Source organism: Daktulosphaira vitifoliae, unplaced genomic scaffold (assembly GCF_025091365.1).
Source record: "Daktulosphaira vitifoliae isolate Bord-2020 unplaced genomic scaffold, ASM2509136v1 Scaffold_4, whole genome shotgun sequence".
In the NCBI taxonomy this organism is placed as follows: domain Eukaryota; kingdom Metazoa; phylum Arthropoda; class Insecta; order Hemiptera; family Phylloxeridae; genus Daktulosphaira; species Daktulosphaira vitifoliae.
The window spans coordinates 7,905,259-8,049,437 of record NW_026099575.1 but is presented as its reverse complement, the minus strand read 5'-3'; the positions used below and the strand labels follow the sequence as shown (position 1 = coordinate 8,049,437).

The window sequence follows — 144,179 nt, the reverse complement described above, 5'->3', positions numbered from 1 at the left end:
TAATGTTAGGACAATGTACATTATGTTAAGAAAATACTTTTTGGTATTTTTTAGATTTTCATATATTCCTCGATTTATCAATTATTAAACATTTTTTCAGTTCATCCCTCATACGTTATTAATTGACTTTTTTTAGTAATACTTTCGAGATAATCGACTTTTTTTTTTAATGCAATCATAAATATTTAACTTACTTACAAAATAAAAAACCTTTAATTAATAAAATAACTGATCGATAACAACTTTTGAACTAGTGTTTTAAGATGTATTAACGTTTTTAAGTATAGAGTGGAGGAAGTGCGCAATAGAGTAATATTTAATGATGAAAATAACATAATTCACACTTCAGTACCAATCAATATTTTGAAATAGTTATAACTTCCCAATAATGGATGAAAAATTGTTATCAGCCAGTCATTTTCTTATTTAGACGATTTCATAAGCTAATTAAATATATTCGTTAATAAGAGTACGACTTGGAAATGATTAGTGATAAAAATAACAGCACCCACTCCACACCACCCGTCATTACTTTAAATGATTAATAACTTCTGGAATACTGGTCCAAAAGTTGTTATCAATCAGTAATTTTTCTAATTAAATTATTTCCTATTTTATAATCTAGTTAAATATGTATGATGCCATTTAAAAAAATAAAATCTATGTCCTTATAACGTATAAGGGATGAATTAAAAAATATTTAATTTAAATTTAAAATTAAGAAATATGTAAAATTTCATTATACCAAAAAGAGTTTTCTTAAAATAATAACTATTTTAATAGAAATCAAATTGTAATGTTAAAAGTATAACCTTAGATACTATAAGTTATATTTAAAAATAATATATTAGAGCAGACAATTTTTGGATTTTTTTACAAATTGGACGACACATTTGAATCGTTACAATAGTTAATTGTATTAACTATTGTATTAACATTTAAAAACTTTTAAATTGCTCTAAAAAAAATAACATTATTTTGAAATCTAATTTATTTTTTAATAAAAATGTCAATGATACTGATAAAAAATAATTAAACACTTATTTTAGCTTAACGTTAGATGTTAGAATTCATAATATTTTACTTTTTTTTTTTCAATTGAGTTAATTATTATTGTCTAAATAGGTTTCGAGCACATTTCATAGTTTTACCAAAAAATGAGTCTGAAGCATTTTTTTTTTCATGATCCTTATTGTAATTTTTAAAATTAACCTTTATTTTACCCCACCCATATTTGGTCCACATTTCCTTTAGCATTTTCTCGGTTTTTTGATTATGTGACCATATTATAAGATATCTTGGTACATCTAAAATATCAGTAGAGACTGAGCACATTTCTTTACAATCAAAATCATCTGGTGCATTATACGCCAAAACAGCTAACAAATATTCGCCCAAAGTACTCCTTTCCCAACACTTCACCGATATAGAAGAATTTAGGGCTTTCTGAACACTCGATGAAACTTTAACTGTAGGCTCGAACTTATTTAAATGAATAATAATTTCGTACATAGCACACCCTTGGAAAACAAATTTTTTCTTTTCATCGATATCAGTAGAAACATTACTACAATCGCCAATTTGAAACAAAGTACATTTGAGAGATTCATATTTCCAGGGAAAGGGCTCTGAAAATTCTTGTAACAAAATGTACGTCATAAAAATTGTTGTTTGAGAGTTTGTTACGAATCTTAAATTTGTTCGAGGTGAAATTAATCTATTGTATATTAAGCAGTACAGTAGTTTTTTATATGGTAATTTATTATTTGTTTGGTGTTTCAATTGATTCATGATGATTGGTATTGGCGGAAGTTTATCCAAATCATCAGATAGTTCTTTTGACTTGCATGTTCCATCACTTTTTTTATAGCTAACTGGAAAGAGCATTGGATATTTTTCATACATCAAACTACTATGTTCGTACATTATCATCGACTTCAATATTATAACATCTATCTCAATGTCTTTGGCACATGTTATTTTAATTAATTTTGGACATTTAGAATTATTTAAAGTAGTCATTTTAAAAAATAATTACTAATAAATAAAACAATAGTAATAAAATTATTTTCTTTTTTTTAATTGCTAATAGTTGTGTTGCCATTTAAAAGGTAAATAAATATTTATATTACTATTGTGTATTACTACTAAATTAAATTAAGCCAATTATTTTTTTAAATATTTATAAAATTTTAATGAAAAAAAAAACCTTAATGTATGACTTCCGTTCCTAAATGTTTAGAACATATTAAATACTTATGTAAGTTGTAATTTTTTGATGTTAAAATTATAAAAAAAAATTTTAAGTGAAAAATAATTGAATGCTTTATTTATTTTGGTAGTACAGAGAATCATATTAATCGATTAGAGATTAATAAATGATCGCATATTAATTAATATTAAAATTAAAAAACGTCTTAAAAATGATTACAATTTTTATCTCTAAAATATTTGTTTGATGAGCAGATAAAAAAATAATTGTCATACATAACTGGAATAGAAACATATTATTTAGAAGTTATTTAAGGTGTATAGAAATAGAAATGCGTAATGGTAATTTTTCAGTTGTGAGCGTAATTATTACTACTTTTTTACCAGTATTTTTCATCACATTTCACGATGAAAAGAACTCTACTCTTTACTACTCATAAAATAAATACACAATAAAATGTCGCCTCGTCACCACACAAATCTATGGGTATAACTACCGCAATATTGTTTGCCAGTAGCTATACATAGTTTGTTGTTTGCGTCTTCCTCCTTTCCTCTTTCCCATAGTCGGTCGCCCCCGCACAATGACTATAGACAATTCGGTTCCGTCGCCACCACAGCCGGTGTATATATCGATATTATATCATTGGTATTCCCAAACAATGGAACCTCCGTTTGACACTGCCCTTGTTAGCAAATATAGCGGAATAATCCCCAGACGTAAGTGTGTGTATGTATATATATTCCTTTTGTTGTTCAGTAGGTCCCGCAGGGAAAAAGGGTTTTATTTTTGAAATGTCACCAAAGATGCTGCCAAAGCTAATAATCGTATAGGAGAATTTTTTTTCAACAATTCCTTTATTTTGTTTGTCAGTCTACCGCATTGCTTTTGTGTACGCGTACATAGATCTATTCCTACCGGCGTTTTCGTTCAAGAGGTTTTAATAGCGGTAATTTGTTTGTATTAAAAAACCGTATTTTTTGGGGTCGTTTAATAACGATATTTATTTATTAGTCTTTCAATCTAAACAATGAGGTTTTTTTTATAAATTAAGAAGAATACAAAGAAATTTCGCAGTTAATTAAGAAAAACTAAATTAATTTTTCAGTACAAAGTCTGATTTTATTTAATCTTAAATATTTAACTTGTACATAGACTAAGGAGATGATATTCCATTAAACGTTCATGAAAACAAACCATTACTTTGATTTATGGCTTTCAATTAATCTTATATTTAGTACAAATTGTAATTAAGAAACCACCGCGCACATGTTCACGTTGTTTTCTAAGTATTCCACAGAGTTCTGAATGAGTTGAAGAATTCACTATACGAACCAATGTAGTGGATACTTCATACATTTATACAGTTGTTAATATATTTATTTAACTTATTAATATTTATTTTTTTGCGAAATAACAAGATTTTCCTCAAACATATATTTTACTTGGATGAATTATTGTTTTAGTTTTCCACGGAACTTGATTATTTTGTGTACAACCTAAATTCGTTATTTTTCTAATATCAAACATTTAACTTTTGGTTCCGGTTTGATTTAGTTATTACTTTTAATGATGTGTGAAATAAACGTTAACGCGTGTTGTTTGATTTAATTGCCGTTAACTATCTGTGGTCTGTTTTACAATTATCATTGGAGTGAGTGGATGAAATAAAAAAAAATTTACTAATTAAAAGTAAATTATCCGTAATTTCATACAAGAATGTACGGGCTCTGCGAAACCGTTGCGGTGAGCATTGACTGACAACACTTTACGGTGCCGTCACACTTTTGTATAAAAACAATACTTAAACGGATTGATATAAATGCTTCGATTATGCTTTGACGACGGCCAGCGATAAACCCTTTTATAGGCACACACCAAGCTATTTGGGCATTGTTTGCACACTGGCACGCACACGCATGACTTTATCGGAAACCGACCCTCTCTCATTACGTACCACCGCCGTTTCATATACTATATGCTCGGGCTTAAAGAGAAATTAATTTTCCTTTCGATACCATTGTTCCCCGCAGCAGCATCGGTCCCCTAAACCCTTCCGTGACGAGCTTTATTGGTATAATAAAAACACGTACACACAAACATTGGGCCGCCGAACCCGTGACTTTGGCCGGTCGGTAGGGAAAAACCGAAACGAGTAAAAAAGAGCCGACGAAGGGGCGACAGAGTAAATTAAAGGCATCGTCCCTGTTTCGATCAATATAAGGGGACAGTAGTATTCAAATGAGATAATACGGCAATGGATTTAGAGACAGCAGAGTAAAAGAGACTCTGTAGCGACAAAGGAACGACGGGGCTTTGCGTTGCAATATTATAAGGATTATGGGTAGTATAGTCACTGTTAGAGGTGAGGAGTGTGTGCAAAATAACAAACGATAGATGAATCCGAGGGAAAAACAACACAATTTGAACGAGGTGACATTTATGTCAATCTATGCAATTGGTGCGCTTCCGCTTTGTTTAAACCGATTAAAGTTCTCTCGGTATTCGTTCGTGCGCTACATTTTTTTGCGAAAAAAAAAAACTTTCATATTTATTTTAATACATCTAATAATTTTATTTGTTCATACGTTATTACACATTTGGAGTAGTTAATGACATTAATTTATATTACAGATCTATTTTCACTCCAGCTTTCATTATTTTTTATCATCATTAAACTTTCGGTTGAATGAAAAGTAAATTTTTTTTGTGAATTAATATGAATCATCTGCATACAATGAATAGTAAATTGATGAAAATAATTTAAATAATTAATACTCTGCGAAAACAGCGAAGCTTTAAGTGTTCATTTGATAAATATTTAGTAGCGTCATTCTTTCTGCTATCAAATATAAAAAATAACCGTTAATTTTAGATTCCGTTTGTGTATGATTCATTTATCTTAGAAAAACTTATAGATCGTACTTATCCCTATCCATTAAACTGGAATAGATTGTCATCAAACGTTTTGAACAATTGGTTTTAGAACAGTGACGTTAAGAAGACAGGTGTCACGTCGAATGGGTATGGTACCGAGTCTAACCCTACACTATTGTAAATAAAAGCCAATAACTATTATTATAACGATCTAACCGTAGGCGTCGATTAATCGCCAGGTTGTATGAATCGCGTGAAAGGATCGATGGTCTCTAACAAGGGCCGACAACGAGGGGTTGGGTTGCATCCATTGTGCGAAAGAGAGAAAATGGCAAATTAATGGTAATTGCTTTAGGTGATTGACCACCGCTACCACGGCCTAGCATAGAGTAATTTATTCATTTTTATATCGAGTGCGGGACACCTCTTTGTGTTGACTAGTAGATAGCTTCGGGCTAAACACACCCCTGGATGAAATAAAATAAATTCTACCTCACCCCACGTCATGTCGCCACCCGTTGTCACCAGAGTATAAGAGACACCCTCGCTAATTGTGTAATTTTTGTCAATTTTGAGTATCGCCCTAGGCTTGTAGACTTACCCTACTTTGGTTCATTGCACAATTAGACATATTTTAACAGATTTTCATGTAAATAACAAAATATAGACAAACCAAAATTTATACGAGTATCTGGTAAAGATTTTCTGAAATATAAAACATTTAAATAATCTTTAACAATTCGAAATTCGATAATAAAAATTGAACCATAATGAAAATTACTTCTAACCAAAAATATCCTTGGTAACTATTTATCTTGGTCTCATGACATATTAAATTAGAATAAGTAAAAAATAACTATTGATAAAGTTAAGATAATTTACATTAACATCAATTTAGCACATAAATTGTGCTATTTATTCAATTCAAAAATTAGTTCGTTTAAATTATATGTATTGTTTAAAACTAAACGTACTTTAACTATAATATAATTCAAACGTGTTATAAACTTTATAGACATCTAAGTTAGTAGGAATCAGTATAGATGCAGAAAAGTTGGAATTAATTTCATCTCTGTCTTAATTGATTTATTTATTAATAATAATTGAATTTTTAAATCGATTAAAACTGGGTAAATTTATATATTCTTAAAAAAACACACGCCTACCTGCAATTTTTTTATGGAAAGATTATTTTTATTTTTCTCTTTTATGTAAAAAATAAAAATTTAATAAAATGAATAGCTAAAAATTAGTTAAAATTAATTATATATTTATGTGTGATGGCTAAAATTTAATTTTAGTTTCTAAGTTGAACTAATTTTTAGAATATGCGTGTAATAATTTTCTAAGAAACAAATATTTAGCATTTGTGTAATATTAAAAAATTACTGGTTTCAATTAATTAAGGTTTACTAAAGTTTTACCAATCTATATTGTCCCACTATTAATTATTGAATAATATGTCTACAAGTTAATTTCTTATTAGTCTTAATATTATTTAAAAGTTTTTTTTTTAAGCACAATAAATCTCAATTTAAGTATATTTTTATGTTTACATGTTAACCACTCTCGTTTAAAAATTTAAAAAAATATTTAATAATAATAAACAAATAAAAGTGCTGTATTATGCACATAACAATGAAAACTGGTTTTATTTGTATGACACTTATTTTGTGTCCTCACCTACAACACCAAAGTGTGGCTACACTAACTCTTTACTAATATTGTGTTTTTGATTGTATATTAAACAAGTAATCGATTACATCAATTAAAATAAGTTGGCCTTAACCACTGGTGAGCGTTTTGATTTAGTCAACAACTGCTGCGGTAGGAGTATGGAGCCCCCAAAGAGGAATTTCACGCATCCGTGCTTCCTGCCGTTGTTGCCGTCACCGCGATGTGCGTATATGAGTGATCATCATTGATCATTATCGATCGCCCCCCTCGATGAGGTCAACGGTTCCCCTGACCTGACGTGGTTGCTCATTAATCACTCTACACTAACTAAATGACAAGTCTGGTTAAAACCGTCAGAAAGTTCTTTGGATGGTATAATAATAATAATGATAATAATAACGGTGGAACTCTGTGCACACCCGGAGACTACTACACGCGTCCGAATTAAACGGTCCACGGACCATTGTGCTTTATTATAGTGTAACGTATACTTCTGGTACATGTGTGGGGGAGAGTTTTCGTTGTACCAAAAGGGTGTAAGGGTGGGCATGAAAAGAGTTATTTAGCGCCGTCGTTTAGCCACGCATCATTGATCTTGTTTAGCGGGTCATGGTGGTTAGTGGACGAGGGCTTGAACTTAACGCCACATCGTCACATCACCTGTGAACAAGGCTAAAAATTGTTCTTGCATTTCAATTGACACTAGAACAAAAGTAACAATATACTTCGATTGTCACAGATAATTCAATATTTTCTTAAACAAATGTTTGCATAATAAATTAAATAAAAAAATTAATATTTTATTTTTTAATTAAAAATTTTTTTTTTTTTAAGACATTGCTTATAATTGTTATTATTTAGCACATTAACAATATAATTAGTTATTTTTCTTAAATATTGCTGTGTACACATGAAAAATATTATTAGAATTGAAAATTCTATTAATAAAATTTATTCTGATTTTATTTACAAATAGAGTATTAATTTTTAAATTTACCTTTAAAATAATCGCCTGATATATAAAGGTTCACTTCTAGGTGTGGTATGGCCTAATGAATCTTTTAGTCACCCTCTTAAGGCTGATATTTAGCTATGCTGCTTGCTGTTGGTTCTCGGATGGGTGACCATACGGGAACTTTAACAGTGACTCACACCTTGCTCTTTTACGGGCAATAATGAGGTTGTGTTAGATTAACAGTCAGTGTAGAATTCCTGTCAAATTGCAAGGTAGAGCCAATCTTAAATAGTTGAGATAGAGTCATACTAATTGATAGCTAATGATGATGAATCAGTTCAATATTAATAAACAGCCAAAAAAGTAGAATTTATTCTGAGATTTTCATGATTATTTTTTATATAAAAATACACTATTTTTGAGATTTGTTTAACTTTTTAATTCGTTGGTGCTATAATTATTATGACTTGTTGTTTATGAGAAAAAATTTATGTGTTATTCTAGTTTAATAATCGATTCAGTTTAAAAAAATGTTTTCATCACTTTTAGGATCAATGAAAAGTGAAGTAGGTATTTTTTTAGCGTTTTTAGATTTGCAACGATAGCGATTTTTTAGAATAGCTTTAAACTCAGATGTACGGTATGCGTAACTGAGTAACGTAATATACACAAACCACTATTATATATACGTATTATTATATACATAAAGTCTGGGGTAAAAGATGCGGTGATGTCATCAGCGGGTATATGCATTCAAAGGTCTAGTGTGTGTGAGTGAGGGAAGATGCTCATGCATATTCAGCAGGCCAAGTCTGCCTACAGTCGTCGTGCTTTAGAAGGAGAGGGGTTGCTTTTTTTGTCATTCTCTTCTCCTTCCGCCCCTAAGGGTCACATTTCGACGACAACAGTGTATAGTAAAGTGAAGGCGGCTTTCTTTGTGTAGGGTGTTATGGTATAACGAAGTTCGGGTAGCGTATTTTCAATTCACTTTCGGTTCGAAATCATCACTTCAGGCTTCAGAACATCTATATACACACAAATTGTATTTATATACGCATATAATAATTTAAACTCTCAAAGATCACTCGGGAGATTTCTTTAGCAAAATATTTTATTCGATCTCAACGATATTAATAATAGTTTCTTATTTAAACTTCATTGTTTTTAATTCAAACGAAGTTTTGATTTACATTCAATCAAACTTTAATTCGCGTCAAAACTGTTAATTAAAGCACAAAAGTCGCAATATAAGTTTTTTAATTAACGTCCAATTAACATATCTTACTTTCAGTCGAACTGACAAAAATAATTTTTCTTAATTTACATTAGGTGACAAATTAATTTATAAATCGAAAAAGTGTTCTGTGTTATTGACAAATGGCGTTAACGTATGAATTTCTGTAATTTTTCTGGGCACAGAATGGCTTTAAGCTAAGTAATAACGACAACTTGCAAACTTATTGGTTCAATTTTAATTGATTCTTCTCTATCATTAGCCGTGTTACACAAACAAAGGTACAAATACAACTGCTATGTGAGAGTGCGATTCACGTTTACAGTAGGTCAGGATATCGACGTGGTTTTCGTTTAGCAATTCAGACGGCGACTTAGGTCCTCTAAATGGCAATCGCGTTTTGGATATTAATGAAACTCTTATCGAGGTCGGACAATAGACGTACATCAGGAGCACATTATCGGTCGTGTGACATCTCTTCGTGGCCATTATCGATTCGTCGCGTACAATCCTTCGGCTGCTTACTTATCAATCACACGCATGACACGACATAAAGAAAGTTCCACCAACGTATATAATGGCGCCGACAGCGGTGGTGGCAGGTGCACGACGCGTAAAACCATCATTCTTCTGACGACCAAACGGTAGAAAAATAATATCACTAATGTATTTTTTGGCGTATACGAGGGATAAATAAATAGAAAAAAATACATTTACAAGTATACACGTGTGCGTTTTCAACCCTACTTCGTGATTTTTCTTATCAAATAACGGTATTTTTTTTTTACCTAACTTCGACATCGTCGTGATGATGACGACAATAATTTCTTCGGCGGGGAAAGAGATCCGGCGGAGGAGACCCGAAGGCGGGTTTATTGTTCGTAAAGGGGGGTGAGAGGGGAATTTGATATTATTATCATGGAAGTGCCGCCCCGGGGACGCCGCCGCCATCGCCGGCCAGTGACGTAATCAATATACACGCAAACCGCTCGACGGCGGCGCATTGCGTACCCGCCGGCAGATGGAAGCACACACTCATCCCGATACATAATATAATACTCTTGTGTACTCGCCGTCATTTGGGTTTGGTTTTTGTATGGTCCAAACCCGAAAAGACACGTAACGTTGTACAGGAGATATGACGAAAACGTGCGTAAAAAATTGTACGCCCCCGCTGTTCGGCCAAGATTTACTGCGAGCTGGTCTTTTGTAACCACCTAATGTTGCTGTGCCATCGCCGTTTAAAATCACAATAACAAAATTCAACGTTTTCCTTTTAATATTACTTTATTTTTTCATCATTGTGGTCCACCGTTGGGTCTTTGGCCTCGCCCGTGACCGATCAACAACCATAACAATGGAATTAAACAACCTGCGTAGTGGGCGAAAAGCTTCCAAAGAATTTTTACCTTATACAATCGCATTTCCGCCCGAACTGTAACATGTATTGTTATCCACCGAGAAAAAAGTACTATAATCTAACGGATGATATTTAATCGATATATAAACAATTTAAAAACACACAAATGTTACAGCAACGATTTAGTTTTTAGCTTTCATCTGATTCGTTTTCATTTTATAATGTAAAACATCTATTACTATTTCCTACCACTCATATTTATAAACGTTTTGCTTTCGCTTACTCAATCCGTTAAATATATCAATTAACACAGATGCTGACGTGCACAATTCTACTCGTCTATAGCCCGAAGCTTCTGACGTCGAACTAATAACAGCCATATGTGTTTCAGCGGCCATTATAAATGTATTTTTATCACTTTCATTACATTCATTTAATTACTCAGTCAATAACTCAACTTAATCTAAACACCTACTTGACTATCGTGAATTACCTACAAAATTATTGCGCTAGGATTTAGGTGAGACTTGTCGTACATTGCGCATAACTTATAAAGAATCAAAATACAACTTTACTTTTTTGTTGAATCAAATGGTTTAACCTTATTCTATAGGTATTCAGTAGATAAGGAAACGGGTTTCTATTGTTCTCGCTGTTTGTAACGACTGACCTGTTTCCTTAATTACTGAACACCCTGTATAATCGATCACTAGTAACTAAGGTACGCGATTACCTATTTCTCTTTCAGGTAATTAAAACTCATTCAAGGGTACAGGGACAATACTTGGGCAGACGTCAGGTAGCTTCCGATTGTTGGGTTTCACCAAAACCCCTAAATATAAACCGCACCTTAACAATAATACCAGGAAAATGTTTGTTTGTTGATCGACCGGCTTAATTTTCTGATTATTGTACAAACTTGAACTTGATCGAAGGCGATCTTGATATTCTAATTTCTGGTTAATGAATTCATATTTTTATTTGTATTACGACATGTGTACCACTCGGAAAACATGTGTTTGCACACAAAATTTTATTAAGCAATCACGGCTATTGTTGATAAACCACAACCAGGACGAGTCCGAAGTACGGGTTAATGTTCCCGCCAAAACACTATAATATTATGCATGTGCGTAAATTTGTGTCGGCGCTAACCTGGCCACGGTCAGGGATGCACTTCACAACAGTGTGCACGTTTGCCCGCGACGGGTGGTGCATGCAAACCTTATGAAAAATTCATGAATTATGCAAAACAACTACTTCCGAGTGAGAGGGCCGCCGCCAAACGACTAAACAGCCGCAAGTGTCAGTGTGTATATGTATACGTTTTTTTTTTCCTCTCGCATCACGTGCCCGTAAAGATGATATACAAAATAGTGTGATATTATACTGATACGTTGCATAGATCATCGCGCGCCAATAAACACCACAGTGGAATTCCCTCGGCCGCGTCCGCAGTCTTTTCGCTGCAGGTATTCCCTTTTACTTTATGAAACAAGTGTACGCCGTTGGTACAGTGGTTGTTATAACACAGAAAAACGCAAAGTGCGTCACAGTTCGAGCAGGTACAACAACCTACAGTTAAACCTTAAGGAACCATAATAAAATATTTGCAGCGTTCACGTGCCAGATAACCAGTTATTATCGCATTATGATTATTGTTAATATAAAAAATAACCATAAGCGATAACCTCGTGGTTGGGCGTATAGAGGTGGTGTCACACTAGAAATCGATTAGAAACGCACGCACCACGCGGACCACCTCTACTTCTCTAAACACACCAGTGTTACAGACATACTTGCCCGTTGTACTTTGACATTTGCATCTTTCAATCTGATTGCCGTCGACGTTTAAAGCTTCTCATCTGTACTATTGCAACGATACTGACAGATACCGTGTCGTTGCACACGATTCTTTATCATTGTCAATTTATTAAATGCTTCAAAGGTGTTTGACACTTGATCGGGCGATAAGAGACAAGTTGAGTTCGAGACGGCTTGAGACAAATTGTCTAATGGATGTATACTACCAACAACTAGGTTTTTAAACGTTGCAAACTATTTTTTACATTACCCAGTTAGTGTCAATTGACAAAAGTTGACGTAGGTACAAAAGTTGAAATAAATTTAATGGACTTTTATCCTGCTCGCCAAACTCTATAATTATATGTGGTTTAAAGAAATGTTGATAATTTCCTAATTTACACATTTTTGTTATTTTTTATAAGTTATCTATTTGTCCAAACCTCTCTACTTCAATTAAGAATTCTTACTAAAATTAAGTGACGTCAGAGTCAAGATAGGAGTGGACCACCACCAGCTACTGGTATTATGTTTATCCATTAATTTATATTTGTCCGCCTTCACTCTGAACAATCTCTTCACTTGTATTTTTACGGCCGTTCGCGTCAATCATGGCAGAGTTGATGTACAGAAGCGCATAACAAACATGACTGCAAGACTTAATAATTTTTTATTTTCAGTTTTATTGATGTTTTTCTCTCTCAACCCGATGGTCGTTTGTAATGTCGGGATCCACCTATTATATTCCTTCAAACTGTATTGTGTGTAATGACAGCAATTATAAGAAGTTAATAATAAGCTCGTGGCAATTATTTTTCAAGAACGAGATCCTTGTAAAACAACAAATTAAAGAAGCGTTTCCGGTATCCATGTTTGTTGATCATCACTCAAATTGTGGAATATCCTAAGCTTATATAATTAAAGTTAATTAATTGATTCACTGTTTATTTTATAGTTTGTTAAACATAACAATTATGTTTAAATATAAATAGAGTTTTTAGTATATTATGTTATACAATTATGAAAGTACAAATATATTATGTCTTTTTTAAAAACAATAATTTATAACTTATAAACATTTATACTTACAAAAATAAAATTTCAATTAATTGATTTCAATTTTGTGAAAAAAAAAAATGCATATTATCCTATGATATTGAAATTAATTGTTTTATCAATTATTTTGTGTTCCATTAATAGAAATATTTTTGTCAACACTACCTAAAATAATGTTAATTCGTATGGTTCTCATCTCATCGAGTAACGCACATATTGCCTAAGCCCATCGCTAATAATTCAAAATGTTTAAAGTTAGATAAATAATACGGTGTTTATTAGATTAAAACAGTATAGATTGCGTTTATGTCACAATATATAAATGCCAGTCGACGATAATAACGAAGAAAACTTCGCTGTCGTCTCTTTCGCATTTAACGACATGGTAAATAAAAAAAAGTTTCATTTTTATTTTTCAATTCTTACAAATGAAAAATGTTGAAAAACAATATTCGTTGTGCTGTGGTCCGGTGAAACTTTGTTGCTTCCAGGATTATACATGTATATAAATACTAAGATTTTTTTTTTTTTTTTGAGAAAAAGTTTAGCGTAAACGACCATGACGAAGCGAATAGATGAAAATGAATAGTAATAATAATGATACAAAATAAGAACTGTTTGGCAAAAAAATAAAATTGTACCGGAAACTTTTTTATTCTTGAGCATAATTGAGAGAGCTTTGTGACGGTGGTGTTCCTTTTTATACAAGAAAAAATAATACTCTCAGCCATTGTTGGTGAATATTGATCGAGTTCATAAAGAAAAGAAGAACAAAAAAACACCTCTTTCTCCGTCATTTTACACCGTGTATTTTATCATCGACGACGTTTTATCTAATTTTTTTTTTTTTTGTAGCTTTAAGCTATATCCAATATGTCTGCTCGACTAAGCAGTTTGCATTGACTTAACCGCAACTTTACATTGGCCAGGGGATAAATATAAGTTGTATTTTTTATAATGAGAATATATATTTTGCATGCAAAAATATCTGCCAGAATTCACTTTATACCACTTAACACAGTACCGTGTCATATTGTATGTCAAATTAACAACAAACGTTTACCATACATAATTTTTCTTAATTTAGCTATATTTTCAATTAATTAATAAAATATTTTACTTCATTTAAGCTACACATTTTCTTTATATATCGTTAAATTGACATGATCAATTGTGCAAAATAATTTTTTCTTTACTTCAAAATTTCCTTCAATGTGTACGGATAATTTCAACATAAAGCTAAAATAATTTATTTAAAAATACTTTTAATGACAATAATTATATTTTGTGTATGTATTTAACGAAATTAATATACTTAAAAAATGACTAAGTTCTCAGTTTTAAAACAAATTATTAAAAAATAAAAACCAATCACAGTGATGACATGGTATAGTTGGGACAGATATAGATGATTTTTGACAGTAATTAATATCACTGTTACAAAATAGCTTTAATTGCCAGTCTGTTAAATTTCAAAATAATTTGTACATTTATAACATCATTATTTTAACGTTTTAAAATTTCACTAATATTAAATATCTGTAAAATTACTTGCATAATTGAAAATAAAGTAATTTTTTGAGGAAATTGTGAATTTTTTACTTTTGCTACCGATTTTACACAATAGAAAAACCGAGTGTTTTTATTTAATATTGTAGGATATTTAATATAGGTTAGAAATTGTTAGACCTTCTAAAACGTTTTCAAAAATCAAGTTAAAAAAAAATTTAATTTCCTAGGTAGTCAATTTCAAACCCTCTCAGTACTCGCTTTATTCATTGGATTCCCATATAAAGTATAACCAGAGAATGATAATTGTTTTTAGTTTAATTTGTTAAAATTTAATAGTTTTAAATTGTAGAACAAAAATTAAAAAATGCAACTGTATAGGGAAACGTAATTTTCAGATATTTGTCTAAATTTATAAAATCGAGGGAATTTCTCTAATTTTGACGATGAACAGTTCAAATATATTAAAATCGAGTTATTTTTACGTATATATTTTTAAATCGGTCCACGAGAGCTGAAAATTTTTAATGACAGACATAAATAAAACGCAAACCGTTACAAAACCAATACCTTCTTGGCTTCGCATCGAAGTTAAAATCCTTAGATACTGATTATTATTTTTTCTAAAATAAATATGACATGATAAAACTTAATATTTTAAAAATGTTTTGGCTAATATTTAAGATTTTTACCGGGTTAAAATGACTTTTTCATCTATGTACTTGCCGTGTACGGTAATTTATTTTATGCGGAACGTATTGATCATTTATATAAATTATAGAATAATAAAATCATTTTATTTATCTTGAAGTTGGGAGTTGATAAAAACAGACATTGGTTTGTATTTGTGAAAATGAACTACGTAAACAGTATTCGTGTATTTCCTGAATATTATGTACATGTTCTACAGACGCCGACGTCCGTAGTTGTTGTGGGTGGAGGAGAGCACAAGGGGTAATTAATTTAAGCAAATTATCGCACGCTCAACCACTACCGCCCTTGTACCGTCGTCGGTGTAAACAAGGAAGCTAACGTGCCCCTTACCACTACACTCTCTCTCGCATCCCTTTGTGTTTATCCCTTTCGTTTCACTTCTCCTCTTCACTTTCGTCCTTTGCTCGTCTTCACCATCGGTATCCCTTCTCTTGGGCCGCAGACCAATGGGTAATCGGGTAGTGCCGACAACCGGGATTTTGATCATCGGCCGAAATGTATGCATATTCATGAGGCCACTCCTCCCGGCGTCAATCGGTCGACCGGCGGTGAAAGTAAAGGCAGCAGGAAGCTCTGGGATGCGCATAAAGAGCAGTGGTTCGCAAAAGAAAATGTACTCTCGTGTTTCCAATGAAAAAAAAATGTATCGTCAGCAAACATCACTAAAGATCAAGCATAACTTTTTATGGACACAATACGTTGATTATTTCATCCGATATTTACAATTGTAATGAATTAATTATTTTTCTTCAAAATGATTTATGAAATTATTTTTGTACCGTAAATATTTTACAATAATAATTCATTTATACGTTATAAGTGCCATTGAAAATGAACACATTTTTATAATTTATATATTTTAATATTTGATCAAGTACCGGCTCTAAAATACAATTCATCTCGATATGTTGATTTACAATGACCTTCAAATATCACGTAAAATAAGCTGATCCTAATCCATGCGGCCGATATAAAAATTTTCATGTTTTTTTCGGTAAGGACAACTTTTAAAGCTTCAACAACAGAAATACAACTCGATACCTCCGACGCGTTTCAAATTGAGCTGCATAGAGCGCCTAAAATTTGAAGATTTTCCCCTTTAACTGTTAAACCAAGATTAGTGGCAGTGTTAAAATGATTTTGCATTCGTCATAAGCTTGGACCTATTTTTGGTACCAATGCATAAATGTATGTAGGACGGCATTTCGTTGGGTTTTCCAGTACGGTTAGACCGCAACACCAACCCTCGTTACTTCACACAACCCTAAGGTACTATCGTCGTCAGCGATGGCAAAAATCAGTCGGAAAGCTGCCTGAAAAGACTTCTGTGGGTAGCACAAAAAAAAAAAAACCCGGAAAATGTATACATACCCTCCCACGTTATGGCTGCTGTTGAATCCCAACGCGCGACGCGTTTTCCTTACGTTCCCACCGGATATTCGTATGTTCCATACACATAATATACGATCGGATATGCAAAACATAACCCCATACGCTTATTACATCCGCCGCTCGTTCCACGCCAGTGTTGTCCATCCCATTTAATCACAAACAGGTGCCGTTGGGGAATAATCTCGATTTAGTGATTTTCCACCAAAACAGTTTTCTACAATAAATCACCTCTTGGGTTGTACGGCATAGCTTTCAATCGGTAACTCGCCTGCACAGCGTTAAGATGAATCATTAATCTTGGAATATTCGTTTTGATGACTTTTCTTCGATTAAATTCAAAATACCCAAGTCAAACACGCCAATAATAAAATGTACAATGTGGTTGTAGTGGAGAAAACATACCTATGTGTGTTTACCGTAAGCGCAAACAATAAGCGTAATGCCGACCGTGTTTTTGTTTAGCATATTTTTGCATAATAAAGCACTTCTAGCGTAATTAACAGCACTTTTATGCATCTGCTATTCTCCCGATGTTCGTGATGTTGATGTATGTATTATTTGTTTATTAATTCGAAAAATTACAATCTCTTTTTTTTTTACATGCTCAAAATACACACACACACACACACTTTTGGCGTTGAGTTTTGTTAGAGCGCTAAAAAATGTTGATAAAAATCAACCAACAATTTTGAAACGGACACATTTCAAAATGATTACACGGGTGCGATTTTTTTTTTGTCTTTATGGGGTAAACACTGTCGAAGTTCAATGCATCGAATGACTCGATTGTGATTTGCCAAATATTCTTCGGTACACGTTTTTGCTACTGTTTTCCCAGAATCATTTGTACACCACTCAAAGCGTACGTTCAGTGGAGAGTATCTAAACAGTCTGACTCGTTGGCTGCATTTACTTAAGATATTTTTAAAATATGTCAATGTTCGTCCGATTTCCTTAAGTAATGCGATAGTAATTTAGCTGATAACAGACTGTTACATTAAAAAACATCAGCCGTTTGCAGCGCGTTTTAATTGAAAATTCTGGATTTTCATTCCGCTGTTAAGATGTACGGTTGTAAAGTGCACTTAAGCTTATTAACAATACTATAGACATTCCTGAAAGTGAAATGCAGTTGCATTTTTCAGTTACTGCGTTTTAGTATTAATGGTATTGCAAATATTTTCATTGAACAAGCTGAACGGAATAATAAAAAATAATAACGTGTACCATCACTGTTTCTCGGACGACCATTTTCTTTCAATTTCATGGCCATAAATTTGTTGCTTTTTTCTCGGACTTGGGGTATGCCTCTATCGGGTGTCTATACGTCGCAGTCGTATGATCGCCACGGTTATTGTAGTCCGGATGGCTGTGCGTACAATAACAATAATAGCTGGTGTATGTGCGTACACACGAGGGAGTTATGTGCATGTGTGTGTACGAGCTGCCCGACGGTAGCGGTAAACGCACAGAGAATACTAATGAGCCGTCGCCAGTGTACATTCAGCTTTGCCTTTGCTTGTACACAACACACAGACGTTGTCGTCGCTGTTACTTTTTTGCCATCGCTTCTGTCGAGCACCTGCAAACCAGATGAACCAAACTCGACCGCTATCGGTCATCGTTGTAGTTTTTTACGAAAATAACATGGAATTGTATGTTTTTAAAAACGAAAACAGTTTTTTTGTTGAAAAAATACTATATTCAAAAACTATAGTTGTATTGCCGCGTAACTAACAATTGGCGATATTTTTTACAGGCTAATAATGTGGCACGCCCTCGCAACGATATGAGCTCGTGGTACAGGAGGCGCCATCTAATGATCACTCGGCTGCAACGGATGCCGTTCGTTTTTATAAAAAACTTCAATCCTACTCCAATCTTGCGGTGTTTTACATAACTCGCAATTTCGATGTGCTTTGAACGAGTTGAAATTAATTATTGTGTACAGTTACGACAATTTAAACTTATCAGTTATTTTTCTTGGGTATCCCCAAATTAAATACTCAACATTTTATTCTTTTTGTCATTATATCTTTATTAAAATCAAACAAGTATTTTTCATTAAATGATAAATATTATTACATAATTGGTCATATTAGTTTTTAGTTTTAATGAAAAATAACTGAAAATTTTCATTTGTTTACATAGTTGGCAAAACAAAGGGTGTTTTTGAAAAAACCCAAGACATCAGGGCTTTTAGAAAACCTCAACCTATTTTTTTATATCCCAAGTAGTTTTATCCATCAAGTTTTTTCTAAAAAAATACCCAGCTTATTGGTAATTATTCTCTAAGACATAATAAACAAACAATTTTTTATATTGACAGACAAAACCATAAAAATGTTATGGTTAAACTAAAAGCATCAAAGCTAAAATATTGTGTTTTTAATTTTTATTTCACCAATAGATATTGAACATCATTTTTTATTTTAAATAAAAACGGTTTTTCAAAACGCCTAGAGTTTTAGGAAATTATTTTCTGAGAAAATCACGACGGGTTTTATTGAACATGTGCATTTTTATTAATTTTTTTAGTTTTTTCAATTATTAAAGTATAATTAATATAATTTTTTTCTCGATGAAAGAAAAATTCTGTGTTATTGTTTAAACTCTTATGTCAGGTGGAAAATACATAGCAGATGTTTACATTCTTATAACAATTAACTTATTAATTACGTCCTATCCAAGAACTTCACTGACTGGAGAACGCTGACGTTTCACCTGTTAACCGAAGCCAGGAGACATTTCATCAATATTTCTTGCTCCTATTAAAATAATTAATAGATTAAAAAAGTGCAAAAGAATTTTTAAGACTTACTACACAAATGTAATTAAAATAAATTCCCATCTTGTATAAAATACAAGTTAAACTATTATAATTAAAGTGCGTGTAAATATAAAACATGAGAAAATACATTGTCTCATCTTCTAGATTCTTGTTTTTGTGTTTTTGTTACCCGGATAAGATCGGTTCCGTGGAAAATTCATTTACTTCTTATTTAGTTATTAATTAATGTTTAACGTCTGCATTAAAAGCGATTGATTAAGACATAGAGGACGGGAAAACATAAATACAACAGTTAAAAAATCGAACCTGGTAGCTACCCACGGAAACATGGCATGTTACCGACCGAGTTAGTAAAAAATTATATTCTTACTTCATAATATGCAGCTCACCAGCAGAGATTCGAACTTTTTTAAAAAGAATTATTTATATTAAAGAACTGTAACCTAATCAAAAACCGGTTCTAATAAAGTTTCTTAAAATTTGCAATAAGCTATGTAACCATGTAAATATATTATAAATAACTAAAATTTTGCGATTTATAAACTACTGTAAGTAAATCTATTTTTTACTGTTTTTATTGCTTAAAATAAATATATTATAGATATATAACAATAAAATGTGAAAGTTTATTAATTTTTAAGCTACCTTTTTGACTAGAGGGTAATTTCTCAGACCTTAAATTGATACTTACCTTACAAAAATAAAAATTTTATATAAGAATATACATTTTTTTTATCTAAAACAGGTTTCTAAAAATCTAAAATTTTCAATAACTTCTCATTTATCATAATAGTAATAGGCTGTTTGGAAAGTCAATCACTTTTTAAATTCCTAGGAGCATATTATTATTATCATCGGTATAAAAAAATGTATATGTTTAGTATGAACAATTGTATTATTGTTTCATAATTATCAATTTGATAGTATTAATTTCAATAATTTATGCTATTTGGCTCTCTGCACTGTTATTTTATTTAATAATTGGAGTATACCTATTTTTAATTTTCCTATGAAAAAATACTTTATTATCTATCATAAATTTAGTCAAGATCAGATTATTGATTTTTGTTACAGAGTCATTCTTAAGCTGTAATTGTATGGAATAATATACGTATCTTGTGTCATACGATTTTGAAAGATTAGATTTTTAACATTCTCATCATAGTCGTAAGTAGAATAAAAATTTTAAAGGTTTTAAATTAATTTTTTGTAAAAAAATAAATATAATTTTCAAAATTGTTGGGGAGGTTAAGTCTTTTTAGCTCTCCTATTTGCATCTATAATTATCATGCACTTTTTAAAATTATAAATCCTTTAATTATCATAGCATTTTATAGAATTTTTATGTTATTGTTCTATGCATTTATCTTATCACATTACTTAGCACCGGTTTTATTTATAGTTTTTCTTAAATATCATAACTATGCCTTGATATCTGAATTTGTGAGACACTGAAATTTACAAAAAATTATCTTACATCGAACATGGAAGTACAGAGTAAAATATAATAACCAGTTACATCCACTTTTTAATATTCCATATATCTATACACATTTTGATGTTTTCTAACAAAATTAAATATGTACATTAGTATATATTATTTACTACAGAAATTATTTGGATTTTAGCGAACCTTTTAGCTCAAATTTAATTTAGATCAATTTTTCTAGACAAGCTAATCAAATAGTATGACATTTACTATATTGTGATAAATATAATTAAGTCACATAGGTATGATTAATGCACCGTCCATTTTGTACCGTGCGCTGCTGTAGGTAGTGGCTCCAATAATGTGCACCGCCCACACACCACCGCCACTACTACTTTTATAAAAAACATGATTATTTACCTCCACTTTTCTGTCCTTTGTGTAATTATTTTAACTTGTTATGTTTATTGTCAACAAGTTATTCAGTGATTACTATCAGAAATCAAGTAAACGCCAATTCTTAAATTGTGAAACAAAATATATCTAAGTAAATTCAAATTCAAAAAAAAAAAATAATAAGATTTTTTTTGAATTTACTAAAATACTATTTTCTACATTTCTTTGTATTCTAAAAAAAATTGAATATCAGAGTAGAGATTCGATATTTCTAAGAATATATTTTTGCGAAATTAATACATTTTGTGTCCTCTTATTCTAAAAAATAAATATCTAATCTGATTTGCAAATTCTTAGAATAATATATGTCGTGTACTTTTAACACACAATTAATTAGTAAAAGTTAAACATTTCACTGTGAAGCTTTATTAAAGTATTCAATTGTACAAAACTACTCGAGATTGGTCTTTTACAGAGGGTAGTTTTAGCACAAACCAATGGTTCTAATTGTACTATTAATATTTTGGTGTTGATAGATACACGAACAAGAACAGATCTCTGGTGCAAGTCTCGACTAGCCGGTTTAAGACTTACCACAAGAATTTATTTAATCACACATACAATTATCTAACAATAAATAAAAAGAAACGCAACACAGAGTGGAAATACCTCCAATGTGACTCAACCACCCGACAACAAGCCTTTTTCGTTTTTATATACTTATGACCCAATTAATAAATTAAACTCAGTTAATATTACAATTTAGTAGCAAAAGTACATTTTAGTTTTATCAGCAATTCGTATTAGTATTTTGTTTATAATTTGAATCTATACGTCATCTATTATTTTTTACGGTATAACTTAGAACATACGTAACTAAAGCATTTTGCAAATATTTCTAAAAATTTTACAAAACTATCAATATGATGCTGTAAATAGTACTCTTGACATACACACCCATCACAATACAGAAATTCAAATGTTTACTTTTATGTGTGTTATTCAATGTACGAAATCTTTTATTAACTGTTGTTTCAATATTCTGAATAATAATAATAATACTAATAAAGATTTTATGCTTAATACTACTTGAAAATAATGTTACCATGAAATTAGGCGGTCTTAAAACCATGGAACATTAACTTTTTTGAAATAATTGAAATTAGAAATAATTGTAGTAATTATCACCATGTTTTTATTTTACTATGTAATTATAATAAACTAGCTTATTAAGATTAATATTTAGGCGTTTTTTCATACTAAAAGACGTTAAATAAATGAATTAATTTGCATAAAATCCATGATTGTTACAACAACAATACTGTTATAAACTAAAAATTCTAGGAAAATCATCGTTTAAATATAAAACATCAATTTTCGAAATTGAGCTTGGGTGTTTATTTTATGTTGTAACTCTATTTAATTTATAAAAGTAAAAAAATTTACATAACAAGTCACCTGTTGCACTTTGGTGGAGTTGATGAAATATAAGTTTTAGAGCATGAGGTTATGGTTTAGCTACCAATTAATCACGAGTTTTCTATCGCTAATGGTGTCAGGTCTAATTGTTTGAATTTATTCATTTATATTAGCGTAGTTGGATGAAACCTAAATAAATCGATTTTTTTATTAGATTTTAGGATAAGAAAATGGTTTCAAAAAAACATTTCTGTACTACGTCTATTGCAGCTATCGACTTTTTCCAATCTAAAAAAAAGCTATTTTTTATATTTTCTGTAACTTTAATATATTCTGTGCGTGATTACCGACGGTAAAAAAAAACGACAGTTGTTGTTTTTGAGCACGGAAAATACAGGAAGTCTCCGAGTTATGTGTGGTTTTTTTTTCAGACACGTAACACTATGTGTGTGTACGTGTGTGTGTGTGTGTGTATTATGAGACTTGGACATCGTTGCCCAAAATTGCCCCCGGAGTCGCTAAGCCGGACACCGGCGGAAGTTGTAAAGGAAACAAAATTTCCATATTATCGGGGCCCACTATCGGACGGACAGCAACGCAACTGCATCGAGGGACACGTCCAAAATGCCGGTCATGATCATAACGTTTATTTTGATGTACACGTATAGGTACATGACGTCTATAATCGCCTTAAAACCGACCCGTCTTGTCTCGCATCAGCAAATTGCTGGACAACATATACATCCCAGTGGATAATTTCGAATTCAAGACATTTCACTGCAGCCGTTTCAGAAAATGATGGACTACACAGAAGTCAAACGTACGGGGTCACGTCCTCTGGTGGTTTATACTTCAGTGTGACTTCACTGTGCGTTGGTTTGTCAACTCGCGGTTTTTAGCTCACACGAATTTTGGTTTTGAATTATTTAAACATTTCGCTTAATCAAATCAATTCACTAAAATATGCGACAGTTATGTACATATAAAATAATCGAGTGTCGACTCGGTTTTCTTTAATTCGTAAAACATTAAATCAACAGCAGTTTTAAGTATTTAAATTATAATTGTACCTGCACTTGTAAATTTTTTATGTTTCATAAAACAGCTTAAAGTTAGATTACATGACTTCTGATGTAGTCGCATGTAATCGTGTCGAATCATATATCGAGTAAACATTTAACCTTGTGTAAAAACATTATGCTAACAATTGAGCAGATGTAAAACATCTATGATAATGTTTCGTACAGCGCCCGTAAGGAAATTATGAAACTACCCGACTTATTGTTATACGATCAAATGTATTATTACAAAAGTACTGATTTTCAACTCTGCCAATTGCAACGGAAGCCGAATATTTAAATATGCTTTTTAAATTTCTATGACTTTTTTGAATAATCCGGTTTCTCCGTGTAAATTATTGTTTCAAAAAACGACAACGGGCTCTTCCTGTTGCCGACATAGTTAATATGTCAAGTATGAAAGTTTAGAGTATTTCGTCTTACAGCGGCTGTATAAAAAGTCATATGCATAACACATTATTATTTGTCGGAAAATAGTATTTTCAAGTTATCGGTTTGGATTTTGTCGATTTCGAATTTTCCCTAGTGTACACCGGATTTCCGGCCCCTACAACAGTTCCGCATCAAAACCCGCTACAATCAAGTAAAAACAAAAATATATCATAGAAACAAAATAGCCATGTCGAGAAAACCACAACACTCGGAGCGGCAACGGTGCGACCACCAATGACAACAATCCACGCAAAAAAGTATGTAGGAGACCAGTGGCTAACTACTGCTGCTGCAATTAGCCGTTAATATATTTGTACTTATATGTGGTATATTAATGGTGTTTTTGGTTGAAAAAACGATTATGCTCTGGAGTTTGCCGCGCGCATCCTAGAAATCCAATTATGACTGAACCGTGTAGTTTTTTTTTCCTCTCTCGAATATCTTATACACAAATGAATAAATACGAAACATAATAGTAATAACGGAAAAATGACAGGCAAAAACAATTACATTATGCTTACACAACAAAATGTGTCTGTAGACGTCTCCGTCCGTTCTGGTTTCTATGGAGTCGTCGTGCAATATTTAAATTGGCTACCTACTGGTATTTTGTACACCGTTGTGTATAATTCCACTAAATTTAAGAACAACGCCTCATATTACACAGAAAGTGAACGCGAAGAATGAGGAAAAAAATAATGCGGGCGATGTGATGAAAAGAAAGAAAACACAAAGATCTCTTTTTTTCGTTGCGAAAAATAAAAATCTATTTCACTTCTTTTATTCTCCCACCGTGCAGCACTTTCGTAAGAAGCAAGAGGTTTCGCCCTCTGCAACACTCGCCGTACGTCTCTGCACCAGGCCTGAATGTTTCCATTTAGGTTTTAGATCTCTTCTTTCCATACACCCTAATGTTATTTTGTTTTGTACGGTTGTTATCAATTTGCATAATCTACCCTTAGCATACACACACACACACACACAGTTGCACAGCAGCCAACCTGCACTACACTTTCAACATAACTACTTCACTGGCCCAGTGTCTACTTAGACTTTATACGTATAATAACGGAATGGGATATGCACAACTGTAAGTTTTTCTTAAATTCAAAAAAATCTAGAAGTTTACAACACCCTCCCGAAAAGTATCGGAATTCAGCAGTGAAATTTCTTCCGCGCAATTTAAAATAACACTAAGTGCCTTTTTGTTTTCTAATTTAAAAAGAAAGCTAACGTTTGCAATGTGTATAACGAATTTATCATGAGTTCTCCGCATATTTATGCAAATTGGCCTGCTCCTTTTTTTTGTCTGTTAATATTTTTACTGTTAAACATGATTGCCGCTTAAAATATACCACACAAGATGTATTGTTATTACGTCGATTTTCTTCGCCAAAATTAAATTTCAAAGGCCATAATCAAAAATAACCATCGTATAAGCCACTCAATACTCAAACAATATTGAAAAATTGGTGCTGGAAATATTAATTTAAGTAGCAGAAGTAATTAAAGTCATTATCTACTTTTTAATTTATGTCTTATAACTTATAAAATTCACAAATTTTAAGTAACTTGTTTATACATGTTTTCTTGTGGTATAAATACAAAATTTCTCTTTAGTACAATAGTATATTATATAGTGTATACAAAATCAAATGCACGATAGTAAATAATATATTTTATCAATAACAGAAAATAATAAATACATTTTATGCATTTGTAAGTTATTATACACTATGCCAGTTAATTAACATTTATATATCGGTCAGGAGGGGAAGTGCTGCCAAGAAATGTCTAATGGTAGAAATAGTTATATCAGCGCATCTTCCCTAGTATGTACTTTAAAATCGTCATAACATCTGAAATACTGGTCCAAAAATTAGAATGAAAGTAATTGAGTGGTGTATAATAAACAGATCACTCTGTATAAAGAAAAAATATACTAATAAATTTAAAAAATATTCATTAATAATGAAAACAAATTGTTTTACCTTTATGGATTTTTAGAATATTGATATTTATTTATTGATAATCAACGGACAAAGCTCAATACAAAAATTAATAGCAATAATGAGTACAAAATTAATATAAACATTTAAATGCAAATATCAAGATTATATGATACATTTAAATGCAAAAATGTCTTAGTACAATTAATAACAATTAGTAAGATCCAGACTGTTTCTGTAAAATTTAAAACTTAAAATTGAAGAATACACAAACAAGTCTGAATTTAAAGTATTTGCTAATCTCATTAATCTCTTAATATATGATTAATTTAAATGATAATATAGTCATATTTTCCATATAATATTAAACATTCAATCTTACTTTTTATACTATTTTTACCAGTGAAGGCATTATTAGTAATTTTAAACATATAGAGATATGTGTATAATGTATATGTTTAGGAGAAATCTAAATAATATTAGGTCAATTACTTTTAAATTTTATGGTTGTTGCGTAACTATTATTACAGTACCTCAATAATTATATCATAGTATCATTATTACAGAGCTAATATTTAAATTTTTCGCCATTTAAATATCCTTATGATATGTTTGTTTTGATTAACATTTAATTATAGATATTTGTTCTTATTAGTGAAATGTTTAGTAATGTAAACCAAACAAATTTTGACAAATTATTGACTTGTGTATTAATTGTACATACACCTATTAATTATATTTTTTCTGATGTAGTATTATACATATATTTATATTGATTGAACAATTCTAGTTAAATATGACTTCAGTTTTTTTAGTATATAAATATCTTATGAGAATATTATAGTGCCATAATCAGTTGAAAAAAAAAATGTTTTGATACCTAGTTAAACGTCTGAAAATGAAATTCTATAAAATTTAAATAAAAAATTATTTTGATTACTGTATTGCTTTTGTGTACAAAATATAATGTTAATTTTATTTTCACAAAAGAAAACTTATGATTATTGAAAAAATAATTCACAATGTGTATGGCTTCTTTACGGGTCATAAAATGTTACCCAAATATTTTATTTAAGGTCATTTTGCTTGCCGTAGCAATAGATATGATAAACATTCATCAGTGACCATTTTTAATTTAAACGTGACATTTTTTTTATTAACTTACAATTATGAAATTACCCCGTGATAAATATTTGCTTCGGTGCACATTGTCAGAGTATTGTTCAGTATTCTAAAAATTCATTAAAATATTAACTTAAATAATTCAAGTATTACGTAGGTAGAAATAAAATAGCGTTAAAAGTGAGCTTAAAAATCATCATTCAAACAGGATTAAAATAATTATAATTTATTATTTTCCCAAAAAATAGAAAATAAAAAAGTTACTGGACGTCCATTTTGTGTATTATATTTTTTTCTGACCACAAAAATGGTCACGGATCAGACGTCTTGTCACGGCAAAGTGAATCGAGTATTATTATCATTGTTATTTTCTTCTTCCATGGACACAAATTCATCGTTCCGTGACGAGATTCCTTAATTACCCTTGGCCATAAGATAATTAGACGGACCGGACGCCATTAACACAATATACAAGCAAGTGGATTCAATAGGGAAGTAAAAAAACTAAAATAAAAGAATAAACTCAAACACACAGAATATAGGATAAAATCAAAGTTTAATATAAGTCTATAAAAAATCGTCTTGTTTTTGGACATAATTGAATTTTTGTAGCGATAGAAAAATATCAACATAATTGTAAAAGATAGACCATTTTAAAAATTATACTTGGTAAAGTATCGAAAAGTATATAATATAATTTGTATGTAATTATTACAAAAACGAAATATTAAGAAAATGGACTCATAAATATATCACACTTATGATAGTTATTTATTATAAATATACGAAATCCTATGATATTTTTTAATGAAATTTAACAGTATGGTAAGATAAGTTATCACGCGTACCATTTTATATGAATTTGTACACAATGTAACTATATATATAGTATATCTATATTTTTATTAAGCAATTTATACGTTATATATTTAGGTCCATTTTTTGAAAAATTTGAAATAGCATTTTTGTATTTGATTATATTTACTTGCTTCACTGAAGATATTCATGCGTTATAATATTATCGTTGTAAGAACCATCATCAGTGACGTAGAAAATATATTATAATTTATTACTCTTTTTCAACAACTCACAACTGAGTAGATATAAACTGTTAGTATTTAAAAACACTATTTATATTTAGATTTTGAATTGACGTTAGGAAAACATTATTGCTTTATTATATTTATTGACATAATATTTCACATCGTTTAGCATCACTCAAAAGTTAGTTTTAATTTCCTAAAAGTTTTTCCTCAAAAATGTTGACACTATGGCAATAGTAATGAATTAAAATTAGCAATTTTAAAATAAATATTCTATGAAATTATAGCAATCAAAGGTGAAATATTAATCAAACGTTTAATTTAAAAATGCGCCTACAATCTAACAAGGGCGTATTTTAAAGTTCATCCAGAGGGGACCTTTTTAATCGAGTGTCTATGACCTTATTTATCATTTGTTTATTTTACCTCGGAACATAAAGCATAAAAAATGATATATTATAGGATTAAAGTATTTTTAATATATGAAATACAATTCCGAATGACTTCTTATAAATATTTTTTTATTGAATACATATACATGGAAGGGGTATAACTAACTCGGGAATTAAATCTCCTAGGATATAATTTTAGTTATTGTAGTAGGAATTCGTGTTACTGTAACTAGGACATTATTTTGTAAGCTCACTGTAAACGACGGCCTTTTGGATTACTTGTGTACATCACGAGTATATTATTATGGTGAATGTCGTCGGCACTTACGGTTATTGAAAAACAAAATGTATTTTACAGTCTATAATATTTTATGCACTCGGTTAGCGACACGTATTCTGGATATTCATGTCACTAAATCTGTCGATTATCATTCAAAGCACATCTCTGCATACATTAAGATATTTAACTAATGTGTCGACAACGGGTTATATACGCCTAAAGTGTGAATATGAGAGTAGAAGAAGAATAAATGCACGCTTGAGTGTGTAATTAAAACCATAATTATTACTAAACTATCGTTTTATTGTAGGGGCCGTTTGCCTGAATATAACTATAATTGTATTATTGCAAATCAATATTTCTGCTATTGAAAAAAAAAAATGCTAGACGATTCATGACAAATGAGTACTTTTTCATTAAATATTGAATTTGTCCAGTAGTAAAACAAACTAAACTAGTAGATTTCATTCATTTTTTATAATTCTGCGTGTTTGATCTAACACATATGTATCATAGAATACATATTAATGAATCGAAGCAACAAATTTCTTTCGATTAAACTAGATTTTATGATTTGTATAGTTTTAATGAATCCCGTGGAAATATTTTTGAAAATAAGAATTTTGTTGGTCTAATAAACGATTTCTATTTAGTAATTAAATTAGTAAATAATTTTTTTTAACTGCAAGTAGTGCACATAACCTTTTATTGTGTATTTTCACCTTAATTGAATCCTTCGTTTGCTTTCAGTATTGCTGTGATACAATAAAAATATATATTTAGGTATCTAACAAGTGGTCTTTGACTATAGCTTGCAATACTTTTATTTCTCGAAATATAATTACTTGTTTAATTATTAGGGTTTTGTCAAAAATGAATAGGACGTGTTTGTTAAATTGAAATTACTATTGAACATATAAACTGTGGTTCCGATCGTATTTAAAATTGATATTTTACAGTTTGATTTTTTTTTTTTTTTTGTCTAATAGGAATCATATAAAATAACATTGCGCTTTTAGGGTAACAGCTTGGTACACTGTTATTTTTGTTTGTGATAACATACCTACGTCTACAGCTTGTGCTAAATATATATATATGTGTGTGTGCTGTGTATAATATTGTCACGGGCTTGTGGAATTGAATTAAAACCGTCGAAAAGCAGTCGAACCGTTTATAATTTATTCCGTAACACACAGCGCCGGATACATTCTGCCGTTTTCTTCATACATATTCATGCGGGCTTGGAGGAAACAGGTGAAGGTCCCACAACGCCGCCATATAATGTGGCCACATGGCGCACAGCATACGACACCCGGCTACAGTCGTCGAGGACTGTGCTGTACAGAAAAGATGAAAAAGTTCTGAGCAAGGGTCGTGTGAAAATTAAAAAGCGACGCTGATATGTGATTGGAAAGGATACGCCATCCCAAGCATTATGCCCAACTTTAGAAAGGTCGAGTTTACGTGTGTTTGGAGTTGTATAGGTCAAATAATTTTAGCGCATTTATCCGCTGTAATTATTTATGTCAAATTTGTTTGCTGAACAGGTCAAAATAATGATTAAATACATTTTGAAGATATTCTATGCTTTCACTTGTTTGCTCATTATTTAGTTTTAAAATTATATTTTATGGGCTTATAATGTACCTTATTCATTTTTTGTAACTACTTTAGCAGTTTTATATTATCTTTTCATAGATTATTGTTGAAATAATAGCGATCACGGTAAAAATATTGTAATATCATTAAACAAAATAATTATATTTTTAATTTTATATCTTAAAAATGGTAAAAAGATCTGTTTGGGTGTATCATTGTAGCATAGTATCATGTTCTACCTATGGATTGTTTCCGAATGAAAATCACATAACGTTAAATTGTAATAATTCAATAACGTTTAAGAACAAACCCTTCTGTGCCTTTACAAGAATTTCTTATTTTGCAATAATTACCAACTGGTATAAAAATGATTTATGACATTAAGATAAGATCTAAAGATAGCTATCTCATTTTTTTTCTTCGGTAACGTGGAAACTTTTCTTCGTTGGTGTCGAAATTTAATAGGAAAAAAAAATTAAAAAAAAAAAAAAACCGCAGTACAATAGGTGTACAAGGTCAATTAAATCACACTTTGAACATTTCAAAAATAATAACGTTTATTATGTTATATTGTACGTTAATAATACAACTTAGTTCCCACAGTAATGACGGATTATGGTTGTCAAAATGCGTGTGTTGATTACTATTATAAAAACACACAACATGCACAGCAATGCAGCCGATGTAATTAAAGGTAAACTCGCACAACTGTAGTGTAATTTTTTACCCTTATTCTTTATTATAGTATTTTCAGCCTGAAGGTACTGATGATTTTTAAAAAAAGACTAGTTCAGTAAATAATTAAATTTTTTACAATAATCAGTTAGTATTTTTTTTCAATGTGAATCTATAAACTGAACATTGAATTTGAATAAGTATCTAAGTTCCTTAGAAATAATACAGAATTAACGTCCATGAACTATACCCCTAAATGTAATCTAGCGTTTGGTTACTTAAAGCGATCAACCATAATTAAACTTAACATTTTAATAAAAATTTTAAATGGAGGGTTTGACGGTTTTATTAAATTTATGCTAATAAATTCACTGATTATTAATTATTATTATTTTTGTTTCATAGAGGTCAAAGTTTATTGACGGAAATGGAGACCTGTCTCATGTATAGATAGTCACTCAACGAGAACCTTTTAAGTGTTAGTTTAAATAATAAAAAAAAATGTTATTAATATGTAATAATTCGTATTATGTTATAACTATTATTTATTTATTTTATGGGAAAAAATTAGCGCATGTTAACTTTAATATGTTAATACGTTACCTTTATATGATGTCTGATAGAAGCCCAATACATACATGGGAAATTGTTTAAAATCTATGTCTATTAAAATGTTGCATTAGTCACTTAACTTTCTAATTGTGATATATACTTTTCTAAGTTTGCTTATGAGCACATATTTATAAAAATGAATTGTCAGTGTATAGAAAATGTGTGTATTAGTATCAAAAACGAATAAAAATAATTGAATCATACCATTTATCATTAAATGATGTTTGGTCTTAAATATTAAATATTGTAGATATATTTTTCTTGGACTTGAAAGAATTATTATATAAAATACTATCATTATTAAGTACTTATTAAGTTTTAGGCGTAGACTATCACGACATCTATGAACGTGTTATTTTATTTTTATTATTACCTATTATTAAAATTAACTGTAATTTTATTAGTTATGAACGAAATAAATAGATATATATATTTGATAATATAAAGTGTATTGATATAAAAAAAAAATGATTTTTCTATGGTACCGAAATATGACATATTTGCATGTAGATAGTGTTTTCAAAACATTAAAAAAAATATTACAACATTCTTTATTTTACATAAAGCTAAATATGTAGAGAGAAAAATAAAACTTGGTGTTGTCTCCTGTACACATCCATCTTAGGTAATATTTTATTATGATATAAGTTATATAAATCACACAAAGTGCATTAAAAACAAGTGTATCTAAAATGTATGAGTGAGTTAAAAAGTTTTAAATCTGGTAAAGTCTGTGTCGTTATACGAAGTATGTTCTTATTTGTGTATATGCAAATTCAGGCTCGTTTATATGAATAATATATAGAGAAAACGGTGTTAATTTTCCCACGTATCGCTTTCATCCGATTATTAAATAAACATATACGATGCACACGGGTAGATTTAAAGTAGTATTTTACACTCATCCAATAGGGGAGCACGTTACTAATGTTATTTTATATTGGTAATAAGCACATCAATAAGTATATTGTAATTATATCTATTTTTAAATGATTGAAAATGAGCTCTAGTAAGTTACAATGCTGATTGTACACATTTGTTATTTTATAAGAGTAGTGAACTTAAGTGGATCCATACATTTTTAATGAAGAGTTATTAAAAATAAAATTTATAATTTCATTTCAGGTAATTTTTTGTCTGAAATATTGGTTTAATGCAGTCAATGGGGAAATTAGCCAACCAACAACAACCCAACCAAGCCTCACTTACTGAGTGAGGTCAACTTTGTTGGAAGAATTCATAAAGGATGTATTAGTAAAATATAACAAGAATACAATGTGAATAATTTATTTTCTGATTCATACATTAAGTAACTTTGGTTGCTATGAGAAAACTAGAACAGTTTTGGTTTATAATTTAAGTCAAAAATGTATAATGATAACGAGATAATGAGTTCAAATTAAAAGGGACCCTTTAGTGTTCATTTTAATTGAACTCATTATCATAAACTTAAGTAACATTCATTTTTTGTTCATCTCGTATTTACATTCCACTATGTAAACAATATACAATAGAAGTCGTATTTAAAATAAAGATAATAGATTTGGGTCTTTTGGAGTTAAATATTTTTAATGTTTTTTTAGTTTTAAAATAATGTTTTAAATATATATTTTAATGACATTAACCACCAGTGATCAATTGTTTTTATTGAGACATTATGGAAGAATTAAATAAAATAAGAGGAAAATCCACAGGTTCAACCTTTATATATATATATATATATTATTTTTAATTTATTTTTATTATAATTGAAGAATTAAATTAAAAAATAAAATAGTTAAAAGGTTTATAGTGGTTGCACACCACTATCAAAACTATTCTTTTCAGAACTCCGCCTTTATTTTTACTTCCATAAGATGACAAACCGTGTAGGATATTTGGAACAATTCGGTTGGGTTTGTCATATAGACAGTTTATCATGTGGAAGAAAACTCGAAGTAGAAGCTTTCAAAGCGATATGTGTAGGTTTTTTTTTTGAAATATGGTCTGGGAAGCTCATTGAGCAAAGTCATCAGTATCCATAAGTTAGCAGTTCCCTTCCACACATACACCGGGCGCCTTTACTTTTTCGTCGAAACTAATGTTTTATGGATGGACTTTTGACTGCGGAAAAGAGAAAAAATAACCGTAAACACACACAGACCCGCAATATATATAGGTACACTTGGTCAGAAGGTTTTCTCTGTTCATTAAACGACATTTCATACCGTGTTCACTCTATAGAGTCTCTGTATATATTTATTTGTTATGGAAATAATAGAGAGAGATGGAGAGTTATTATACACGACTTGTAAAAGAAAGAAAAAGTCGTGTGTCTTATCGTGTACAGTTTTCTATGTGTCTTATCTGAGCTCCATTTCTAAAAGACGAGTGGGCGATAATAAAAATGATTGAAGACTCAATTTTCCAATTTTATACAAGCTATTATTTTTACCAGATACATTATTTCCTTAGGGGATGTTACTGTGAATATAGCAATATGAGTAGAAACTTTTTAGTTATGACGGTTTGAGTTTATGTGTTATTACGAATTTGACTCGTGACATATTGAAAATAAGACATTATTTTTACTAAATAAAATAAACTGAAATGATTGTAATCACAATATTGTCATCACTTTAGAACATATTTTTTTTTTAGTTTTTTTAGAATAACAGAAGTCTTTGTCTATCCATTTTGTGACATAAACTAGTTTTGTGTTATCCAACATATGAAAATTTTATTTTTAATTCATGTCTATTAATTGTTTCATACTCTTATATTCAACGCAAGTAACTATCGTACATTGTTAATCACCGGTATGGAAAATTTTTATTGATAACAGTAAAAAGAATTACCTATGACCTATTAAAACAGATTATTGATGCCTCTAGTATTAAAATAACTAAATTAACAATTCAGTTATACTTTATATCCAAATGGTTTAACTATTTTAAAACGCATATGGTTGCCAAATTAAAAAAGTCTAAAAACAAAATTGTTTGTTATTTTTTCATCTACTATATTATAAAGTCTAAAATAAGTGTTCTTCATAAAAAAATTAAAGTTACGGGTTTGATCCCTAAAAAGATTATTATTTTACTACATAATATTGTTGAAATGTTTGAAACAAATAATTTTTCTATTTACACAAATTTTTAATATGTTCTGAAAAAATAGGTTTCTAATCCAAAATTAATTATCTTTTATACCTAATTAGTTTTAAAAAATAAATACCATTTGTATTTTATTTCAGAAACCATTAATACATTAAAAAATTATTGTTGAAATGTTTTCATCAAGATTTTTAAAAAATCTGATTTTTTATTACTTAAAAACATTATATAATTATAATTATAATAAAACTAATCAAATTCATTATAAACAAATATGAATACAACTGTTTTTCATAAAATAATCTAACTAATGTACTTAAGACAACATTGGCAAATGATGATTACCTTTGGGGCCCTGTATAGTTATTGTTGCTAGTTCTCAAGAAATACATTAAATAGTTAAAAATATGAGTTATGAGCAAGAAAAAATACTAATTTATTGACTTTTAAATAAATAATATTAGTTCTTAATTTTTATTTTTTAAAAATTTTTAAATTCTATATTGATTACATAGTAAAAATTAAGTTGTTGCATAAATTTCAGATGTATTCACGCCTCTTTAGTATCCCATAAAATTGTCCTTGATGGTTGTATAGGGGGCAGATGTGGATTGACCCCCTGAGATACCGGCAAAAGGTTTTGGTAAACTAATTGTAGTTATATCATTCTAGGCTTAAGTATTTGGATAAAAAAAATGTTAATAGTAAACTACATTAAATAGAAATAATAATATAGTCAGGGGCGTATTCACATATTTTCCGCCTATGGGCATTTAAAAATTTGCCGCCCTTCATTATGTTATGTCGGAGGGGACTCATTTTTATATATTTTTGTCATAACACTACTAATGCTTCTTAAAAAAAAATATATTTTTCAAACAAGTCTATGTTTATTAATAAATCACAAAATATATTACTTAGCTATTATTATACATATCATAAATACACAATAAATGAAAACGATTATAATTATTAGGAAGTCAATAATGTCTTAACAACAATAAAAAAATAACTCGCTTTTTATAAATTTGTTTGCCTTCAATATTTGCCGCACCTTAAAATATGCCGCTGTAGGCAGTTGCCTATATTGCCTGTATATAATACACCGCTGAATATAGTGCATTAGAAATAGTGATTTTTGGGACGAATTTTTTAGACAATTACTGTTGTGTCTCTATCATATCCACAGACTTAGCTTTTATTACATATATTCTAAATAAGTATTGGCCAACATTAAAATAACGTGTTTTAAACACTAGTGGCAGTTAAAAAGATATCTTTTATTTAAAATTATTTTTTTAACTCTATCAATCCAATTTTTTAATCTTACCACCTAATTTCGATCAAGAAATCTTGCGGTTTCAACCGAAAGTATTTGAAATATTTATGTTAGAATACTTTAGGCGAAATACATTACCAGGGCTCAATGAGCTATATACTGAAAAGGTGATTATAGGTGGTATTTAGTGGCTTCTATATCAGCCGATTGTAGTGGCGTCCAAATACAGCTGTTGTGCGCATAATATTGCGTCGTACCAGGGTCACATAATATTTTTTCTACGGTGCCATACCAACATTTTCCTAAGATATAAGAAACCAGTGCATGCTGTTGAAAAAACAAGCGATCAGTGAGGATAAGAATTACTATTCTCACAATCTGAAAAATTGTTTGATTCAATAAACATTACAATATTAGGCAGTTAGATTTTTTTATCCCTTCTCGAATAAAAACACTAAACTTTAATTTTTTTTTTTTGAACATCCCTATTTATATTATTATAGAAACTTTTATGCATTTTTTTCATTGATCAACCGTCATCTGTAACAATTTGTTATATTTTTTATAGTGATTTTAAACTAATTTAATATTGTTATTCCACTGTTTATGAATCTTACAAAAATCTTGAATAGTTTATATTTATAGAGAGACATATACTCTTCTTTTAAATGCTAGTTTATAATCGTACATCCGTCGATCGACCAATGCATAGCAACGTAGAAAAATTTTTAAATAACTACCAAAATAAATAATTTATAGGCTATCAAAACGAATTATTGTCGCCTGCGGTCTAATGAACACCAAATTAATAATGAATATTTACTTAAAATATAAATCTTCAAACTATCTTAAAACACTAACGGTTAGTTGAAATATTATTTTAACAAAATTGTTAATTTTAATTTCTTTCTATATTATTAAATTAAAAATAGGGATTTCCATTTAAAAAAATTGAAGTTTAGGATTTTTATTCTTATATTGACGAAAACAGAAATTTAACTACATAAAATTATCCTATTATTAATATCTTATTATTAGTTATTATTAATGACACTCTCTATATCAGATATAAATTGGGGGACGGTTTTTAATAACCTTTTTTGATTCTGCACTGTTGCCATACTAAGCATTAATACTTACTATGACTACGTATAATTATGCAATTGTTCGTAGATACAACATTGCTACAACTCGGAAAAATTTATAAAAGTGGTTTTTATAGTTCATTTTATTTTTTACGTTAAAGAATAATCTAACATTCACACGATCACGGTATTTATATTCTCCTTGGACACGTATGGCTGCTAAACGCCTATATCGACGTTGCGGGTATCAATTATGTTATATTGATAACCTGAACAATGCTTCTTCGTTAATGAAAGATCTTAATTATTGTTTAAATATTAAGTTCATATCTATTAATTCATATGATTTCAGTAAAATTTAATGTGTTTTTTCATTATTTTTAATAGCATCATCTGATAACATAATATAGTTTTAACTTAGGTGAATATTCATTATTTTGCGTGTGATAGTGGAATGGTTGGTAAGTTATTATAGAATATGATTTATAATTTTTATAAATCTATGATTCATTAAAAATATTTAGAATTTTAAATAATATTTAAATTTATCTATAAATAAAGTTAAATTATATGGCTTGACAATATTTAATCGTACAAGTTTTTATTCTACCTTTTAAAGAAGATATGTATTCAAAAGAAAATAATATTTTATTTAATTATAATAATTAATAAGTAATTTATTTTAATAAATAATATGTTCAAGTAATAACCGGCGTTAGTCAGTAAATTCTAATATGCTACTAATAATATGCTCATATATATGAGCACTCATTTTAAGATTGTTATCTAATATTGTACTATTTTGTATTAATGATATTAGTAATTGATATTCACGTGGGGTTGTGTGTAATATGATCTACCTTTTTTAAATGTATAACTTGAGATAATATCTTATAAAGATGTATCTATCTTTTAAAAATTTAATATACTTAAATGTAATATTGATAAATTTTTGTTTTTGCATTGATACATTTTATGTCTGCTATTATAATGAAACATGTGCTTATTATTAGGTCTTTTAACTTTTTTATAAAATAATTTAAAGTGCTGTATTACAGTTATTCACTTTCTTGTGACATTGTTCATTTTTGCTTCAGTACCTTATACAGAAATTTATATACAGTGTAATTTATTAAAAACACTACCTCTCCATTTATTGTTAAATTATGATTTTTAACGAAAGTGTACAGATTTAAATTTGTTTTATTTTTATGAACCATAATAAATATTAAATTTTTGGAATGAAAAAATTATTGTGTAAAATATTATCTAGGTGTAGATTCTAAAGATAATTTTTAAAAGTTAAGTGGAATCTATAATTATTTTTTTACTATTAAATTAGGAATGGATTAAATAAAATTCTGATTAGTTTTATAATATTACTATTTAATATATTAGTAATAAAAAAATTAGAAAATTTGAAAAGCTAGGTAGTGTTTAGCGACCCTCTATAACAAGTAGATAAGAATTCTTCTATGTTGCACACCTCTCCTGCCTAGTATTAAAAATTATATTAACTCAAATATTAGCAACACAAAACTGGTTATTGACTGCTCAAAATTTAATTTTATACCATTCCCAAATTAATAATAAAAAAAATAATTCTAGGTTCCTATTTAACATTCAAAAGTTATCGCTAAAATCTATCCTTAGAAGTAACTTTCTAACCATAAACTTGATATTTACTATGCATATAGTTTCAGCAAATTATTTAAGGGAGACAAAGTTAAATTTTTTAATCCCACTTATTAAATATAAAACTGCATTTAATCAGTTGATAGTTTTTGTGTGATTAGGTAATATGGCGTTTTAAACCAATGCACAGTACTGTACAATTGTACTAGTGTATGCAAATACCAAATGATTCATGAAGAAGTGTTTTAAAATAAGCTATATTGCCCAAGTCTATAGTGTAATATAATGTTTTATTTATTATTTACAAAAGAATTAAATAATTGTATATCTTAAAAATTTTGCTTGTAAAATTTAAAGTTTATATATATATGTAAATATTCACAATGTATATTATTTTTAACTATAATGGAACAAAAAAAAAAAGTAGAGATTATTAATAGTTTTAAATTAGCTTAGTTAGTTATCTTAACATTAATATAATAATAATAATAAGAGTTATTTTATGAATAAATAAATTATTTTGTAAAATAACTATAAAAATGTGTTACATTAAAAAGTGAATAGTGATAAAAGAATATTTAACTTGAATTCAGTGACTATAATACATGTTTTGATATATTACATAAAAAATTTATAAAGGAGTCCTTTTAAAAATAGAAATATTAAAAAATTTATTCAGTGACCTCAAAGATATTTTTGATGAAACTTCTATTTCTTATTAGTAGACATTTTTTCTATAAGAAAAAAATCTATAATTTTTTTAACATTAAATTATTAATTTTTAATTTTAATATTATTGTTCTACTAAAATTATGTTTTTGAACACTAGACAATAGAGTATATAAATAGAAATAAATTTTTGTCAACAAATTTGGAATAGTATTCTTAATAAATTAGACTACCTATAAGTTTATCAAAGTCGTATAAAATAATCGTACAAAAAATTTAGCTATTATCATTATATAATATCAGATTCATAAAGCAAAAAAATAAAAAGCTACATAGTTTCCATAACTATTTTAAAACATGTGTATTTAAAGAACTAAAGTTATGGTTGAACACCTATATTAAATTGAAATTTGTGTTGTTATGACAATAATATTAAGTACTAAAAATTATTGTTTAATGTGTTTATTTTTATATATCTTTCACTTCATGTTTCTTGTTTTTTCAAATCATTGAAATCAATTTAAATCAAGAATGCTGTTTTTAAAAAACTTTATAGTTTTTTCTTTGAATTTGTTATGACTAGGTATGATGAATTAAAGAAATCTAATGTTATTTGTCATATTACAAGTATTTAAATTTAAATTTTTTTAACTGACGTGTAAAATATTTTAAAATTTATTGAAGAGTGGTTAAATTAAAAATCTTGAATATTTGTTTAAATAGAAATTATTTCTGTTAACAGTTTTACTGGTATAAAAAAATATTTTATTTTATATATGATCAATATAGGGAAAATTTTTTGGGGGGAGTGTTAAAGCTGAAGCTCTATTGACACTTGTGTAGTTACTATAAATCAATTATATTTTTTATCGTGTGATGTGAAACACTGTGATTTTGAACGATGAGTTCTATTTCTAGAAATAGTGTTGAATTTGGGATGATAGCCTTCTATTTAAATTTTTATATCATCAATGAAAAACCAAAGTCATATTTTAAATTCAGAAATCATTCCATCTAACATGTAGAACATGACAAAGTTGATTTTAATAATGTCAAAAATTAAGTATAATAAATTTTGCGGCATCATAATAAAAGATACACTAGGAAATTTATATATGTTAATTTATTGCAATACAATTTTTTATAATTTAATGATTAATTACAAATTTTGTGTTGGTTTTTATATATATAAAAAAAAAATGGTTAATTGTTTTGTCATCAATTTTTCAGAATACTTTTTTTTTTTAAGTTTTTGGTTATCAATTAAATATGAATAATGTATATATTTAGTATATTAATATAGAAAATTTAATTTAAAACAGTTTTCTTTTTAATGTTGTGTTTCATTCTTATTTTTAATTTAAAAAAAGGTTTACAAAATGTGTGTAATTCATTGTTATTATGTTTTTGTTTAATATAAAATATTATGGTTTCAGCTCAAATTAAAAGTGACAAATATAATATAATAATAAATTAAAACAATTAATTAAATGAAGTTATATACATATAAAGGGTGATCATGTTATCATAAATAATAAATAATATTGATAAAATAATTATTTTATAATAAATTATACTATGATAATTTACTAATTGAGTTCAAGACTTAAATTTTTAATCCTTTATAAAATGTAAAATTTTAAACAGTCAAACATGTTCATACAAAAATTTCATTTAACAAAACAAAATTTGTACCTAGATTACATTTACATTTTATATTATAAAAAATTTAAAGTATAAAATATAAAATAAGGCTTAGCCAGGACAATAAATATTAACTATTCCAGATAGAAATTTATTTTATATGTAATCAAATTTGTACACTGATTATTAGTCAGTCTAGAAAATTGGTTTTAGAACCTATTGTGTTTTACCATACATTTATTTATTCTTCATTTAACTGTGCTGTGAAGTTAATCCAAGCATCTTTAAATCAAATAATCAGGTTAACAAAAAATAATCGTTGATTATTTTGTTTAAGTTATAGCTTAATGTATTGAATTTAAATGAATTAATGATAATGTTAAAATCAAATATATACTGGAATTATTGGTGATGTGCATAGTTCTTTAATGTAAAGTAAAAGTTCTATAAAAGTTTTGGAACTAAATAGTTTTAAATTTTATTGTATTTTTAATTTGTTTTATCTATTGTGGTTGTTGAGTATTCTTTTTATTAAATAAAATTCTTAAATTGAGAATTTTTTTTTACCAAACTTATTTATTTAGTTATTTTATCACTTAATAAGTGTGTTTATCTGTTTATATTGATTAAAATTATAAATACTCAACTTGCACCAATCTTTAAAGGGATATAGTAAAAATATTAATAGTTTAAAATATTCTTATTTAAAGGACATTAATGTAATGTATTAATTATTTACTTAATGTATTATTAATAATACATCGAATTTTAAAGATGAAAAATTCAGTTTGGCATGTTGAATAATTATGACATATTGTATTTTTTTTTTATATAATGTTATTATTTTTTTGATATAAAATATAATAATATTTAAAAAATAGAAATTTTTGAACTATTTGAGTATTGATTTTTAACATAAATATACTTGAAAAATGTTTTATTAAAGGTTAATTATGAAATTTTTTTAATATTGCAATCCAGTATATTTTGATAGAGTTTTACATTATTATTAAATTAGTTAAGTTAATATGAAATAATTTCACTTATTTTTAAAACATTCCGCGTACAATTTGAGTGTGTCTTGGCAATTGAAGGTTTCAGATCCGTTGAAGATTAATTATCAGACTTTACCGATATCTTGATAAATACATTTATATTATAGTCATCATAATGTATTGCAGATTATTTCATCAATCAAATGAGCTGTAACGCGAACTAAAAGAACTAATAAGCTGATCGAAACTAGTTTTCAACTTATTCTAATTAATTTAAAGGTTAGTCAAGTATAGACAAAGCACCTCATAATCATTACTGTGTTTCGAACATGTGTCTCAATTTCATTTTGAACTTCTGACAGATTGGTCGTCATAATTGACGTAGTGTCGTTTGTTCATGTTTTTATTTTTTATTAAACAATTCAGTTACTTTACAAATTGTATTACAGATCATTCGATATTCCTCAAAATTATCAGGAAGAAGTTTAACTCTACGTTGCCTTTACTACATTAAGAGATTTCTGCTTGAGGTAGGGGTTGCATATTATTAATTTATCTTTAGTTAAAACTTTTCTATGAAAGTATTTTATTAAATATTATAAATTATTTGTTCACTACCTAATCAAAATTTATGTTCATTGTATGATAAAAATTAAAAAAAATAAGTATTTATTATTTACAAAAATATATAAATACCTATATTTATATTTATATAAATCTTTATTCATATAAGAAATTGTGATATAATTGATGTTGAGTTAACCAAACTGTTATTTTTCTTTGTCTTCTTTTATCATTATGTGGTAAGTATAAGAACATTAGTTCTGAAGAAGGTCGTAAAAGGGACCGACGGCGTTTGTGGAACTTAATATTATATTATATTTTTATTAAACTAATTAAAATCTTATTTTTTGTTTCATTTCAAAGATGGATGAGGAATATGTAGTCAAAGATACCTGTGGGTATGATTCCGCGGATGAAAATAGTCCTCCTACCAGACGCAGTGTTGAGATGGACCTCGTTGCATATGATTCATCGCCCCGTTCTAATGGGTCTTATTTTAGTGCTAATAACGATAACAATGTAGAATCTGGCGATATTAAAACAAATTTGCTGAAAATTCAGGATAGAGATAAAAGTAAGGAGCGTAGTCGTAGCCGTGAATACAATCATAAAAATAAGCGTGATCGGAGCTCAAGCAGACACAAGAGCAAGAGACGAAGTAAGCATAAGAAACATCATAGGTCTAGAAGTAGAAGTAGATCTAGATCTAGATCTAGAACTCCAAGGCGTCGAAGCCGTTATTCTCCCGGGGAACGTGATTCGCAAACAAGCCAGTATAGTAGTGATGATGAGCGTCGCAAACGACGTTCAAGGAGTACTGATGGTTCAGATGGCCATAGAGTAAGAAATATTTATTCAGACCAATCGTCTAGTAATCGCCGCTATCATGATACCGTTGATACAAGAAGGAATCATGACTCGTCTCACGAATATTACCGCGAAGAAGATTTCGATAGATATACATTTAAAAAGCAAATACCAAATAAAACTATTATTATTCGTGGGTTAGCCCCCCATATTTCTGAAAGTGATATTAGAAAAGAAATATTAAAGTGTGGACTAACACCAGTTGATATTAGGCTAATCAGAAAAAAAGATACTGGATCATCTCGTGGGTTCGCATTTGTAGAATTTTTCACCAAAGCCGAAGCAGAAACGCTTATGGAATCTAAACAAGGGGAACTGATGTTAAGGGACAGTTTTCGTGCAATAATGCAATATACTATTTCAAAAATTGATCCTGAAAAAATGCTATCTGATTGGTGGTGTAAATGTAATGCTCATAATTTTAAACGTCGAGAGAGTTGCTTTGTTTGTGGTGCTTCCAGAGAAAGTGGTGAAATTTTTGATCATTCCAAAGAAGTTAGCTCATTCCCTACGCACACAGTCTTATTAAGAGGGTTAGATCTTTCGACAACCGAAGAAAATGTTTTGAAAGCTATTCAAACTCTATCTACATTGCCAATTCGTAGTGTGAGAATCGGTCGTAATCACGTCACCAATGTGTCTAAGGGTATTTGTTATTTGGAAATGAATAATGTCGTGGATGCCATGTATCTCCATAATGCGTTAGTTGTCGAAGATCCGTTATTAATTGATGGAAAAGAGGTGCTTGTTTCATACTGTAAATTAACACCTGTTGGTCCGATAGCTACAGCTTCGATGGGAAACGCTGCAGTTGAAGCGGCTAAATGGAGTAACCAAAAACCAGAAACACCTAGTTATACAGCTGCGGATATTCCTAAGCTTGCGGAGTACAGTGCAAACATGTACGCCAAAACTCCAGCTGAACGTACATCATATATTCAATATTATACTAATTATTTTATGGAAAAAATTCAAAAAGGTGAATCTATAACTCTTCCAACAATTTCATCAGTTACACCTTCTATGCAAGTAGGTGCAATTATGATGCCGCAAATAGTACCGATAATGCCTGTAGGTATAGTCAAACCTATTGTACCATTAGGTAATCCACCTTCTGGTAAAGGAGACACAACGTATCCTTTGCCTGATGTATCTACTTATCAATACGATAGTACATCTGGATATTATTATGACCCATACACAAAACTTTACTATGATGCTAACTCTCAATATTATTTTAATCCATCTACTAATAATTACCTTTATTGGGACAGTACGAAAAGTTCATATTTATTAGCACCAACGAACGACAAAAATGGTGCTAGCGGAGAATCTACTAAAGAAGACGCACCAACTGAAGAAAAGACTAAAGATGACGACAAAGTGAAAGTTGCAAAACGAATAGCAAAAGATATGGAAAAGTGGGCTAAAACTTTGAACCAAAAAAAAGTTAATGCAAAACAGAACATTGTATCTGCCCAAGTAGCGACTCAAGCAGCCAAAATGCAAGCCGCTGCAGATATAGGTTATAGTGTATTAGGCACTAAAGTTGAAAAACGTTCTGCGCCTGTTATAGTTCCAACCACTCCAGCACCTGTCGAAGAAACTAGTGACAACGATAATGATGTTATAGAAGAAGCGAATCGTAATGAAGATGAACAACATACTGACTGGAACAAACTTGCTTGTTTACTGTGTAAGAGACAATTTGGCAGCAAAGAAATACTAATTAAACATCAACAGATGTCTGACTTGCACAAACAGAATCTGAAAAATTGGTATAAAGAAAGAGGATTAGATCCTGACGATGAATTCAAACGTGTTATTCAGTATAGAGATAGAGCTAAAGAAAGGCGAATGAAGTACAATGAACCAGATAAACCGGTTAATCATTTAAAAGATAAGTACATGAAAGCTAAAGAAGCTAATGTAGATTACGAACAACCTACTAAAATGGGTATCGGATCTGATAATAAAGGTAACAAATTGTTACAAAAAATGGGATGGCAAGAAGGAATGGGTTTGGGAAAAACGAATCAAGGTCGTACAACAATTATAGAAGCAGAAGGAAGACTAGCGAATGCCGGGCTTGGTACTAGGGCAGTAGGCGTGGTTCCTGGTCCACGTGAAACATACAAAGATTGTGTTAAGAAAATGATGCGGTATAGGTATAATGAATCAGATTAAGATTTTTTTTATTAATATGGTTATTCATATAGTGACTTACTTAATTTTTGTTATTGTATAATATATCTTTAAATTTATATTATATTTTTTCACAGTACTTCATTTTAACTTAAATGTTAAATTATGTTATAAAATTAAACTTTTTAGTAGAAATTAAACATTATAATAATAGTATATTGTTCTATAGTACAATGTAATATGGCACTTATATTAATGTAGACTATTACCTATTGACAAATAAATTCAATCAATAAATTAGTAAATAGTTAGTAATCACTGTGTAACATTGAATTTTTCATGTAAAAATTTTAAATGTAATGTGTTCATTTAACAGAAAATTTTTTTTTTATTGAGATCAAATTCCTAAAGTTGTAATATTTTTTTGTAAATAATGCATAGATTATGTCTAATGTAATGAATGAAATTTAATATTGTAATTATTATTTTTTACACAAACTAGCTATTTGATAAAACTGTAGTATGTATCATCTTAAGAATAAAATAAATTATTTAAAAAAAATGTATTTTTAACATTGATTTTTATATAATTAGTTCTTACTCGATTTTGGATGCTATTAATTAAAGTTATGTTGTTATCCTAAACAAACGGTCGGTATTAGTTATACTCAAAGTAATATTGATAGTATTGAAACTGCTTTAAAATAAAAAATTTTAGGGTTAAAGTAAAATGAATATCATTTGATTTTTAAAAACTAACTAGATTTTTTTAAGACAAATTTTTTAAATCGATTAATTTTTTTAGTGCTGATGGTAATATGTATCATGAAATCATACTAATAATAATAAATATTGCTGTTAAGTAAACAGAAAAAATGTTTACATTATTTTGTATTTAATTTTAATATATTTTGACCAATAATGCGTATTTGTTACATAGAGTGAAAAGAATTTATGTTTAACAGTAAATATTTATAATAATAAATTTGTACAGTAAATAATTATCTACTTCGAAGATAATTTCTTGAAAAAGCAATTATTTGTCTTTTTATAAAAATAAGAATTAAAATCAAATACTGATAAGTTATTAAATACAATGGTGATATTAAAATTTAAATATTGTTAAAATGTATGAGAAAAAACACACCCGAATACAAAAGCAAGTGAACTTAACGTTTTTGTCAAAAAGGGTTTTCGAGGAGATAAGAGCTAGGTTATAAAGGTAAAGTGTAGTGATGGTTTAACATAAGGCTGTTACAGTTTATATAAAAATGTTTAAAGTGCATAATAATGCTTTCCGAAAGAGAAACTCGAAGCTCCCGTTGGTGGAGTTGAGGAAGAGGAATGTATAAATAAGTGGACCTCGAGAAGTTTTTCTTTAAAAAACAAACACACAATTGTTGACGGCAGAACTTTTATGTGGGCTATGATGGATGGAGCGCAAAAAAAGACAGCGGACAAAACGGGTATTATTTTCAGTTTTTTTTTTTTGATTGATTATTCAAGCATAGGGAGAAAATCATTGTATGTTTTTTTTATTACTGCCCAACTCTATCGAATTCGATATTACTATCGTTGTTTTTTATAATATTCATTCTGCATATTATAAATTTAAGAATTAGGTGTTGAGTATTCATTTTTATGAAATAAAATTTATTCATCGCGAAATTTGAATCAGTGGCATATTTAAAGATGGTGTTTTACTTAAACCCACTAAACTAAAAAAAGGAATTATTTAAAATAAATATGGAGTGGGGTACAAAAACATTTATTCATTTAAAATCCATCAGTATAAAATCTTAGATGGTTAATGTGATGAGAGTTAATATTTTCTATACCTTTACTTAGAAATTCAAAAAATATGAAAAGTAAAATTATAAAAAAACTTCTTTATACTTTATCAGAGCTAGTACTTGGCATTTTTTTTACCCTAGTTTTGGTTCTATGGATAAATTATAATTACTGAACTTGTCTACAATTAAGTATTATTATATTGTTCAATATATTGTATCATCATTAAATTAATTATGATTTGTCTTTATTTGTATGAAAAACGTTTTTTACAAATATCCATTATTGAGTCAATATAAATTTAATTTGGAACGAATCACACAATCTATTATTTGACGTAAAACAGATGGTTTTGTCTTTTACATGAGTGACTTGTTGATTAGGCTAAGTAAGTGTCTACCAACGCACATGCAAAGGCTATTGCAATATTATACGTTGGCCTTTTGATGTGCTGTTTCCATATACTATTGGGCACTACCTTTCGCCATTTATGAAACTTGTATGAGGCGCTTTACTGACTTCGTTTATATATTTCAGTGAGACGACTCGGGTAAAACATGGTTATATTACGAGATCTCGTATTAACTTGGTAATTAGCTTGCGAGGTTTGCAAATGAAACGGCAACCATCACTCGTTGAATAATAATTTTTGAATACATACATATTGGACCAAGAATAAACGAGACCGAGAGAGGGGAATAATAATAGGTCGGAAAAATAGAAAAGAAATTTATACGTACCACCCGAATGTTCTTGATACGTTTTGGGTTTCTTGGGCGTTTGCTGATCCACAGTCTGTGCCGAAGAACGTCGCTGCCAACACGCGGTCGCTCGGTCCCTTGAAGCCCTTCACGATAAGTCATCACGTTGGACACAACCCCTCTAAAAGTAATCCGTTTTACGCCTAAATTTGCGTGTTGAAAATCAGCGGTCTATTGACACGAACTGCAAATGAAAGTTCTTTCGTCATTTTAAAATAAAAAAAAATTCATTTTATCCCTCTCCCAATCGCTTCATTTCAAATAGTTATCGTAAACCTCACTATCGACGTTGGTTTATAATCAGCCTCTCATTGTGTGCACTGACTGAGGCGTTGATTGTATTAAGGCGGCTACCCTTGGGGTTTTGTTGAAATGACGAAGTGTCAAATATATTTTTTTAAGTTTCCTTTACAACTACTGCTTCAAAATATTGTTATGGTCATTTGGCAGTGCGAAACGACCGTTTATCGTTCACTACGAACTGAATCCATTTTATTGATTGAACATTTACATTGAACAAATTGTTAATGATAAAATTACTTTAAAAGGATAATTTTTTTAAGGTGATAAGATACTAATTTCTAAAAGATTTCAACAAAAATTATATCAATTGTAATATATTTAAAACATATTTACCACCCATAGTTTTTTATGAGATTTATTTATTTATTCAAAAAATGTACTCTATAAACTATGAAATAGCGCATGTGTTTTAAACTCTTTTAAAACCAATAAATACTCAATTGTGTTTCTTAACAAACGAAATTTTATCTACAGTATATAATGATAATGATAACAGTACTACAATAAATATAAATAAATTACTACATATAAAAAAATCAACAAAAGGAATTTTAGAAAAATTCTATATAAAATATCTGTAAATTATACATAGATAATTTACCATTGTTTTGATATGTAACAGTGTATTTTCGCGAAGAAATAAAATTAAAACTTAATATTTACAATCTACTCAGTAGTTAATTACATTATCTTGGTAAAATAATGTAAAAAGATATATCTTGATATGTTATATAATTATTTATTTAAAATGTACAATTAAATAGGCTTTATTATTTATATATTCAAAGAATTATAGGCATGTTTCATAACATTTATAATAATTAATGAATTGTTTGTATATCATGAAAATATTTTTCAATACATAAATGTAGAAAAAATGTTCTAATGCTTATTCTACCACAGAAATTAATTTCAGCTTTTGTTTTCAAAAGTATGATTAATTTATATTAATCTTTAAATTAAATTCCTAGTCATTAAATTTTTTTAAATCAGAAGATTTAATTCTTATGTTGATTAACAAATTTCATATAATTGTGGATTTAGTATGTTTTACGGTTCGTGAGTGCTATAAATCATTTTAGTATGGATTTTGGTGGTTGAGTTTAGTCACGTCCAAATGATTGACCTCGAAATAACCGTACACCATATCGTATCATACTTGCCACGTAATTTGGAAGGCAGAGCTGTCACACAAACGATCTGTACGCGACATAAGATATGGACACGTCCTTTTTTACGTATGATTCATGAACGGGTTTAAGGATTCAGTTTGGCCACTGTCCAGACGACGAGCACTCTCGTCGGGAAATATAAAACGAATTATGATATGTAAAGAAATGTATATGCACAGTATAGAATTATAGTAAGCATGTATATGGGTACCTATATCGTTCACCTGAACGTTGATGTGACGATAAACAGTCAACCAGATGCCTTGGAGAGTTTCAAGTAGCTTAAAACTTTCGATTAACATCTAGATAACAAATACTACTACGAGTACCGATAAAACTTGCACAATTTGTTTGTTTCTGTTATATTTTGTTTTGCCGAATTGGGTATAAATGAAGTCTGTTTCATTTTGATCACGTATATCCTAATTCATTACCCATTGCGTACTCATACAATCGGACTGTCTTACACGTTGAAGCTTAGATAAAACTATTTTTGTTCTACCGATTATACAAAAAAATAATAATAATAATAAGATCACCAGATTTTTACTCAGTTATCTCCAATTAATTGTATTACTCTTCTTAGTCAGCGTTTTAAATCTATCACTCGTAGCTGCTATAACAAATATATTGTATTTTTACTTTAAATATCTACTAATTTAATAGTATACTTAGACTTAATATTCATTATGTTAGAATTAAACACCAGTATGATACTTATTGTTGTATAATCAGTTATATCAACACGTAAAATGGTAAAATAAATTTATACATTATATCACTCGTGAATGATTTTATTTATGTATTTAAATTAAATTAAATCAATTAATATAATTAAGCTTATGGATTATTTTCAAATTAATGTTTGCATTAGGAATATCAAAACTTTCCATCGTGTTCTCCTATATCTTGTTTAGTTAATGGGCTAGGTTTATTTGGGTCTGCCGGTTTCCCATCTATTTCATAGCTGCCCATAGTTTTAACAGTTGAGAGACGTGGATTCTTACCCTCCCCGCACCATTGTCCTTTTCCATACACGTCGCCTTTGTTTCCACGTACGTTCAACGCAGGCATACTCATAGTAGCTTTAAACGGCACTTTATCTTCTGTTGGTTTCTTGTTATCACTCATTTTGAATATGAAATTAGGTAAATAGTACAATTAGTCGAGATTTGTCAAAAGGAACAATGAACAATCATAAGTGTTTATTTTGTGGCATAGCTACAAGTAACATGAATAATAGCCAGTTTAATTAATCAAACATTTTGTAAGACCAACAACAAAAGGGCTAATTTTATTAGTTACAATGAGAACAAGAAATTTTAACGCTCTCGGGAATGTAGGTTATTAAATATTTTTTTTTGTTATTCATATACCACATTAAAGTGTAATTTTGATCTACTCAATAATTCAATTCTTTCTTCAAAAATATTTACTCGTTAACCAATTTAAATAGTTTTATGTAATCGACTTAAAAGGTATTGTATATTTATTTGAATTTTTTTATTGAAACCAAGTACTCAGATAATAATTTTTAATAGTGTCAAATTAAATGATACTTCTAAAAACAATAAAATCGTTTATTTAAACGTTGATATGATCAGGTATGATTCTACGAGCAGTACAAATTTTGATGTGAAACGTTTCCATAAATGAATTATTCAACAACGACGTGGTGTTGGCGTAAAAGTATATGATTGCGACTGTTGTTGTTTGAGAACAAAAGGCGTGGTTAGCCAAAAAGCAATACTTTTTCTTTAATCTCAACAGCTTTGTACCAGAAGGGGTTAAAATTTATTCCTTCTATTGTCAACATAAAACGGTATAAATTCTGTGGAGGCGATTTTACAATCTATAGTGTGCTGTTTGCTATTTTAAGGGGTGAATGGGTAAAAAAGTAGCATTGAGACTAAATAAGAATAAGAAGGCGAATGTTCACCAAATATTCAAATTACTTACCCTTGACAAGGAGGTGGTGCCTGATGATACGGAAACGGATGCGCTTACTGCAAATACTCTATTGTTAAATGGACTCTTCATGGTTGTTACATGTTCCAGAGAAAATACACTGAAAGCTTTATCATCATATTAAATGTACCGGAAACGGTCAAATTTGACATTGGCCGATTAAACAGTTGACAACTATTAAATGCTTGATATATTTTATTGGGTATAAATTTATTGTGAAAAATATCTCGGTGATGATAGATGAGAATTGTTGAGTTTTTCGAATACTAACTTGAATAAAGTGCGAGTTATTTTTATTCCAAATAGTTAAACACGTTTTTATGTGACTGCATTATTTTTAATAAAATTAATGTATTTCATTAAAAATTATTAACTCTACTATAATTTATTTTCTGTTTTATGTAAAAAACAAACAATTCAATTATGGCTTTATTGTTTTAAAAACAACTATAATTTTATGATATTACAACAAAACTTAAATAACATTACATGAAGATTATTTAATAATAACAAATAAAATTCACACTTAAAAAAGTAGCACAATACTATTAAATTATTTAAAAGTTTTGAATTAAATAAATGTTGTGATTTTTAACATTCTTCAAATACATTTTGAGAAAGAAGTTTTTTGAAATAATCATATCAAATTATAAAATCTAGTTAAGTATCATTAATTTTTGAATTTAAAATAATTGTTTTGCTAATAATGTTTTTTTAAATACTAACATTACTTAATTTAATCATAAATGATAAATAACAAGTACTTTTGTACATTATTGATAATACGATGTTTTCATATAAGTGTAACTTAGGGGAGGCTTAGCTCATCCAATTTCAAAATTAGCTCCTCCAAAATTTTCAGAAAAACTACGTAGAATTGTATAACAAAAAATTATTAAATTGAAATTTTAGATAGAAAAAGTTGTACATAATAAGGTTATTGAAACATTTTGTGTCAAATAACGTCTATGCGTATAACTACTTTAAAAACTCTCATTGTCATTTTATCAGTAATATTATTATTGAGTTCAGATTATGAACTTGAGAGTTGTGGCAGTTGAAATCGAAATAAAGGCGGTTTTAGGACCTCTACATATTCACGGTGTACGTGGCTGTGTACTTATGAAACCAGTTGTACTTCCGCAGTATAAAAGTGATTCTTATCTATCAAATTAACCCAGTAAAATGATGTAATGAACTGTTTGAACGCCGGAGATACCGGCAGATGTTGTTATGTTTTTGGTTATTCTACTGCGACTTCGATGGGTTTCAATAACCGTCTCTGCTATTGCTTTCTGCAGTGGATTTCCAAGCAGCAAAAGGGACAGCAGGTGACTCTTTATCGTAAGTAGAGACTAGTGCCCCGAGACACTAATTGATTCTGTAAAAAAATGTACGATACAATATGAAGAAAATAGAAGTAATAATAATAATAATGCATGTCGCGTTATCTTGTGATCTTTCCGGGGGTCGTTCGAGAAATTGGTCTCAGAATATTTTCATGCTGTCCGGTTCCAATTAATAACGTGTGTAAGGTCAGTCGTTATTTATTTTTTACAGCACTATGACGTTTTCCAAACTAAATTATAGCCGTTTTATAATATTTGATAGAGTATAATAATAGCAGTGTACTAAAACCCCTCGGTTACCGTGACCAAGAGCGTTTACCACTTAAAGTCAATTATACACATCCGGATAGTTCGAGCAAAGGACTGTAAGTAAAAAAATATTATCATTGCCGACTGTTATTATGCTTTAGAAAAATGTGAAAACATTTACGCAAAACAGTCGCGTTATTAATTATTAAAACTATAATTTTCAACTGGTTGTTTTACAATACTTATAAGGTATTATTCGACAATAAAAACGTGAAAATTATTACATAGTAAATTTCGCAAACGACAGTTATTTTTCAATAATCGGAATTTGAACAATATTTGTCCGTTTTGGAAACTCAAATTTTTAATCAACACAAATTAAATACTGTCGTACATTATAAGACGGGCGTATAATGCTATTCATATATTGTCTATTGACTCCAAAACGTTCGTTGATTACTCGTAAGAGGAAATTTCCAATTTATATGTGTAAACAGATATAAATAAAATTATTGGGGTTTATCCATTGAACACGAGGCGACGACGGGAATTAATTGAATTTCGGCGAGTTTCGCACGCAGTAGACGTGTAACGTGAAGAGAAGCTAATGGTGAAGTTCGAGGAGCAGTTGTATTCATGTCTGGATGCACACGCGGTGTAGGTTAATTCGCACGACGGTGTCTGTGAGAAAACTTGCTGTCGGTTAAGTAATGAACACTGCAGGGTCTCATCAGAGACGGCGGCGGACAGAAGGTATTTAGCGAATCACGGTGTACTGGGTTGTATTGAAGTTCATCAAACCGCAAAACACTGCCCCCCCCCCCCCCCCCCGCGCCACAACGATTCCCGTGTGTGTTTGGCACCGCTGATTTGCATTTGGTCGAAATTATACACCTACAGGGTCTGTCTGCCTCGCGCGCACAGCCTTCTACCCGTTCGCACGAGTTATTATTAATACACTGCTCTCTGTCGCTCCTGTGGTAGTGCGGTCGGCCGCCATGGCCGTCCCCGATCGCGGTTAATTGTAAACGCGGAAGCGTTCACGAAGAAACATTGCCGTGGACGTGTAATTAACACGGACAAAAAGACGGGTCCCCTCCAACTGTGACGCGCGTGTGACGGAGACGACCACTACTGTTATTATTACTGCTTTTGCCGTCATGCAAATCAACTTCTACGTTTGCTTTTGCGGTCCCACCACTTAGCGACCTCGACACTTCTCTAATATGACTGTTTGTGTTTAACGGCCGACCGATCGCGAATGCGATCAGGTCCCATCGAAAAATTCGACGGGACACATTATATCTAATATAATGTGCCATGTACAAGTGTACAACACTAACGTCACGTACACTCATTATACTTTTAAATTACTTTTTTAGGTACAAACGATGACGGCAATAATATTTAGGAATATAATTATCTATAAATAGCAACATAACATATTATTTCTTAACTTTTTAAACGAAAAATACTTTATAATTAATAGAAATTGGATAAAAATATGATATCATATTATTCACAAACCCACGACGCCATTGATTCTAAACTGTAATATTTAGATTGATAATTGTGAGCAACTTTAGTGTTTTAGTACTCAATAAACATGATAGCGTATAGAAACAATAATTATTTATTGAGTGCAGTAGTTATTTTTATCTCTAAATTGAGTACCATTTTTTTTCGAGAAATAAGTCAAAGAAAATCGCAGTGAATTCCAGTTCAAATGTGTTGCAATTTGTGAATATAGGCCAGACAACAAAGGAAAAATGGCGGAAAAAATTCCCAACCAAATTTTTTTTTTTAATCTTCAACAAAAGTACAATCTTCTAAATCTTCAATTTTTATTTCTATTGAATTTGTACGCCATTGACCTTTGCAATGTTCACATATAATAGAACATTTAAGCCATGTTTTTCGGCAGCCACACTTTTTACCAGCTCCAGCACCTGACTAAAAGCCGTTTTATGACAAATATCTTTATTATTACCAGAAATTCCGGTGGCAATTGACATAATATAATTGTTGTTTAAGAATGTACAATTTAGAGTTCAGTTGGGTTATAAACAATATAGCGTCAAATAAATTACCTACTCTATCGGTTGTATCTTAATATACACTACACTTTAATGATACAATAAATAAATAAACTCACATATACACACATATGCATTTTCATTTTGTCTAATGTAAGTATAACATGATAAAAAATAACCGTAAAATGAAAAAAATAAATTTTAGTACTCATATTAAATGTATTGTAACTCGAAAAATATTTGTTTAAATGAAAAAATATAAGACACCTTTTTTGTTTAAAATTATATTTTAAACAACTTTTGTACGAAACTTTTTTTTGTAAGTCAAATATTTTTTGAGAAAATTAAAAAGGCTCATATTTTTGAACTTTTGCGAGGCTGTAAAAAAAAAGCTCAATTCCAATCAATGAGGACTTTTAGTATGTCATTAAACATATCTTAATTCAACTTAAAAAAAAAAAAATTGGTTGGGAATTTTTTCCGCTATTCGCCAAAATTACTCCTTCGTTGACTGGCCTAATAATATCGTATGAATTTACAATTCTATAAAAAAATTGTTTCAGATGTTAATGTCAAATTATTAATCTTATTCTTTTCAAACTCATTCGATAAAAAATAAGTGTAATTTTTTTTTAGTGTTTATATTTAATGCCATCATATGAAAGTCACTTTAAGTCTTTATAAATCTCAGTGGTATATAATTTATGTTTTTTTTTTATAAATAGAAAGAAATTGAAACTTGCAGTTGTGTATGACAATCCCTTTACTTGCACCCAACCCAACCCAACCAACCTTTAGAAGTTACTTAATTAGTACTATATGTATTATAATTATATTATATTAAATTATACTTCAATTATATCATGATTTCGTTTGTATTATTCATATTTTATTAAAGAAGGAATTTAAATCAAATAATATTTATAAATTGAGCACCCATTGTGTACAGACACAAATGATACATAGTTCATGCGCTGTATGCCTACAATATGAATAGGTTACGTATGTTTTCGAATGTATATTTATTGTCATGTGCGTATGTATAAGTGTGCATGTTTGTGTACACAAAAGGACCACAAAAAATTTGAATACGACCGCAACCAAAGGTCATAACACACACGGCATTTATAAATGCACACGACGAAAACAACAATGCTCCTATAAAAAAAGTAAACGTGTCGCAGCTTATATTATTTAAATGGTAACCCTCGTCACTGTGTATGTGTACGTTATTGGTGGGCGGTAAAAAACTAAATAAAAAACCGACCTGTATGCTGGCTGGTGGCCCATTATATTATTGTGGATATAATGTAGCTGGCGGTAGCCATAGCCTTATCACGTGTCGGATATCTAGCACGACAAATTGCGCATACAATAACGCCAAACATTGACACCTCTTGTGTGGTTATTGCTATACGATCAGAAAAATAATAAATGGACCGCATGTACTCAGATATATACTTCCAGATAACATTACGTTTCTTCGACAAAGTCCGATCTCTTCACACTTCTGTGGAAATTTCACACTGACCTCTCCTACAGAAAACATCCATCCCAATTGTTGTCACATGCGATCTCTATCACCCCCATACTAGTACTATAAGAGAACAATATTATTTATAAGCCAGGGAAACGCATACTTAATAAATGATAGGAGTGAGTAAAAATGTTTTTGTTATTAAACTCAAACATTTACTGATATTTATAAAATGCGTCCAATAGTGTTCAAAAATGTTATTCTATCGAATTAAATAATGAAGCGATATCGTGATTTATATGAAAATAGTTGATGTATTAATGTATAATATTTAAGTGATGCAGTTGTTTCATAACATTGATAAATGAAAACGAAAACTGAAATAATTATAAATCAATATTATTATTGGTATAGATTTCATTTTTATTTATGTGTAATCCATTAATTCAGTGCTGATTAATAGTATAAATAGGATGACGTGATATTTGTAAATTTATATATTATTTAGGTAATGATGCTTAAGTATATGTTTTTCAACATTTTATTGTAATAAATCGTTTAGTAATAAAAAAAATAATAAACTTTATTATTAATAAAGTGTGTTTAAACTATTTTCAATGATTTGCCTTATTTTATTATTATACATTACTAAAATTTAGAAAACGTAACGTTATACTTATATAATTTTAAACAACATAGATCCCCTGATTTCTTTTACTATTACTAAAATATCTGATGTACAGGTTTTATTAGAAAATTATGTCATTCCAGGTACTAAAATTACCTTATGAAATTTAATTCTACTGTATTCATAAAATACAAATGTTCTAACACTTCTTTAAAGGATAGTGTTTATTATATTACCCCTTTTAAATTTTATTTTATATTGAAAAATAACTAGCTAAATTTTGACGTATACTTAAAAAATTGTCATCACGATTCATATTTAGGTTTATAAACTAAATCAACTTACAAATTTAAAAATATATTAATATTTTTATAATAAAACGTGAGACTTAGACAGTTGTAGTAGTCCTCGCAGTTTTTCAACTTACAACTCAAATAATATTTAAAATTAAAGATTATTTCTTACCCAGAGAAAATAAAACATCATATGGAAAAGGAAGAACTCTTATTGTTACGCTAAAATTACATATTGTATGGCGCTATCTACCAAGAGTGTCCATTCATTACATTTGACTTATATTTAAGAACATATGTCTTTTCTTATACAGATATTAAACCATTTTTCGTAAAAAATGTTTAAATTAACTATTATTTATTCTTTCAAATACATTCAAGTAGAACAGCGATGTACTCAAATTGTTAGAATTGGAACAAGTAATTAAAAATATTTTTTTAGTGATATTACTTGAAAATATAGTTTTTTAAAACATAGCAAATCATGGATACCCATATCTAATATAAATGATCAAGTATGAAATATATCTAAAAACGCTATTAATAAATTGATGCTTATAATGTTAGTTTTGTTTAAAATTTAAAAATAATTTAACCTATCACATTTTCAATATTTTGCTCAAAAAGTGTATACTACTCTAATTGCTACTCTTATATTTGAATATTAATTGTACATTAATAATATGATTTTACCAAACTATATATTTTATTTTTGTTTAAAACGTTGAATTTAAATGTACTCGTATTAGACAGCGGGAGAATTTCATGATTTTGTAATTGTGCATTTGTTACATTATAAGGAGGATAATTACAAAACGTTAACTTTGCACTATTAACCTGCTCTTTACCAAAGAATGGAACCTTAGAGTTTTTAGGGACAAATTTTAAAAGAATTTTTAAAATAAAATCTAAAGAATTATTGAATCCAATAAGGGCTTTTTGAAAAGTAAGTATCTAGTTAAGAGACATAATAATTTAACTATAGTTTTTTTCAAAGCAATTTTCCAGTAAATACACTTAACGATAACAATCAATGTTCAAATAATACAATTCAATTAAATTATGTTTATTTATTAAAATAAAATTTGTCTTATTTTCATTCTTGTATTTTTATTTTACAATTTAATAAAATGAATCTAGTGATGTCAGGGTGTATTTAAAGGGGGCACGATGGAATATGTAGAGGGCTACATTAGCCGTGCTATTTAAACATAAAAATGTTTGTTGACCTTTTTGTTTGCTTATAATCAGTTAAAAATAAATAGGAAAGTTTTCATGGTAACTTTTTACTTAAAAATTTTATTATGTCACACCTTTCCCCAGATATCGATTTCTAAATACGCCCTTGAGTCTAATTAGAATTATTATTAGTATAAGTTATTTAATTTAAATAAATATCATATTTAATATATAAATTAAATCAAATAAATTCCATTGTAATTAAGTTTATTTTTTATTAAAAAAATATTGTAACTTCATTACTCGTTATATGGAGTACTTTTCAAGTGATTTAATTGCTAATTAGAGATGTAGTAAATACATATATTAATCGAAAATATTAATGAAATAAAGTAGTCAAAATGTTAAATTTCTAATGTTCCTTCCTTATTCAAGTTATAACCAAAATATAGACGTAGAGTGGAATGCTAAACATTCCCATACTTCGATTTTGCTTCTCTAAAAATTAGGAATATTATGTGTTTTTTTTTTTTGAAAATATATATTTGAGGAAGGTGAAAATATCATTTGGCCTCCTCAAAATTTTTCCATTATATATTTGTATTAAAATTCTTTCTTATAAAATATTTGTATAGATGAAATAATAGCTGTATCAAAATTGAAATATATTTATAGAATCTCATTAAAATTTATTAAATTAAAAAATGTTTTGATAATATCATAAACTTATTACAAAGACATAAAATATACCTAAAATGATTTCTTTTTTCATAATTTTAATAAAAACACAATACTATTTATAATCGCTACTTGTATTGAGTGTCAACAAAAAATATGAATATACGCAATTGCAGTGGCGTGCACAGAAATTAAATTTGGGGGAGGGGTTTTGAAATTTAAAGAAAATTAGATGTGACACTGCCCATATTATTCGCTCACAAAAATTCCTGTTTTCGATTACTGTATTGTGGAAATATTTATAGTATGATATGATCTTTTTTATTGTTATTACTTATTGTTTATCGTCCAAAATTATCGCTTAGCTTATACAATTTTCAAGGTCGTTTTCTTTTGCGTCACCCTAATGTTTATACATTACTTTGAAAAAAATTATTAACATTTTGATCACATGTGGAATTATTAGAAACGATGTGTTTTAAATTTTTTACTGGAACATCATCTGATGTTGAAATTATATTATAAACATTTTAAAACTCTTAGTTGGATTGTATATTTGTTGTAGCAGTTGTGTGGGACAATTTTTGTTAAAAATTTATCTTGTTTATAATTGATGATTAGCACATTAGTATATAGATATTTACCATGTTCATTGCTTCTATTAATCAAAGTGGTTATTTGGTGTAAAGTTTTTTTTTTTGTACTTCAATAATTGTATTATATATATTTTTAAATAATTATGCGTTATTACAAAATATACTCTTCTAGAATTATGCAATATTTAGTTTTTATTAAATTAAGTCATGTTGACTTGAAAATAATATTATAAAAAAATAATTATAAAATGAATAGGGGACGTTTAAGTGAAATTTTGTATTTGTTAACAGAAGTGAACATTGAGCGACGTTATGTAATGTAAATTGCACAGCAGGAAAAAGTATTTGTCTAATTTTTAGTAACTTGTATTATAGTTTTTTATGAAAAAAAAATAATAATAATAAATTTTAATTAATTTAAGTAAACTAAATTTAATATTTAAAATAATCAAGTAGTTGTTATTCGGATCAAGTATGTTGATGACTATGTGTAAAACAGTTGAGGTTTTTAGTGTTACAAATGAAAATAACCAACCTTAGTTATAAAAGTAATCTGCAAAGTAGCCAGCTATAAAAATGTACGTTTGTGCGGAAATGGAAAAAAAAAATAGTAGTTTCACAACCGGCCTTTTTCATCTATTGCCTTTATGTTGTTGATCAAATTTTAGCTGATGGCTGTGAAAACAGTGGCACTTTGTTGAGAGCAAATTTATGCGCATTAGTGATCCGACGAGTTTAATTTTCTGGAAACCACAGTAAGACTCGTCGGGTGATGATAAGTCGAGATTGCAGTAGCAATCCCGTTAAAAACTGAACATGTGGTCATGCCAATGCATCAACTTCATGACCCACCATATCTCCTATCCCCTCCTAAAACCCCTTTTTAGTTAATTCCGTGTGCCGAACTGGTAAAAGATGTGTTAATTCGATTAAAAGCTACCGCCTCGTCCCGACTCAAACACTCGGAGGTTCTTCCGGTTCGCCGATTTATTGCCCGCAAATAAAAACTACTGGTATATGGTTCACTAGTAATGTGATTAAATTATATGAAAAAAGTTTCTTTACATTCGTCGAAAAAACAAAATTGTTGTGGCGTGATGCAACAACCTTTACCTCAATTCGACTGCTGAAATCATGAGCACCTTTTGAACGTTTAAATATCGAACACTTGTTGGGGTACATTAATACACTACGACTATAAATCTTCATTTTAATATGTATCGGTTATTTTATTTTTTTGTAGTATTATTTGTTAAGCCATTTTTCATAAATTTATAAATTTTTTATGAGATTATTTGCTGAAAAATTGTTATTATTTATATTTCATGGTAAAGCTGATAACAATGAATAAAATTATTTTATTATTATATTTATGTTTTGAGATTTTCGAATCAAATGAAGATACATAACTATATTTTATTATTAATACATTTTTAACTCTTTACTTAACTAGGAAAAATAAACTCTTGACAAACATTTTTTTCTCATAAACTGGAATTAATCGGATAATAAATTACCGATCTGTGTTTTAAATACTATATTTTAATGACTTGTACATCCATAATGGCAAAAAACATTTTTAACGTGATGGTTAAATGATAGTAATAAAATAACAAATTTTACCAATATTTAATTTTTTAACCTATCGATTGAAATATGTTTTTCATAGATTTAAATGATAATTAAGTATATATTTATTTAAAAAGAAATATATTCAGTATAGAACAAATAAAGAGCACATTATTATTAATTTAACAATATAGTTTCTAATATAACTATATAGAATTCAATGCTAAAGTTCCCAAAATAAAATAATACCACATTTTCTTCATTGTATTTTATCGCATAAAAAAAATTTATATTTCATCAAAACATAACCAACTATTTATTATTGCATATATCATCATATATTTGGTCCGAGTGATTATGTTAAGTACAAACAGATATCATAAGATACGGCAATTAAAAATCTATGTATAAATTAAATTATAAAAAAAAACACAAAAACCAATATTTTCAGCAAAAAAAAAAAAAAAATGGTAATTTTAATCATTTGTGGACTTATGAAAACAAAAAATTATCATAAAAATATTAAAAAAAAAAAAACAATTTTTTTAACAAAAGAAGTAGATGATATAAATTTGCTTCTTACGCAGTAATTAACTTGAATGTATTTGTTTACAGAAAATAGTTAAATATAATTTCATGTTTGAAATGTATACACCCAGAGAAAAACCTCGATCTATATAATAAATTCATTGTTCAATTTGATAAATATATCATTACTATTGAATCAATGATATATTTATCAATATGATATTTTTTTTTCTTGTCTTGAACAATAATTATTTATAAGAATAGTTATTTTGTTCGTATTAATAAAACATTATCATAAACCCTTGATAAAATTTCTCTTTCAATTTTGATTGAGGTTTTTCTTTGGGTGTAGAATAAATATCAAATTCGTTAATAACAATATTCATTAATAATATATGATTAACAATATTTAAAAATACTTTATATTTTATACTATGGACATTTTTTTCACGGAATATTGTGTAAAATTCAGTATTCCCTCATATAATAGAAAAAATAAATAAATTTATTAGATGTATACGTTTTTTTAACATCTATAAAAGTAATATCGACTAGGAATGTACTTTTTTAACGATTTGACTTCAGAAAGATGTAAGTTTTCTTGTATATGTACAAAATAACGTTGCAGTAAGTTAAAAGGGACTTTTCGTTGTTTGACAAGAATACCAACAAATCCTCAAAAGGAATAAGTATAAAAAAGCTCAATAAAGATGCACTATGGAAATTTTTTTTTTTAGAAATTTAAACAGTGTTTATGTAAAGTACAATTTATGTATTAGCATTTTATTTGCTACCTACCCCTTTCATTTGGGTTTAATGCATTGTTCTTTAACTGTTCCTTTTTACCATAAAAGTGTTAACCTCACTCCAAAATAAATAAACAAAATGAAACAGAGAGAAGCTTTATTTTGATGAACAAATCTCTTTGATGTTGAATTATATAGTTTTCATTCAATTTTCTTATTATAGGAATCAAATTTAATTGTAGTTAAATTTCTACTTTTTATGGAATGAATAAATAAATAATTTTGACCATAAATTACTCAATGCACTTATTTTATTTTAGATTTTGGAAATACTAAACACTACTAATTTAACTTAAAAATTATACGAATATGTTACATAGTTTAGATTTCATAGTGTATTATAAGTGCACTATATTTTAGCTATATATATTCTTTTGATTATTTTGCATAATTATTTTAGATATTTTTGAGCCTCTTTTTATATGTTTATTAAATAATTTTATGCTGGCATGTATTTCTAAAAAAAGTTCATAACAATATTCATAAAAATGAACTTAGGTGTTATTAATATAATGAGTTTAATGTATTCTAATGAAAGTATTTATGTTATTTCATGAAATTTGAGAATATTTTTAATTGAACGGTAATAACAATAAGATTTTAACTTGGTAAGCATTCAATAATTCTGTTATTTTTTAAATAACTTTGAATAATAGGCTTAAAACTGTATTTTATATTGTTAATTTTGTCAACAAATATATTGTTGTTGCACAAGGTTTTATATTTTACAGAATATTCAATGTTATTTTCACGATTGAACATTGCAAAAAAAGATTTCATTAATTTAGCTTTTGGCTTTAACAAATACAAAGAGGGTTGATGAAATATTATAAGGATTACCAATTTCCCCCAAAAAAAAAATAATAAGTCACAATAAGTCTATTGTAAATAGATTTTTTTTTTGTATTTTAGATAACCCTTTTATTTTATGTAATTTCAAAAGTTTGACCAACGTCAACAGTTGTACAGCTAATTTGTAAAACTACTTAGTTCTTTAAAATATTAAATTTTTTTTGTATTCAATATTTTTTCGATGAATAGTTTCTTATTTGTTTATTATAGTTATAAAATTGTTATTTTCGATAATTAAAAAATATCAATTGTTCAGTATTAGAATTTCTAATTTAATTTATTATTGAGTTTAGTAAATGTATTTTATTCGTGTCGGTAATAAAAACCGAACGAATAATATTGAAGTTTACAAAACCTAGTTACTGGTGACCTAATCTAGGATTTTAGTGTTCTAGGAATGGTTACAGAAGATTGCTCGTCAACACAAAAGGCGGCAATAATAGCTGCGGATTTTATCACCCTCACTTGGCTAATCACGTCATTTGGGTCTCTAAAGTCAATTGGAACAAATAATAATAGTTATATGACATGTAGAGGAATAATAATAATAAACGATATTAAAAGTGAGGGGAGACTAGTCAGCGGAGACCTTATGTGCGGTTTTTTGGTTACAATAGTATGACTATGAAAACGAGCAACGATGGCAGATGGTACGGTACGCAATTATTGTGAACGCCTTGTCCCTATTCGGTTCACGCCCACGCTTATTTCGATGAAAGCAGTACCCCCGATGTATCAAAAGCCCTGAACTTTTTCATTCCTATCATACATATTGAAAGTAATAAACTATTATTTATTTATTACAAGAAAATCCTTTTAATTATCTATTTTTATTTAAGTTAAAAAATTGTATTAAAAAAATAATGATTGAATATTAAACATTTTTTTACTAAATATCACACAACCATATACATCTAAAGCTTCTATAAAATCTGTTATTGTAATTGTTATAACGGTGAAATAAACTAAAAATTAAGTATTTCACTAACACGTTTTTCAAGAGAATTAAAAAATTATACGCAAGCTTGAAATTAGTATTGTGTGAAATTTTCCTTACACTCATATATATAGTAATCAAATTCGAGGTTTCTATGGTATTAATTCAATTAATCTAGACTCGATCAATCTGGAAACTAAATATCCACCTTCATTAATTAGTTTTATCAATGGCCAAATTTGTTGATTTGCCTTCTGAAGTCATTTATCATGATAGTATTATATCAAATGAATTAAGAACTATGGCAAAGGAAGCATTTGTCATATTTGATCGAAACAACGAAGACAAACTAAATGTCCGCGAACTCGAAATTGCTCTAAGGGCTTTTGGTATAGATGCAACGGATGACGATGTCGTATCTATTGTAAACGAGTATGATCCGAATGGCCGGGGCTTTGTAACATGTGAACAATTTACGATGGCAGTTGCTAATATGTTGGCTAAGTTTAAAGAGGGTTGCCAAAATCTAAGGTCTCTGCTAGCTGCTGCGGATAGTGATGATACTGGCCAGGTCGGCAGGGAACATGTTCGCAAAGTACTTACTGAGTTTGATAAGACTCTAAATTCTGAAGAAATCGATGAGATGCTTGACGAAATCGACACTGCGAAATTAGGCAAAATTGATTACGACGAGTTTATCGCTAAAATGGTTAGGCCGTTTGGGTCAGATTAAACTAAACAAAACAATAATTAAATTTACTATTTATTCAAAAGTGGTTTTCAAGCAGTCAATAAATACAGAAAATTCCGTATTCTTATTATTTTTTCACTTTAATAGCCTCTAGGATTAAAAATAAAGGAAGATGATGAATAGATGTTTTCTACAAACAGAATACAAAACTACCATTATGTAATTATTATCATCATTAAAGCGAAAATATTATGTCAACGTAATAAGATTAAAATTTCTAATATTTTTTATTATTTTGTAAAATTAATTTATATGGCACCTTCAGTTGTACTACACATTGGTACTTAGATTCTATTTAATATCCGACTTTTACCGAAATTAATTAATGCGATTCTAAAAATTAGCCTAGTTAATTACAAAGCAATGTTTTTGTTATTTTGAATTGTAATTTTATGAGAAATTATACCGTGGTAGAAAATTTTAATAATTTTAAAATTCATTGTGTATTAATATTGTACTTGAATTACTGTGTACTTTTAATCACGTGCATTTCATGTAATGGCTGTATTTATCAATATATGTTTTTTAGATACTTAGGTGTAAAACTGATACAACTCTAAATTAAAGCTTCAATGTTAAACTTTATTCAACGGGTAAATTTATAATATAGTTATAAAAATAGCCCTTTGACTTATTAAATTACTTAAAATAAATCTGGAAAATGCGATTCATACTCACTCTGTATCAAAAAGGCATGTAACTCAATGAATATCTGTCCTAAAATTGATATCAACAAATCAAAATGTTTTGTAAAAAAATAGTTAAATAAAAGAATTTTTCAAAAATTATAATAAAAAATCTATTTTTTAATTAAAATTTTTTTTTATATGTGAAAAATAATAAAGAAATATGCTATAAGATGGCAATAGTTATTTAAAAAAATTTCTTAACAAATGTTAATTTTTTGTGCTTGTCACATCACCTGAATTTTTTAGCAATATTCTTTTCAAGTTATCTCTATAAGTATTGGGGTGAAAATATATCGCCGAGACGTTTTTCATTGTTTTATCAAAAATTATTCTTGAAAATCATTAATTTAATGTTGGTCTCAATTTGTCAAACGTGCGGGAAATTTTCAAAAATTTATTTTTGACACAGATATTAAAAATCTGTTTAATAAATACATCAAATTTTGTATGAATACTGTTCATGTAAAATAATTTTAAATACCTAAATAATATCTATTACGGTATGTGAATACATGTTAGATTTTAAATTTATAAGAAAAAAAATTCGATTTAATTAGAGTAAATTGATAAACTAAAGAAAAATTTAGTATACACCAAAAAAAGGTGTAATACTCAAAGTTTTTAGTCAGTCAGGTTTAATTCGAATTTCTTTAAATAGTACAATTAATTTATAGTAATTTATAATTTGATGTTAATACTATAGAAACAAAAAAAAATTAATATAAACGAAATGTAATTTTATGATTTAATTGGTTATACAAGTGATCTTAGTCGTTATCTTATAGGGATGATCGGAGACAATAGTAATATTTTTAAATTAATAACTTTTTTAATAATTATTTTTTATTTTACATTTTTTTATTGGTAAAACTACCATTTGATAAAGGAATAGAATACCTACTAAATAATGTCTCAATTACTATTTAATAACAGTATGCTTGATGCATAATGATGATGTTTTGCATCGACAGATAGCAAATATTTGCTATCTGGACGAGTGACTTTGATCGGTATCTTAGTTATGGTTTTTAAATTGCAAAATTAAGTAAAAGAAGCAATAGTAGAACTAGGGTTTCGTCTAGGAAGAGAATATATAAATAAAAACATTTTGATACTTTTTTTAAATGTGAAAACATTGTATCTTTGCAGTCTAATTATTTTTGTGTTGAAAGGACATGAAGTCATACCTTCCTGTAATACGCCATAGAAGAAAATAATATATAAAGAAACGTTATTTTCTGATCAAATTATTTAAAATATTTAATCCAAATGGATTTGCACACTCGAATCTTTAAACGTCAAAATGAGTCTTGAATTTAGATAATTTAATAATGTTATTATAGTGCTTAAAAATTATTAATTTTTTTACTTTAAAATCTCATAGAGAGCTATTCTAACATTTCAATATTTTGTATCATATTCCTTGGTATTTTTTGTGTAATTCTTCGTATAGTTCATACTATAGGATTTTACAGAATTATAAGAAAAAACTTTAATTTGATGTAATTTCATTATGAACAATTTAATGAGCACAATATTTTCAAACTAATTATAAGATCATAGGTGAACAGTCCACATAAGCCATGATCTGACTTAATGTGTTATTATATTTTATTTACATTAACGATTTATATTATTTATAAAAACAAAATTTAGCAAACTAAATGTACCTGCTAAAATAAATATGATAACGTTTTAATAGGCCTTTAATATTCATAAAATTTATTTTTATCGTTTTTTATGTATAAGTAGTATAATAATTTTTCTTTGTTAAAAATTTATTTAAGTGCGACAGTGAACATTTCAATTTTATTTTAGTTAAATATTACAAGGTATAAATCATAGTTTAGCTCATTCTTATAACTTTTTAAACAAAGTAGATAATTATAACTTTGTGGTTTAAACAAATAAATTATTATTTACAGAAAAATTTATTTTTTAAGAAAAATCATTAATTGTTATTAAATTTATAAAAAAAAAAAACGTATGGTAAGTTTAATCAGTTTATTAGTGTAAACTTTGTAAAGTAATATAAAAATTAATTATGCTATAGAGACATAAGATTTTTCTTTTCGGTATATTTTATCCAATTTTGATATTCTAAAACATAAATAGATAAATACATTTTTAATGAAATCAATTATTATGGTTATAATACGTTCAATTGTATTTGAGAATACTTTTATCATAAAAATTACATGTATGCAAAAATTATATGATTTTGCGTAATATTTATTTGATATATAGTATTTTACGGTAGAATACTAATAAACAAATTTATTATTATTTTATTATGAATGATATTCATTTAAGTTTTTAATTCATAAGTTTTTTAACTTATGAAAAATATCAACTATGTCAGTTGACTATTTATAAAAGTATAATCAATAACTTATGATATTTTTATCAATTTCTATCAATTATTGTATCTAAATAGTTTATAAATTTAAAGTATTTATCAACATTACGATCATAATTCATTTTATCATCTTCTACTTCAAACATTTTCATATCATTGTCTATCTGGTCTTCGCTTTCATAAAGACTACTACCTATTAATATTTCTTTCAATTTTTCTCTTGATATATATCCTTTTCCTTCAGAAAGGATCGTGAATGTTTCTTTTTCTTCATCAATATCCGTATTGTTTTCGAAGTATATATAATATAATAAACTTACAAATGTTTTGAAATCTACAGTATTTTGCCCTAAAATTTTTTTTAGAAAATGTTAAATATTATTAGATATTTTGACGATCGCATAATTTTGTTTAGTTGACATATGCCAGGATTCTTTTAATTCGAAAATCATTCTGAAGAGAATTTGGAAACTCAATGATTTTATTTAAAGTGACAATCATAATTTCTAGGTATTAGACTTAGACTAAATGGCACTCAAAATAAAAACAATCAACAGTTAACGGACTTTAATTAAAAAAAAAAGAAATTTTGAATACATAATATTGTCATAACATAATACGTCTTTTTTTAAATTGTCTACTTTAATCGTTAACTGCTTTAATAACCGTTAAAAAGACTTGTAATACAAATAAAGTATACACACACACACACACACACACATATATATATATATATTCATGTATAAAAAAAAAATATTTTAATTTATAATTAATATATTATTACCATCACATTTTAGTGGTATTTTTTTAATTTCTTCCTCGTTAAGAGTAATACCGATCATCTTAAAAAGGCTTATAATTTGCGTAACAGGAACATTAGTGTCATTATTATCTGACAATTCAATAAATAACTGCTTTAATATATTTAATTCTTCTTCTGTCACTTGATATCCCTAAAAAAAAATAATTTCCATATATTAGTGAAAAAAACATACGTGAAATTTATTTATAATAAATTAAATAGTTGAATCTTAAATACTAATATGAAATATTGAATTATTGAAATGTATAAAACATTAGTGAATTAATATTTAATTTTTAATTAAATAACAATAATTTTTGTAATATAAAAAAATTTCGAACTCGAAAGTAATAAATATTATATTTAAAAACCTTAATACATCTATGAATTTTAATTTGAAATTTGTTTTTTAATATTTTGAATAAAATTACTTCTATTGGGCTGTTTTTTTCAGTAAGCATCGAAGGCATTGTCAAAATGGGTATGAAACAACTCACAAAATAGAATGCACACCAAATTTTAGAAATCATATTAAAAAAATGTATTGAATTTTTAATTTTAAATGATCAATTGTTTAAATTTTAAAAATTTATTCAATCACGACAATACAATTTATTTTTTCAAATTAAAAAAGTCTTTTGTGACTTTTTATTTTAACGATGAAAATTTTTTTTTAAATGCATTTATTAATACACATTTTGTGTGCGCATGCAAGTCTATAGTATTTTGCTATACGCGAAAACAACGAAAATATATATAATAAATATGCATACAGAGTGATCGGCTTATCATAAACCAATTGATTACTCTCAAAATAAATACAATATTGGAAAAAAAAATTTTTGATTTCTTCTAGATACATATGATTCTTGATTTATTAACTAAAAATTACTTTTTTAGAATCCTCCATTATAACCTAAAGGGGTAATATCTTTATTTTTTTGAATGGCAACATATATATTTAACTTATAAAATAAAAATGATTTAATTAGGGAAATAATTGGTCGATAACAATTTTTGGACTTGTCGTTTAGAAGTATTTAATAATTTAAATAAATGACTGGAGGTGAGGAGTGGGTGTTGCTATTTTTATCATTAGTCATTTTCAGTCCGTACTTTTCGTCCTGCCTTGGTATAAATATGAGGAAAACTTTTTAAGTACAGTTCCAAAATTTGTTACGGACCAGTTATTTTCTTAATTAGATTATTTTCTATTTTCTTAGTTAATTAAATATGTATTAAAATAAAGATATTATCCCTTTAAGTTATAATGGAGGATTTAAAAAAGTAATTTTTAGTTTATAAATCAAGAATTATATTTATCTAGAAGAAATCAAAATTTTTTTTCCAGTATTGTATTTATTTTCCGAGTATTCGTGTGGTTTATGATAAATCGATCACCTTGTATGTATAATAATTTTATATATATTTTTAAATTGTGTAAATTAATAAAAAATAAATTGTAAGCTATAAATCAGGTTCTGCAAATTCATAATTTACTGGATTTCCATATTAGTAGTTATTTATTTATACAGCATAAGTATTTCTGTGCTTTAAAAATAATGTACAATAAAAATTACCATTACGTATAAAATAAATTATAAAAAATAATTAAAAATAAATATTCATGTACATTTTATAAAAGAAAGTATTCAGAGTCAAAATTGATTCACATAAGGAAGTAATATTATCTATTATATTACAATAGATATTATTTTTTATATAGTTTGTAGAATATTTGTAAAAAGTTGGGGTAATATATTTAACCATATGATAAACTATAAAAATTTTCAAAGTTCTCAGTAATATTTTAATCCCATAACGCTCAATAAAATAATAAAAATTAATCACCTTAAATTTTTAATTAATATGTTGAATAAAATATATGTAAATTTCTTTTTTGCTATATTTTATTTGCAGTTATTATTGATTTCTTAAGTTGTTTTTTCCTAAAGCAAAATTTTTGTATTACTTATAATATATATATATATATAACAGAATTCAATAAAATGCAATATTATATATTTTTTAGTTGTAAATTATGCCCTAAATCATAATAGTTCTGTATTTTAATTGAAAGCTGTTAGAGCAAAAAACAAGTACCAAAATTAGACTTCCTATGGATATTTATCAATTCCAAGTAAATCAATATATTATTTTATAATAATTATAAAATTATAAAAAAAATTTAAAGACTGGGAATGTCATTAGCATTCCTAAACATTTTTTACTTATTATGCCAATATATTTGAATAAAATTAATGTAATTTAATTATAAATATATATATGATACAATTAGTAAGATAGAAATTCAATTATTTTGTGTCAAATTTTTTTTATTCATAATATAATTTTGTTATACGATGCTTCAAAATTAATTTATAACAACTTTTATTATTTTTTATTTTAAAGCATATTTTTAATATTTTTCTACATTTATTTTTTTTTCTGTTACCAGCCATAAACGCACATTGCTTTGGAAGTTATTCCCATTTTAATACATAGGTCAGTGGAGAAGTGAGGCGAAGAAATGTTTAATGATAACAATAACAGCCTCCTCTTCTTATATCCAATCAGTACTTTAAAGTATTATTAACATCTGAGATAAAAGTCCCAAAGTTATTAGCGAACACTTATTTCCTTAATTATATTATTTCTATTTTAGTTAAATATGTATATTACATTTAAAAAAATAAATTTTACTCCTCTTTATGTTATAAGGAATGATAATAAAAAGTTATTATTAGCTGATAATTTCTTTTATGCATTTTTTTGCCATTATTATATTTATTTCTGTATAAAAAAAGAGATAAATATATATTGCCATTATACAAGGGTCATAATTAGATCATTTTAAGATCTAATTAAATAAATATGTTGTTATTTTAAATATATTTCATATTAGTGAGTAATGGAATACAATTTTAAAATTTTCAGTATATAACACTTAAAAAATACATACATATTTCCTAGAAAATTTTTTAAAAATTTGTTTGAAAAAAATCAAAATAGCAGCATTGGTATACAAATTACGCGTGTTTAAATAATAATGTAAATCGTCAAGTATTTGAATATCTTTTATCTATTTGTTTCCTAATAAATTTAAAACATAATAAAATAGCATAAATAGAATTGAATACAAATATTAATAAGTTAATGATATTAGTGTTATTTAAAAAATTATACAGAGTGATCCAGTATGTTCTGATATCTCCTTATAATTTTTGATGCAGTTAATATTTTACGTTACTACAATTTTTTTTAATAGTTTTTATATTTTGGGACCCTAATTAAAATTAAAATATCTAATATTTTATTTATTTATTAAAAAATTTTTTTTTATTTACAGAAATTATAAAAATAAATTAGAAGGTTACCATTTTTAGAGTAGATTTTAAGAAAATTTTTAATAAAAAAATATTTTATCAATGTCTAGTTGTAAATTATCAGTAGAATTTTAATGTTTGTCAAAATTATCTGGTTTTTTTTAAGATAATAAACTTAATGTAATGCTGTAATAAAAAATCTTATATAAAATAGTTAATTTTATTACTGTTGCATTCTAAATTTTATTTGATCATTTATTCTCATTTAACCACAATTGCCTAATAAAATTATTGGTCACTTCATAAGTTATATTATTCTAAGTAGTTTTTTACTTAATACAAAAAATAAATTTAATAACAATTAATAGTCTGAAAAATGTCATTATTTTTAATAAAAATAGTTTTATTGTTATTATATGAGAAATAAGTACTTCTGAAACTTTTTGAACCAATTAATTTTTGTTTTTTAATAGAACAAAAAATTTATATTTTCCATTTTATTTTAAGTAATGTATTTTGTGTTCCGCAATCTTTTTCAAAAAAAAAATAATAAATCTTGATTTTAGAGCTCTAGAAGATACTAATTATGATATAATGTTACATATATTTTAGCACCTTATATTTTAATATCATTAAATGGTGATTATTCTGATTTATCAATATATAAATCTGGTAATAGAAAATGTGTATAATATGTAATTGTGTTTTATGTTTATACAATTGTTATATCTCTGATATTTTTTATGAATTTATCTAATAGATTATTTGTTGTATGAGTTTTAGATAACTTTTTTTTAATATAATACTCTTCGTCCCGTCTAAGTATAAAAATTAGAATAACTTCCAAAGTACTGGTAAAAAGTTGTTATAAACACCTTATTAGTTTTTTTTCTAAAATTTATTAACTAGTTAAATATGTATGTTTCCATTTAAAAACATAAACCCTATTATGTTATAAGGGAAGATTCTAAAAAGTTATTATTAGCTGATAAATCAAAAATATATGTAATTAAAAGAGATCAAAAAAGGTTTCTAATACTTTATTTATTTTGCGAGTAATATAGTGGTTTAGGAAAAAACTATCACTTTGTATACTACAAGTGTATGGTAATTAAAAGAATCTAATTATTCTGTGTAGCAATATATTTAATTGATATAGAAGAATAATTAAACAAGAATTAAACATAATTTTATTTAATAGATGAATGTTTTATTTATACATGAATATTTATTTGTTAATTTAAAACATCGAATATATTTGTATAAAATAAATTCTTATTTTATAAATGTATTTATTAATAAGTAATACTAATTTATGTATTATAGTAATTCCATATTTCAAATAGTTTTCTTCTAGTTCTTATAAAAATCTCTTGGTATTACATCGTTGCGATAATGTTTATATATTTTCAAAAAGTCTGAAACAAAAGTATATAGCATCAACAGTTCTAATAAAAAAGATTGTTAATTTTTTAGCTTCGATGCGAAGCTGAGAAGGTATTGGTTTTACTAAGATGTGTTCTTTTTTTTTTTTGTGTGTTACCACTTTTTCTCAGCTCTCACCGAACCGATTTCTTTCAATGATACGTCAAATATCACAAATTGTATCTAGTCGAAGACATTACCCTCAAAAATTGATAAAAATTCCCTTGTTCCCCGTAAATGGGGGAAACCTCCAAAAAAATTACGAATTTAAAAATCGCTAATTTTCGAAATTTTTTCAATTTTTAGCTTCGATGCGAAGCGGAGAAGGTATTAATTTTACTATGATGTGTTTTTTTTTTTTTTTATGTCTGTTGCCACTTTTTCTCAGCTCTCATAGGACCGATTTCTTTCAACAATACGTCAAAAGATCACAAATCGTATTTAGTTGAAGACATTATCCTTAAAAATTGAAAAAAATTCCCTCGTTTCCCGCAAATGGGGGAAATATCCAAAAAAATTACAAATTTAAAAATCGCTAATTTTCGTAATTTTTTCACTTTTTTTTCTTAAAACTTCCATAACTTTTTGAAAAATCAACAAATCAACATAATTTTTTTTTATACTAAAACCTTAAATATTTACCTTTCATTTGATATCATTTTTTTGAAAATCTAACACTTAACCTGCTCATTGGGGGAGATTTAAAATAGCAACTTTTTTACAAAAACTAACTTTTTCAACTTAATTTTTGAAAATGTTCCGGAAATACTGCGTCCTTTAAACATATATCAAATTAAAGCTTATTTTATGTACTATCAAATCAAAAAAAAAAATTTGTCCCGACATCTTATCTTCTATGTGCAAATGGCTGTCGAAAATTTAAAAAAAAATGTAATGTTTGCGATAAAAATGACCTTTTATCGGGATGTTTTTTGTACTTAAAACTGCCATAACTTTTTCAAAAATGAACAAATAAAAATAATATTTTTTTGTATTGAAACCTTAGATATTTCCCTTTCATTTGATATAATTTTTTTTGAAAATCTAACACTTATTCTGCTCACTGAGGGAATTTAAAATAGTAATTTTTTTACAAAAAATAACTTTTTCAACTTGATTTTTGATAATGTTCCGGAAATACTGCGTCCTTTAAACATATATAAAATTAAAGCTTATTTTATGTACTACAAAATGAAAAAAAAAAATTTGTCCCGACGACCTATCTTCTATACGCAAATGGCTACCATATTCAAAAATATGCTATTTTTGTATGAAAATTATGGGTTTTGTATTTTATTTTAATAGAAGTTGATGTTGCTTTTGCAATTATCCAACAATTTTTTAAAATTAAACACTATCTACAGATTTGCATCGAAGCGTTTCTTATGATAGTGATTTTAATCACTGTCAGATTAAATCTAGACTGAACCCAACTATGCAATGTCTCCACTATGCCGCGACCCCACTGTGCTACCGTTTTTTTACTTAAAAGTGCCATAACTTTTTCAAAAATAAACATATCAATATAATTCTTTTTTATATAGATGAATAATATCATTAACTATCATTTGGTATATTTTTTTCATAAATTTAACCCTTAACCTGCCCACAAAGGGGGGATTTAAAATAACAACTTTTTCACAAAAAATTAACTTTTTCAACTTAACTTTTGAAAATGTTCCGGAAGGTCTGACACTTTTATATATATCTTAAATTAAAGCTAATGTAATATACTTTATTATGCAAAAAAAAAAATTTCGGACTTTATTTTATCTTCATGGTGAAAACAGACATCAAAGTTTATAAAAAAAATACGATTTTTGTAAAAAAATTCTTTTTTATATTTTTAACTTTATAATGCTATAACTTTTTGAAAGATGTATGGATCAATATAATTTTTTTTTTATAGTTGCATGATGTCTTTACTTATAATTTGGTATATATTTTTTTTATATCTGACCTTTTACCTGCCCACAGGGTTGGATTTAGCATATAAAACTTTAATAATCTAAAATTTTTGCAATTATGCTACTCTAATTCTGAGATACAGAAATAGTTTTTTATTATATATCTAAACTTTATTATTTAATTATTGTTTTTCTAACATTTTTTCTAAATGTCAAGTATAGTTATATATTTATATGAAAAAGGTTTATCATTCGAAATTCTAGGGTTCAAAATTATATAATGGCTCTCTCTTTAGGAAAGACAATTATATATTAAAATTTACATTCAATAATAATGATAGGACTTCAATATTTAATTTCAAAATTAAAAGGCTAATCAAAATGAAAAAAATATTTAAGTTAGTATTCGAAAATAAATAACAAAAAATAAAAATTGACTTAAAAATTTTAATCAAAATCGTCATACTTGAATATCGATTTCTAATATACTATGACAAAATATTCTGTCGTTATATAATAAATGCTTAATTAATTTTTTTAGATATTATTATTTCTTGAATTTTTTTTTTTAGAAATTGTTTTGGCATTGATATAGTTATGGTCAATCTCAGGTATTAAGATCTATTTTAAAATTCTGTATATATTTATTCACTGGTTTGACAATAAGTGGTCAAACAAAAAAATGAATAGGATTCATTTTTCTTTTATTATTTGCGACACTGTGATAGATAGAAATATTACAGTGTTATGACTTTGTGGACAAGACAATGAAGATGTGCATGAGCATCGTATGTTTAATAAAATCTACATACATTTATTATATTTAATCATTTAAATTTAGATTACTTAGTTTTGCAAATATTTTAAATAAGCAATATTACTAAAACATATAAATAATAATAATAATAATTAGTTTATTTAGTTGTAAAATAATTACCATTAAAAACTTAGGTAGTATCTCTTGATTTTAAGAGTGAATATTGTGCAATGCAATTATATATACTTATATAATTTTGAGACTTATATTAACACGTATTTGTTAATACTAAAAATTAACTATACTACTGATATAATATAAAAGTATATTAATAATTAATCAGCTTTAATTAATATTTTTATTTAATACAATAACTATAACATTATAAAAAAACTAATGTAACAAACAACGAATACGTAATTCAACGTTCGTGTATTTTTATTATTCACATATATTTAATAAATTATGAATGATTCAAATTGACATATAGACGATTTAGGTGCATTCGAGGGGGTAGCTAATTAAAAATATTTTTATCAAATAATTTGGAAATAATTAATGCAAAATGTGTTTTGAATTTTGAAATGATCCATTTCAAAGACCAAAACAGTTAATTTCACTACGCTCCCAAACGTAACCGACGTACACAACCTTATTTTTTACTATTAATTGATGTTATCAACCTATTGGTAAATTAGAAATAAATTTTATTAACAATCGTGAAATTACTAATAATACAATATTTTGTACTTATAGTATTAGACAATAAATACTCATTAACAATTTTTATAAAGCCAATTCCAACTTGTATTAATATTTTATTTATAACCTTAAAATGTAATAATGAATAAGCAGCAAAAATTAATTATATCTAAGTTATACCATAAATTATAATACTCTTAATTATTAAAAAAAACAGATTAGCAATGACTACATCTGTTTATGTGCACATAAATAAATGTAAAGAATATATATAAGGGTGTATCGTAATTCGCAAAACGCAAATGTAACTTTTATTAATGAATATTTTGTTAGAGCCAAGTGATAAATTGTCGATTAGTACAATAAAAAATAAGTGTGCGAAAACTGGGCTTTTATAAATGACTCCTTCAGCTTTAAGTAGTTAATTGAAGATTTAGCGCTTGCAGGAAAATTTTGAGCTAAATTGAGGTAATACTCGGGCATCAACAGGCAAAGGATGATGCTAAAAATGATAATATTTAATAATAAAGTGTGGAGGGGGACAAAGGGACATTCCACAAAACACAATAGTTGCGAGTCTGTCGTATGAGAGATCATATGAAGGGGTGCTCTGCACCCCTTTCTGTAAATTATAAAATTTAAACTTTTTAAAAAAGGAGTCATTTGTCAGAGCTCAGTATTCGTACACTTCTTTCTTATTGTACTAATTGACAATTTATCACTTGGTTTTAACAAAATATTCATTAATAAAAGTTATATTTGCGTTTTGTGAATTTAGATACACCCTAATATATATATATATATATATATATAAGAATATAATGGTGAAAGGGTGAGTAATCCTTCGGACTCTCCCATCAAATCTATTATTATTTAAATAGAAATTGAAAATGTTTTAAATTCATATGTTAGTTGATATAAAAATCATAAAATCGTTTTTTTTCTGATAAACTTAATCGAAATCAAAATCGAAAAATAGTTTTATCGATTTCAAACTATGCATTATGGTATAGAAAATAAAATTTAAATTAAATAAATAATAGTAATAAAAATTTAATACGTCTAAAACTTACTTTCAAAACTGACTTCATCAGCAATTTCAACTTTAGAATTTTCCATTATTCTATTCAATTTTTCATCATTCATATCTTTATCAATTAAACTAGTTTCTATTAAGAAAATTTTTAAATTTGATTTAGTGATGTGATCAGTTTCATTGGAAAGATTGTCGAATATATATTTTAATTCTTCATCGTTAAAATTATCAACCATTTTGTCAATAGATTTGTCAATTTGGCTCATAAATTGATCAAATGTGAAGTCTTTATATTCTAATAATTAAAGTAACAATTAAAAGTTAACTACTCAACATAATAATTTTACACAACTCTGACTTAATTACAAAGTCTTGTAAGCTATAATTTTGATTAACTTTACCTTTTCTATCAAATTTGATATTTTATTTTTTTTATAGAATTTAAAATTTATAGAGTTTGAAATAAACAAGGGAATAAATTTTAATGCAACTCAATACAAATTTACAATAATTTGCATTTTCAGCATTAAATAAAATTCTATAAAAAAGACCCCAAGTTTCACCGTCAAATTTTTACACATTTTTACATAGTATAAAAGTTTATTAATATAATATATTTTTGATTTAATGCTAACAATTTTTTTTATTATAAACAAATAATAATTAACATGTTATTTATATCGTTTTCTTATCTTCAAAAAATACTTTAGCATACCGTGTAAAAATATATATTTTTTCTACATTGCATCCTTTACAATTTTAATTAATAAAAACGTTATTATGTAAAATAAAAAAATTAAAAGAGCATTTAATAATCAAAAATATTTCTGATATTATTTAATGTGGACATTTATCTTTATTTAGTATACTAAATAAAGATTTACTTTTTATTAGTAACAAAAAAATCGTATTATCATCGATTCAATGGTTATTTATTAATATTTTTAGTTACCAAAACATAAATCACATATATCTTTAATTTCTGTATCGCTTAATGGTACATCGTTGTGTCTAAAAAATTCTAAAATTCTTGTTGCTACGTCTAAATTATTAACATCCTCAACTCGATCATCTGATATATTTAATTCAGCATCTGTTTGGTCGATTTCCATATCCTATAAAATAAAAAACACCATTATGAATATTAATAATAATGATATATTCTGTGATAAGTGTGATTCTTACAACACATTTCAACTCAATTTATCTTAAAATAATAATTGTTTTGTAATTTTTTTTTTCGATTTTTGTTATATTACTTATGTATCTCAACTTATATGTTATAAACTTTTTTTTTGGTTCATCCCTTATAACTGAAAGGGATTTCATTTTATTTTAGCTTTGACGCGAAGCTGAGAAGGTATTGGTTTTACTAAGATGTGTTTTTTTTTTTTTTTTTGCCTGTTACCACTTTTTCTCAGCTCTCACCGAACCGATTTCTTTCAATGATACGTCAAAAGATCACAAATTGTATCTAGTCGAAGACATTACCCTCAAAAATTGATAAAAATTTCCTTGTTCCCCGTAAATGGGGGAAACCTCCAAAAAAATTACGAATTTAAAAATCGCTAATTTTCGAAATTTTTTCAATTTTTTTTACTTAAAAGTGCCATAACTTTTTCAAAAATAAACATATCAATATAATTCTTTTTTATATAGATGCATAATATCATTACCTTTCATTTGGTATATTTTTTTCATAAATTTAACCCTTAACCTGCCCACAAAGGGGGGATTTAAAATAACAACTTTTTCACAAAAAATTAACTTTTTCAACTTAACTTTTGAAAATGTTCCAGAAGGTCTGACACTTTTATATATATCTTAAATTAAAGCTAATGTAATATACTTTATTATGCAAAAAAAAAAATTTCGGACTTTATTTTATCTTCATGGTGAAAACAGACATCAAANTTCGGACTTTGTTTAGTCTTCACGGTGAAAATGGCTACCAAATGCTATTATTGTGTGAAAATTTTCGATTTTATTTTTTGCATTTTTAACTTTATAATGCTATAACTTATTGAAAAGTGTATTGATCAATATAATTTTTTTATGGGAAATACTATTTTTTAATAATCCCTTTTTCATTCGACATACTTTATCTTAATCAGGATATTAATAAGGAACTAGCAGTTTATGAAGCTTTTGGAATAATCCACCAATTTTTTAAAATTAAACACTATCTAAAGATTTGCATCGAAGCGTTTTTTTTTTATAGTGATTTTAATCACTGTCAGATATCATTATACTTGATCCAACTATGCCACGTCACCACTGTGCCGCGACCCCCCTGTGCTGGGTTTTTTTTGAATGGCAACATACATATTTAACTTATAAAAGGAAAATGACCTAATTAGGTAAATAATTGGTCGATAACAATTTTCGAACCAGTATTTCAGAAATTATTTATAATTAAAAGTAATAACTATAGGAGAGGGAGTGGGTGCTGCTTTTTTTTTTACTAGTCTTTTCCCGGTCGTACTCCTCCGTCTCGCCTAAGTATAAAAATGAGAATAACTTCCTAAGTACTAATTCAAACATTGTTATCTGCCAGTAATTTTCTTAATTAAATCATTTTCTATTTTATAAGCTAGTTAAATATGACATTTCCATTAAAAAAATAAACTTGACACATTTAAGGTATAAGGAATGAACGAGAAAATGTTTTATGACAGATAAATAATTATTATTTTAAGAGAAATTAAGTGGAAATAGTATGAAAGAATCATTCTGTATACATATATTTTTTAATTTTTAACTTATATATAATAAACTAGCAAGTATGTAACTTATAACTAATGTTAAAGGTAATGAAATTCTGTACGTCTTGGCGGAATAAAATGGAACATTAATATACCAACACACTAAGGCACGGCACGTTTTCAACCTATTGGTAAAATCCTACTTAAAGACTAAAATACATAAAAATTTTGAATATCAAAACTATATTTTTTCGGCTATAAAGTAACAATTCAATATAATGAGAAATTTGATTTTGAAACTTTAATAAAAATTTTATAGTTTTATAGTTTATAGAACACTATAATGGTCATAAATGAAAATTTTTCTTTTGTAAACAGAAATTTTCTATAATAGAAATGAATCACTTGTCACTAATATTATTTAAAATTAAAATAATATTAAAAATATTATTAACTTAAAACTAAAATTATTTAATTCAAAAAGCCATAAAAAAATTACTACAAAATTGTGGATACGTATTTCTGGAAAAATATTATCATTACCATGTACAGTACGCTTAACACATACTGTCAGTAACTAGTATAATAATTGTTTTGTGGCTATTTTAGTTAAATGTTTTTTAGTTTTAAGTTAATAATATTTTTAATATAGTTTTAATTAAAAGAAAAAATAATTTTTTTGTGTATTTCTCACCAATAATATATTTTACCACGTCATATAAATAAAAAGTTTTATGTTTTATTATTTGATAAGATTTAAAGCTCTAAAGATTTAAATATCTAAAATGAAATTTCATAGTTATGGAATACTTTAAATTATCTTTAATCACAAATAATTTTTATAATTTTAAATGCTATATAAAATTATCAACTAATTGTTATTTAAATTGTATTAAATTTAAATGAAAATTAAAATTAAAATACATTACTTCAGATGTCGTATTATTAATATTACTATTCGATCCCCAGACTAATGAAGACACAATGCAACAAACAATACATAATCTAAGACGTAATTGTAAAATCATTTTTTGTTCAATATATGATGTTTAAGATTTAAAAGATTGTCTGATTTTGTAAAAAATTAATTTTAATAAAAATTGTCTAAAATACGTCGGTCTTAATATTAAATGTGTTTGTTTTATTGTTCCATTCCAAGTTTTATTTTTATAGTTTGAGTAATTTATTCAAATATTGTAAAAATAACCAACAGAAGGCATTATGATTTTTTTATTAATAATACTATGAAAAATTATAATATGACGTTTATTTCAAAATTAATTAAAATAGTTTCTACTGTTACTCAAAAAATTATTTAGAGAAAAATTTAATTTTTATTTTGTAAACTAATTTATTCCCCCTAAGTTTATGATATTTTTTCCAATATTATTTTTAAAATTAATTTTTCTTTGGAATCCATCACGATATTAGAAAATAAAAATATTTTAAATTATTATATAACATTGATGAAGTCTTTTTTGATAAATTGGGAAATCTCTGTGATTTTAGGTTCGAGAGATTTAGAGTTGTGTGCAGTATGATCATATCAAAATCTCTATAATTGAAAAAAAAATATTTTAATGAGTCCTAAGTTGTAATATTTATATTTTTTAATTAAATAAAATTTTTTTTTAAACTAAGTTATGAGGAATTAAAATAAACATTTTGTTGGAAGAATGGATAAGTAATCAAGCGCTGAGCTGACTTTTATTTCGTTTTCGCAAAATATATAATTACATGCCATTATTTGTGTATTTTCTTATTATTATATTAGTTAATACTTAATTTTAATTTTTTTTACAAAGCATCTAGATTAAGTTTTAAGAGATAGTAATATGTATTCAGTCGTCTACCTTGACTCTCCAAAATTATTTCTATAGATAATTAAAAAAATGACCATTGCATAATTGAGTATGTAATACAGATTCAACTACATATACAGTTTCTGTATACAACGGAATTTGAATGTACCAAAAAATATTTTAAGCTTAAACAATGTTTCGGTTAATAAATTAACAAAAATATATATTTTCGTTTTATTAGTTAATATTCTAATATAAAATATCTGAGGACTAAATTATTAGAAAGATTCCAGTAACGGCGGCCGTCTAAGAAAAATTATCATCTTCTTCCTCGCCTTAATTCCCAACTACTTGGGATCGGCCACCCTTATCCTAAACTTCCACTTGATACGGTCTCCCACATCATCTACGCTCATATCAGCTGTCCTCAAATCGCATTCAATAGCATCCTTTCATCTCTTTTATGATCTTCCTCTACCTTTTCTTCCTTCAACATTAATTTCTATAACTATTCTTACAGTTTCCAATTCTTCTCTCCTCATAACATGACCAAACGATTTAAAAAATAATAATTTTTGGTAGTATTACCATCACAACTAAAATTTATCATAAGCGGGTTTTCCTGATTATACAATTTATAAGGCATTTGTAAGTTTTGATTAATTAAAAATTAAAATTGATAATTTTATAATATCAAATTCGACGTGTTGAGCTATAATAAAATATTATCATGATTAATAATATTGATATTTCAAAATTATAGATAAACTTAAAGTTCAAGTTTTAGCGATATATTATTACAAGGCGAGAAATATTTCCTACTTGAGGTTAGAGCCTAAAAAACACTTGACCTAAATAGATTTAGGTCAAGTGCTTTTATCTAAGGATTGTTTTAGATCGGATTGCCTGTTCTTGAGAATTCAATGTCGTCAAAAATATTTTTACTACGACGATTTAGATAGTCTTTTGTTTGTAAACTATGTACATGTCTAGGAAACAATTAAAAAACATTATCACTTATTTTTAAAATAAGCTAAAAATATTATATTGTATGGAAATGAAAAATATATTTAAACTAAATATTCATAATATTCACAAATTGAATGAAGGAATATAAATGTTATCTCGGAAATTGCTTTTCTACATAAAATCTTAGCCATTTATCAAATTCTGAAACATATAAAAATAATTTTATTTATTTTATTAGATATAAAATTTGGATAAATTATTTTAACTGTAACTTTCTTTTATAAAACTATTTTTATTAATATTATTTCGATAATTAAGATAAAACTGACTCCAAAAGTAAGTATATACATCAAAGTTGAGATTTTAGTAATAAAGTTTAAAAACTCTAGATCCTATAGTATCTAGATTTTTGACTCGATAGGGAAATGATTGTAATATTTTCTTTGTTACATCAAAATAATATTTAATATTGTCTGTTTAGTTTTATAAACCAATAAAAAAAATGTTTATAAGAGCAATTTTGAGTTTATAATTTAATTAAATATTATTTTTATTATTATATTAATGAAGAATGAGTTTATTCTATATCTATTCAATAACAATCTTAAAAATTACGTTCAAAGTTAAGTCGATCATCTCCTTCAGCATTAGCCATCTTAAAGATGTCATCTAAATCTTGGTTGTCGATTTTTAAATCAAGACAATTTAAAATTTCATATAACCTGATTTTAGTAATGAATTCGGTTCCTTTAGAATATAAGTTGAATAAGCCTTTTATTATTTCATCATGAGATTTAATGTTTTTTTCTGGATTATTATTGTTTATAATTTCACAAAATTTTCCAAATGTTAAATACCTTTTATGTACTAAAAAAAACGTAAATAATTAAAAAAAACACTAATTATTGGCTATTTTAATTATTAATGAAATGTATTTATAATTAAATTAATTAAATTAGATTATTATAAATGTATCATATGCAGTGACATAATCAGATTTTTTTTGAATACAGAAACTTGCTCAAAATTTTATAAAATTTCTTATAGTTGATGATCAAAAAGAAAATATCTTCTATTCAATAGTTGACTAAATATTGTAACCGTTTAACCTTCCCATGGTCGTATAGAGTTTAATATTTGAAAGTAAAACAAAAATATTATATGTAAAAAATTCTGACACAGTAACTTTTTATTCTAAAGCTGTGAATAGCCAAATTTTAGTAACCTACAATATTTTATCTTAACTGATAAAATTATGAATATATTAATATTATTTTACAAAATAATTAAATAAGTACCCAATACAAATGCTAAAGCTCAGTATTTCAAAACATAATTGAAAAATAATACAGAGGACATTTCTAAAAAAAAAAAACATATAAAAAATAGATCTAAGATTTTTTACATATTATCTTGCTGGTTACTTGAATTTGTTTTTTAAATTAATGATACAATCAGAAATTAACAACAGGCGCAGTACTACACCAGTAATGGCAGTTTTGTCGTAATAGCGACTACCAGTATTGGACAAATAATGTTATATGTCTAGGATGATAATGTTTTTTACGCACTAAAATATCAGTACTGGAGATTTTTTTATATAGTATTACGACAGTACTCTTCCAGCAATGGCAATTAAGTACTGGTCGCCAACACTAGATCAGTAATTAGACAAGAAGTCATTAGCTAGTACTACGCTAGTGCGGGTTGACTAATGGTACGGTTCCAGTACTGTTGTAATACTTGAACGATGTCATTGCTGATAATTTCTGCTTGGGTGTTTTATATCTATAATTGAATATTATATTGACATTTTTTTGTTAATAGTTGTTGACATATATCCAATAAAATAAAATTTTATAAATGAAGAATTATCTAAATATGCATCAAACATAACAATTTTCAGTGCACTACCTTTACATTTGTTTAGTACATTTACGACATCAGTATTTCCATGTGGAAGTTTGAGTTTTTCCATATCTTCCATTAATTGCGTAATAGTTAATTCATTATTAGTGTCATTGATGATTCGATGATAAATTTTTTTGAAATTCGCTATTTTATCTTCTGAAGGAGGACTCTAAATTTCATATCTAAACTGTTTTATTAATTTCGATACTATAGACTATAATTATATTATGACTTCTATTTATAAAATCTGTTTTTTGCGAAAACAATGTGGTAACTCAAGAAATACTTCTTTCAAAAACACACTAAATAGATTTTTGATACAATTACAAAATTATTGAGTTTGCAAGAAAGACTGACATTTTTTTAAATTAAACATTGTTGTATTAAACAAGCAATACATAAACTATATTTACTCCTGTTTGAATATTAATTACTATATTGTAAAATGGACAGTGAGCTATTTAATTTAAAACAAATAATATAACAACAATGCAAAGAAAAATAATTTATATTCTTGAGATATACAGGTTGTTTAGTAAATAAAGAAACGGATCATTAGTCATTAACAATGACAACAAAAGAAATCTGTTTCCTTACTTATTGAACAACCTATATAATGGACATTTGTTTAAGTTTGTTTTTGATATATTTAAAGATAATTAAAATATTTTTAATTACATTTCTATAACTATTTACTATACAGTGTATAGTTATAGTTAAACAACTATCTTGTATGTGTTTCCAATAAGAAAATGATGTGTAATTAAAAACATTGTTTTTACTTTTTATTAAATTATTTATCGATACAAACTAAATAAACAAACATTAATTATAATAAAAAAAAATATATAATAATATAATTTAATATTATTATAATAAATAATATTATTCATACTATAATAATTATTATTTTATGGAGTTTTATTATACTTATTTTTTCAAACTGAAAAATTTATTTTTAAAACTTCTATTTCAAAATATAATATACATGTATATTTTTACGTATAATATATACAATATGTACATATTGTATATTCACGAAAAAATTATGGATACTCATCATATGCAATTTATAAAAAATATTTTTGAATTCATGGGTGATACAAGTAGGAGTGTGGGGCGAAGCCTTCACTATTTTGTAAACATAAATTAATTTAAGTTTTGTTATTTCAGTTATTATTGCTTTTGTTTTATTTATGTTTAAATTATAGCTTAAAAAATCAATGATAATATATTACCGTAGATGATTTTGCATCATTTCCAATGATATTTATTTGAAAAGCTAATACGAGTAAAAAAAAATTGATAATGTTAAGTCGTAGAGTAATGAGCAAATACATTTTCTTTCAACAATAAAAAGGTATTAAAATATTTATGTTACGTTCCACAAAATAGTTAAAGGACTATTACATTTAAAATATAAGAAACTATTTTTTTTTAAATTTTTTTTCCAATTTTATTATGCCCAACACTATGAAATTAATTTAATAACAAAATTATTTTTAAGCAGCATACTGTTGAGTGTAAATACGATAATTACATGCAAAATGGTGAGTATTAAAAATAATATATAAATAATTCATTTCATACAGACAATAAATCAGTATATTTATTTTTGTAATTTTATTTTAGCTTACATTTAATTTAGGTAGGCGATATCCAGGCAAATTAACGCTTGGGACAAGAAAATCACTTGGATTTAAAACAATATATTAATACTTGTGAACTTTTTATGAAAATATTTTAAGTATATTAACCAAACAATGACAATTTTTCTAAAAATACTAAATGAACACATATTTTTATTTTAAATCGAACTTATACCTTTTTAATCTTTTAAATAAAATAATATTACAGTTTTGTGGCATAAATAAATAAATAACTTTTTTTTTTGCAATAGCTGATGAAAAACATTGAAAATAAAAAATATTTGTCATTTTAAATCTTGTTGAATTAGGGAGGTCCTAGATAAATTTTTGAATTAGAATAAAATAAGAAAAATTGTTTTATTCATTATTTGCAGAGTAACATGAGCTAAAAGAGCTTACTTTTATTTTTATAGCGTATAACTTGTAATTTATGATAGTTATAAACGATCTTAATTTTTTTCAACTAGAAAAACTATTAAAAAATAAAAATTAAGTATTAATACTAAGATTAAAACTCTATTTAATGAGTAATTAATTTTTCTCAAAAAATAAAATACATTTTTTAAGTATTATCTAAAATAAAACCCAATACAGTGGGGACGTGGCATAGTTGGGTCCAATATAGATTTAATCTGACTGTGATTAAAATCACTATCATAAGAAACTCTTCGATGCAAATCTGTAGTTAGTGTTTAATTTTAAAAAATTGATGGATAATTACAAAAGCAACATCAACTTCTATTTCCTTAATTATACCCAGATTAGTAATTCTTTTAATTATATATTATATAATATTTAAAATGAATTGTGTTTCAAATTATTATTGATTTTGATTTTTAATATGTTAAAAGTAATCATTTTGAACCTACTTTTTATTGTCCTTTAAAGTGAAAGTTTTATTAAAAAAAAAAAATGAATTTATTACCATAACAAGTAGCTCAATTTGCAAGTTTGAAATTGACATTATTAAATAGATAAAAATGAAATTGTTAAGATTAATATGCTGTCAGCAAATTTTATAATTACTATTTACAGTATATTTATCAGAAAAGTTAGATTTTTTTACATTTTTATCGTAATAGATCACTTAAGTAAAAATCATAGTAATCATTTCTAATTAACTTTTGGCGTTTAAAAATATTCTACAATGAAAATATTCAGAATTTAATTAATTTTAATGATTATATATCTAAAAAAACCAATAAAAAAAAATTATTCAATTTATCCTATTATAAAAATAATAATTATAAAAAAATAGGGCAGTGTATTGCCCTTATAAGATATTTTAAAATAAAATATAATACAAAACCCAGGATTTTAACACAAAAATAGCATATTTTTGAATACGGTAGCCATTTGCGCATAAAAGATAAGTCGTCGGGACAAATTTTTTTTTTTAATTTTATAGTACATGGCATAAGCTTTAATTTGACATATGTTTAAAGAACGCAGTATTTCCGGAACATTTTCAAAAATTAAGTTGAAAAAGTTAGTTTTTGTAAGAAAGTTACTATTTTGAATCCCCCCCTATGAGCAGAATAAGTGTTAGATTTTCAAAAAAATGATAACAAATGAAAATAAATTACATAAGGTTTCAATATAAAAAAATATTATTTTGATTTGTTAATATTTGAAAAAGTTATGGCAGTTTTAAGTACAAAAAACATCCTTATAAAAGGTGATTTTTATCGCAAATATTACATTTTTTTTATAATTTCGACAGCCATTTGCACATAGAAGATAAGGTGTCGGGACAAATTTTTTTTTTTCATTTTATAGTACATAAAAAAAGCTTTAATTTGATATATGTTTAAAGGACGCAGTATTTCCGGAACATTTTCAAAAGTTCAGTTGAAAAAGTTCTATTTTTTATACAATGTTTCAAAGTTTGAACCCCCCCTATATAAGGGGAAATTGTCTAATTTTAATAAAAAGTATGTCAAATGGAAGATGTACTTATAATGTATTTAGAAAAAAAAAAATTGTGCTGATACATGCATTTTTCGAAAAGTTATAGCATTTTTAAGTTGAAAATTAAAAATCGAAAATCGAAAATTTTAACACAAAAATAGTGTTTTTTTAACTACGGCAACCGTTTACATGCAGAAGATAAAGTGTCGGGACAAATTTTTTTTTTTCATTTTATAGTACATAAAATAAGCTTTAATTTGATATATGTTTAAAGGACGCAGTATTTCCGGAACATTTTCAAAAATTAAGTTGAAAAAGTTAGTTTTTGTAAGAAAGTTACTATTTTGAATCCCCCCCTATGAGCAGAATAAGTGTTAGATTTTCAAAAAAATGATAACAAATGAAAATAAATTACATAAGGTTTCAATATAAAAAAATATTATTTTGATTTGTTAATATTTGAAAAAGTTATGACAGTTTTAAGTACAAAAAACATCCTGATCGAAGATGATTTTTATCGCAAACATTTCATTTTTTTTTAAATTTCAACAGCCATTTGCACATAGAAGATAAGGTGTCAGGACAAATTTTTTTTTTATAGTATATAACATAACCTTTGATTTGATATATGTTTAAAGGATGCAGTATTTCCGGAACACTTTCAAAAGTTAAGTTGAAAAAGTTCTATTTTTTATACAATGTTTCAAGTTTTGAACGCCCCCTATATATGGGAAAATTGTCCAATTTTAATAAAAAGTATGTCAAAAGAAAGATGTACTTATAATGTATTTAGAAAAAAAAAAAATTTATGCTGATACCTACATTTTTCGAAAAGTTTTTAAGTTGAAAATTTTAACACTAAAATAGCGTTATTTTAACTACGGCAGCCGTTTGCATGCAGAAGATAAAGTGTCAGGACAAATTTTTTTTTTCATTTTATAGTACATAAAATAAGCTTTAGTTTGATATATGTTTAAAGAACGCAGTATTTTCGGAACATTTTCAAAAATTAAGTTGAAAGAGTTATTTTTTTAAAAAATTGCTATTTTCAATACCCCCCAGTGAGCAGGTTAAATGTTAAATTTTCAAAAAAAAAAATGATATCAAATAAAAGGGAAATATCTAAGGTTTTAGTATAAAAAAAAATTATGTTGATTTGTTTATTTTTGAAAAAGTTATGGAAGTTTTAAGAAAAAAAAGTGAAAAAAATGACAAAATTTACCTATTTTTAAATTTTTTATTTTTTTGGATATCTACCCCATTTGCGGGAAACGAGGGAATTTTTTTCAATTTTTAAGGATAATGTCTTCAACTAAATACGATTTGTGATCTTTTGACGTATTGTTGAAAGAAATCGGTCTAGTGAGAGCTGAGAAAAAGTGGCAACAGACATAAAAAAAAAAAAACACATCATAGTAAAATTAATACCTTCTCAGCTTCGCATCGAAGCTAATAATGATATTTGTTTATATTGTAGTGTGAATATAGATAAAATGAACAATTTTAAGTTTTATTCTTGTTAATAAGCAATAATTAAGTTTTACAAAAAAATTTGTTTATATATTGATAAATGCATAGGAAATCTTATCGCTGTAGTAGATAATTATAGTATTCTTTATTATTCTTAACATAAAGGATCAATAACTGCACACTACAGACATTTTCTTAAGTTTTAAATCATTAAACTTTTAATGTTTAAAAAAATAATTAACATTTATTTTATTTCTTATGATATAAAAAGAGTATGAATACTATATCCTGGGATATCTTTTTGCTTTATTGATTTTATTATAATATAAATGTGAGTAATTTACTTAAAAAAGATAATATTAGAACAATTAAAGTTAAATTATTTACTATGCTTCTATCATATTTGTGTCTTGCAACATCAATAAATTCTAAATTTTTAACAAATTTTGTTCTTCAAGTAACATTATCAACAATTTAAATACTGAAAATGTATAAATATAATTTTTAGTTAATTTTACGATGTACTAAAAAAAAACATTTTTAACAAGACGTAATTTTATCATTTTTTTATTTACTTAGGAATATTAATCAATATAATAATTTTATTAATATATAATATTATTCTACCCGTAAAATAATTGTTATAGTTATTACTATATTATGCTATACATTAATACAATGAGACACTACTAATAATCACAAATGTACTATAGAAAAAATTCTCGTAAATTTTTCAATTGGAATTTTTGTTGGATAACAATGCGTTTTGACGCATAAGATTACACGTCTTGTTTCTTTAAAGTGAGAGTAAATTATTAATTTTGAAAACAAGAGATATAAAATTTAACCAAAATTGACTATTATAAATTAAATAACTGATAAAAAGGGTTCTATTGCGCTATTAAGCTTGAAGCCATATTTCAGTTTAATTTCTTATGCACATTACTTATTAAAAAAACACGAAATAATTACCTTCAAGATTAATTATACTATTCTCATCGACCAATGCATATCTGAGTAATATTTTTATTTTTTCGATGTCGATTTGTGGATCAAACTTTTTTATGACTTCCAAAAATGTTGCAGTAGAAAATCCATCCGAATTCTTAGAATTTAAGTTAAATATATTTTGTAAAACTTCATCATCAGTTGGGATTTCTACATTTTTGCTTCCTGGGATGTTTTCAAAAATTATATCACAGAAAATTCCGAAGGTTAACTCATTTTTAATCTCTAAAAATTATAAAAAGATATTTACAATAATGCAAACAAAAGTATCAATAAGTTTTTCTACTAAAAAATCGATTTGTGTTGTCTATTCAGAACATTATGTGCGATTAATAATATTTTTATGAGCCATATATAAATTGTATAAATTAGGTTAAAAATCAAATTTAAATAACACTCAACCTTTGCATCTCCGATGAATATTTTGAATGGCTAGTTCTTCTAATGGTATGCAAAGAGAAGTTATACCAACCATAAATTCTGAAATAGTAATGTTATCATCATCATCTTGAGCTATAAGATTGTATATTTCTCTTAATTTATCCACTATTGTATTAGGTATTTTCTAAAAATAACAGAAATAGTTTTATGCTACATAATTCTCTTCTATTGATCAGTATGTTTTTAATTTTGTTAATAAGTAGGGTTCAAAAAATTTGTTTTAGGAAGTTCGTTAATGAGGAAGTTAGTATTATTGGAGCAAGGAGGGATCACTTAACTCTTAAACAAAAATATTCCTATGAGACTATGATTATATATGATATATTATCACAGAGTCTCAAAAAGTGCCTAACTCTACTTATAAGTTGCTGACAATTTAAATAACTATTGAATATATACAATATTTTTTATTAGAGCATACAGAGTGTTCAGTGACCACTCATTAGCCTCGTGCTCACTCAACATTAATTAGCGCATCTAGAATTTACGGGATATCTAACAATTAAGCTGGTAAAATATATATATATAACTATTTAAAACAATGGAGTTGGTATCCTTATGAGAGATTGGGGAGGATATAAAAGAAATTTAACAACTTATAAATTGAGAAGTAAATACTATAAAATATTTTTTATTTAATTTACGTTAAAATTAAAAACTTTTCATAATATTCTTAGATAATTTTTTATGAATCTACTTTATATTACCCTTAATAAAAAAATTATCAATTTTGAATTTCTGTAAAACTTATAAAAAAAAATTTAAGATATAAATATAAATTTTTAGATGTAGAATACTATAAAATAATTTAAAGAAAAATCTTTGTATTATTATTATCATTATTTTATGATATTAAAATTAAACTTTATAAATTAAATAATATGAACAGAAAAAAAGAAATAAATTCATTTGCAGCGACAAAATACTTTTTCAGACTTACTAAGTACAATAAATAATGTTAATTACAAGTATGGCACTAATGATAAGACAATTAAAAATTTTCTGGATCCCTGGTCATTCAGATATTTAGGAAAGTAAACTAGCAGATTAAACCACAAAAATAGGAACAATTGACCCGGCAGCTAAAACAATTCAATTAATTACAAAGTAGTACTTAATTTTGATAACTTAAAAATAGCAAGAATGTAGAAAGCTCAACCAATACAAAACTACAAGAAATCAAACAAGTCGTGATTCTTTGGCCTCTAACCATTGATGTTATACCAAAAAAACTCCAAGAAATCCTAAGAACATTAATTTTACTGTCTAATATTTAAATAGTAGATCATTTGTTAAAAATGTAAATTTTGTAACCATTTTAGAATATTAAATATATACATATATATAGTACTTAGATAAAAGTATTTACACATCAATAATTTTACCACAAAAGAACCTGTTTCTTCAGAATTATGCAATTGTATAGTCAATTCAGGCATAAATCCACAAATAACAAACACACAAATGGAAATTTGGTAAAACATTTTAAGAACTAGAAATTTGATAAAATAAAATAAACAGTTATTTAACTTTTATAATAATTTTTACTAGAATAACCTTTCTTGTAAAATATCATATATAAGTATTTTATTTATATTATTATTTAAATAATTTTATATAAGTTTTATTCTATTTTTTTTTTATTTATTCTTATTATATTAATAAATATATTAAAAAAACCTTTAAAATATGTTGTCAGCTTCTTTATTTCATTTAGAAAATATATGTCCTCACAAATTCTGCAGTTGAGTAAATAAAATATAAATGTACGAGACACTCTAAGAAGCATAAGAAAACAATTAACAATAACTAATTCGTATTTGATTAGTTTGAATAACATTTTTAATTATTAGTTTAAACTAAATAATAAAATGTTTATGTTTATTATGATATATTTATTATGTTTATATTGTAAATTTTTAAATTTTTTTTATTTCTTTATTAATTTTTACTTGTACAAGTCGCTTTTAAAACTGCCATAAAAACTATAAAATGCAATTTTTTTCAATTTTTGGTACAAAATTAGAATTGTTATGACGCTTAAAAATTGTGAGATTTACTGAATTATTGGAGTAGTAAAATCTGCTATAAAAGTTTTAACTGTTAAAATGAAACACGTTAGAAATTTATCTTTATTAGGGCTAGATTAAATAGCCTCTAAAATCAAATATCTGTAAATAGAATATCTATGGAGGCCTTTCTGTACTGATGTTTTATGATATATATTTTGGGTACAAAATTGCTTTGCATTTTTCAATACTTTTGAAATTATTGTTTTATTATGTTCTAATATATTTAGTTATCGTCAAAACTAAAAAGAAATCATATTGGTTAGAGTCACCTATACTGCTATCACTGCAGCTTTGGTTATTTTTGAATTTTATAAAATCCCATACATAAACAATTAGTCTCAAATTTTGTATTATAAGCAAAATTTTAAAGCTATTTGATTTTAGGGTAACTTTTACATTTTATTATAACGTAATATTATCTATGCTAAAAATTATATTATTGGTTAATTGCCAATATTGTAATATAAAACCAATTACTGTAATTTAAAAAATGCAAACTATAAATTTTCACCAATTTCTTAATAAAATAACTACTTATTGTTAATCATTTGATTTCTGCCATATTTATTTAAATATACCAATGTTTTCGGTAAGATCCACTAGGCAATTATTTTTTTAAAAATATTTTTACACAAACTAATTAAAAAAAACACTGTTTTTAACGGACACTGGATAGCTAATAAGAAAATTTTACTTTATTAAAAAATTCATTTATAGCCATTGACTATAAAAAAGTTCTGTTATTTTAATGATTATCACATCATTTTTTAAATAATTATGAAATATAACTAACTATTATAACAATATTTTCACAAACAAGTAAACATAATTTTTATTGACATTATAAAATAGAATATTACAAATGGAAGAAAGTTTTTCTTAAAACAACATTGAAGATCGCATGTTTTTTACTCTGAAAGTTTGAGTTAAAGGTCAGTAAAATTACTTAAAAGGTTCTTAAAAATATTATTGCTAAATAATATTATTATCAATACAGTCAAAAAATGTAAAGAACATTAATTTAAACAAATAATATAATGACTAAAAAGTACATTTTTTTGCTAAAATAGTAATAATCATAATAATAGTTAATTAATATAATTTAATTTGTTTTAAAAATTACTTTTAAAATTTTTCCTCTGAATATTTTTAGAAGTTATAACACTTCTACTGATTAATTTTTATTTAATGAGCAAGTATAACATATTTATATTTTTGATTTTCTGTATTAGTTATTTTATCATTGGCCAGATTAAAATTAATATATTTTTCAAAAATTATTATTAAATTACCACTTTTGGGTAAAATATAGAAAACTAAATGAAATAACTAAAAAGGACATGACTACATGAGAACATGGTTTAACCTGGATGAATTATTCGAACGTAAGAATTAGAAGTGCGCTGTTTTGGTTATGGAGTTTTGCGGTTCTGTACAGAAGTTACTGGATACTGTACTCAAAATGAGTAGAAATAATTTTACAGACCTAGTAGATACGTTGAGTTGATGTTTAAAAAAAAAACAACCTAACGCAGTTATATTAGATATTGGTCGAAGTACGAGATCAGTGCCCGGCCCAATCTCAGGAATTAGAAATCGATATAAGTTCAATTAACTCACCTCGCCTACCCAATCAACTGTTTTTTCGGAGCAAGTGTCGCTTCAAGAGTTCACGGACGGTATAAGGGATATGAAACGCAACATGTTCAGCTAGGACATGACGAAAACGTCTTCTACAATAGAAAGGGTGTGGAACTTGAGGCAAAGGCTGTTAGGGGGCGTTATCGTGTACGACGAGCTATTTTGGATAAGTGCATTATGTGTCGGAGCAACTGAAAAACTTGTTGGCTTAAGTTAATCCCAGACCTTTGCCGAAGAACAAAGGTAACTACCATAAATTTAAACTGAAAGGAAAAACAGGGTGCTTTTTGAGGTTACGGATAAATCGAACATTATCGGACGGAGTGTCCAAAATCACAGAGGAGTAAACCTGTTCAATTGTCAAGTCCGGTCCAGCCAGCGTTGTAGGGTGTAAACCTTTGAGGAATAGAAGTACCAGTCTATTATGATTTTACTAATTGACGGAGGTGAGCACAGTATATACGTGAAGGGGAAGCTAATGATCTTAAGAGGTTATGTAGTTGACGTTCCAATTAATTCATCCGATACATTTATGTACACTTATTTTTACTAAAAGAATAATGAAAAAGTATTAAGAGATTAACTATACGAGATGAGAATTATATAAATTATTTTTTTATTAATAATGCAAAATAAATAGAAACTTTTTAGTTCAGAGTACAAAAATCATTATACGGTTTCATAACAGCGGGTCGTGTACGTCGGTATATGCTGCGGACAAACTAGATTACAAAAACGGGGTAGACGGTATTTTTAATAAATCACAATTTAAAAAAAACACGATTAGAGGCAATTAAATTATAAAAAATGTACAACAAATACTAACCAACCATAACAAAATACAATATATTGAATATTTACAGTAAAATTGACGGCGACTAGGACTGATAATGGCTAGGATGGCCACATTATTCGCAGTTGCATCTAAATTGAGAAATATTGACTGGTTTTGCTAACTATTAAAGAGATGAGATAGTCTCAATCAGAGAAACAACCTAAAAGTAGAAACGCGACAATGTTTTATCATGGTAAATAAAAATATAAAAGAGAAGTTTGCTTTATAGTAAGTGACACGGTACTAAAAAGCGTACAGTAGTTTAAACCAATATGCCACCTAAAAATTTATGGAAGGTGGTTTAATACTGCATTAATTAATTGCAATTCTCCAATCGAAAATAAATATAAGAATATAAATAAAAATTGTTATGAACAACTAGGAGCTTTTTATGAAACTATACTTTGAAGTATGACTAAAATTTTACTGGTAGATTTTAATGCAAACGTAAAGAAAGAATTGGAATTCAAACAAGTCTTTGGGATATTCAAAGTGTTCAAAAGTAAGAAAACGGGATAATTGTTAAAAACAGTGAGAACAATAGAAATCCGTTCCCCTCATCTTATATTGTTCACAAGATAATAATAATGGAGTTCGATTAGTGTAAATCGCTAGATCAAAAGGTGTGGCCTTAAGTGGTACATTCTTTCCCCATAAAAAGATTTATAAACATACGTGGATATATCTTAGTGCTACAATAAAAAATAAGTTAAACTATCTAATAACAAAAAAAAAACTATAAAGTTAAATAATTTTTTAATATATTAATTAAGTCCGATAAAAATAATACTAATAATGATGTTGATTATTTATGGGAACATTTTCAAATCTAAAGTAAACAAGATTTATTAAGTAAGAACAATATATATTAAGCTTAACATACTAAATTAAAAATAAATTATTTATATATTCTATTTACAAATAAATTTTTCTTTTAAAACAGTGTTTAAATAACTAATCAAATATATCATACCAAAAAAATAAAATAGTAACTGTTTTATAAAAATATATACAAAATTTACGGAATGAACTGTTTATTCCACAGAAAAATTCAAATAATTTAAAGTAAAACTAAGTTATTCTATCTTCATGGAAGTCTAATTACATTTTCTTGATTTATATACTATGTTCAAAATTAAAAAAGAAGTGTCTCATTTAAAATTTTTTATCAAACTCGAATGAATTTAGATCAATATAAATATTCATATAAGATAATAATTGAAAATTACTTAAAAATAATAAAATTCAATGGAAACATTTTGTAGTGTACAATAAATTTACACTTCATTTGTGTACGTACCGCCATGTCTCTGTATAACAAGGGTGTCTTTTTTTTATCATTAAGCGACACGTAATGGACCAAACAATTGTTTACACCTCTATGTGTCATTAAGCACGCGAAAAGTTTATTTAAAACGGATATATTTCCCCGTTGCCTCAAGCATTCTCTTTTATGTTCTCCCAGCAACGTTGGACCCTAATTTTTACTATTGCTTTTTTTAGGGATAGAGGATCAAAAGGGTCCACATCTACGAAGCGATTTATACAAGTGAAAAACTATGTATATATACATACATGTTTCCGCTAAATACGTTCGCAATGTTTGTTTAGCTCATACAATAGATTTCAAAAACAATATAATATATAAGTCTGACACCCTATACAATACAGTGCGCTTTGGGTTTATTCTGTTTTCCATCGTCCATACGCTAAAAAGGGGAATTAAAATAAGACTTGATTATGTTGAAAGGATAGATTTATTTTATTATTATTAAAAAAGATCTCAAATGACTCACAATTAATAAATGTCTACACTTGAACTTGACAGTTTAAAGTTAGTTTTAATATTGACTCTTTATTCTACGATGTTATGCAAAGATCTAATATATATTTGAAAGTATCAACTGTAATAATATCGCTGTAACTATAACAGTATTAAAGTAATACCAATCTCAAACATGTGTCATACCTTTGACAAATATCTTTTTAAATTACAAACAGCAAATTAAGCGTACATGACGATTAATATACACCTTTCTAATGTAATTCAAATTTATGTTTTTAAGTGTAATAATTACAGAACATATTTAAAATTATATATGTTAGAATATACTTGAAATCTATAAAATCTCATATAATAATGTGTAGATCATAAATTTATGTGCAAGTTGAAAAAAAATCATTTCAAGTATTAATGAAAGACTCGATGGTAATTAAAACAACCGGTGCAACAGAAAAGAATTTAGGGTTGCTAAATTTAATTTTTCTCACAGTCAAACAATATTTATAATTTTCTAAATTTTTGGAGGAATAAACCTTAATTTGGACTAAACTTCTCTTAGTCCCTTTAGTAACGCCTAGGATTGAAACGTTTATAATAACGACAAATTTTTATTCATTTATAATATATTCTCAATGAATATTTTACAAAAAAAAAAATTTTCATAATTTTATTATAACAATATTGTATATTTACGTTACTTCTAAACATATTAAATAAACAAAAATTGCCGTGGTGTAAGGTTCAAGAAAAATATTTTTTTATATTTTGAAAATGTCTAAACCTAAAATATCTTTATATTTGCTCAATTATTTTCTTTGTAATATTTCATAAATAATTTAAAACTTTTAATATAACATAAATCGATTTTTGAACAAAATAACGTATGTGTAATTAATATTTTAATACTTAAAAAAAATGTATATATAATAAATGGTTTTTACTTTTAATTACCATCATAAATAGACAATTATAATATTATAAGTTTCTGAAGTTTGATAATTTTACAACGGTTTACAAAAATGTTGTATACTGTTTATATGTCTGTGGTTAAAGTGCAAGCTGTTTTTAAATGGACTTTATTGTGGCCTTTAGTGGAAATAGACAATACGTTTTCAATTATTTGACTTTCAATTTCTGTGGGGTTTGTGGTGATAAATTTGAGCAAACTCGAATTAAATAGATTAGATTTCGGGGGAGGAAACTGAAAATGTCCACAAAGTGTTCTTAAGGTCCATCGATAATGACCACACATGTGCGGTGGACAGACACAAAAGGACTGACCAAAGGGCACTTGTTGGATGAACAACGGTAATTTATTTTATACCGCCGGCTGTGTTTAACGCAATTTGTTCCGATTGTTATACCCAAATAGCCCACTCCTCGTTTACACGAAACCGGAAAATAGAAACGTGGTGATGAAAGGTTGCTGCCGTTAACGAGACATAACACAATTTACAAGGAAAGGTTCAATGTAAACATTTCTGAAAAACCGACAATTGGGTGTTTGGTGAGACAATGCGTGACTATTGCATCGAAAATGATAGAACTTGAAATGTTAGCAATGGTTTTTAGCACTTGTATAGGTGAGAAATGCAAATCCATTTACAAGACGAAAACACGGATGGACTTATCTAAACCGAATATCGCAAAAGTAACTTTAAATTAAATTTCATTAGTAATTGTGAGGGAAATTTTTATAAAATAGGTATGATGTTATTTTTACAATACATTTTTTTTTTTTTTTGAAGTTTTTAGTTGAAAAATATTATTTTTCATTTTTTCAATGTTATACAGGTTAGTCGATAGACGTATTAATCAAATGTTTATTTAATTCAACAAAATATTCTCGCCGACTACTCATCATCTGTCGATGACATTAATCTGGTCGCCGTTGACAAACGCCGCTTTATTTTCCCGGGAGTCTTTTTAGCACGCTAATAAACCAAAATGACGTTTATCCCCTAGTACCGACCATAATAATAATAGTAGTAGTAAAGGCGCAGGAGGACATTAAAAAAATGCTTATAATGGTGATGGCAGTGGGTCGTGCATTCCTAGCGCCAATTTTACGGACCAAAAGATATCTGCCCACCGTCATTGTTGTCCAAAATATTATTAATCACGACGTATTTAATGTGTGTTCATGAACGTGTGTACAACGCACCCGAGGGAGGACGCGTATACATTGACACTGTTGTTTTGTTACCGTCCAATGTGTACGCGCTTAGGGGGCGGGCGTGCGTTATTACAGAAGTGTGCTGCGCGCACGTAGCTCACGGCGGCTTATCACTTCTATTAGGAACTGTACTTACACCATATAAATCCCTTCTCCTCCCCGTTTTGGTTATCAGGGTGGCTCATCGATACACAGTCACACCCGTCGGATTATAGTAAACTTGGTTTCTCGGGTCGTGTGAATCATCCTGCATTGGTTAGGTATTTTATTTTATCTGTTCAAAATATTTATTACAACAGCTAGTCAAATTAATAACATTTTTTTGAATAATTAATAAAATTTGTATAAATTTGTTAATAATTCTTCAACTGTAATGTTAAATTATAAATGTGATTATAATATAACTTAAAAGATATACATTTTAAAGTATATATGTAAAATGTACATATAAAATTTTTATCTAAATATATAGTATAGTATTGGTTTATTAATATTTATTCTGTTCCATTTGCTTGATATTTTCAGTGAATATTAGTTACAGATGTCTCATTTATCAAAATTTCTAAAAGATATTAAGAATATCTTAATATTTTTATTTAAAATTGATTATTTTATTTGTATGAATTCAAAATAAACCGTAACTCTTTTAATCGAATATCTTAATACGAACATTTTAAGTAAATGACACACAAAAAAAATTATTTTCAAATAATAACAGTTTGTGGTAATGTTTCTTCGCGAATAAATCTAGAACATCGTCGTTGTACTATTGCGCTTTGTTTTTTTTTAGACTTCATAAAAAAAATACAACTGTTACACGCAAAGAGATCTAATATTCTTAAAAGCTTGTACAGCCTCATATAGTAAAAAAACCATTTCGATTTGCTTCTTTAGTATCGTTTAATTTATATGCCGACGTAACGAATACTGAAAAAAGTATAGTACATTACAGTTCTAAAAGTCATTTTACTCACTCCTCTCTTATTTTGTATTTTTTTTTGTTACGTTATTTAAAAGTATAATTTCAGAGCCAAACTAGAAATATGTGCGGTGGATGAAACGTTCTTGCTTTTATTTATTTTCCATCTTTACCGAACGGGAAACAATTTGAACAACGTAGCTTTTATACCCTCGGGAACTACGATCCACCAATAGAAAAACTCTTCTTTACTTTTTCCTCTTATTTTAACCGATGTTTGCTTTTTACACTCGAGTGAACAACGAGAACCCAATAAGAAAAATGTATTTGATATGGTGCGGACATTCGCCATAATGTATACTGTATTAATATCCGATTAACCATCAAGTATTATGAGGATTTTATATAGATACGGTTCGATTAACGTGATAGTCATAACAGTAACAATAATAATGATATATAATATCACATAATTCCGTTACTTGAAACGCGTCTATTTTTAACGTCAGTGGAAACTGTTTCGGCATCATTTAGGATGATAACGTGAAGGATGCACATGTTGAATATTAGTACCAGGACTGTGAAATATATATTTATTATTCAGTTTGTTAAGTTTATCCGAATACGCCATTAGCCAGTTAAAATTTTTATTAATTGTCTTGAAAACTTAGTGATGTGTTTTTTTCGGTTAATAGTTGGGGGGGATTCGTAAGTTAATCTCCCTAAAACGAAAAATACTACCGCGTTACTATATAATCCTACGAAAAAGTTACACAAACTTGAGATCCTTTAAAGAGGTTCAAAAAAAATTTATAAATGCGTATAATTCACAGCCCTGATTAATACTATAAACTTTTGAGGTAAATATTTCATTTTTTTTATTTTATTAATATTTTTTATTTATATTATTTATTCAAAAGAAAATTCTTTCAAGATGAATACGTTAATTAAAACTTAAGCGATCGCGGTGGCTTTCCCGCGGGGTGCTTAGGAAATCGGTTTAAATTGGAAAAAGAAAAACACAGGCAAAGAAAAACATAAAACACGTTTTACAATGCAAATCGCGTAAGATCAAAGTTGAAAAATTCCGAATCGGGTAGTTTTTTTTAACTATGGTGGACTTTGCATATCGGATTATCCCTTTGACGGTGCTGAAGATTTTTTTTTTTTGTGCACTTTTCTCGAGTTTTTCTTTTTCTGCGTTCCCACCATCACCTCGGGGACTCCTCATAATTATCAAAAAAAAAAAAAGCAGTCGCTCAAAGAGTCTGTAAGACTTCTGATCAATATAAATATGCGGCGTTCTTGATTAGAAAGGAAAAAGAATTTAAATAAAAAAATCGTAGCTTTGCGATGAAACAAAAAATGTTTCTTTTTACTCACCCTTCCTTTCTTAGCAACGCTAACCACAAGTACCCCCGTGAATAAATTTACGTAAATCAGCTTCGTATATATTAATTTTTGTGTATATACACTTAATTCTCGAGCATTTTTTATACTCAATGAGTTTATTAAAATTTCAAAATCCAGTTTTATTATTTACTTTAGGAAAAAAATCAAACGTTCGCTGTTGCGGCTGAGACTACGGGTACTCACTATATATTTATGAAGATATTCGCACAGAGATCAAATCCCAAGGTCATTTATACTGGTAAAATAGTAATTTATTGTGTAAAATGCTATTGAAAATGCAGAATTCCTTCAAATTCGATGCGGTTATATTTATAAACAGCTTTCTTCCCATGACAAGCGGCCAATTGACGTTCAAAAATAAACAGTGTGAAAGGAAAACTAATTTATATTAAGTATCTTCTCTCATTTTTTAGATATTTACAGAGTCATACTCTCGAACGTAACTGAAAAAAGTGAAATAGTTTAAGGAAGTTAAATCAATTTTCGCTAAAAGCTTCTCAAGCATCTCTCAAACAGGATTGGTTTATTTATTGGAAATATTCAAATCCGAAGAAACCTTTTTGTGTGTATAGTAAAAACAACGGTGGGACAAATTGTTTGTTTTTATTTTTACATATTAAATTCTTTTGCCGCTAGTATCTTTCTGCTTGCTCTTCAACTATCTACGAGTCTATGTTCTTTTATTATCAAATGGATAACTCATATGTGTACACTTCTATGGCTACAGACCCTCGTCATGCATCTACCACAAGCGTCCTTTGCTAACTGGGCAACGCCGTTTTTGATGGATGAAGATTGATCACCGTTAATGTGAATTCAACAACTTTTCTTGAAAGACGTGTATTGTAATAGATTTTATCCAGGGTAGAAAAATATCGCTTACTGTACTTTCAATGTACATGGGGTGGACAATTTGGTAGTAGAGTAACGTGTTAGCACATTTCAACAAAATATGAGGATAAAATATTCTAAAAATTAATACGATTTTAATCAGCAATTTAACAGTAAAGTTTTAATAAGTATACTAAATCATCAAGTTTTACATTTTATTTACTATTATCAATCATTATATACTACCATTACATAAAAATATACTGGTTAAAATTTTTTTTGGACTAGTAGTTATTCATATTTTAAAATATTATTTGAAAAATAGTGTTTTACTTTAATTCAGCTCATCGTACTATTATGTTATATAAATATATAATATCAATTTAGATATGCCACGCCTATTATATTCTTACTTAAGTACTTATGACCCAGTCATTTTTTTATTCCTGTATTTCTTACAATGATCTTTTCTATACCATTCAAGTTATATAAATTACCATAAAATACTACTTTGAGTGAAGTATCTTTAAAAATATCTATTATAAAATTTTACTTTATGAAAGTAAAATATATTGTTATAAGAGCAATTAATAATTTTTTAATTACATTGTTGGTTGGTAAAAAACTAACGAATTAATTAAAAATATTTATTTCTATATCTAGTTGATGAAAATTTTAAAAATGTATTCTCAATTTATGCAATACATGTGTAATTTTATTGTTTAGTTCATAAATAAATCAGAATAATTAATACTTAAAAATTATAATGACTATAATAATAATAATAATAATAATAAAATAACCCCCCCCCCTGTATGCGTGCACAAATAATATTTACCGTTATTATTGGAAAAAAGGGGTGTGATAGGTCTGGATATAATATATATTAGTATTGTATAACGGACCAGTGTGGGGATGAGCAATAGACCGATGCTACTGCTGCTGTTACCCACTGATGACTTGTACAAACGCAGCCACGTGTCTAGCGTACTTAAATCAAAACAAAGTCACGAGCCCCGTGAAATAAGCCAACGCAGCAAATACAACTCAGGGTTTTCCTATAACATCGGTGTATGATTGACAGCACCGAATACTGACCCTTTAGTTAGAAGGAGAGAGGGATAATTTTGATATCTGGAAGAAATATCATAGAAAGGGAAACTATTCTGTTTCTGCAATTGTTTGTCATATTGTATTATTATACTCAATAGTAATTGTTTAATCATAAACCACTTAATTTATCAAAAAAAAAAATACATTGATACATTAATTAAATAATTAATGTAATTAATTTTAGATACTTGTTTTTTTTTTCAATTTTTCAATCATGAACTTTTTATATTTATACCTTATAAGGGTGTCACATTAATTTTTTCAAATAGCAAAATACTTCATCAACGAGATTATTTATTATATAATGATCTAATTAAGAAAATAACTGATCGGTTACAATATTTAGACCAGTATTTCATAAGTTATTAACAATTTAAGGTAGTGGCTAAAAATTGAAAAAAAAATACATGCATTTACAAGAAATAAAAAAGGATTATCAATATTATTTTTATTATTTGAATAATTTAGTGGTTTACAATAAAATATCAATCCGTATACATTTAATCAAAACTAATTTGTATTATTAATATTTTAGAACACCTAAATTATTTAAAAGGTAACAAAGATTCTTTTTATACAATAAAAACCATAAGCTGCACTTTCCTATTTCATACAATTTTGCTAATGTTTTTTAATTTTTTAAACTGTATTTGTTTATAAATTTTATTGAAATTAAATAATGTATTTTTTTAATTTTTCCAGATACTTATAAAATTAGTTAATATTTGTATGGATTGGTTTTTAGAAATCTCAATTAATAAATAAGTTGTCCTTAATAAATAAATAAAAATAATAATATTTATAATATTTATAATGTGTAGCTGTATTTATGTTAAATAACTAAATTCTCAAATTAGAGAATAGAAATTGAACTTTTGAGTAGTGCAATTTATAAACTAACAATTAGTTTTGAATTATTAAAATTTCAAATTAATTAATATTGGTTAAAATTAATAAAAAATATTTCCTTTAGTCTAAAAATTATAGCATTATATCATGTTGAAAAGTACAAATATTAGTACAATTCCAAAAGAAAATATCGTGAAAACATATATCTGATAGACACGTCAGAAAATGAAAAATATCAGAGGTATAATTACAGTTATGGCGGCGATAGTAATGGTGACGACTGGCAAAAGCGTAACGAATGGTTTGTATATAATAAAAACCCCTTATCTTCATTAGCACAGTACAAAAGCAAAACTGACTTGAAATTAATGACCTGACTCGACGACCTTCATAAATCAACCCGATCATAAGAAAATGGCGGGGTGGAATATTTCTAGGTTATACATCGTCGTCTCTGTTGTCAGTGAATATAAGTGAGTGCGTGTTAAGAGTATAAGAAACTGTTTAATTCAATCGTTTCTTCCGTGTGATTTCCCCGTCCTTTTTCCTCTGCAGATACTACGTGAACTCATATCTGTTCCGGATATCCACTCGAAATTGATGATGGGTAGCCTCGGGAATTGTGTATAATATATCCATGCGTCCGTTACACTCTTTCATCCCTTAATAGCTGAGCGTGAGGCAAGACTTCTCCGTTATCATTTCGAGATTATGTTATTATTCCAACATATATCTACGTTAAACACTTACAGCTTCTTTATTTTTCCTCTCTGCGAGGTGTTTGTTGCCCAATGATTTCTTTTTTTCCTTCGATTCAATTTTAATAACAACGTGTACAACCACCATCAGGAAGCCACTAAGTGCTCGTCTAGCATAACACTCTTCGCGACAAACCTTAATGACATAACTATCAAAACACTATCAACGTCCATAGAAAATTCTCTGGTAGCCGACAGAAATTTGTCCAGGTGTTCAATCAGGGTAAAGTAAAATAAAAATAACGTTTCGTCCAAAAAATGCTAAAGAGATTTTCTCTTTTCGGAAGGGAAAAAATGCAAAAACTTTGCGGTTTTTATTATTTAACCATCTGGCAATTTATACGAGAAAGATAAGACTGTTAGCTTCTACCATTGCCGTCCTTTCTACATTAAAACTTCGGTAAATCCGTTTTAATAACAATAATCTTATTTGATATTCCAAGACAAATAATGGAATTTTAATTAAGGATTTATTTTTGCTCTCATTCTTGATTTTCTTGAATGAGTGGCCAAGGGAAAATTATTATTATATGATTTTAAGTTCTTATTATTCACTTCTTTCATACTGCATTCAAGCTTATTTAAATATCTTTAAAATTAGATCCAGTATAGATTTTAGAGACTTATTTATATTTGTTCAAATAGCGACCATATTTGACCCGGAAAACACAATCGGTTTGCAATGTAATGAAAGCAAAATGGATGGCTAGTGAACTCAATATTGAAAATCTCATTTGGCAATGGGTGAAAGAGAGAAATCCTCAGTTTGTTTTTCAGATACACTCGAAATTTTACTGCACCGTATTTTAGCGCATTTACATATAATTAACATACTAGTTGATCCCTTATTGCTGTTCACCCTTTATACTCACCCTGGACCCTTAAAACAACAACTTTTGGTACCAGATATCTTTTGATTTCTACATACAATTTTCCCTTTTCCTATAATTATTATTATGTAGTTATTGCAAAGCGTCGACAATCAACTAAAATCTCTAAGATTAAATTGTTGATCAACGTTCAAATACAAATGTATTAAAACTATTTATTTTCTGAGATTTCAATATCAAACAATATCGAATTTTATGATTTAAAATGTTACAAATCAGCTTTTGAAAGTTAAATCTTGCATAATTTTATTGCTAGTAATATAATAAATTACTACTTATTTTTATATAATATATTAAAAAAAATTCAGCCCCTAAAATTTTAATTATCAAAATAGAAGTGAGATCGAGAATGTATTTGTTAATAATTTTTTTCTATAATATCAATTAGCTTAACTAGTATAAATATTTTAATATCTTTATCATTTTAATTGATTAAACCTTAATGATAATCTATTCTGCAATTATTGAACCAGTTTAATACGTTTTATTTCTAATCACATTATCGTATATACGAAGAGAACTTTTTGGGAATTCTCCAGCATGTAGATTTATTTTACTTTAAGAATGGTTAATGATTTTTGCTTTATTAAAGCCTTTTAATTCTTAAAAAAATTACAAGCAGATTCTAGTAGTTGATATCTACTATTAATAGATAGAAAAAAATTAATTTTTGATAATAAACTTTTGTTCATGATCATAATTTATGTATGTTTTTCTATGATATTATTCAAATAATTGTGGAGTTCACTAAATATTTATTTATAATTAACAAGATTATTATTTGACGTTTATATTAAAAAATGAATGTAAATTTATATAAAAAATAAATTATGAATAACACATAGAGTTTTATAAATTAAATATAAACTACTAGTTTCGATATTACATAATATTTAAATTATGAAGTAAAATTGAAGCAAAGTTAATAATTTTTATTAAATTGTTTTCAATTCAAATTTTTATTAACTATTTTTATTTTATCAACATAAGTTATAATTTGGATTCCAACAATCTCGAAATTAATTAAATTCTATATTATTGAATATACATAATATATATATATATATATATATATATTATATATTATTAATATATGACTTCATGAAAATTTTAAATATAAAATGTTAAAACAAATTCATGTCAAAAAATATAATTTTTGTTTCACAAATCATTAAAGGTATTTTACTCTGTAAATTATGGTACAAAGCATAAATGGCGACAAATATTCTATGGTTAGTTTTCTATGCTTTGGAGCAATGATCGATTTTTGGGGTAAACTTAATATTTGTCCAATAAACACCACCGTTTGTATAATCTTGGTGGTATATTTTTGAATAACCGTGCAAGGTCTAAATGTGATTTATGGAAGCGTGTCTCGGACGAGATACACTCACGATGACGGCAAAGGGTCCCGTATGCAAATGAGGTTATAATTCAAATTCGAGAGTTTCTCTCCCTGTAAAATTCTACTAACTTGGTGCACATTCAGAGACCACGAGTGTCTATTTGGGTGAGTGCTTGTGCTGAGGGCATCAGCAAGAGATAGTCTATATAAGATAAAGAACATAAAGGAAAAGGTTGGAACAAAAAATAAATATTATTTAGTTTCTCTCGGTTGTCAAGACCAATCAAAAGTACTCTTTGGAGGGTCCAAAATCAACGCGACGAATCGTTATGAGTTTAGCATAAATAATAAATAGCAATAATAAGGATGAAAAAGAAATATAAATATAAATCTATCTATACAAAACGATTTTTTATTTCAGAGTTCATTAGGGTGAACGTTTGAGTTATTGTTTTTTGCAATTAAACGACACGGCAAAAACAAACGCGATTTTTCTTCAGTAGTAAAAAATTAGGATAGTTTTTTCAGACACTTGATTTTATGAATACTTAATGAGAATGTATCACATTGTTAACAGATTCACGCAAAAGTATATTGTTTTTTAAAACTTTTTTCTTTGAAATTCTATAGTTGAAAAAAGTATATGTCAAATCTGTAATTCATACATATTGTATTTCGTTACATTTCAAGTGTATAATTCATACTAGTTTAAAAGTAGATGTTACATGTTTTTTTCATTTTTTTGTTTTTATTTAAACTTTATAATGACTTTTAATTTATGTTAAAATATTTAAGAATTTTTATAAGTTTTAATTGCTATTATGATTGCCGACTATATATTGATTAATTTACTATTACAAATTTTTCTTTTTATTGTTACGCATTCTCCTAGTTATATTCTCACCATATATTTCTATATTACAAAAACAAATATCATTTTAAAATATCACAATATTGTGATTCAAGCGAGTCAGCACTGACGAAAACTATTGGCTTGACGCACACACACCACAATAACAATGTTGTCAATCAACGTTTTTATTTACATGTTAATTCAAAAGGGTCACATGCGCTTCTGCTGCAGTTGTTACAGTGGCCGCGGGTGTTTGGTATAACAATGACACGGGGTCTGGCGATTTTCTGCTAATTTAACATCATTTCGAGTAGGAAACCGCACATACATACCCCTATTGTGGGCAACCCTCTCATTCGCCTTGCACGCCCTTTCACCAGAGGGGGCACGGTAACTTTGTGGTGGTAGCTACGAAAATGATAGAGAGAAAGAGGGGTAAAACTAAATCCCCGATATAAATGGAATGGTTGATTGGCTTTCCTCGCGTGCAAGTCTTTTAAAATTAAGCCTTTTATCTAATTTAAATCCGAACGCGCTTCCGCAGCCTTCGCCTCACTGTGGCCTGTAATTCCATTATTGTATGTGGGTAGATTTTCGGGGAATAACGATTCTTGTAGTTATATGGTTGGAGATTAAATTCTTGAATTTTCGAGCTTTATGGCTTGATAATTTTCAAAGGTTGTTGCGTAAAGTTAATTCTAATACACGAAGAGAGGTGTATTTATGCTATTTGAACTCAACTTGTTCTCCGCCGTGGACTTCAGAGTACACGCTAGTAAATATATATATTTATATAATCAGCAGTATTGTATTCCGATAAACTTTCCCTTACGCTAAAAATCAATACTTATTTCATAATAATAAATTGTCATACAGAAGAAACAGTAACATTATGTTCAAATCAAAATGATTTAATCGTAAAATTGAAAAAATATGTTGTCCTATAAATATTATTTAACATTTAAGATATTATATCTTAAAAAATCACTTTTTTTGTACAAAATTATTACATGTTTACTTATTTAAAATTTTAAATGGAATATATTACTTTTTTCTTTTGCGATTTTTGTTTAATAGCCTCCCGTTATTAGATTCTCAAATATTTAAATAATTGCGTTAAATATAATCCATTTTTAATGACTTCTGAGCTTCCAACTTCCTTTTTTTATTGTATTGAAGCCGCCAAAAAACCTATAAAAACTTTTAGTATCAGTGTAATATATTGTATTAATGATTAAGCGATTTTATAATTATAATGTAAAAATAATAGCTAATTATTAATTTCATTATTGTATAAACTTTAAACAGTTTCTATATATTTTATGTAATTTTGGTAACTAGTAAATTAATATACATACATAAATGTATATCTTGTAATATTACACTTTAGCTAGGTATATAATGTGTAAATCCCTTGATGATTTAACTCCACGCTAATATCGAACACGTTTTCAACCTATAATAAGCTATATAAATTCCAAACCCAAGATCAAAGAAAAATATATCCCAACCACTTCCGTTTTACGAAATAATTTACACAAGCTCAACTGTCTATTACATAGAGTTGAACACTTCAAATAAGATAAAGCTATTCTCGGCTGTGAATTTTGTACAACGCATCAAACACACGTGTAATTTGTGCTGCTTCCTATTCAGTGACCACATGAAAGATCCAGCCCAAAGATTCCATAAACTTTTTTAAAAAGCATAATTGGTTTATAGTCCAGAAATGTCCATTAATAAATGTTGGATTTTCAACTTAACTCGATAACACAAATATCATTTGTGGGTTTTGATTTATACTTTACCGCAGCTCGTTGACACAAGTGCTATTTTGGTCACGGCCCATAGTCACGAGTATCTACCCCCATTTATGAACCAACTTTGTAATTTAATAACACGACTGTCTAACGTTTCTATTAATGTCTAAATGACATTTGGACCATGTTAGAAATTGAATTATCACGTAAATAAAACCAATGATCGTGTTGATATTTATGGGTACTATTTCTAATAAAAATAACTTGTATTTTTTAGAACCTCTAGTATGATTAACAAATGTATAGCATATAGCGAAGTTAAACAAACAGAATAAATCAAACTGTTTATCGACTCTTGGATTAAATAATAATTTTAAAAATACATTAAACTATTTTATTCAAGTGTCGGTAATTTTTTTATCAACAACAGATATAATAAGTGCATTTTAGATTATTCATTAAAGCATGTTTTATAAAATATTGTGGGTCGTAGTATGATGCAGTGAACCATTCAGTCACCACCTTAGCGATGACGTTCAGTTACGCTGTTAGCTGTAAGTTGTCGGATGGGTGTCCATATGGGAACTTTAACGTACCATATTAACACCATAATGGTTCCTTCAGTCACGATTATATTGCATCAGATCGGCAGCCGATTTAAAAATCCTGCCAAATCAATTAGGTAGAGCCAAACCCAAATAGTTGGGAAGAATTTAATGAGACAATGGCTATGATAATATTTAAAAACTATTCAATTGTTCAAAACTTAACTCACGATATTTTATAAAAAGATATATCTTAATTTAATCAGTTTATCACGTATGATCTAAAGTCATCATTGAACAATTTATTGATGATCAATAACAGTTCAATGTATTTTTTAAAATAATTATATTAACTTCATCATCCGTTTCATTGTACAAAATACTATATTCGTTAAACAGTACATGGATTGTTGATTAATAAATGAAATAAAATAATGGATTTATAATTCTGTTATAGAGATACATATTCAATAATCGAAATGCATGTGAAGTTGCCAGTTGAAAGCTTTCAAGGGTGTCGTTGTAAATATTACACAGATATGCTGCGGCCATAATTTCCATATCATTCGCTCTGTCACGCTCGTTCTCTATACAATAGCTGCTGTATACTCGAACACAAACAAAATTATCGTAGATAGTAAATACACACAGTTCCGTACATCATCGTTGTTCTCAATAATATAATCAACGAGTTTATTACCAGCGAGCACAATTATATGATCGTGTAGTGCTTAACGGGTATAAGTTTTATTATGTGATACTGGCAAAACACTCGAACGGTTTTCAGACAATGAGCGCAACTGTTAATGAGACCTTCCCTGTATTGTTGCATCACGGATTCGAGTGGTTTACTCGAGATTTATAATTGGATCAAAAACCTATCTCGGCTGTCAATTAAGCCCGTTATCAATGTCACTGTAAAAGCAATAATAATGCGAGTAGTTGTTGTTGTTATAGGACAAGGAGACACTAGAAAGGAAACGTTTTGGTTTGATGTCTACGAAGGGTTTATGAACAGAATGTTCTACGTGATGTTTAAAAGGGTATATAACTATTGTTGTATTCAAACAATATCTTCCCCCAAACTCGCTGTAATTTATTGTAAAAATGACACCAAATCGTTTTAATAAAAAAATAACGTGACATAAATCAAAATAAATTTTTAAATAAAATTATTATTGAAAATTAATAATATTTAATAATTATTTCTAATAATTTTTAAAAACATATTTATTACGCGTAATTAATATAACAAAACTCATCTCAACATAAAAGTAAACCTTATAAAATATTTTTCCATAAAACCCAAATTGTCAGGTTATCATAGCCAATACAAATTTTTATAAAACAATTTTTTTAAATAAGTATCGATTAATAGTAAACAAGAATAAATATATTCAACGCAACCGACTAGTTAGGCGATACATAATTATATTTTTATACAATTATAATTATTCAAATATTAGCCATATATATTTCTAAATTTTACTTAATAAATTGACGTTATTATGAAATTATTGTCATTAGAACTTATCATCTTAAGTTTATATCTATCAAACACAATATGTTTTTTCAATTACTATAAAAGTAAAAATCGACAGAAACGGATTTCACAAGGACATGGCTTAAACATGAGTAGTCATTCGTATGTAGTCGGAATAAAATCAGATTCATTTTCAAATATACCGTCTTTTTGTACAGGATCTCTGATCAAACCATTGTACGTATTAACAGCTGGCCATTGCATTCATTTGCAATTAAATATAGAGGCAAGTGGTTAACATAAAATATTTGTTATTTAAAAACAATTAACTACGATTATTACACTGAGATATTTTAGTAGGTTTGGGCAATTAATCGAGAAACCCGATTTGTTACTCAAATATTTGTTCACCCGAACTATCATGAAGATAATGTAATAGCAGATATTGGTATTTTAAAAGTATGCGCTATATATATTATAAGAGTTACGTGTTACAAAAGAGATATCTTAGCTTTTGTAAAGTTAAGGAAAAAATAATTTAATGAGAATATATTTTAAAAACAAACGATGATAAAATAAAGGTCTTAATCTAAGAAGGGATGTAAAAAAATTATAATTAACAAATATAATTAACAAATATAATTAAGTAACAATCAATAACAGATTACATTTAAACATTACTTTTTAAATTTTTGATGATTATGTATTCCATGGAGTTTTTATATATACTTGGAATAAAATTCTTCACATTGAGTTTATTACTTTTTTGTGTTATAAAAACAAAATAAATTTGATAAACCTTAGAAGTTATGAATCGATATAAATTGACCTATTCATTTTAATAACCGTTCGATATATTATTTATGCACTTGGTAAAGAATGTTACATTTTAAATTTTTGTGTTTTTTTAGTTGAATGAAACATTTAGTGAAATAGAAAATTGTATAAAACTATCGAATTTAAAACCAAATGTAATTAGACATAATAAATTATTAAATTGTGAAATTGTGGGATGGGGTGAAACAGGAAACAACAATTCTCTAGTCAATAACGCAAATATTGCTAATGTTGTGGTTTCATATGGTCCAACAGCCTGTTTTGTGCCACTTATTGAGTAAGCAAGTTGAAATAATATTATTGACCATACTTATAAACTCGTATTATTTTATTAATTGGAGTTAATAAACTTGTTTATTACTAGATAGAATATTGCATCTTAAATGTTGTAAAATTACTTTTGGATCTTTTAGTCCGAATAATCAAATGAAAAAAATTCTAGAATCAACCTGGGACGAATTTTTATGTTCTATACCAAATGGGAAATGTATATGTCCAGGCGATAGTGGAGGTCCTTTAATTTGTGATGGTTCTCAGATTGGTGTAGCAAGTCACATTTACAACTACATAAATAATAGTTATGATTCTGTTTGTGGCGACACTTATGTGCAGTCAAGGCATACTTATATATACAAATACACTGATTGGATAGTTCAAAGTTGTTCATCACAAGCCGTTAGTCATAAAAGCAAAATAAAATTAATCTTTAAATTAATAGTTTTGGTGTATAATACTTTAGTATAAATTCTACCATTAAATTTTTGTTCAAATATCATTAATATATAAATTAAAAAATTTTTATTTTTTTAATAGTACCTTTTTATTTAATTTTATAATTAATTAATTAAAGTTTAATTTTATATAATGGTTTCTAATAATAATAATATAAACATTTTTTATGCATTTTTTATTTAATAAAGAATTTAAGTAAAATCAAATGAGAAGTGGAAATCTATCATAACGCTGATGAAACCACTTTTAGTTAGCAACCCTAATTCATATTTTCAGGATCATCCTTATTTACAAATATTGACTCTAAACACAAATAAACATCAACGTCGTACTTTAATTAACTTGTTTAAACCAATGATGTTCACTTAACCAAAAAAAAACATACCAATACTTAGGGTTTAACTGAATCTGAAATTTATCAGTTTTTTTTTCATTATGGAAAGTCAACAGTTGTTTTCGAAAAGCTATTAGAAAAATTGTAAACGAGATTAATTTATAGCCTGTTTGATGATTGGCAATCACGCCAAAACGTTTTAGTGTAAACTCAAGTGAAAAGCCCACAATGTTTGAAAATACATTATATTATTACAGTAGCTTAATGACTAATGTCCGTTCAATAATCATTGAAAACAAACAGTAAGAAAGGTAAACCCGAAGAGCATCAAACTTACAAATCTAGCGTAATGAGTAAAATAAAAAGTGATAAGTTAACATTTTTAGATTATTCATCAACATAATTATAATGATTATACCACTATGATAAGTGGTGTAATTTAAATGTGTACCATTGTCATATCGATAAATGGGTAAGTCAACAAGAATACTTTACAAATATATACCAATTTTATTTATTTTTTTATAGAAACATACGAATTTCACTAGTTTTAATATTGGAATTTGATCTAATTAAGAAAATGGCTAATTTAAAACAACTTTTGAACTATAAATGTAAAGTATTTTACTATTTTTATATCCAGGCGAGATGAGAATTACAGCGCATGACTGATGATAAATGTAATCAGATTAGTTTACCCCAGACCACATTTTGAAATATTAATATATCCAAAAAGACTGATTCAAATTGTTATAAACCACTAATTTCATTAACTAGATGATTTTAAATGATGTATTCCTAATAAAAAAATAATTTGCTATTTAAAAAAGTTTATTAAAAATTTATATTAATATAAAATTATTGTTATACATTTATAATTAAAACTTAATGTATGCATTTTTAAGACGTGAATTTTTTTTAATTATAGTTAAATTATTTTTATAGAAAATTTTCATTACAATTTATGTATTAACTTTTAGCTCATACAACCATTAAATTTTTTTTTTCTTGCTACATAATCAAAGATTTTTATTCATATTGAAATTGAAATTAAAATTATACTCGTATTGATTTTAGGAGCTTTTCGATTGTTTTATTTATTTATTTATTTTAGTAAAAGTTTGACGTTGAACAGTATTACGTCCTTGTTGTATAAAATAAACATAATATAAAAGAAAAAGCCGTTGAGTGTAAAACAAACCTTTTGGAATAGGAATACCGGCTAATGAATGCATATCGGCTTAAAGAACAGTTGGACTTTCTTTTGGGCTTTCATTTTGAAGAAGTCGACTGTATCCGGATATTTTAGAAACTAAAAAAGGGACAACGAATAGAACGCGTATTTATAAAGTAAACAACTTTTTTTTTAAAAAAAAAGTACAAAATTCAAGAAATAAGTTTATATTATTACTTAATGTTTAATGCGGTGGTTGAATCATAAAAATATTTTCAATTTGTATGTATAAAACAAATTTTAATTGAATACTTTTATTGTTTATAGAAATAATCAAACATTTTTTAATTCGAAAATAATTTAGTATTATTTTTATTTATTTAATAATAATTACTAAATATCAAAATATTGGATTTAACGTTCCAATTTTAAAAAGCAATTATTGAGCATAACCAATTCAAACTATATTGAAGAATGAGATAAATTAAAATTTATATGCTCATTAAAAATAGATCTGAATTTATGTTAAGAGAACTTTTATTTTGATTATATATTAAATAAAAAATACAACTTCCGTATGGCGCTTCTATTGCGACTATTCAAAGTCTCTCATGCAATAGCAATTGCCTAAGTTACCATTCTTTTACTACGTCTTTAAATAAAAAATTAGCATAATTTTCGAGGAGTTTGAATTTTTGGTATAACTTTTTATTAAACTAACTAAAATTTAATTTAATCTATGTTTTTTCTTAAAGCTATTTTTGAAAATGAACTAGAAGTATTTATTTAAAAATAAAACGTTTAACTTATTCAATGACACAATCTGAATGTAATTTCAAGGGAAGAGGAGGTGCTTACCAATTTTTTTTTTCAATTGCCAACATTTTTTACTCTGTATTGCTATTTAGGAAAATTTAAATAAGTAAAAAATTGAAGGTAGTCTACAAAAGACTAATTGTTATATTTTTCATGAGATTAAGATTATTTATCCCTAAGCTTTTTTCAAACAAAGTTTTTTACGGCAGGTTGGGATGTGATATGGGTCTTGTGACGGGACCTAACTCAAGACAAGCCGAGTAACGAAATTTCATAACGAAAAAGCCACGATACTGTTCTATACATTTCCATTTCTATATACAAGTGAATAGTGTATAATACATTTCTCGTTTTCCCTCTTTCTTTCTCTCTCATCCCTTTTTTTTCCACGACCGCACTCCGCTGCACTTATATGTATTATATATACTTATTCATTCTTATGTATTTACAAGCAATGTATAGTACATGCGTCATTATTTCGCATATGATTGTTTTTAATACATTGTTTACTAATTTTTTTTTTATATATACTATTATATTAACTAATATAATATATTGTTCAATAATTTTTTACTTAATTATTTAAATATTTAATAATTTAAATCACTATTTTTTTCTTTTTATTATACGTTAACTTTTATTTTTCAAATAACTGTACTTAAAAACCAGTAAGCAAAATTCAAATAAAAAGCAAAAGATATAAAATACGTATTATTTAGGACTTTTTTAGCAGTATTTTTTTTTAATTATTCCAGCCGGAGGAAATTCCCACATCAACTAGTTTGGTTAATACTCTTTTTTGTGATAACATTGAAAAATATAACAATACCCTTTGTGCATTAAGTAATCGAATTTGTATTAATTATATCAGTAAAATGAACAAAATACCTCTTATTTACAATATTATGTCAGTTTTAATTAAATATTGATGATAAAAACAATTTAACATATTTTAAGACTTTAATGTGTCGAATCAAATTATTTTTACATTGCTTTGAACACAACATTCATCTCTTTTGAATTTTTTAGTTCCATCGTAAATTTTTATTTTAAAATTGTGATTCCCAGATGGGTATTTTGGACTGACCAAAATAGTTCTCTTGTAACTATTTTGTTTTCCATTTTGTATTGGACAACTCGTAAAAAGACAAGCATCAGTTGGTAAACTTGGATCTGTTATTTCTACACCACCTACTTCGATGTACACCTTAGTTATAGGTTTCACTGTGCCAAAACCTAGAACAATTTTTTTTTTTTAATTTCAGTAAATAAAAATCACTTATTTTGTAGTTACAAAATTAATTCAATTTGGATTTAAAACTTGATTCCAAAAAAATAACTAGAATTATTTAATTATTTTTTTTTAATTAAGTTCAATTTATTTTAAAATATTAAAACTTATAAATATTTTAAAGATAATTTGTTGAGTCAGTCGTTTTGTAAAGTGAAATTAAATTTTCAATATACGTGTAATATAACAGTTTATTATTTTTTGTCTAGTTAAATATTTAGAGGAAAATTTCATATACTTGGTTTCTCTAATATAAATCACCTATGTTGGATATTTAATTTCTTTACTAATTAATGTCATTTATTTGTAAATTTTATGATAAATAAATTTTATTATTACATATTATGTATGAAATAAAATTAATATTTTTTTCATTTTCATTGCAACTGATAAATTCTCAACAGTCTTCACAAAAAAAATACTAAAAATAATATCATTTTTATTATTATTTTCGTACATGGTCAATTAATAATTATTGCATACGTATTAATATTATTATTAAACACTATTATAACAGCTTTATATTCTATAATAATAGAAGATTACAAAATTCTAAGTATATATGACATGATTCATTAATAATAAGACCCATCACTTATTTATCTATCACATTATACAACTAAAAATAAAAATACTAAATAAAAAAATTAAATTAATGGGTTTTTATCTAAGATAAAATAATAAAAAAAATTATTTAACTACATAACATAGTAGAGTAATGTAAAGTTAAACTAAGTAAATTATCTCTAATTGAAAATTTTCAATAACTAACCGAAAGATAAATGTCTTATTTTTCATAAATCAAAAGGAAAAAAAGGTGGCATTATTTTATTTAAGAGATAAATTTTTTTGAATTTGAATTCTATAAGCACCACGTAAAAAATTAATTAAGAAAAACATACTTTTAATATGGGGTGATTGGTTTATCGTAAACTACTCGATTACCTGCAATAAAGTAATTTATAGCGTAAATTATAACGTATAGTTCTTTATTTATAAGATAATAAGTGCTTTTTCGAATCATCCAATGTAACTTAAAGGGGTATCAATTTTATTTTTTGAATAATAACATACATATTTAATTGGCTTATAAAATTGAAAATGATCTAATTAAGAAAACTATTGATAAATAACAACTTTTGACTAGCAAATTGGATGTTATTCTTATTTTAATTTTTAGGCGGGACAAACAGTACGGCCTGGAAATTACTAGTGATAAAAATAATATCACTCACTGCTCACTCCCATTTGTTACTTTAAATCGTTAATAACTTCTGAGATACTGATCCAAAAGTCATTATCCTAATTAGATAATTTTCTACTTTATAAGATAATTATATATGTATGTTGCTCTTTAAAAAACAAAGTTGATGTCCTTTTAAGTTATAATTATGATTGTAAAAATTAATTAGGAGCTTATAAATCAAAAATGATTTTTCCAACATTGTATTTTTGTTGCAAGTAATTGAGTGGTTTATGATAAACCGGTCACTCTGTACAGGTAAGATGAACATGTTAGATATTTACTTGTTATGTAGTTTGCAGAGAAAGTGACATTAGTTCCACGAACAAATTCGCAATGTTCACCCTTCAATGCTTGGGGACATGGATCAACGTTAACATTTGAAATTGTGCATTTAGAGTCTATAAGAAGCACATTTTTAATAAATGAATCTAGTTAATAACTTTAATTATTTTTCAATAATTATGAATTAATTTACTTACTCTTGCACATTTCATAATCAGTGACTTCTTCTCCTCTCGCACTCAATATCGTCCCTAAGATAAATAAATAACTAACGTATTTCATTTTTATTCTAAATCAAAACTTTATTGCATAAAAAAAAAATGAATAATGAAATATCATTTTTGTTCAGTTATATATTCACTAATAGAGTGATAAAAAATAACTTTTAGATTACAACAAAAAAATGTAAATAATTTTTAAGTGTTATAAAAATATTTTTCAAGTACTTATATCATGATGATATAATATTCAATCATTTATCAATTTTCTTGAGTAAATATATATAAACTGAGAATCAAACCGATATTTGTTCAATTTTTTGAGGTATACAAAAAATTGTCCAAAAAAATGTATTTTAAAAGTAATAAGTGCCTAATTTTAAGTAATGATGTAATGTTTATTTGTAATTAATAAAAATTGTTTAAATTCTATAAAACCGTACTTCATCAAAAGTTTTGTTTGAACAATGATCTTTATCGATGACTGTCTCCTTTCTTCGAAACTTGTCAAAAATCATTAAATTTAAATATGTATCATTTATTAACTAAAAATCATTTATTCTTTAATGATACATTTTTAGCAAATGACTAATGCATATTTTTTAATTTTATGCCCTAAGTAAAAAATCAACGTTTATCGTTTAACAATTTTTTTCAACAATATATATATTTAAAACCTGTCGAGGTTTAAACACCCTCTAGATCCCAAAACTAATCAGTAATTTAAATTACACTTATTCTTAAATAACATCTTGAATATTTTGCTAAACAATTTTTAATATTCCTAGAGTTATACATTTATATTGGGTATATTTAAAAAAATATTGAATTTACTCATAATACAAGTAGTAGAACAAAAATTTTAAGATTTTTAAAAGAAATTTTTACCAATAGTATGTAATCAAAAGTTTATTCATAAGTGGTATTGTAACTGGTATTACCAACGTTGAAAACCAAATTAATATTGTTTAAATCTGAAACATATAAGTCGTGATAAAATATTTCTCTAAAGTTTTAAGTAAAACTTAATATTTTACAAAAAAACAAAGAATAATCGTAAGATAATTTAATGTTTGTCATTTTAAAGTTATAATTTATCAACAATTTCTAATTTTAAGACATTTAATTTTTTTTCTAATTAATTTTCATTTAATTTAAAAAAATTAATGATATAACCAACAGTTTTAATATATTCTTCTGTTCATGTAATCAAATCCATTTATATACAAACTTCCTTTATTTTTCAAGTATATTCATAAACGGTAGAATTTCACTCTTTGTATGTGTGCCATCTGTCTATAGAGAGTTGGTAACATTTGGTCGAACATTGCAGCGGCGAAACTTAAACGCGTAAACACATACCACAACATGACACTGTCTAGTTTTTTGGTTAAGGAACCGCATATTAGATATAGGAGCATATATTTTATTAAAAACGATATTTGACGAAAGCATGTCGTAGTATTAACCCTCAACAAGACGTCATATTTTCCCGACACGTCACTTTTAGGGTGTTTCTATGAGTCAAATAATAGCAGTGTACTGTTGATAACAGAGATACCTTAAAGTAGTTTATTTCTTGCAAATTCAAATCGATCGAATATTTTTTTCTTTATTATTCCTCATTTTTACTGACATCAATTGGCGAATTATTTTAAATTACTTTTGTGATTTTTAACAACCGTTTTAAGTAGTGTTTTCTTTTTTATACTGCCAAAAATAGTATGTACTACTAAAAATAAAATTGAATTTTCAGCTTATTGTTAGTAAATATACGCTTTCTATTACTATTTTGAAAAAATATATAGTTTAACCTTAATTCAAAAATATGATTCTGTATGCTTATACATAAAAATATATACGAGCATAAATTGAAAATAGAAGCCATATTTTTCTCTTAAACCGAAGCTCTTAGATTGGAAGTCATAAAACCTGGCGAACCATTCATTACAAGCTCTATAGATGTACACCCACACAAAACTTGACCATACCATTTTTTTAACAGAGCTTTGCGCTCTATATGCTATCTACTCCCCTTGGAAAATGGAAATCGACACCGTCATATAAAATAATTTATGTGCCATTTCCTGTTGAGAAGTTATGTACACGCAACTCTTGTAAAGTCTCTTGACTGCAATAAAAAATGGCCCCAAACACATTTAAGCTTAGAAGCGCCCATAAGTATATTTTTCGGTTTGTAATATTTTTTTCTTTTCTCTTCGCACCACTCTTACAGCACAAAAAAGAAAGATATTATCTAATACACACGTGCCCGCATAATATGTGTTGTTCTGCACCAGAAATGAAGTTTAATGGACTTGTGAGATGGTCCGGTAATCCTAAAGGGATTTCCAGTGCACCTTTTTTTCTTTTAACTTCAATTTCAAGTAAATAAAATACATAAAAAATATCCTAGATGTATTTTAGTGAAAAAAATCTATTATAAGTTTCCATCTCGATGTAAAATGTGATAGTTTTTGTTAATAATGGTAGTTAGTTAAAAGGCATTAAAATAATACTAAAACTAAAAATTTAGTAGAGTAATCGTATGAACAGTTTACCTGAACATTTAACATATTACGTTAAAAATATTTAAATAAATTCGTATGAACTCGATACAATAACAAAGGGAGAATTGTAAAAGTTACTGTAAATTTTTGTCAGTTGAATAGTGATATGGGAACTTCAAACAGGTGCTTTGGCAAAAGATGTTTGTATGTTCGGTTGACTGCAAAGGCTAATACGTTCCTTCGGGGAAATCATTCTTAGTTTATTCAACTATGAACTCAAAAGATAATAGTATACGACTTAAATGATGAGAGATAAAAACAATAGAGAACAACTTAAAATAGTCCAAAGAATTTAGGAAAAATATTGGCTGTAGCAGTAAAAATAAATCTATGTATCTATAAATCTATGTAGTACTTCTAATATTTCTATTATGTGTAAATACAAAAAAAATATCGCTAAAAAGTAATCAATCTACCCTAGTTAAAAATATTATTTCTTACGAAAATCATACTGTTTATTATTATGTAATAAGTGATTATTTTGTAGCTAAATCTGATATGTCATAGCTTCAGAATAAAAATGTACTAAAGCAAGTTTTAAGAAAAAAAATGTTTTCGATAATTATATTAAAACATCATTTATATATTTTATTAGCCCTTAATGAAGGCGTAACGTTGTTAATATTGATTAGGTTAAATTAAAACATATCATTAATTCTTTATAATCATTTGATATTTTTATAACAGTTTTTAGATTATTAAAATACTGTAACACTATTATTTAAATAATAATGATCCAATTATTGAATTAAAAAAAAAATTTAGTAGACAATAATTGATATAAGGGTATAATAAGGATTTGGTTTAAATATTCTTTATATTTTATTTATCTACTTCAGTATTAATTTTTTACATTTATTTTACTAACCAAATTGTCACCTATTCAACCAAATTTTTAGTTCGATTGCCAACCTTAAATTGATAAATTCAAATTCAATAATTGAACAAAATGAAGTTTCCATGAGCCGTTTAAATTACTAACAATTCGTTAAAACAATATATGCATACATTAAAAATTATACATATGAATTAATATATGTATTAAAAGAAAATTATTAAAGAATATAATAATTTTTTAAAACAAATTTTTATACTATGAATAATAGTACATGACATGCCATCTAGTGTTTATTATACAACACACATTTGTCAAATTTATACACACCAGGTGGCGCAAGAATAGTCTTTTACTCCAATATTTTATAAATAATTCTCTAAATGTATTTTTAATTTAATAATTATTAAAACATGTTTTAATTAAAATAAAGTATTCTTTAAAAATTGAATTCAAAACTTTTGATTTATTTGTTAAAATTAATTGCTATCGACCAATATATAAATTTAAAAAATTTGAATATAATTTTTAAAAATTAAATTTCAGGAAACAAATGAGTTTTTAAGTTTTGTCTTTTGAATTTTCAAACAAATCAAAAAGGAGCTCCATTATTGAATTACTAGGCATAAATCTAAACTAGTTTTTAGATACCGAAATCTCATTTCTTGTTCTCTTATCTATTACCTATTCCCAAATTTTTATACTATGACTCATAAGTTATATGCCTCTATAATTTCCACAATCCTATAAAAACACCATTATAATAATTATAATAATAGTTATAAAATTATAACTTAATTATTAAGTTAGATATGGATAAAAAACTATATAATATCTTACAAATATAAAACGACCGAAATAACCCAGTTAACTATCATAAATTCAACTTCTAATCATAAAATTCCTAAACAAATTCAGACAGCCCTAATTACTTAGGCAGATTTTTACGTTATGTGAACCTTTTAAATTAAAAAAATTATTAAATTTAATATATGATATTGCATTAAAAGATTATTGCGTTTTCTTTTTTCGTTTTTTCGTTTTTCTGTGATTCTTTTTGTAAAAATGAAGTCTTGGCTTTTTTTTATACAACAAAGGATTGTAAAAAAATTACTCTGTGTTAAAATTTAGTAAAATTACAATTACTAATATTGTGGTAAAATATTTTTTTCTAAAATCGTTCAGTGTCATATCATTACTTATTTTGAAGTTAAGTCAATAAGAATACTTTAAATAAATATTAATTTTAGACAAAAGTACAGTAACTTAAATATTCAACGATAAATAATTTAATGACAAACGAATTTTAGTAAGAAACTAAAGTTAACATTGCTTTGAAACTAGGCTCATTATAATTTTATTTTTTTATTCAACAAAATTTTACAATTGACCTCTGATCCATAGTAAAATTAAATATTTAATAGACAATAAGAAATTTCTAATTCATTTTTTTAAACTTTATTGGTGAATAATTTTTAATTTTATTATAATTCGCGTGCTCGTTGACACAACGTAACTTTCCGTTCCCTCAATTTGGTGTAACAATTGTATAAGACCCACGTCCAAAATATTTCCAACAACGCGATACCTATTAAAAACATTTTGATAGTATTGAAATAATAAGTACATTAATGAATAAATACAAAAAAATATATACCATTTATTCTATGAAATGAAGTAGTACTCAGAGTATGTCTAAAAAACATATAACAATAAATGTTAATTAAATTATAATTTGTTTCACTATGATAATTTATATATCATGACTTTCATTAAGCTAAGTAAATTATTGAGAAATTTATTACGCTAAAACATTTATTTCTTCTTTATTTCATCTTTATTTAACTATGAGGAGTGATTATTTTGACTCTAGCTACTTTAGTTATTTATCTCAAAAGAATAATAATGTAAAAAATTATTTTCTGTTATTTTTTAAGTACATATATTTCTTGATTTATTAGTTATTAAGTACTTAATTAATTCATTTTTATACCTTATAAAGGTGTCAACTTTTACTTACCCTTTTTTAAACATACACAATTTAATTAGGTTATAAAATAAAAATGTTTTAGAAAGTGACTAATTGATAATAACTTTTGAACCAATATTTTGGAAGTTATTAATGTTTTTATACAATGACAGGAGAAGAGGTGCTCTCAATAAATGTCTAATGATAAATATTGTCATACTAGCGCTTCATCTCCAGTCTATGTTTTAAAATTTTAATAATTTTCAAAATAGTGGTCCAAAATTTTCTTAATTAGATAATTTTTTATATTTTAAGCTACTTAAATATGTATACTGCTATTTAAAATAAATTAAGTTGACACTACTATAAGTCAATTAGTAACAGATAAATCGAAGGATTTATGAAACTAAAATATATCAAAACTAAATTTCTTAAAAAAATTATTATTTTAAAATAAAATCAAGAGGCTACAATTAAAAGTATTACAATGTTTAATCAATATGTTTAATTAAATTAATATATTTGTCATGTAATATTACAAACTTTTTTTTTTCTAATTTTTCAAGCTGAAATTTTATTTTGTTTTAATTTGTTATATATATTAGTAATAAAAACTTCAGGGAACTCAAACGAATTATCTGAATTGGACACGGAATTCATTATACGAAATTCCCAAATAAATAAATAATGAAAATTGTATGAAGAAAAAATGTTTATTATTGTTTATTGTATATTATTATAAATACTTGTTAAATATGTTTATGATTATGTCAATCCATTGTGTCCCAAATCCAAATAATGTAAAATATATACAAGCAAATAGCATACCATCATATTCCTATGAGTAAGCACAGTAATTTATATAATATATAGATTTTTAAGTAAATTATCATTACTAGTAATACGGCCCAAATCACTAAATAATTAATCAATGTGTTGATTTGTGTAATTGAAAATCCAAAATTTGGAAAAACCTAAAAAATATTTTAAATGACCTACATATGCACAATACAAAAAAAAAAAAATTGAAATAGTTACTGACATACATTCAGTCTAAATCAGTAAAAATAATAAGGATACTAATTTATAATTTAAGGATATAAGTATCCCCTTGTACTCCAATAATATGAACATTTTTGGAGTTAATAAGTATTAGCTTACTATGCCTAATATAGAAATTACTACTGTTGTTAGCTTGAAGAATCTCAATCCAGGACTTTTGATAGTATATACACTTGAGATCATGAGTAATTTTTGTGTGATTTTTTTTATGAATTTTTGTAATGTAATTAAATATAACTTAATATTTAATTATTAGTTTTTATTGTCATAGAAATATTCTGTAAAATATTAATAATATATATTATTTTTGTAGACATTAGACTAATCAATTTTTCTACAATTTTATTAATACCAATAATTAGCAGATTTTAGAAATAAATTATAAAAACCATCTACAGTCAGAATCCGGAATGTCAAAGAAATATCTTAATTAACACCAGTAAAAATATAAATTTGACAGCGATTAAAAACACTTTTATAAAACGTTTTAATACGAACGTGCTTGAAGAAAATTTGACTATCTATTTTTATAATACTATATTACTAAAGCCTTTTGATAAATAAATACAATTAAAATAATATAATATAATTTTAGAAAAAGTGGCATGATTTTTAAAATTGTAGATCCATATTATTTAGAAGTGTCAACGAAACGTTATTATTTTCTATACATATGATAATTTTTACATTAGCCGCTTGAAAAAATAATAAAATAATTGAGAGTTGTAGCTTCGATGCGAAGCTGAAAAAGTAATAATTTTATTATGATGTGTTCTTTTTTTTTATATCTATCTCCACTTTTTCTCAGCTTTCAACGATACGTAAAAAGATCAAAAATATTATCTAGTCAAAGATATTACCCTCAACAATTGAAAAAACATCCCTCGTTCTCCGTAAATGAGGAAATCTCCAAAAAAAGTATAAATTTAAAAATCGGTAATTTTCGACATTTTTTCAATTTTTTTTATTAAAAACTACCGTAACTTTTTCAAAAATAAACATATTAATATAATTTTTTTTTTTTAGATGTTTGATGTCTTTACCTATCACTTGGCATATTTTTTTTGTAAATTTGACACTTAACCTGCCCACAGGGGGGGATTTAAAATGACAACTTTTTCACAAAAAATTAACTTTTTCAACTTAACTTTTGAAAATGTTCCGGAAGGTCTGACACTTTTATATATATCATTAATTAAAGCTAATGTGATGTACTTTATTATGAAAAAAAAAATTTGACCTCTGGACTTGTCTTCATAGTGCTATTTTAGAATGCTATTTTTGTGTGAAAATTCTCGATTTTATATTTTATATTTTTAACTTTATAGCGCTATAACTTTTTGAAAAATATATGGATCAACACAATTTTTTCATGAGAAATACTATTCATAAACATATTTCATTCGACAAAATTTTTTTTTATATCGGACGTCATCTTTTGTCTTTCATGTGAGGTCCCCTTGAAATACAAAAGGAAAAAAGACAACAGCAGACTTCATCCCTTTCGTTCATTACTAAAATCTAAATTGCCTCTCAAAACAAAATTACATATTTATTAGTTAATAATCAGAACAGTCTGGTCTTATGGTATTCAGATATGGAGACCAGCAAAACCATTCAACATTGATTTAACAAATTAACGACAACAATAAAACCATAACTTGTATACAGCTTCAACTAAAACTAATCGAAGTGTTACCGACGGGTGACTTCCTTTTAACGCTATTAATATTATGTAATTGACTAAGTCAACAAAAAACTTATTGTAAATTGTTATGTACAGATTGTTTTTTTTAAAAAATAAAAAATAAATACTATTTATATATCTCTTTTATTGAAAATAATTTTTTTTTTAATCGGACATTTCCCTTTTAAGGGGCGTGGTGTGGCGCGGTGGTCACACTAGTTGTTGACAAAACTCTAGTGTTAAGCCACGCCTACCGCCGTAGGTGAACGGATGGGTGACCATGCGTACGCATCTACGGTGGAGAAAAACCACTATGTTCCCAGTGCAGAAGGCAACGGGAAACCACTGAACTTAATTTCCCTGGATATAAAAACTATGACAAGACTTAGCCTTTAGAAAAAGAAGAAAAAGATTTCCCTTTATACAGGGGTAGTTCAAAACTTAAAAATGCGTTTAGAAAATAGAACTTTTTCAACTTATTTTTAATTAAAATATATCTATTGATTATTCATACGTAACCTAATAATCGAACATAAAATTTCGATTATTTAAAATATTTAAAATATTTAATATTTGTAATATTAATTAAAAGAATTTTGTTATTATTTAGTCCATATGCGTAACTCTAATTTCAGATTTGAACGGCGCAAAAATAAGTTTAGAAAAATATATTTTCGTTTCGGATGAAAATTCCTAGTGTAGTATTAGATCCTGATGAAGTATTACATCAAGACCTTCAACTTTTATATACGTTTGCCATAAAATTAATAACTACTTTATAATTTCTAAGTAATAATTACAATATCAAAATTAAATATCAATTTTATACTATATTTAATTGCTATAATAATTTATTCATATATTACACTTATAAATCATAATACTCGTAATCAGGATAAAAATAAGGAAATAGGAGATCATGTTGCTCTTATAATAAACCATCAATTTTTTTTTAATTAAACACTATCTACAGATTTGCATCGATACGTTTATTATAATAGTAATTTTAATCACTGTCAAGTTAAATCTATACTGGACCCAACTATGCCACGTCCCCACTGTGCTGAGTTTTTTTTAATTTCTATACTTTAAAATTGGATGGACAATTATATAATTATTTATAAATCCTTAAATTAAATTAATTGAAAAATCCCACAAAAGTTAAATTTGACATAAATTTAAAAAGGATACAAACGCGCTAGGTCATTTCCAAAAAAAAAAAACATTTCTTCTGAATATATTTATTAATTTTTATTTTTACAATAAATTTCAAATAGAAAACTATTTAAAAAAAATAAAATTTACGAAAAATGTAAAAACATTTAAGATGCCCATTTTATAGAGTAGATTATAGTTAAAAATTTTAGGTTCAGTAGTAAATTATCTGAAGCATTTTATTTTTAGTATTATTATTTTAGGAAAAATATACTGGTAAACATTAAAAAATTCACCCAATATTCGTTATTATTTCATAAAACTTGTATTTTTTTTATAAATAGAAAATATAATTTGAAAAAGGTATTTTTTGAATTTTATTTACTATATTAAACAAATAAATAATTTTTAATGTTGTTTAAAAAAAATCACTCAAAAGTTAATTTTCAATGATATTTTTTACTTTTATTTTTTCAGTATTCGTATAACTTTATAAACAACTTCTACCACTTTTAAAAGCACTATAATCTTTTGATTAGAATATGAGGATCACTTTCATGAGTATACTTTTTTTTATTGTTCATCATACATCTATCTCGTTAATCGCAGAACAAGAAAAATTAATACAAACAATTGTAAAATCCACTGAATGGGCAAAACTTCAAGAGATTTCATTTATACCACCCATGAGAAAGCAAATAGTAACGTGGAACGTAATAATTCGCAAATGGTTACAAGTTGTAAAAAGAGATATGCATCGAATTTTTTTATATACTAAAATGATTTTAAGTTGCAAGTACGGGTTTATATTGAAAGAGTTATTTTCTTATTTGTTAGACTTGAGTGATAAATGTTTAAAGTTAGATAAAACAATTCGAAGCGATGTAATAACACGTTGTTTTGAAGTTCATCATATTATTTTTAAAAAAATGTATGAATTGATAAAACGATTTTCAAGTGCTTTAAGTTTTATGCAGTATTAGAAAACTAAGAGAATTTATAAAAATATAAATGAATTGGAATTTTACATAGAATATATGCCTAAAGCACTAAATGTTTACGAAAATGGTGTGCACGATGATTATTTTAATAAACAAATTGAACTCAATCAGTCAGTATTTAAAAATACTACTGATCTTGAAAGGATCAAACATGAAGATTTTAGAAAATCTTTACAATATTATAATAATATCATAAACATAGAAATTGTAAAACGTAAATGTAAGTGGAAGAAAACATTGAAATCTACAAATTATTTAGATTTTACACCGGTATACTTTATAAATCAATTCCTATTGCAAAAAATAAAAAACCCACAAGAAGATCATATAGGGCCACTGCCTGAAGAGGCTTTAACTCGACTTTATCATGAGTTGCATGATTTATGTAATAAAGGAATACAAAATTATTACACAAACCTTGGATTTATATATAATGATATTACGAAAAAAACATCAATGAACTATAATCTTGAATAATTTTTTAAATGTAAATAACATATTTTTGTGTTAAAAAATTGTATATGAACTGTTGATTTCTTTAATTCAGATTTTATTTAAGAGATGCAATTTTTTTCTTAATTTATCAGATAATAATTACTTTTTAGAACCATCCATTATAGCTCAAACGGGTGTCAACTTCATTTTTTAAACGATAGCATTCATTTTTAACTAGCTTACAAAGTAGTTAATAATTTAATTAAAAAAATGACTGATATATAACAACTTTTTGGACCAGTATTTCAAAAGTTATTCTCATTTTTATACTTAAGCGGGAGGAAGTGTACGGCCGGGAAATGACTAGTGATTATAATATACCTTAAGGGCAATTTTTGAATAATTTTTGGAGAGCTTATTAAATGTACTTTCTTTCTCCCTATTTAGAAATGTCTATTGATAAAAATTAGCAGCACCCACATCTCACCTCTAGTCAATACTTTAAATTATAATAACTTTTAATTTATTAATCCAAAAGTTGTAATTGACCAGTCATTTTCTTCATTAAATCATTTTCATTTTTATGAGCCAGTTAAATATGTATGTTCCCTTTAAAAAAAAAACTAAGTTGACACTCATTTAAATTATAAGGGAAGATTCTTAAAAGTATTTATTAACTGATAAATCAATAAATATATGTAACTAAAAGAAATCGTATTTATTTTGAAAGTAATAGAGTTGTTAATGATAAACCGATCACTCTATACATAATAATATTACAAGAATAGCATTATTGAATTACAATATTCAATAATGTTTTAACGTAAATAATCTTTTTATGTATTTAAAAATTATATTGTTAATTTCTAAAAAAAAATGTTTAGCTTAGTTTACTTTTTCCCCTACCCTAAACATTATTATTTGAAAATAAATAATTAAAAGTTACATAAAAACTGTAAGTATGAGTTTAACTGTAGTTTGAAATATTGGAGTAGTTATTTAATGTTTGTTTTAAGTCTTAATAGATTGATTCCGACCATTCTGAACTATAGTATGTTTTTTTTTTATCAGTTTATCTAGTTTATTATATTTGATGACGTGGAAATTAGTCAATTCACCAATAAATAATGAAGTAACTAACAAAATGTAATAGCTGGTTATATCGAACTAAACTCGAGAAAAATGAAGAGGTTTATATATTTAAAGCTAGACTAGTAATAAAAGGCTATGCACAAGTGCATGGAATTAATTTTCTAGAACCTTTCTAGTTATAAACTATGACTTTATACAAGTATTACTAGCAGTAGTAGCAGCCAGAAAATTAAAACTCAGTTAATTTGATATTAAAACAACATTTTTATATGGCGCTTTTGAAGAAGAGATTTACCTGAACCAGCCAAAAAAATAGAACTAAATAAGATTGCAAACTTCAACGAAGTATTGATTAAAACAAGCATCCAGATGCTGGAATAAAAAATCCAAAAGAAACAAAGGTTGATCCATGTGTGTTAGTAGTAATAAAAATGAATAATTAATGATAGTAGCTGTTTTCGTAGGTGGTTGGATTATATCAGCATCAAATGATATTTTTGATCCTATGGTATCAAATGTTAGTTCATATTATGTAAAGGACGAAAGTAAACATTATCTTTTTACATTATTTACTGGTAACAGTACGCGATTTCTTTCCAAAGAAAATTATTAACACTTCAATAAGCATCTGTTTATAGTTAAAAAAATTAGAAATTTGTTATATAATGGTATATAATATAAAATATCAGAACATATAATATAAGAGATGTACAACGGGAACAAAACGCTTAACTCAATAGACGGCGAACTACGGCTTAATCTTACAAATTCATACAAAAGGTGGCATTGAGTACATAACCGAGAAAAAAATGTGTCTCTTTTGACCTTGTATTGTATAAATACAAGTGAATATACTTTTTAAACTGTTGTCTTAAATGCACTAAAATAATATTACTGTACCCAGTGTGTTATTTAATAATATCAACACTCTGCCTTAACACATTGCACACATACATAGTTAATTAAAAATCCATATATTTATATATCTAGTTCGTGGTGTTAGCTTGGTCAAGATGTCAGCTAATTGCTCCTTGCGGGTCACATACTCCAGTAAAAACATCCCTTCAATGAACTTCTCACGAATATAAAGACAACAAAGAATTATATGTATAGTTCGTTTATGAAATTGTGGACTCTACCAATTTGATTGTCCGGATAAAAAACAGGTGTTTCACCCTGTGTTTCTAGAAGATCACATTTTTTAGCGACAACCAAGTTAGTTTTTCGACCGCTTGATTTAGTACCACGCATTGAGCTATAGTAATTAAAAGTGCAACTAATTTTGTCTTTGTGAACACTATGCTATTATTCCATTGGTCATTATGAAAATGCATGTCATTGATATATTATTATAGAATATTTCTTGTTAGGATATTTAATAATATATGCACTTATTTACTATTATATTCACTATTACTTATTCTAATATGTTTTAGGTAACATTTTATAACTACTTACTTTTTCATGTCAATTATAGATGCTTATTGAAGTGACAATACTTTTCATGGAAAATATCACGTATTATTACCAGAAAATAACGTAAAAAGATAATATTTACTTTCGTCCTTTACATAATATGAACTAACATTTGATACCATAGGAAAAACATAAAAATTTAACAAACTTCAAAATGCTGTATAAATGTAATTACTACATTAAAGTAAAATTTTATGGTATCAAAATTTTTCTTTAAAACTTATTTATAAAATGGCTATCTTAAAATCTTAAAAAAAAATTTAATTTTTGAAATATTTTTTGTTATTACGAAAAATAACATAAAACATATTTTAAATATAGTCCTATATTGTAAAAATTGATTTAAAAAAAGGTTTAAAATGTTATGTTAAGTTATATGAGTCAGTTAGATCTGCTTCAACCTATATATATATATAAAATGTATAAAAAATAAATATAAAAATTTCTGAATTATTTTAATTTTAATTAAATTTAATGCATTATTATGTGCAATATCAAAAGGATTATTCAATCCATCGACAAAATCAGCTTGCTTTTTTTAAAATTTATTTCTGTTTCCGTTATGCGTGTTTCTGTAAATTTCTGCATTCATTAAAGAGTGATTGTAGCATTTTAATACTATTGTATCTTGTCTAAATAAAATTCACGCCTTTTGCTAAAATTCAGTGTGTCTTTTGTCACTTTTCCTCAGTTCTCACCAGACCGATTTCTATCAACAATACGTCAAAAGATCACAAATCGGTTCTAGTTGAAAAAATTTCCCCCGTTCCCTGTAAATGGGGAAAATCCCTCAAAAAATTACGATTTTTAAAATCGGTATATTTATACATTTATTTCTTAAAATTGCCATAACTTTTTCAAAAATTAACAAATCAAATGATTTTTTTAAAAAATAGAAAACCTTAGGTATTTCCCTTTTATGTGATATAATTTTTTTGAAATTGTGACTGTTTATCTACCCATAAGAGCATTGAAAATAGCAAAAAAAATTGCAATACTAAATTATTAAATATCAATTTCATACTATATTTAATTGCTTTAATAGATATTTAATCATATATTATACTTATAAATCATACTAATAAGGAATAATAAAGGAAATAGAAATTAATTTTTCTTTTGATATAATCCAGAGCATGCAAACAGGTAATAAGAAGGGAAAAAAGAATCTGGGAAGAACAAAAAATAAAAACCATTGAAGAGGAATACCTGAATTCCCGCACCTTTTTTGGAATAACAAATGAGCTAACAAAAAATCGTAAAGAAAGAACCATGATAATGAAAGATAGCAATAACGTACTGATCACAGAAGAAAAAAGATTGCGGAAGAATTCAGAGAGACGTCTAAACAGCTATTTTGTAAAACCAATGAATACAATCGAAGAGAGTACAACATACCAAACTGCAGAACCTGAGGATAAAATACCAAGTAAAGAAGAAATAGAAGTGGCCATTAAAATGCTTAAGAATAATAAGGCCCCAAGAGAAGACTCGATCATGGCTGTACTCCTGAAGAACGGTGGACAAAAACTAACGCAGGAAATATGGGACCTATTAAAAGAAGTACGGAAAACTGAAAGGATTCCACCGGAATGGAACCTATCGATAATATGCCCCATATATAAAAAAGGGGACCCCATGGATGTAAAGAATTATAGGGGAATATCCTTACTTAACACCGTATACAAGGTTTTATCGAACACTCTACTAAACCGATTAAGACCATACGCCAATAACATCATAGGAGAATGTCAGAGTGGATTCATGTTAGGCAGATCAACAATAGACCATATTTTCACGATTAAACAAGTAATAGAAAAATACAATGAGTTAAACAGACCTTTACATTTAATCTTTATAGATTTTAAACAAGCATATGACTCCGTACAAAGATCGGAAATATGGAAATGCTTAAAGCTGTTAGGAGTCCCATCAAAACTAATATCGATGATAAGAGTGAGTACGGAAGGTTCAAGATGCGCAGTCAAATTTGGTCACGAGAAATCAAAAGAATTCCAAACAACAACAGGATTAAAACAAGGTGATGCACTGTCACCAATACTATTTAACATAGTACTAGAGATGGCAGTAAGGGAAGTACAAGAAGAATATCAAGGAATTAACTGCGGCTGAAACCTTTCATTACTAGCATATGCCGACGACGTGGTAATATTAGGCGAAAGTGAGCAGAATATTCAAAAAGTAACGGAATTACTGATACGAAGTGCTAAAAACGGGTACTCAACATTAATGAGACTAAAACAAAATACATGCGAATTGGTAGGAACAAAGATCAGATGCAAAATGCAACTGGATTACAGGTCGGAGGATATATGTTTGAGGAGGTAGATAATTTTAAATATTTAGGCACTAACTTAAGTAGCACAAACGAAAACCACGAAGAAATAAAAGAACGCATGACATCAAGAAACAAATGTTTTTACGCCTTTTCGAGGTTGCTGGGGTCGAAGCTACTGTCGAAAAAATTAAAAGAACGACTTTACATGGTACTAGCTAGACCAGTAATAATGTATGCATGTGAGACATGGCCCACGACCCAAGGAGATGAGAATAGACTAGCTATCATGGAGAGGAAATTTCTCAGGAGGATTTATGGACCAAAAAGAAACGAAGACCAAACATATGAAATTAGGACTAACAGAGAACTGCAGGAATTATTCAGAAAACCAGACATAATAGCGGAAATACGCCACAACAGACTGAGTTGGCTTGGACATGTACTAAGGGCTAAGTCAATAGCAAATGTGGTATTATGATGGATTCCTCAATGAAGGAGGCCAATTGGAAGACCGAAACAGAGATGGATGGACAAAAATAAAAAAGAACTAAATCAAGTTGGGATAGACAATATTACTGAAGCGACTATGAACAGAGACAGATGGAAGGAAATTTGTTTTGCAGCAATGGGCCTTAATGGTCTTTAAAGCTGAAAGAAGAAGAATAAGATATAATCCACCAATTTTATAATTAAACACTATCCACAGATTTGCATCGAAGCATTTCTTATGATATTGATTTTAATCACTGTCAGATATGATCCAGCTTGTTCCAGCTATGCCACGTCTACACTATGTCTCAAACCAATTTCACTACAGTTTTTTTTGTGAGTTTTTTATTATTTATGCAGTAACCTGAAGCTGGCTTAAATCCAAAACTAATTGTTACCATTTATTCATAACTATACTCTAGGTTTAGTTTAGATTTTACTTTATTATTTCAATAGATAAATTATTTATTTTACTTTTATAAAAACTACATTGTTTACATCCGTTTCACCATGACAGACAGTTAAGCGTAGTAGGTTTAACAATAGTGCGGTTAGATCAAAAAGTTGACGTATGCAATTTATAGTGAGCCAAAAGTAAGATTTTAATAATGGGATAAAAGAGTAAAATTATGTTGGGTGTGTTGATTAATTAATTTGGATTTTTGAGCACTTGAATAAATTTAATTATCTTACTTTCGGTTACTATAATTCAGTTTGTTTAATTTTATTGGGGTTATGGAGTCCGAAAGTTCAGAGAATGATAATACAATCAGATAAAACGGTTATGATGAGTATTGAAATTTAATATATGTATTAAATTTGTAAAATAGGTAAATCATTCGAATAGTCTTACGTTTCAAGAGCACGAGCTTAGGTCGGCAAACTATGAAACGTAATAAGAAAATGCGTAAGTACAATATTAGGTCAAACACTTCGAACGCATTTAATAACTCTCCTAACAAACCAGCTAATAAATTTATCAGGTTAATTATTATTGATTAGTCATTTTCTTTTCGGATTAAATAATTCCTAAATTATTGGGATGACTATGTATCACTTACTTTATGATTGTTTCCTTAATAATTGAATGAACAAGACTGACAAGTTTTAAATATTATTGAGCCTGGTGATCAATTGGTGCATTTGATTCTTGAATTGAAAGGTGGAATGAGAGGGAGTTGTATAGCTTTTACGGCTTTTTATATGAAATCTATGATCTATATATGTCATCAAAATGTAAGAATTAACCACCAGGGCTCTTATTTTTATTAAAATGTAAATTATAAGCAGGGATAATATGTTACATTGGTTATGGTACATTTGATTTTTCTTAGGGATACTGCTACTTAATACATTGTCTTTGTAGATTAATTTACAGTGTTTACATTTATGGGACAGATATTAATCTTAAACTGAACAAATACATATATTGTATTAATTACATTAGTGATTATGCTATGATATCAATTTAAGACAATTGTTTTATTTTGTGATATGCATTACGAACAATATTAAATTAAAACTATGAACGGTATCACAACAAATTGAAGGATAGCAAATTTTACTGAGATTGATTCTACATTGAGGCGGTTTTATCGGAAAAACGTCAAAAATTTCATTAGCTATCGGGATTTTATGTGTTCTGTTAAATCCGAAATGTTCAAAAAGGACATTGCGAGTGTAGTCGATAATGATTTCGGGATTATGCTTACTGAGGAAGACACGTACTCGGACAGAGGTAGCAGATTCACGCTAACGCATATCGATGGACACATTTTCAGTATACGCAACTCGCCGGCTTATCATATATTCCGGTCTAACCCGAAATCTATCACAGAATATCAAATGGTCCTGTTTCAAGCGAAGCGCGTTGGGGTTAATAGTAATACACATGTTAATCAAACATATTTTAACGAAGAATACAAGTATGATTGCACGGAATTAATGTGTACCATAAAAAATAAATTAATAAAAAATAAAAAATAAATAAATTTGGACGACGTAATCCTAATGTGTCTGTCACATTTAGCTTGGAACGAGACGACGTCAAGATGAAGTGGTCAGTGTACCCTTTAAGAGTCGCCGACTAAGAGCACCAGAATCATTTTGACATGCTGTTGTTGTGACCGGGTTGGTATGGTAGACAAAGTGAAAAGAAAATATGTTGGAATATTAGTTGCTCTTTACTATATATACCCGTATAAAATTTTATAACTTCCGAAATTTGTTTGACAAAGGTCATTTTTGATATACAACATAATGTGCATAAATAGCAAAACAAATAATATATTACTAATGTTTCCAAAATTACTCGACACAGTTCCTGCCATATTAATAACTATAAATATTAAAACACATAAAGGTGATTCAGTTATTTGATAAAATGATTCTAACAAAAATATAATTATATATTTTTATAATTATAATTATACTGTCCAACGACGGTAGTACCACGACGTAGATACAAAAAAAGTACACAAATTAATTAATACTTTTAACGACAAGTTAGTCGTTTTTGGCTCTTCTCGAGTCCCGCCGTTGGGTACACTGGTCAGCCCCAATCCCTCCAATTAGTGAACCACTAAAAGTGTAGGTTTTAGACCCGTCAGCATGGTTTAGCTCAGAAGTAGCAGATTGATGGGTGGCTCCCTCTCAGGCAACAGCACAACTATCTTTTCACTATACGTAATAAAGGACGGTTAAGCCCAAAATCAGTGTGCCAGCACATACACTAATTGATAAAATCGACTAAAGGACCCGTAGTCCAGCCTTCACTCTAGCCGTACACATAAACACAATTTTAATAACACGGTGGATATAAAGTATTTACACTAAGTGGTAACTTACCTTTCAGCCATAACACGCCAGGCGCTTATCTCTACTTCACCCACAAGCACTAAATTCTATGTTAAAGTTTATAGACTTCTTTTTCACCTTCCTTTATTCCTAGCCTATCATACAACTTATCATACCTCTTAAACTTCGCCTTAGTTACTGCACACTTGTATCTTTACATAAGTATTTGAATTCCATCCAATATTCTCTCATTTTGTCATACTTGTAACTGTTTTTTCTTACTCTCTAAGATTTTCTGAACGGTCTTATCCCACCACCAAGTTGCTTTGTTTTCTGGTATTTTACTCATTCTCTCATCAACAATCTAATTAAAAATATTCTTAAACAATTAGCAAAAATATCCCACACATCATTTAGGTTTCCTTCGAATTTTCACATTGTTCTCTCTTTTAAAAACTCTTTTGCAGTCTCATTCTTCCCACTAAACCATACCTCCTTTGTACTGTTTCATATTCTATCCTCTCATTATCGACATATTTCATCACATCTTATTTGTCGTACTTAGGTTTTTTTGAATTTTTTTCTTAATTCTTTTGTGTGGTGAAATTTGTGTAGCGTTTCTTTGTATACAATTAAAACAATATAATTTTTCCTGAGATTACAAAGGTTTAGTAAAGAATCTTCTATATATTTTTCTAAACATTTTTGAAATGTAAGTTTTCTAATTTAGCAGTGTAATATCTTCTCTAATCATTGCACGGTATAATACTTAAGGAGGAAGTGAGAAATTGCTGCTTTGATTGTACTTGTTTTTCTGCTAGACATTCTTTATTTAAATTTTGTTTTAATATTAAGATATGCTGAATTATCTATACAAAATCGTCTAAATTAAATATTGTACATACATTTTAAATTAAGAAGTAAAAATTACCTGACATTTTTGAGAAATAGAAACGATTGTATCACATTCATTGCATTAAAGTACATTATTATCAGTTGTGGGAGTTAAGTAAAGTATGTTTCGATTATTTTTTCCGTGTAAATTATTTTTATGTACTGCAAATTATAAAATAATATGCCTCAGTGAGTATGTATATATGTATATGGTAAATGTACACCACAGTGTTGTACTGGAATGTTCTGTAGTTTTAATTTAGTCTCGCATTGTCCGTTGAACCGGTTGTAACATTTATTATACCAACCTAAATTATACATAAATTGTGTGTTATAAATTATATGCGTCTTTTTTATGCCTAATAAAAATTATTATTTTGTATTTTAGTTTTTTTATGGTGTATTTATAATAATCATATAATAACAAAGTCAAAATAGTATCGTGCGGGAATTCGCATATAATATTTGACAGTTTTGTTGAAATAGGTCGGACTGTTTTAGGTATTATTTCATTAATAATTTATTTGTTTTAGCAAAATTATTCTTACCATCGCGTAAACGCAAGTACTAATACTGTTTTAAATTTTGTAACCACTATTGTATCGAGTATTAGTTAAATGTATTCAGCTAATCTAGAATCATTAAAATAAGTTATCAAACAAAAATGGATAACCTGATTTTATGAAATACAATACTACTAAATAATTAATTTTGATAACGTGAATGGACAAATTATTTTCAGTTTTCAATAATTATAATAAAAAGGAAAAAAATGTGAAAGGTTACAAATATAAAAAAAAATCAAACTAATTGGCCGCAACGAAAAATGTGTAACTTTCATGGCGTTTTACAAAATTATAAGAAAAGGGTCGCCAATCTACTGGGCGAGACAGTGTATTGTCGGACCACAGTAGGATTTAAAAAAATTAACTTTTGCACATTAAAACAATTAACCAAAAATATAAAATTAATAAATATTAAAGTTGATGTCCGTTGAGTCGTTGATAGTAGATGTATACCAAAACCTCGTGACAGTTGTCACATAACCATATCAATGAGGGATGACCTTATACAAGGCCGTTGCCCGTACCTTATAAACTAGGGGAGTTGATTTTTGAAAGGAAAAAAAATACACGAGTCCATTGAAGATGGAACACGCAAAAAAAGAAAAATTTGATGGTTAAGTTAAATTAAGGGGACTTTATTAAGTAAAAAAAAAAAACAAAAAAAATTAAATTAACACGAGGCAAAAAACCTCGTCTACAAATTAAAGGGGACAAAGAAAGAAAAAAAAACAGACATTAATAAAAAAAATAGTTACACCTACACTTTTATTGTTAGAGAATACGATAAACGTCTTCTGATACCCACCGGCTATTAATCGCAACATTGCCGCTAAGCACGGCGGGTATACGTTCCAAGTAAGCGACTGGTTTTAGGCAGTTAGACTTAGCTTGCAAGACGTTGGAACACCCCGGAATAAAATGCACTACGTCACCACATTGTACCAATAATATATACATATCCCCATAAAGTATAATATAAAACCTATTAAAAAAAAATCACAAGAAATATGGATATAACATGACAGATGGTCTTGTACACGCTTGCCATGATGCGGGACCTAAATAAAAAAAATAGGGGCACCTACAAAAAAAAACTATATAAAAAAATATAAAAAAAATTCGCCACACGTGCTTATGGCACGACGCACTAAAAAAAAAACTGGCTCAAAACATTAAATAAACATTATTCATTACCCGGCCCGAAGGGCTAAAGAAACAGGAGGCAGGTTTAACCGACGCCGTGATAAAAAAAATTACATTTTTACATAGCGGGCACTCACGAGAAAAACAAATATATATTACAAGAAACACAAAAGTTGCAGCGCACACAACTAAATCTACCGCTACGGACGGGAAATAGTACGACCAGTTCCGACTATGGCTATTCTCCGACAAAACGTCCGGCGTTTGACCCGGCGGTCCGTTGGCGACAACACAGCTAGCCTTTAGAGTAGGGGTTAAAAAAAACTAAATACCCAGTGCCGGAAATTACTAAGAACAATTTAAATCATAAGGCAACAATGCATGCGGTGAGCAGTGCAAACGACGTTCGAGATGGGAAAGGAGCGGGGTGAATGTACACACAAATGCCGTCCATGAACCGGTCTGAAGTAGTACACAGCTGACTATCTCGCACGCGCATAAACAAATCACAACACCTTATCATGATAATTTTACCGACAAACGCCGTCGCAGTCCGCATTCGGCTCAACACAAATATATATATATACAAATAGACAAAAAATAATTAGATACTTTTGTCACGTTACAAATGTTAAGTAACAAAAAGCAAAAATCTTACAAAAAATATATATATGTATATTAGTGACGAAATATGAAAATACGCGAAAAATATTTCACTTGCCACAATTTATATATCATGTTTAAGATAAAATATTTATTTACTTATAAATTCCAGCCTTATTAATGACCATAAAAAAATTGAAATTTGTTAGGAATACTACTTAATATATTGAGACCAAAAGATAAAAAGTTCCTTAATAATATTTAATTATTTTAAGAATTATAAATTAAATAATATGGTATATTATGAACCATTTAAAAATTTCTGTTGATTCGTGTGCTCAAATATCCTTTGTAAATTGTACAAAAACTTTTATTTAAAAATATCATATTGATAATCATGATCTTAGAGTAATGTCATCCATTAATAATTTAGGTATTATTTTTAGTTTATTTTGCTCCTGATGATCTTTTTTTTTATCGCAATTCTTTGACAATATTCAGTTAGTTCAAATTGGATTTAAGAAGAGATAGAAAGTGTGGCGAACATGGGGCAGCAGGCTCATTATGCGGCTTTTGTATTTTTTTTTAAATTCTCATCAGCAGCCGATGGTCCATGTTTTAGGCCACTCCAATGCTTATGATACAAATTTAAATTAAATTTTTAGTAATAATATACACAATTGTATATGTACACAATTTATTTTTATATTATTTTAAACAAAAATAAAAATAGAATTTGAAATAGTTCAAACTTCGATTTTATTTACATTATACGAATATCTACAAAAATTGAAATGAATGCACAATATACAAGGTGATTTATTCTAACTAAAATTAATATACTTCTTGACGGGCTAGACGAGTTAATGATTTTCTATAATTCAATAAATATAAGTCAATTGTATAACATAGAATTTGGAGACATCGAGTACAAAAATAATAAGGATAATTTTTCAAACCCCTATTAAAATTTCGACATTTTAAACATAAATTTGTTTAGTATATTTAAAATATCTTAAAAATGAAGAATTTAATAAAAAATATACATAAATAAATATTTAATATTTTTAATTAGATCATTTTTTCTCATTATGCAATTATGCATATTACTGGTACGTATAAAAATTAACATTG

The 144,179-nt window shown here is 27.0% G+C and overlaps 7 protein-coding genes and 2 long non-coding RNA genes across 16 annotated transcripts; 5 read left to right on the top strand and 4 right to left on the bottom strand.

The window, feature by feature from the left end:
• The first annotated feature begins 37,724 nt into the window (after positions 1-37,724).
• Positions 37,725-46,443, top strand: LOC126903693 (RNA-binding protein 5). Of its 4 annotated transcripts, none has more exons than XM_050682073.1 (4): positions 37,725-37,923; positions 42,596-42,688; positions 42,859-42,939; positions 43,337-46,442. In XM_050682073.1, exon 4 carries the CDS (start codon positions 43,337-43,339, stop codon positions 46,025-46,027), a length of 2,691 nt encoding a protein of 896 aa, XP_050538030.1. In that variant the 5' UTR covers positions 37,725-37,923; positions 42,596-42,688; positions 42,859-42,939; the 3' UTR covers positions 46,028-46,442. The 4 variants fall into 4 exon arrangements, with proteins under 4 accessions (XP_050538030.1, XP_050538028.1, XP_050538029.1 ...); XM_050682071.1 differs by having other exon boundaries at positions 37,725-37,927; XM_050682072.1 differs by having other exon boundaries at positions 42,596-42,939.
• Positions 46,444-65,386: 18,943 nt separating this feature from the next.
• LOC126904148 (neo-calmodulin-like) lies at positions 65,387-65,890 on the top strand. Its single transcript, XM_050682902.1, has one exon. The coding sequence runs from the start codon at positions 65,387-65,389 to the stop codon at positions 65,888-65,890; it is 504 nt and encodes a 167-aa protein (XP_050538859.1).
• A 2,697-nt stretch (positions 65,891-68,587) lies between these two features.
• LOC126905805 (calmodulin-like) lies at positions 68,588-70,418 on the bottom strand. The gene is made up of 4 exons (XM_050685879.1): positions 70,190-70,418; positions 69,741-69,909; positions 69,066-69,305; positions 68,588-68,697 (listed from the first exon to the last, which is right to left on the bottom strand). The coding sequence occupies exons 1-4, from the start codon at positions 70,286-70,288 to the stop codon at positions 68,645-68,647; spliced, it is 561 nt and encodes a 186-aa protein (XP_050541836.1). The 5' UTR covers positions 70,289-70,418; the 3' UTR covers positions 68,588-68,644.
• Positions 70,419-71,787: 1,369 nt separating this feature from the next.
• LOC126905808 (uncharacterized) lies at positions 71,788-82,520 on the top strand. Of its 2 annotated transcripts, XR_007704112.1 has the most exons (5): positions 71,788-71,898; positions 72,217-72,263; positions 73,108-73,130; positions 76,989-77,027; positions 81,722-82,520. It is a non-coding gene; the product is annotated as an uncharacterized LOC126905808 (long non-coding RNA). The 2 variants fall into 2 exon arrangements; XR_007704111.1 differs by lacking the exon at positions 72,217-72,263.
• LOC126905803 (uncharacterized) lies at positions 74,296-82,747 on the bottom strand. Its single transcript, XM_050685875.1, has 4 exons — positions 82,546-82,747; positions 79,864-80,026; positions 78,949-79,206; positions 74,296-74,502 (listed from the first exon to the last, which is right to left on the bottom strand). Exons 1-4 carry the CDS (start codon positions 82,642-82,644, stop codon positions 74,438-74,440), a joined length of 585 nt encoding a protein of 194 aa, XP_050541832.1. The 5' UTR covers positions 82,645-82,747; the 3' UTR covers positions 74,296-74,437.
• Positions 82,748-84,469: 1,722 nt separating this feature from the next.
• LOC126905804 (uncharacterized) lies at positions 84,470-94,340 on the bottom strand. 4 transcript variants are annotated; one of them, XR_007704109.1, is made up of 7 exons: positions 94,163-94,340; positions 92,739-92,901; positions 92,301-92,561; positions 91,716-91,809; positions 86,302-86,467; positions 85,003-85,254; positions 84,470-84,588 (listed from the first exon to the last, which is right to left on the bottom strand). XR_007704109.1 is itself a non-coding variant. In XM_050685878.1 (4 exons), the coding sequence occupies exons 1-4, from the start codon at positions 87,636-87,638 to the stop codon at positions 84,539-84,541; spliced, it is 570 nt and encodes a 189-aa protein (XP_050541835.1). In that variant the 5' UTR covers positions 87,639-87,767; the 3' UTR covers positions 84,470-84,538. The 4 variants fall into 4 exon arrangements, 2 of the variants coding, with proteins under 2 accessions (XP_050541835.1, XP_050541834.1); XR_007704110.1 differs by lacking the exon at positions 84,470-84,588 and having other exon boundaries at positions 85,004-85,254; positions 94,147-94,340; XM_050685878.1 differs by lacking the exons at positions 91,716-91,809; positions 92,301-92,561; positions 92,739-92,901; positions 94,163-94,340 and adding an exon at positions 87,537-87,767.
• On the top strand, positions 87,558-88,075 carry LOC126905809 (uncharacterized). The gene is made up of 3 exons (XR_007704113.1): positions 87,558-87,658; positions 87,809-87,848; positions 87,931-88,075. It is a non-coding gene; the product is annotated as an uncharacterized LOC126905809 (long non-coding RNA).
• An 18,822-nt stretch (positions 94,341-113,162) lies between the features above and the next one.
• Positions 113,163-114,514, top strand: LOC126905807 (uncharacterized). The gene is made up of 2 exons (XM_050685881.1): positions 113,163-113,603; positions 114,162-114,514. The coding sequence occupies exons 1-2, from the start codon at positions 113,367-113,369 to the stop codon at positions 114,339-114,341; spliced, it is 417 nt and encodes a 138-aa protein (XP_050541838.1). The 5' UTR covers positions 113,163-113,366; the 3' UTR covers positions 114,342-114,514.
• A 4,313-nt stretch (positions 114,515-118,827) lies between these two features.
• LOC126905806 (MD-2-related lipid-recognition protein-like) lies at positions 118,828-121,104 on the bottom strand. Its single transcript, XM_050685880.1, has 3 exons — positions 120,953-121,104; positions 120,755-120,871; positions 118,828-119,172 (listed from the first exon to the last, which is right to left on the bottom strand). The coding sequence occupies exons 1-3, from the start codon at positions 121,035-121,037 to the stop codon at positions 118,910-118,912; spliced, it is 465 nt and encodes a 154-aa protein (XP_050541837.1). The 5' UTR covers positions 121,038-121,104; the 3' UTR covers positions 118,828-118,909.
• Between the last annotated feature and the right edge of the window lie 23,075 nt (positions 121,105-144,179).

What these genes read in the sequence shown, in the direction of transcription:
- LOC126905806 (XM_050685880.1), bottom strand. Translation starts at nt 121,037, where the DNA reads ATGAAATACGTTAGTTATTTATTTATCTTAGGGACGATATTGAGTGCG. An exon ending in TGATTATGAAATGTGCAAGA is followed by an intron (nt 120,872 to 120,952) that starts GTAAGTAAATTA and finishes TGCTTCTTATAG; the next exon opens with ACTCTAAATGCACAATTTCA. An exon ending in CTCTGCAAACTACATAACAA is followed by an intron (nt 119,173 to 120,754) that starts GTAAATATCTAA and finishes AAATTGTTCTAG; the next exon opens with GTTTTGGCACAGTGAAACCT.
- LOC126904148 (XM_050682902.1), top strand. Translation starts at nt 65,387, where the DNA reads ATGGCCAAATTTGTTGATTTGCCTTCTGAAGTCATTTATCATGATAGT.
- LOC126905803 (XM_050685875.1), bottom strand. Translation starts at nt 82,644, where the DNA reads ATGATTTTACAATTACGTCTTAGATTATGTATTGTTTGTTGCATTGTG. An exon ending in TATATGTGATTTATGTTTTG is followed by an intron (nt 79,207 to 79,863) that starts GTAACTAAAAAT and finishes TTTAATTATTAG; the next exon opens with AATATAAAGACTTCACATTT. An exon ending in TGATGAAGTCAGTTTTGAAA is followed by an intron (nt 74,503 to 78,948) that starts GTAAGTTTTAGA and finishes CTTTTGTTTCAG; the next exon opens with ACTTTTTGAAAATATATAAA.
- LOC126905804 (XM_050685877.1), bottom strand. Translation starts at nt 94,261, where the DNA reads ATGTTTTACCAAATTTCCATTTGTGTGTTTGTTATTTGTGGATTTATG. An exon ending in AAGAAACAGGTTCTTTTGTG is followed by an intron (nt 92,902 to 94,162) that starts GTAAAATTATTG and finishes TGTTATTTTTAG; the next exon opens with AAAATACCTAATACAATAGT. An exon ending in TAGTATAATTAATCTTGAAG is followed by an intron (nt 91,810 to 92,300) that starts GTAATTATTTCG and finishes ATACATTTTCAG; the next exon opens with TATTTAAATTGTTGATAATG.
- LOC126905805 (XM_050685879.1), bottom strand. Translation starts at nt 70,288, where the DNA reads ATGATTTCTAAAATTTGGTGTGCATTCTATTTTGTGAGTTGTTTCATA. An exon ending in AATACCACTAAAATGTGATG is followed by an intron (nt 69,306 to 69,740) that starts GTAATAATATAT and finishes AAAAAATTTTAG; the next exon opens with GGCAAAATACTGTAGATTTC. An exon ending in TGATAAAATGAATTATGATC is followed by an intron (nt 68,698 to 69,065) that starts GTAATGTTGATA and finishes TTTATGTTTTAG; the next exon opens with AATATCAAAATTGGATAAAA.
- LOC126905807 (XM_050685881.1), top strand. Translation starts at nt 113,367, where the DNA reads ATGAGACCTTCCCTGTATTGTTGCATCACGGATTCGAGTGGTTTACTC. An exon ending in TCTACGTGATGTTTAAAAGG is followed by an intron (nt 113,604 to 114,161) that starts GTATATAACTAT and finishes AAAAATCGACAG; the next exon opens with AAACGGATTTCACAAGGACA.
- LOC126903693 (XM_050682074.1), top strand. Translation starts at nt 43,337, where the DNA reads ATGGATGAGGAATATGTAGTCAAAGATACCTGTGGGTATGATTCCGCG.